The sequence below is a fragment of the Lynx canadensis genome, chromosome B3 (genome assembly GCF_007474595.2).
Source record: "Lynx canadensis isolate LIC74 chromosome B3, mLynCan4.pri.v2, whole genome shotgun sequence".
Taxonomy (NCBI): Eukaryota; Metazoa; Chordata; class Mammalia; order Carnivora; family Felidae; genus Lynx; species Lynx canadensis.
In genome coordinates, this window is record NC_044308.2 from 44,972,951 (window position 1) to 45,117,129 (window position 144,179).

General features: G+C 42.3%; 1 protein-coding gene across 2 annotated transcripts; it reads right to left on the bottom strand.

The window, feature by feature from the left end:
* Nucleotides 1–23,534: 23,534 nt before the first annotated feature.
* FAM81A (family with sequence similarity 81 member A) lies at nt 23,535–99,308 on the bottom strand. Of its 2 annotated transcripts, XM_030318068.1 has the most exons (9): nt 99,258–99,308; nt 80,418–80,485; nt 79,120–79,393; nt 56,509–56,627; nt 40,069–40,198; nt 38,459–38,565; nt 31,039–31,174; nt 29,260–29,455; nt 23,535–25,885 (listed from the first exon to the last, which is right to left on the bottom strand). In XM_030318068.1, the coding sequence occupies exons 2-9, from the start codon at nt 80,462–80,464 to the stop codon at nt 25,761–25,763; spliced, it is 1,134 nt and encodes a 377-aa protein (XP_030173928.1). In that variant the 5' UTR covers nt 80,465–80,485; nt 99,258–99,308; the 3' UTR covers nt 23,535–25,760. The 2 variants fall into 2 exon arrangements, with proteins under 2 accessions (XP_030173928.1, XP_030173929.1); XM_030318069.1 differs by lacking the exon at nt 99,258–99,308 and having other exon boundaries at nt 80,389–80,477.
* Nucleotides 99,309–144,179: the final 44,871 nt, after the last annotated feature.

Genomic DNA, 144,179 nt, shown 5'->3' on the forward strand with positions numbered 1-144,179 from the left:
CAGCAATAAGAAAAACCAACTTTTAAGATGCACCAAAGGTTCAGATGCACACTTCAGCAACGAAGATCTTCGACAGGCGAAAAAGCATATGAGAAGATGATCAACATCATTAGTCATTAGAGAAACGTAAATTAAAACCACAAGATACCATTACACGCCTATTTAAATGGCCAAAGAAGATTGGCCATACCAAGTATTGTTAAAAAGTGGAGAAGTTGGAATGCTCATACTCCGCTGGTAGAAATGAAACTTAGTAGCACTACTTTGGAGAACAATTGGACATTTTCTTAAAAATATTATATACCTGGGGCACCTGGGTGGCTCAGTCAGTTAAGCGTCTGACTTTGGCTCAGGTCATGATCTCGCAGTTTGTGAGTTCAAGCCCCGTGTCAGGCTCTGTGCTGACAGCTCAGAGCCTGGAGCCCGCTTCAGATTCTGTGTCTCCCTCTCTCTCTGCCCCTCCCCGCTCATGCTCGGTCTTTCTCTCTTGCTAAAAAATAAATATTAAAAAGTACATATAAAAGGACATAATATACATTCTTTCCTACCCCCACTTTTACACAAGATCTAAGTATATTGTTCTCCACCTTAATGTTTGTTGAATTTTGTTTGCTTTTAGTTCAAAGTCGATCTTCACACATAAATCTAAAGCTGTGTGCTTTTCCACTGGATCTCTGCACCGTGGCTAATCCTCTGCTGAGGAACATTCGGATCGTTTCTCATCTTTCACTAGCGCAAAGAAGGCTACAATGAATGGCTTCACATAGTTTCATAGAAGAACACGTGTACCCCACAAGTTAAAGCCCCAGAAATTGAATTGCTGCACCCAAGAGCATGGGCATTTGTAACTTTGATGTTTTCAACACGGAACCAATCTGTACTTCCTCCAGCCACGTATGAAAAAGCCTCTTTCCCCACAGCCTTGTTGACAGGTGTTCAACTTTTTTTATTTTGGCGCAAATCTGACATCTCAGCAGAGTGTTAATTTACTTTTATCATGTGTAAAGTTGAGCCCCAACTTCCCCTATGTGTAAGAGCCATTTTTGTTTCCTTTCTGTGAACTGTTTGTTCATGTTCTTTGCATGTCTTTCAAGTTTTATTGTTTTCTTCTCAGTTGCTAGAAGTTCTTTCCATATTGGAGACATTATTAGCCCCTTACTCATAGTCTGTGGTAAGTATTGCCGTTCTTTTCCTCAGGTTGCCTTTTTTTTTTTTCCTTTTCTTATGGTATAGGTTTTGTTTTGCCAGTTGGAGGGTTCTGTGGGGGTTTTAAGTGTGGTCAAACTTATATGCCTTCTCTTTTGGGATTCTGAACCTTCAGTCCTATTTTGAAAGGCATGCCCCACTCTAAGCCTATAAATGAATGCTTTCACGTTTTCTTCTAGTTCTTTTAGGTCTTCCGTATTTTTCTATTTAAATCTTCAATCCATTGGGGCACCTGGGTGGCACAGTTGGTTAAGCATCCAACTCTTAATTTTGACTCAAGTCACGATCTCATGGTTTGGGAGTTGGAACCCCTTGTTGGGCTGTGCCAACAGTGTGGAGCCTACTTGGGATTCTCTCTCTCCTTCTCTCTGCCCCTCCACGATTCACATATATGCATACTCTCTCTCAAAATAAGTAAACTTAAAAAAATCTTCAGTCCCCTTGGAATTTATCACCTTAGTCAACAATGTGAGATGTGGATCCACACCAATTACCCTGTTTAATATCAGGGAAGAGGTAGCCTGAGTGATAGACTAACCTCCAAAGCCCTTAAGGTGGCAGGTCAGTGCTGGGTTCTGAGGTTCCAGATTAGTTAACTAAGGTCGCATCTTCCTTTCCAAAAAGTCCTGGTTGTCCAGTTCTAAATTCTAAGACTATATTAGCTAAGAAGCTGTTTTGAAACTAACACTAAAGAACTCACTCAAGTAAACTGTGTGTTACGTTCCTTGTTTTCCCCCACTGCATTACTTTGACCCATGAAAATACAACGGCAGCATATCTCAACTGAAAATACAGGTTATTAAACAAGGTTGTGATGACATTGCAAATACATATTCCCATTGAGTTTAGTGGACAAGAGCAGAGTAACAAAGGCATATTGATAGCATTGATGTACATATGAGAAAGGAATTAAGGAACATAAACTGTAAAGAGGACAGAGAACCAGGTGGTTTATTTTCTCCAAAAAAAAGTCTTTTTCCCCCCAATTTCTTTTTCTCTCATTTGACCCACAATGTTGAGTACTTCCTATAGGGCAAACCCAAGCTAACCCCTGCTGAGCTGTGGGTGTGTCTCCTTTGGAGGAAGTCTGAACAAACAGATAACTAAAGGGAAATTATTTCTTTCAGTCCTCTGGTATGGTGGAAAGGGCACTGGAAGAAGGGTATGAAACTTGGGAATAACCTAGGATAAGTCACTTAATCCTGGTCCAAATTCTCATTTCCTCATCTGCAACACCAAGGAACAACTCTTCTATCTACACCCACAATTGGGCTAAAAAATGAGGGGTGCCTGGGCAGCTCAGTCAGTTAGGCGTTGGATTTCAGCTCAGGTCATGATTTCATGGTTCATGAGTTCAAGTCCTGTATCAGGCTCCACGTTGGCAGTGTGGAGTCTGCTTGAGATTCTTGCTCTCCCCTGTCTCTCTGCCCCTCCCCCATTCATGCTTTCTCTCTCCCTCTCAAAATAAATAAATAAACTTAAAAAAACTAATTAAATGAGCTAATTGGTGCAAAAGGGCTTTTCACAACACAAAAAAGGATGATTCAGACTGTGAGAGTTGGGAAAGAAAAGAAGCCACAGGCTCTAATTGAACATCGTCATGTTACTATATGGAAACTGCCAACACAGGAGGGTCTGAAAGCCTCGGCCAGGGGCACAGTTGGAATCAGAACACGGACCTCCTGATGCCAAACTTAGCGCTTTTTCCAAAAGCTCCGACAGCAAACTTGGCATGACAATACAGGCCATCGGCAAGGTGACAGGACAGGGAGGCTAGAGCATCACTCCATCGTTAAGCCCAGGTGTGTGTCCACAGCAGTGAGTGCCACCAACTGTGTGCCCTGGGTCAAGACCCTCCTTCCCTCCAGGCTAGTTGGTCAAAGGAGTTGGGCTGAATGGACTCTATGTGTCCTTGTATCAATTATATTCCAGGGTGTTCTGTCAATGCAAATATTCTCTCATTTTCTCCCTCCCCTCCTTCCCCACCTTCCTCATCTCACCCACACACACACACACACCTTTTATTTATTGCACTAACCACAGGCCACAGAACAGGCACATTGGTTATAGGAACTCTCACCCGCAATGAGTGGGCTTCTCATCTTCTTTGGATCAAGTCAAGCCCAAATTCCTCTTCTTGACATTAAAGATCCTACCAAACTGCCTTTCTAATTTTACACTAACTCACTTGAACTTCTTGTTGTTAGTCTACTGTGCTCCATACCGTCCCCAAATACTCCTGCCACTTTTCCACCTTCATGCATTTGTGCTGTTCCTGAATTGCCATCCTTTCCCCGTTATCATCGAGACCCTGTCTTTGGGGCGGGAGGATGGCAGGAAGGACTCCACCTGCACATGGCAGGTCACTAGGATTATAATGCTTTTGGAGACTAGGTACATGTTCTGCTCTTCTCCATCCTCACGATGCTCTGCGATGAGACTTCACCCACATAGCAAAGGATTGACTACAGACATTGTGTTTTTAAGTTTAGAGGTTTTTGGTGCAGTTGGGTAAAAAGGTCAAGAGAAGTGAAGGGAATGGCCTAATATCAATGGCAGATCAAGGACACAGCTAAGAGATCAGAGCTGGAAAAGAAGCCTGGCTCCCAGGACTTCTAGGCTAGAAGTTTGATCAACTTCTCTCCCAGGGAGGAGTTACAGAATTGAGCATTTAAAATGAATGCATTTGTTGGGATTCCATTTTAAGAGTAAACAATTAAAAACCAAAATAACCATGAATTCATTACGGTACTTCCAAACTATAAAAGATTATGAAGTCATGAAAACATTTTAATAGTAATCTGAAGTCTAAAAAATGAATTAGAGCATAGAAAGAATGAAACAACATAATAGTCATGACATGTGGTCCATCAATGAAAATAGGTATGGGGTAATATGAACAACAACCTGTAGAAAACAGAAACACTGCTATGCATACTTATGCCTGCAGACACACAAAAAAGCTTGGAAAGACAGATCTAAATGGTTAATGGTGCATCAATGCACTGGCAAAATTAGGAGGAAAATTTTATATACACATGTAGTGTGTATATGCAGGTGTTAAAATGAACACACACTATTTTTATACTCAGAAAAAAGTTAGGATCCAATTTTGAAAATACAACAGGTCTGAGAAGAGGAAAGAACTTTGCCAGGCATGACCCTCACTTTTGCGGAGTCCAGTCAAAAAGCCACAACCTACCCTCCAGAGGAAATGACCAATACAAAAGCAAACAGGGGAGTGTCTCACGATTGTGACTGCTGCCATCACTCTGCTAAGGATCCCAAACCTTACAGTTTAATTGCTTCCCAGATTTAAGAGCTTCCCTTTAAACCCTTAGCAACCAGAACAGATAAAAGCAGATTTACTGAGAGGCACCTGGGGATGGCAGTCAGGAAAGGCCTGAGGAGATTTTCCTGTGTGGCCCGTTGGTAGCCTGAGAGCCGATCCCACACCAGTTTGAGAAGAGAACTTTCTGTTCCTCTCACTACTACTGCTCTCTTGGTTCATGTAGAAATAAGAACAGAGTCAGAAGACCTGGAATCACTTAGTACTTTCATTTAATTGCAAACCATGGGGCTATGCTCTCCAAACTGGAGTTTTCTCATTTACAAAATGACACTGACTCTGCCTATCTCCCAAGATTCAGATCTTATTTAAAATAGAATACATCCAGGGGCGCCTGGCTGTCTGTCAGTGGAAGTGAGACTCTTGATCTCGGGGTTAGGAGTTCGAGCCCCACGTCGGATGTAGAGATCACTTAAAAATAAAATCTTAAAAAAAAAACTAAAATAGGATACATCCATACCTTGCAATCGCCAGATGGGTCCTACGTAGGACCCATGGAAAAGGCACCAAGAATTGATTAGTAAATGAGGAAATACAGGCACAGAAGAAAATGTTCTGCGTTGACCCCGCTTGGGTGGCAGATAGGAATTCATGCTCTAGGTGCTAAAGGATATATCCATGGACCAAAAGAGGACTCAAAGACAAGGCAGAGAGGACCAAGGGGTCTTGTCTCACCTTTGTGTACCAGTCGGTTCTGCCTGATTTCTAGTTTATCTTGTGCATTACTTTTCTTATAATTTAAAATGGGCAATGTTATCTACCTCATGAATTATTTGGGAATAAGGCAGATGTATAAAACCCTTCCGCAGAATAGAACACAATTTGCCAACTGTATTTTTGTATTCTAAATAGGACCAAATATCCTTTTATTGCCTTCTGTTCTAAAATTAAATGAGAACGCCCCCAATTTAGAACTTTCATCTTTAATGTTTTGGATGGTTTGAAACAGCAGACCAGCCTCCATCCAAGGGTGCCATGCAGGCCACAGGAACTTGGCGGACCCATCTGCACTACCACCCATAATCCACACCACCATCCAATGGGGCTCCCTGATTCTGGCCTTGACCCTTGCTATCTCAATATGGCAGTTACAGGGAACAAGGAAAAAAATCTAAACCAGATAAGTCATTCCTCTGCTCCCCTTCTAATTGCTGCCACCTAAGCCAAAGCCAAGGTCCTCACAAAGCCCAGTAAGGCCTCACAAAACCTGCCTCACCATCTGCCTTTCAGCACACTTCACTTGCCCCTCTTGGTCTTTCCTGGAACACCAACCCCTCCCTTCCCCAGGCCCTCCATACGTGCTCACTGCAGGACCTGAACCCCAAACTCGCTTATCTGCATGGCTCCCCACTATGAGTCATTACTCAAATGTCACCCTTTCAGGGAAACCTTTGCTGCTTCCCCTACTTTCAAATCACTGCCTTACATACGTACGTACACACACACACATACACACACACTTCCCTGGTTTATTTACCTCCATATCGTACTTCTCACACTCGATCTTACTTCTTGCCCATCTCTCCCCACTGCAAAATTTGCTCCACGGGAACAGGGAGTTTGGTTTATTCACGGCTGTATCCCCAGGCCCTACAATAGTATGTGGCACATAGAAGGTCCTGGATAAATTTTCACTGAATTCTGGCCACAGGGAGATGGATTATTGAGTTGAACTAGTTTATGTAAGGTTCTTTAAGGTTTCTTTGAGTACCTGCCCTGCCCAAAGAAAGGGTAGGTAGGTGTGATGGAAGAAAAAGGGATAATGGCCAGACTTCGCTGTGACTCATATTCTCCCGGAAGGATTGCTGAGGCATAGAGATTCCAACATTCCTACAGCTCCCTCAAGGGCATCCTTTAATGTTTTACCACTATAGCTTTGCTATGGTTAGTGTTGCTTCCCTCTGACAACCATAAACATCCCTCCCCCACACCACCCCCCCTCCCCCAGGACATAGTTTAGCAATCATCTTTCAAACATATGGCCCACTGTTATCTTTTTTTTTTAATGTTTGTTTATTTTTGAGACACAGAGTGTGAGTGGGCCAGGGGCAAAGACAGAGGGAGGCACCGAATCTGAAGCAGGCTCCAGACTCCAAGCTGCCAGCACAGAGCCTGACGCAGGGCTCGAACTCACAGACTGTGAGATCATGACCTGAGCGAAGTCGGACGCTCAACCAACCGAGCCACCCAGGAGCCCCCGGCCCATTGCTATCTTAACAGCAGCTGGTGCCTCAAGGTCCTGGAAGCCTTGCTTCCAAATTCCTTAAAGACTTACACTATCTCTAATGCCCACTGAGAAGTGTATCATCAGTCACTCCTCACAATCCCAGTGTAGCTCTTTCTGCCCATGGGTCCTATTCCCGTGCTGTAATAAAAGCACCTTTTGGCACTAAAAAGTTCTCAAGAATTCTTTGGGGCGCCTGGGTGGCACAGTCGGTTAAGCGTCCGACTTCAGCCAGGTCATGATCTCGCGGTCCGGGAGTTCGAGCCCCGCGTCAGGCTCTGGGCTGATGGCTCAGAGCCTGGAGCCTGTTTCCGATTGTGTCTCCCTCTCTCTCTGCCCCTCCCCTGTTCACGCTCTGTCTCTCTCTGTCCCAAAAATAAATAAACGTTGAAAAAAAAATTTTTTTAAAAAAGAATTCTTGGGGCGCCTGGGTGGCGCAGTCGGTTGGGCATCCAACTTCAGCCAGGTCACGATCTCGCGGTCCGTGAGTTCGAGCCCCGCATCAGGCTCTGGGCTGATGGCTCAGAGCCTGGAGCCTGCTTCCGATTCTGTGTCTCCCTCTCTCTCTGCCCCTCCCCCGTTCATGCTCTGTCTCTCTCTGTCCCAAAAATAAATAAACGTTGAAAAAAAAATTAAAAAAAAAAAAAAAAAGAATTCTTGATCATTCACTTGTGACTACATATCATTTTGGCACCCAACATGGGGCCAGTGTCCTCATGTGGACCTCGAGCATTGGTACAGACTTGGTGAATTACTCCCTTTCATTTCAGGGGCTTTTCCAGGAGTGTGGTCTTACTCAAACACTTTCATGTCAGTGGCTCAGGATACAATCCTCTAGTCTGTGGCTACTCTATGCTGAGGAATAAAAGCCTGCCTTTCGACTGGAAGCTAGTACCCTGGCCAAAATGGTAAGGAGAACCACAAACTTGATGCCCTCTCTATTCCTATTCTTATGAAAAGCGCTCTTTCCTGGGCCTGGCACCACCACTTAAATCACTAGGACAGATGCCCATTTTCAGACTTCCGTGTGAGGTTTCCTCCTCATTGATCTGACATGATCCCTTCCACACATCCCTAGTCTAACTACTTCTGGTTGCGAGACCTCTGCTCAGAGCTGGCCGAAACCAATGCCTGATTGAATTAAAACCCAACCAGGGACCATTTCCTAGGGAAGTCAACTGCAAAGATTACACATGTTAAAATGTTTAGACCATGATGGATTTCTACCTTTACTATTTTTCATTACTGATCCCTACTGACTACTTAAATTACAACATTGGGTAATTTTCCTTTGTTCCACTTTTCTGGTGTTTTCCACAGGTTAAAAACAGTGGGTTCTTCTCAGCATGATGACACGGCATTTTGGCCCATTCACCAGCACCCATATAGAGTCTAGAAAGCAGTGGGGAGGGACGCCAGCACCTCTCCTCCAGGGCTATGATAATCAGAGCCTGTTGTCTGTGGTTAGTCTACCTCATGATGGGGAGGAACTTCAAGGAATATTCCCAAGCAGCTGCCAAAAGTCCTTTTGTTTCTAGGAAATTCCCCATCTTCCCCAACATGACATGGACTTCCTATTTTCACTTCTTGTTGGGAAAAGAATATGTGTCTGTTCATCTTTCCAAGCTGACAAGTTTTATTAGGTTTTTTCTTTTAATTGTTTACTTTGAGAGAGAGAGAGAGAGAGAGAGAGAGAGAGAGATGGAGAGAGACATAGTGTGGGCAGGGGAAGGGCAGAGAGACAGAGAGGGAGACACAGAATCTGAAGCAGGCTCCAGGCTCTGAGATGTCAGCACAGAGCATGATGCGGGGGCTCGAACTCACAAACTGTGAGATCATGACCTGAGCCAAATCAGAGTCTTTAACCGACTGAGTCACCCAGGCACCCCATAAGCTGACAAGTTTGAGGACCAGAAGTCCTCTTTCTTGTGTCTGGACTTTTACCTACCTCCAGACTTGCTGGCAGCACCTTAGCCCCACCTTTGCCCCGTTTCTGCACCACTAAGGGTGTGGCCTGCGTCACCAGCTCCTATAGCATCTTTGGGACTCCAACACCATCAGCTCCTCCTCCTCCTACAAGGAGCAATCAAGGAGCAAAGATTATCCCTTCCAGGGCCTAAACCACCCACTTCAGATTTCTCCATTGGTCCCCCAGGCAAAAATGGACAATGGGGAACAAACTGATTCACTTTTAAGCAGACATAGGTGCAGCATATTCTGTATGAAAGCTAATTAGAATTTGTAGATTTTTATTTTTTGGGCTTGTCAGTTTTATTAAGATGGACAGGTCTGTGGAGTTGTCAACAATATAAAACTTTTATTCTACCAAGGTTTACTGATGGTCAAACTGGCTCGGGTTAGCTCTTGCAATTTGTCAACAAATGATGGCTTCAAGTGATGGTTAATTTTGTCTGTCTCAAAGATTTAATGGATAATTGTTAAAACAGCTTTCAAAATCTTTGGTGGCCTGAAACTTTCAAGTTTTACTTAAATGATGGGCTAGATTGGATTCATTAGATATCTAAGTCTTTTCCAAATAAGAGAGGATACTAAAACACTAATTACTAAATATAAAAGGCTTATCTGCTTTTGGTTTTCCATTGCAGAGAAGCTGAGGATACATGCTTTGTGTTTCCACTGTACTATGAAAAAAAACCAGTTTTGGGGCGCCTGGGTGGCGCAGTCGGTTAAGCGTCCGACTTCAGTCAGGTCACGATCTCGCGGTCCGTGAGTTCGAGCCCCGCATCGGGCTCTGGGCTGATGGCTCAGAGCCTGGAGCCTGTTTCCGATGCTGTGTCTCCCTCTCTCTCTGCCCCTCCCCCGTTCATGCTCTGTATCTCTCTGTCCCAAAAATAAATAAACGTTGAAAAAAAAATTTAAAAAAAAGACAAAAAAAAAACCAGTTTTTAGAAATTATAAAGTTTTAAGTTTGTCAATCTAAATTCTGGTATAACAGTTCACAGTTGGTTACTCTTTAGAAACTTTAGGCTCGGAGCATCTGAGTGGGTCAGTTAAGCATCCGACATCGGCTCAGGTCACGATCTCATGGTCTGTGGGTTCGAGCCCCACACTGGGCTCTGCTGACAGCTCGGAGCCTGGAGCCTGCTTCAAATTCTGTGTCTCCCTCTCTCTCTGCCCCTCCCCTGCTTGTGCTCTGTCTCTCTCTCTCAAAAATATTTAAATAATAATTAAAAAAAAACCCTAGTCTCTACTGAAAACTAAGCATTAAAATTCTAATAAATGTAATTAAACGTTTAATATGACCCATTCGCTTTTGGGATCTTGTTTCCTTTGTTAAATCATTTTTATCTTATGATGATCTATAATCCTACTTAGGCATGTGCTTTAAAACTGAGGATTTTAACAAACTTCAGAGATTTGGTTTGTAAATGAAATTTTTTGACTAATTAGACTTATTTTGTATGTTACTTGGAAAGCACTGTCAAATAAGCCTCCGGTTGTATTGTATGTGTAAATGCTCTAACTGTTCTGGAAAACAGATAAAATTCCTAAAGTTTGATAGGTCCTAGTATAAAGCCATCACTTGATTTTCTGATTATTGAATGGTTGTGTCACAGAAATGACTAGATTTCCTTGCCAGCTCTACTGTAATAACTCTTATCAGATTTTTTTTTCTCCCATCAGATGTTAACTGTGGCCATTTTTTGAGTCTTTTGTCATTTACAGTTATTGTTCTGATGTTTTTGGAAAATGTGTTTGGTCTTCAAGGAGACTCATGAAAAGAACTTTTTATTATTTTGAAGTAACGCCTGCACCCAGTGTGGGGCTCCAACTCATGACCCCAAGATCAAGAGTCAGTGTCTTCTGACTGAGCCAGCAAGGCGCCCCTCTCTTTTTATTTTCATCATGTTTTGCTGTTTTCTGAGGCATTTGAGGCCTTTGTGCCTGGTGCTGACGCTCCTACAGTGCCGTTCCTTCGTTCACTCACGTGTTCCTTTCTGCTCAAGAGACCCCCACATGTTATCAGTCCCAGATACAGCTGCCTCAGCCTTTCGGCCTTTCATGACTCAACCAATCAACTTTGACCCATAGGTATGGGCCTATGTCCCAAGGCAGCAGGAAGTTACAGAAGTTAAGAGCTCTCGGCCGCAGCAACCTTCAAGATTTGAGGGTCAAAGTTATTCAGGGTGGAGCATGGTGGACAAAAAGGAACAAAGGCCAGACTTCCTTGTGGCTTGTAGAGATTCTAACATTCCTCCAGCTCCCTCAAGGGCATCCTTTAATGTTTTACCACTATGGCTTTGCTCTGGGTAGGGTTACTTCCCTCTGATGAAATATAGGTTAGCAATCATCTTTCAAACTTACGGCTTGCTGATAAACATCTCAAGAGGCTCAAGACTTAGGTTTTATTCGACAGTAGTCAAGAGCCTTAACAGCAGCTAGCCCCCCAACGTCCTAGAAGCCTTGCTTCCAAATTCCTTCGAGACTTACACTATCCCTGACCCCGGCTAACTAAGTATATAGTCACCCCTCACAATCCCAGTGCAGCTCTTCTTGCCCCTGGGTCCTGTCCCTGTGCTACAATACAAAGCACCTTTTTGCATGGTAAAGGTTTTTAAGACTTCTTTCTTGACTGTTTGCTCATAGCCACACATGAGGTAGGCCACCCACTTTTTGAAGGTGCATTTTAGTATTAAAGGGGGTGTTGTGTGTGATGAAAGCAGGAAGAGACTCAGAGAGAGAATCATTCCCTTAAACCGACAAGAGTTTATAGGTAGACAGGAATCATACCGTCACTATTTGGCATAAAAGGCTTCTAGCTGTCAGGCAAAGTGTAGGATTACAACCTTTCCAGGGGAAGATGGGAAAACACTCTTCCAACAAGTGAACACATAATTAATATAGGTATTAGAATGGATATTAGGATAAAGCGAGCAAAGTTAAACAGTGACTCTATGTTCTCATGGTAAATGCACTTGCTGGTTATCGAGGCTGTGAGACATGAAGACATTCCCTGGGTCGAGGGAATCCGATTAGAAGTGGTTATTGCCTCTCTGCTAACTCCCCTGCAGTTCCTTCCCCAATGTTAGGGGTGCTGGCAGCTTCACAGCTGTGCTCATTCAGCCTGAGGCTCAGGCATGTGGTTTTAGCTGTTGAGACCACAAATATGAAGTCTTGGAGAAGGGCAGTGTAGGAGGGCCTGTCCTACTGAGGTAGTGTAGTTGATCACTGCTGGGCAGGACCCCACGCTTACCTGAGTCATGGGCAAACCAGAAGGGCCCAAAGCTGAGGAGAAAGGACCCTTAGACACCCTGGACGGCCCAACAGGAGAGGCCACACTTCTTTTGACACACCTGTACGTAGTGGCTGATGTTTGGCCAGCTAAGTGTGGGATGAGCTTTGTAGTGCTTGAGGTCTGATCTTCTGTACGAAGAGAGGGAATCTAGTGTCTCAAGAGCAATTTCATTCTGCCTCAGGGAAGAGTTCTGCCCTGCTCTCACCACCTCTTTCCAAACCTTCTCTGTAGCTTATTTCCTCTATTAGATCCCGAATGTATTTCTCTCCCCCTCTCTAATGACTGTCACAGAACTGACACCTAGGAATTGGAGGGTGCTGGTTGGGGTAGGAGGAAAAGAAACTATCTTCTTCTAGAGGTGTTTAATTCAAGGAAGCCTAAGTTCATGTTCATGTCATTTCTTGTTTTAAACATTTATTTTGCAAGAGAGAGAGAACATGCACGCACTCCTGGGTAGAGGAGGGAAAGAGGGGCAGAAAGAGGGGGAGTGAGAGAGATAATCTCAAGCAGACTCAGCACAATCGGGCCGAGCCCAGTACAGGGCTCAATCTCATCAACTTTGAGATCATAACCTGATCTGAAATCAAGAGTTGGATACTCAACTGACTGAGCCACCCAGGTACCCCTTCATTTCCTTTCCTTACACCCATACTTATCCTAAAAAGAACTACAATATATATAAAATATACTTTAAAAGTTAGGAATGAGGAGGAAGCAGTGAAGGAATAGAAAGGACAGGTCATACAAGGCAGCAAATACACAACGCAAAGCAGCAAGACTTGCATCCCTTTAATAAGGTTATAAATCCAATTCTAAATTTGCTAATTGGAAGGAAAATAAACTCACAAAATAAGAGTAACACAAATTCTAGGGTCTGATTCAAAAAATAAAATGGCTTCAGAAACACCTACCTGCCAGTAGGAACAGTTTTACAGGTATGTAATGAATGAATGAGGTCTTTAGAATGGACCAAACTATAGCTTCACAGAAATACTTAGAAGATTCCACAATAACCACAGGCATCGCTCCCAAGAGCCACTTGTTGATAGCAATTCTAGGATGTCTGGGCTCCAGACATCTGCTAATGTAGCATACCCAGTCTTAAATCTGAAACCTGGAGACAGGCTTGGTGTAGCTGGGACTGTTTTGTGATTGTTATTGCTGTTGTTTTAAAGTTAATGCCTTTAGGAGGGGCACGCTGCCTCATTTCCCCACTCTCTATTCTTCTTCCAGTAGCTTATACACTTATGTTGCCTAACTGGCCCTGAAAGCATTGCCTTAGAGACTCGGTCATTCATTTACTCCTTCAGTAGATATTTTTCAGTACCTTTTATCATTTGGCACTGTTCTCTGCAAGTAAGCAAACAACCCATCCTGCCTCAGGAAGCTTAAATCCTCGTGGAAATGAACAGAAAATAGGTAATAGGTGGTTTATCAAAGGAAAAATATACAGGATTACCAGGAAAGTCCAGACAAAGATTGCATTTAATTAAGGACAAGTGAGGAAGCTGGAGCTATCTAGGGGAACAGCAAGTTCAAAGGCCCTGAGGTAGGGAGGCACTTGCCTTGGAGGACCAGCACCCAAGCTAATGGGAACAGAGCAAAAAGCACGGGTGAGCTAAGAAGCTCTAAAGGGAGAGAATACAGGACCTGTTAGATCATTCTAGGTACTTGAGAGGAGGCCATCAGCGGGTTTTAAGGGGAGAAGTGACATCACCTGACAAAGTATTAGGACTACTCGGATCTGCTGGAGATCAGCTCACAGACTATTACAATCATCCCCTGACTTAGAAAAACAGTAATTGTCGATTCTTCAAGAAGTTCCCTATAGATAGGATTATTTTCTGAATGCTGTGGTGGCATCCCTGGCAAACAGCAGTGGTGTGATCAGTTGGGGGGAGACGTGGGAATGGTCCCTGAAGAGGCAGGGGCTCCTCCCCTTCAGAGGGGAGCTGAGGAAGCCAGTCTGATTCACCTGAAGGGGACTCACATCGCCTGGAGCAGAGCTACACCAATTAATTGTTGGCTGGAAAATATTCAACAGGCAGGTACAATAGAACTTTCATCTCAGGCATGTATCACTCACACACACACACACACACACACACACCCTTTCAAACACTTTGCTTTGAGCACAATTACTTCCCGGTGAGCCCTCCAAGACAAATGAGCAGTAAAACAAACTGGAAAGTAACTGAAATGAAAGATTGGCTTCCTGGGATTAGAAGAACCAGCTCAAAAAACAAAAGCCAGAGAACCCAGGCCAGAGAACTCTGCATGGGCTATGGTCCTAGAGAACAATAACCCTTTTGTCTGGTCCGAAAGGGAGTATCTATTTCCTTGTATCCCAGCAGTAAAGCACCTGAACAGGAAGTGCCCCCCACAAGGGCCCAAAGCTCTGTGAGGGCACCAGTACCAAGTGGAGGAGACCTCCCAACACCCCAACTCTGCCTCTCACTGGGTGGGTAACTGAGAGCCAAACTGGTTCCTCTGGGAGCCAGGATCTCACCTCTAAATTGGGAGTTTTCAGAGGATTAAAAGATAATAGGAACATAGCACAGTTCATACTAGGGATTCACTCAATCCATGTTAGCTCCTTTTGCCTCCCCTCAGTTCCCCCAAAATAGGAAAACCAATGCAAGGTCCCAGACTGCTTTTCCACCTAACTTGCCTTTTCCAGGTCCTGGCTAAAGGGGTCTGAAGCTCCCCTGATGAGGAGTAAGGCCTGAGAAATCTGCCTCCACCCTTCACACCCCTCCACACATGTCCCTTACCCCCCAAAACACAGAAAAGGGAGAATGCCCTAGGCAACCCTCCATGATGGGGGGCAAGGAAAGCTCTGGAGGACCAGCCCACCTAAGCTCTCACAAGAACTGGCTCCTAGAAACCCAGCCTAACTGTTACTCTGAATGTCTTGCTCTACCAAATAAAATGCAAGATCGCCTAAGAGGGCTTTGTGTTTCAAGAAAGACCAAAAAAGAAAAAAAAAGCACATTCCTTTGTGGAAGAGAAGAGTTCAGGTTACAAGGAAAGGACCTGCCCCAGGCCTCCATCTGGTCTAGGAGAGCCAGTCATGAGACCACGGGCCCTAAACAGAGAGTCTGGACATGCTGCGGCGTGGAGGAAGCTGCAAAAGGTCTGGGGAACCAACTGACATTGAAGACACATACACGTACACAGGAAGGGAATTGTGCAAAAGGAAGCTCAAGAAGGACAATCTAGAAAGTCATGCTGCCGACCTGTGGAGCCACCTGGGGCCCAGATCTCTCCATCTGAGTCCTCCCTGGTTGGAGTCCATTCAGTTTCCCCTAAATTCCCAAGCATACGTCCTCACAACCAGCGTACCTTGCTTGACATAATTGGACCCTAGTCCTTCCATGCAAGGAAGTCAAGGTGTTACTGTTCCCCCTGCCCTCACCAGAACTGTTTCTGCCTGAAGGACCAGCACGAAGACACCCAAATCCAAACCCCTCCTGTCTGCTTGGTGCAGGATAAACGCCCTCCCCCACCCCCACTCCCACTCCCATTCTCAGCCTCAGCCCTGGCTTTCTTGCCCCTCATAGCCCATCGGTTGCCTGGTCACACCTTATTACCTCCTATCAGATTACAGCATGACACCCAAGGGAACTTTGGAACCTGAGAATTTCGGGGTTGCATATCCAGACTCATGGGCTCCCAAAACTCCTCCCATATAGCTTTGTGTAACATATAGGTCTCCCGTTTGTGGGGATCTTCCCATATTATGTCTTTCAATCACAAGACCATGTACTCATCCTGACCTCAAAATACGTTCCATCTCAGCTCCACAGGTGCTATGTTCCCAGGTGACCCGACATTTTTGCCACTTCAACTGTACAGCCCCTAAATTTCAGAGTAACAAGGGAGCTTACAAGTCACAGACTCTTTATGACGCCTGAATCCCTCTACTGTAATTAGGGGAGTGTGTCCTCCTTGACAACAAACATAGCCCAGAGGGACCAACCACCACACTGTTCAGGAAGGAGTCCTCCTGAGTGCCCGGCTTATTCTTTGGGACACAGAAAGCAAGCCCCCTCCCTCTTCCTTTGAGTAGCCATCCGAGGGTCAAGACACTTACCTGCCTCCTTCTTGTTCTTCTTCTGGCTAAACATCTCCAATCTATCCATACTGCTTGGATGCTTAGTTTTGAATCCCCTGACCACCCTACCTGCACTCCTTTACATATGCACTGGGCTCACTGAGCTTTTCACACCCTAAGGTGCATAAAAATCACCTGGGCTCTCCTCCTTCCCTCTCAGGTCTGGGTGGGGCCCAAGGAGTCCAAGTTTCTAACAAGCTTCAGATGATACTGATGCTGCTGGCCACCACTTTGACTAGTAAGACTTCCACTTGGGATGGACTTTCTCCTTGGAATCACCTCTTTTAGAAACATGACTCTCAGGGCAACCTGGGTGGCTCAGTCGGCTGAAGCGTCTGATTCTTGGTTTCAGCTCAGGTCATGATCTCACCGTCTGTGGGATCCAGCCCGCGTTGGGCTCTGTGCTGAGGAAGGTGCAGAGCCTTCTTGGGATTCTCTCTCTTCCCTTCTGTCTCCGGCCCTCCCCAACACATGCTGTCTCTCTCAAAATAAATAAATACAACTTTAAAAAAAGAAAAAGAAGCATGACTCTTGGGCCCCATCCAGATGTCCTGAATCAGAATCTGCATTTTAACAAGATCCACAGGTTTACAGTATCCCCTTGAAAGTTAGAAAAACAAGCTGGCAACCGTGGCTGCATATTAGAATCACCTGGGAAATTGGCAAACAATCCCATGACCCAGCAGCACCCCAGACCAATGATATCAGAGGATGGGATTCAGGCATCGGCAGTTTTAAAGCTCCCCAGGTGATTGCAATGTGCAGCCAGTGTTGTGAACCCTGCCAGAGAGCACTTAAAGCGTATGGGGCACCTGGGTGGCTTCGTCGGCAAGTGTCTGACTTCAGATCAGGGCATGATGCTATGGTTCATGAGTTCGAGCCCTGTGTTGGGCTCCATACTGACAGCTCAGCGCCTGGGGCCCGCTTCAGATTCTGTGTCTCCCTCTTTCTTTACCTCTTCCACTCGCACTCTGTCTCTTTCTCAAAAGTAAATAAACATTAAAAGAAAATTTAAAGTGTAGGCCTACCCTTGAGACTTTTGCCAGAGAAGGGCAAGGACATGCTGTCATCTTTAGCTCCTCCGGTCATGGCCTGAGGTCCTCTTTGCTCTAGACAACCATCTGTAATGCTAACTCCTTTTGAGGCAACACAGAGTAGTGGTTAGGAGCTCTATTCTGGAATCAGGTAGATCCCGATTCGAATTCTGATTCCAATACTTACTAGCTGCATCATCTCAGAAAAGTTACCTAATTTCTCTGTGCCTCATTTCTTTGTGTGCACAGTGGAGCCGAGATAGTACCTACCTCCTAAAGTCACGGTGAGGGTTGCATTAAATGACAAAAAGTATATACAGTTCTTAGCGTGGCCCCAGCACCACAGAAGTGCTCAGCAATGGTTAGTTGCTGTTCTTAACATTGATGCTAGAACTCCTGGACGTTTTCCTGAGCCACTAGTATCCTGGCCAGATTCTGGAGGGCCCAACTGGGGCCTGGGAGTTGCTAACGGACCAGCAGGAGCCTGGGGCAAGGACAAAGGGGCTGCTCAGCCTGGCGCTTCTTGGTAGATGTGGGGATCGGTGATAGCACACACTCAAAAAACGTTAGCCAGTAGTAGAGGTGGTATTGGTTTAGGGGAGAGCCCAAGCCGGGAACTTGCAAGGAGCCGCACAGATCCAGGCACAGGTGTGGAGAAACCATGATAATCACAGATACAATTGGCTCTCCTTGCTTGGGGCCATTCAGGAAAGCAGAGCCCTCACCAAGTATTTCAAACAGGAAATTTAATACAGGGAATTGGTCACCCAAAGTGTGGAAATGAGAAGGCAAGAGGGGACGGTGAGATGTTCAGAGGTTATAGCAGCAGAAAGCCCCTACTAACCCGTACCTGGAAGAACAAAGAGTTAGCCACTGGATGGACACTGCATGCTTGAATTATACATAGTTTTATCTGCTAGCAATAAGATGTAGGTAACTTATTCCACCGGGTATGAAATTCTTCCACTGCCTGGCTCCCTCTTATCTTCATCAGGTCTTTGCTTCGCAGCAAGCCTTTCCCTGCCATCCTGTTTCCACGTGTAGCTCCCCTCCTGGCACTCCCCTCCCTGAGGACCCGCTTCCCCCAAAGCTCTTATGATCATCTGACATACTGGTATTTCCTTGTTTGCTTATTTTCTCTCCCCACCTCTACCTCATGCTAGAATTAAAACTCCATGGAGGCAGAAATTTTGGTCTGTTTTATCCACTGCCATGGCCCAGCCAGTGCAGAGTAGGTACTAAATCACTATTATGGTTACAGCCTATCCTACTAGCACACTACTTACTCCCCTACAAACCCACTTGTAACTTGTCTGGCACTCTGTTTCCTGTTCCAGAAAATGAGGGAATTGAGGTCAGTGATCTCCAAGGGCCTTCCCACTGAGGCATTCCTTGGTTGTGGTTCTTCCTACTGACCAGATTTCCTCAGAGTTTCCAGTGACCACACAGGGGCAGCAAAGGACAGCAAATCCCCAGGGCTGGCCCGGTGGCAGGAGAGATTCCCCACTCCCTTGCCATTCTTCCTCGAGTCTCAAAGAAGAGTCAGATCTCTTCTTAATGTGTGGCCCAACCTAGTTCCAGGAAGAATTAAGTCACAGGTCTGAAAATGAAACAAAGCGTGGCAATTAGGGATAAAAACAGACCAGAGACTATCTAAAGCAATCAGACACGCAGGAGATAAGCTAATTATGGTAACTGAGCGCTGAATTTAGCTCCAACTTTCCAGACATCTAGGCAGGGCAGCGATTAGGGTGAGGTGAGTGAGGCACACTCTTCAAATGGTAAATGTAAAGAGCAGCCAGAATCCTGTCATCAAGATAAATGTTAGTACAATGTTTCTAAAAATCTACATAAACAACAACAAAGTCCGCAATAAACAAAATGTCAAAAATTTAAAATTACATGCAACATGTATTTAGGGGAGCAGAGTTTTCTGTTTTGCCTCAGTTCCAAAATGGTTCTGGGCAATGTGGTTGAATCTAGTCTTTCAGGTTTGAAATGTTGCTCATCGTGCATTTTTGGCATTAATTTTGATCTTTAAAAATACTGTGTTAACACATTATCATTTTTTTTTTAATTTACATCCAAATTAGTTAGCATATAGTGCAACATTGATTTCTGGAGTAGATTCCTTAATGCCCCTTACCCATTTAGCCCATCCCCCCTCCCACAACCCCTCCAGTAACTCTCTGTTTATTCTCCATATTTAAGAGTCTCTTATGTTTTCCCCCTCCCTGTTTTTATATATTTTTTTGCTTACCTTCCCTTATGTTCATCTGTTCTGTGTCTTAAAGTCCTCATTAACACATTATCTTGATTAAAGTTTTTGCTGTCCCTTAGAATTTTCCAAGGTGAAGGGAGCCTGAGTGGCTGAATTGGTTAAGAGCCTGACTTCAGTTCAGGTCATGATCTCACAGTTTGTGGGTTCAAGCCCTGCGATTGGGCTTTGTGCTGACAGCTCGGACCCTGGAGCCTGCTTCACATTCTGTGTCTTCCTCTCTCTCTGTCCCTCCACTGTTCGCACTCTGTCTCTGTCTCTCAAAACTAAATAAACGTTAAAAAATTAAAAAATATATATTTAAATTTTCCAAGGTGAATGCCTCACTTCGCCTCACCCTAATCCCCTAGAGAGATGGGTCCCTCTCCCTAGGGAGCTTCTGCATCACTCAACAGTCCCCTGGCTGACATCCCCTTGCCAGGCACATGCCTTAAATGTCCTGGTACAAACCTACCACACAGCCCCGCCCCTTGGCTGACATACTTTGGCTCTTCCCCTTGAGTTTCGTACCAGCCTCCCCATCCTTCTCTATACAACACCCCCAGCAGTAGCATCTACTGATCAGAACCAGCAAGTGGGACAAAACCTTATAAATAAAGACCTGCGAAATGATCTCTAATAGGGACAACTGACATAAGATTGTAGAGATGAGGGGCACCTGGGTGGCTCAGTTGGGCAAGTGTCGAAACTCTTGGTTTCACCTCAGGTCATGATCTCGTGGTTGGTGAGACTGAGCCCTGCATTGGGGTCTGTGCTGTCAGTGCAGATTCTCTGCTTGGGATTCTCTCTCTCTCTGTCTCTCTGCCCCTCCCCTCTTCTCTCTCTCTCTCAAAATAAATAAATAAACTAAAAAAAAAAAATTGTACAGATGAGACAGAAGGAAAGTTCTGGGTCCGAATCCCATTCTAGGCTGACAGATGAAGGTACAGAGTTTGGACAGAGTGGTCAGTTGAAAGAGCAAGGAACTTACTACTCTAGACCAGGGCTGTCTGATAGAACTTTCTGCAATAACAGAAATGTTCTACGTTTGCATGGGACAATACCGCAACCGCTCACCACAGGTGGCTATTGAGCATTTGAAATGTGGCCAGCGCAACCAAGGAACTAAATTGTTAAATGTATTTAATTCTGATTAATGTATATTTAAATTTAAATGGGCTAAGGACTAGTGCATTACAGCACAGTTCTATATCAGCGAGTCTCAAATTTAACTTGCATTAGAATCATTAGCAGGACTTGTTAAAACAGGTTGCTGAGCCCATCTCAGAGTTCCTGATTCAGGAGGTCTGGGATGGAGCTGAGAGCTTACATTTCTAACAGTTCCCAGGTGAGGCTAATGCTTCTGGTCTGGGGATACTTTGAGGACAACCAAGCTAGACAGTATTCTCATTCCAAACAATTGTTCGATATTGAACAAATCACCTTATATGGAGGTATGGGCTTTCTTGAAGCAAAATGGCAGCCTAGACTTAGAAGACAGGTATGGAATGAAATCCCTGCTTCTCCATCAATTAGCTCCATGTCCTTTGTTTCATTTTCAACTTCTATATACAGTTGACCCTTGAACAATGTAGGGGATTAGGGACATTGACAACCCTCCCCCACCTCCTCTACACAGTCAGAAGTCTGCGTATAACTTTTGACTCCCCCAAAACTTAACTACGAATAGCCTACTGTTGACAGAAGCCTTACCGATAACATAGTCAAGTAACACATATTTTGCAAGTTATATGTATTATATACTGTATTCTTACAACAAAGTGTGCTAGAAAAAAAATTTTATTAAGAAAACCATAAAGAAGAGAAAATACATTTACAGTACTGTACTGTATTAAAAAATCCACATGTAAGTGGATTGCGTAGTTCAAATCTGTGTTGGTCAAGAGTCAACTGCAATATTAGTCAATATTTAACCTCTCTCTCTGCTCCATCCACAAAATGGAAATAATAGTACACACCAAGTAGGGTAATTACAAAGATTAAATGGGATAAAGTATATATGCCATTCAGTATAAGTTTTTAAAGATCATGTCTTGCTCAGAAAGTGTATGAGATTATATATGTAAACATGTAATTTGTAGCACAAGCAATGAGCAGTTCCACAAAATAGCTCTGTCAAGATTACACAGTGCCAGTGCATCAGTGATCTATGGCTGCATATAACAAATTAACCCAAAACGTAGCAACTTAAAACAACAAAAACTTATCATCTCGCGGCATCTGTGGGTCAGACGTGTGGACATGGCTTAGCTGGGTAACCTCTGGTTTAACATCTCTCATGAGGTTGCATTAAAGCTGCCAGGGCTGCAGTCTCACCTGAAGGCTCAACTGGAGGGCTTAGGAATCCACCTCCTATTTTTTGTTGTGATAAGATATGTGTACATTTTAGTAATTTAACCATTTTTAAATGTACAGTTCTGTGTCATTGAGTACATTCACATTGTTTGCAACCATCACCACCATCCATCTGAGAAGTTTTTCATTTTCTCCAACTCAAACTCTGGACCCATTTGGTTCTGGCTCCCCATTCCCCAACCCACCCCTGAGCCCCTGGCAGCTATCAGGCTACTCTGTTTCTATGAATTGGACTTCTATGTACCTCATCCAAGTGGAAATCTACAAGGTTTGTCCTTTTGTGACTTGCTTATTTCACTCAACAAAACCTCCTCAAGATTCATCCATGCTGTTAATGTGTCAGAATTTCTTGTTATGGCTGCATAGTATTCCATTGTAGGTATATACCACATTTGCTTATTCATTCATCAATGTACACTTGAGTTGTTGTCACCTTCTGGGTCTTACCCCACCTTCCCAGCCCTCTCAACACTGGCCCCTCAGTGGATGTGGCTCCTCCCAGGCTGAGTCCTGGAGAAGTCATGCCTGCCCCAAGGATGAGACTAACTAGCCTGTGGTTCTGCCCAGTGCTTCCCCAGATTCAGGGACTGACCCAGTCTGGTCCTGTCTACTTATCTCTGCATCCAAGCTGCTCTTCTGTGTTTCAGGCGGGATATCACTTATCCCTGGAGGTTAGAGTCACTTCCCATAAATGATCCCAGCAGGTAATGGGATGCTCTCAACCAACACATGGACCCTCCATTTACCTGCTATGTCCCACCACCACCATCTCCCCGCCCATATCCCATATTTCACCACTTAATACCCAATTTTGCATTAACTACTTCAGCATTTCAAAAATTATAAGTGAGCCACTTCTTTTATATAATTATAATCTCCACTCTGCAGATGAGAAAACTGAGATTCAGAAAGGTGAAGAGAACTGCCCAAGGTCACACAGCGAGAAGAGGGCAGTGACAGAACCCCATATAGTTATCATTGAGTTTCCAGGATGTCATGAGTGGTTTGTGGGGTTCTTTTTCCAGGCTGAATAGCTGAAAGCCACCTAACATAACTCATCTCCCAATGCACAGAACCACAGTCCACTGCCTAGGACGGCCCAAGCACAGGGGACGAAGTGTCTGGGACCCTACCGTCCTATGGCACCAAATGGCCCCGCCTCCGTTACTTCCACTGATAAACCAGAGGAAGCTAGTGGACCCAAGTGAAGCTAGTAAGGTGCCTCTCTCGGGTGCTTGGAACTAGGGCATTAAAGAGCAAAGGGCCTCGGATGGTGGAGCTGTAAGGTCATGTAGAGATGGGGCTGTTGTCGGTGGGCTGGCAAGTCAGCTATGTGGGAAGCAAGGCTGTATCTTTAGAGGTGGGACAGTGGTGTACTTGTTAGGTGCCCAGAGAGTGGAAGGAGGCTGCCTGGTTTGAATCGAGGATCCCACTTACCAGCTGCGGGACTTGGGGCAAGTTGCCCAACCTTTAGGTGACCCATTTTTCTCATCTGTAAAATGGGGAAGTGAGTAGTCCTTAACTCATCACCATAATGAACTGAGTGAACACACACCAAGTTCATGGCACAGGCACACATGCACAGTAGGAACTGCCAGCTGGCATTATTCCAGCCTTGAAGACCCACAGACGGAGCAGCTCCCCGTGACTTTCCAGTTCCCAGTAGGTTGCCTCACTCTAAAAAAACTTTTAAGTTTAAAAATCATACACCACATTTATTTGGAAATTTTATTCTTTTTATTGCAAATTTCTGGTAAAGGAAAGAACACGGAAGCTGATCCTCATTTAAACTTTGGTCATAAGAGCACGCTGTAGCTCAGTGGCTTACAACCTCAGCGGCCTTTGAATCACCAGGGGGCCTTTGACACCTTACTGATGTCTGCCTCCCTCCTCCCAGAGGTTCTGGCTTAATTGGTCTAGGGGGGCAGCCCAGGCATCAATAGCTTTTTGAACTCCGCGGGTGATTCCAACATGTGGCCAGGGTGGGGGACCCTGCTGGAGCTCATGGCCTGAGCTTGGCAGCATCAGGAGCACCCAAGCAATTCCAGCGGACATCCAACCGTCGCCTGCTCACGTCACCCCACAACCCGAGTCCAGCTGGCCCCCCGTCCCTCTTCCCAAGTGTCACATGTGCTGACTCTTCCTCCTCAGAGACCGCAGAGGAGAGAGACACCGGAGGACGCGTGATTCTCTGTGCTGTGGCTTGTGCGTAAACAGGGGAAACTGTACTAAATGTGGTTATTCTATCACAGAAAGAAATTCACTTTCTGGTTGCAAATGAGCACTAACCTTTTTTTTTTCATTGTCAAGTGGAAATAGTCTTCCTATAGAGAGAGATGCAAAGATTTGTGACAAAATAAGGAAATACGTGTTGGATGACACATTCCTTAGATGATTCCTCAGGTCTAATTAAAAAAACATTTTTTTGTCAAGCCAAAGAAGGTAAAATACTGTGTAGTGTAGCAGCATATTTTATATGGGTAAACAGTAATAGCCAGTTATATAATTCATTTATGAGTTATCCTAAAAATAGAAAATGCTTTAATTTTCCTGAGTCCTTGGCAAACAACAAAACACAATTTTTTTTTTTTTTAAATTTTCAAGAATGGTCTTCCTTTTCCTGGGCACCCTCACAGTTTAGGACAGTGTGTGTCTCACCATCAGGTTTTACATCCACGGGTCAACAACTTCACTGGCACCAATTTTCAATGACTAGTCAAATATGGAGATTGAAAATAAAACACCCATCCTCTACAAAGCTGCTCAAAATGAAAGGTTCTTGACAGTGTTATAAATGCAATATCAATTTGATTCTCTGTCCATACAAAAGTATGAATTTCTATTCCATTAATAATACTGAATGACTAATGTCTTAACAGTGATAAAATTTTCAGAACATTTAAAAATTACAAAGGATCCCATTTTTACATCATAATTCTGATGTATTATCATGCCTTCTATTTTGTCTGTAAAACTTTTATAGGATACAGTGCATTGACGTGGTAAAACCAAGGCACAAGAATACAGTTACAATAAGTGTATATAAACCTTAGCACTTTGTGCCAATTTTGGAAACATTTAGAGAGGAGATCATAAAGCCTGAAAAATTCTCACATCCTATTATGATTAACAAATGATTAATTGTGCAATAAACAGACTATCAACCACCATTCCATTATTAAATATATGGCTATCACTATACAGGCTGTGGATAGTTGAAAAAAGTTTTCAATATTAAAACCTGGCTTAATTAGGTGGTCACTGTAGATATTGTGCCTTGCATTATCTAGATAATTGTCTTAAGTTTCCATTTTAATCTGCAATGTATACGGCAGTTATCAATTTTTAAGCTTTTTTCATCACGTAAATGATGAAGGGGGTTTCCAAATGTTAAATCCCTTGTCTCTACAAAAGACAGAAGATTTACAAGAAGATAACCTTATAAGAAATGCACAGATAACAATCATAGAATCCAAATATGGCCTAAAAGGTTGAATTCTAATCTACCAGGACATTCTCTTAATTTAGGGTAAGGAGAAACACATTCCTGTGATAATTCATTAGTTTCTTAATTTTAAAAAAATCACCATGACATTTTTCAAAATAGTAAAGTCTTGGCTAGAGCGTCAAGCATTGAAGGAAAGTTAAGTCTTTTCATTCATAAAATGAAGGGGATAAAAGCCTTTCAAAATCCAGGGGCGGGGAGGATATTCCATTGAATTTAGAGAAGTGGAATAAAGTGGTAAAAGTTGTATTTCATACTTTTAAAAAAAGTGTTTTTGAGACTCAAGGTAAACGCTTAGACCCATGAAAACACATTTCTTGGCACATGCACGCCATGAGTAGAACAATCCCGAATGCAGTGACAGCCTGGCTACACAGGTATCTAGCTCTAGCCCCACGAGCAGAACCACGTTTGAGGTCTTTGTCCCAGCCCCCTTCACATGGGACCTTCTGGCTTCTGCATCTGTTGGATTTGCTTCTGCAGCTGGTCCTTGTCCAACTTCATCTTGGCTTCAAGAACTTGCCTGAGGGATCCTATACTTTCATAGATGGCTGTAAACCCTTTAAGAAGAGGTAAATTTCACAAGAGTTAATATTAAAAAACAATGTGTGTCAAGTTCTACAGCATATAGTAATAGTTGATTTGGGCAAAAGCTATTAACAGATGCTAAAACTAATGAAGTAAAAGTTTGATAGGAAACAAGACAGTTACATAGCTTGGGAGTATCTCCCTACAGGTTACTTTTTTTTTTATTTTTATTTTTTTAATTTTTTTTTAACGTTTATTTATTTTTGGGACAGAGAGAGACAGAGCATGAACGGGGGAGGGGCAGAGAGAGAGGGAGACACAGAATCGGAAACAGGCTCCAGGCTCTGAGCCATCAGCCCAGAGCCCGACGCGGGGCTCGAACTCACGGACCGCGAGATCGTAACCTGAGCTGATGTCAGACGCTTAACCGACTGAGCCACCCAGGCGCCCCCCTTACAGGTTACTTTTTAATTACAAAGGGGGAAAGGAACTATTACAGTGGAGAAACCTGGCAGATACTGCTATAACCAAGGGATCAAAGCTAATGTCACCAATGCCGGGAGAAACCAACACCAGGTACCCCTGATAAGGTTCCCTGAGAAGCGAAGGACACACCGCTTCTGTGGCATCGTCTGTCCAAAATGCACAACCTGAGGGGCACCTCGGTGGCTCAGATGGTTAACTATCCAACTCCCGATTTCAGCTCAGGCCATGATCTAATGGTTCATGGGGTTGAGCTTGGGATTCTCTCCCTCTCTCTCTGCCTTTTTCCCACTTGCGTGCATGTGCACACGCACTCTCTCTCTCAAAATAAAAAAATAAACATTTTTTAAAATGCACATACATACATAAATAAATAAATAATAAAATGCACAACCTGAATCTAATTAAGAGGAAGCAAACAGACTCAAACTGACATTCCACAAAATACTGGCCTGTATTCTTTAATGATGTCAACATCACTGAGAAACTGATCCACTACAAGACAGTAAATACAGAAAAAAGATAACTAGCTATGCTGTATGATTCTGGAATAGAACTTAGACCAGGGAAGGTCTTCTATAAAGGAAACAATGGTTAAAGTTGAAAACTGAATATTGAAAAAATCCACAACATATTACACTATATTATAGTTATTTAAGAGAATGTCCTTGTTCTTAGGATATACAGAATGAAATAATACAGGAGCAAAAAGGCATCATGACTTCTGCAACTTACTCCCAAATTATTTAGGGAAAAAAATTATATTTACACACACACACACACACACACACACACACACACACTCATATCACACAATAAGATTAAGCAAATTTCCAAAATGTTAACAACTGGTTATACAGAGTTTTTGGGCTACTCTTACTGTTTTTCTAAATTTGAAATAATTTAAAAAGAAAAAGCAAAAAAAAAAAAAAGAAAAAAATTCTCCCTCAAAAACACATTTCATATTATTCTATATTTATGTGGGTTTTTAAGATAAATGTTGAACAGCTCCTGTTTTCATTAGTAAATTTAGAATTTTCTCAAAAAATGTTCTCTATATTACAATTAATGTCATGTAAGGAATAAATATTACTTATTTTAAAAATGTTCTTATTAGAAAGATACAACATATGAAAGAGTAGGTTACAAATCAGCATGAAAAAGCACATATATATATCACATATGTATAGAAAGATTTATATAAAGATGACAGCTGAGTGAGAGAAGTTATGAGTATTTAAAAAAATATTTTGCACTTTCTTATTTTCCATTAAGAAACATATTGTTTTTTAGAATAAGAAAAAGTAAATATTTTTATTTTTAAAAAGCTCATATGCCTTTCTTAGTAGTAGTTACTAAATCTTAACAACCTCAGTGGCATGTTGAATATACAATAACAAACCCACCCAGAGAATGATGCAAAGGTAAACACTGATGAGGGGCGCCTGGGTGGCTCAGTTGGTTAAGCATCTGACTCTTGGTTTCAGCTCAGGTCATGATCTCACAGTTCGTGAGTTTGAGCCCCATGTCGGGCTCTGCGCTGACAGCACAGAGCCTGCGTGAGAGTCTCCCTCTTTCCCTCTCTCTTTGCCCCTCCTGCACTCATGCTTTCTCTCACTCTTAAAATAAATAAATAAACATAAAAAATCACTGATGAAATATTCAAATACCATATTCTAATAGTCCCAAAGACAAAGAAAGAAAATTCATTTTTATCTTCACAAGTTCTTGAATTCATAAATTTATTTGTGATTTCTACTTAAAAAAAAATAATAAAACTTCTGGTGGTAACAACAAAAACTATTCTTGGGATAACTAACTACTTTTATTCCCATGTGGCCAAAGTAGAACGATTCCGCAGGGGAAAATTATGGAATCATGGAATTGGAGGCAGCTGGGAGATAATGTAGTCCCCCTCGTCACATTGTAAGACTGTCTTCTTTTTCCCAATCACACCCAACCAGCTTCCACTTGAATACTTTCAACAGCAAAGAACTCTCAGGCTCACAAGCCACCAGTGTCTTTTTAAAAAGAACCCATTACCTGAGGATATTTCTGCCCTGTGTTAAGTTAAAATCTGTCTTCAGGTAACTTCCAATTCACTTACTGGTTCCAGGTCTGTATTCCTGAATTCACAGAGTAACTAAGTCTAGCCCCTCTTTTATATGCAATAATACTTCAGATGTGGAATATAGCTTTAACAGTTTCTTCCGAACAAGTGTGAATTAATGGGCCCTGTTGACTTGTGAGCAGAAGAAAATCATTCACTGCTGTGGTAGCATACTGCCAGCTGTAATAAAAGAAGCCTTCAAAAGTCCCGCAAAGATATGTGTTAATTTCTGAGACACACCGACAGTGGCTATAAACAGAAAACAGCCCTCAGATGGCATTAAAGAAAACGCACACAAGGGACGCCTGGGTGGCTCAGTCGGTTAAGCGTCTGACTTCAGGTCAGGTCATGATCTCACAGTCCGTGAGTTTGAGCTGCGCGTCAGGCTCCGTGCTGACAGCTCGGAGCCTGGGGCCTGCTTCAGATTCTGTGTCTCCCTCTCTCTCTGCCCCTCCCCTGCTCACATTCTGTCTCTCTGTGTCTCTCAAAAATGAATAAATGTTAGAAAGAAAGAAAGAAAGAAAGAAAGAAAGAAAGAAAGAAAGGAAGGAAGGAAGGAAGGAAAGAAAGAAAGAAAAGAAAATGCACATTTGCAAGCTGAGCAATTTTGGTTGGTTTGCCTGTCCATCACGGTGGCTTTCCATGTACTTGGAAGTGACATAACATTTTAGTTCACTACAGCACAGCTACTCAGAAAATCACCTAAGGACATTTTACCGTTATTACCATCAGCCGGGGTCACAGTAGTTGCATTAACTGGTTTTCAGATCATAGTGAAAATAAACCACGAGAGCTGTTTTCCTTTTGGCCTACCAGCGTCAACTTCTGCCTTCATTTCCTTCATGTCCTCATTCATCTGTAACTCCAGCTTGCTGATGCGCCCATGAACCTTCTCCTCTTCCTGTTTTGTTCTCTGCACCTCCATATTCTTCTTCTGACTCTCTTCTATTTTGTCAAGTCTGGCTGACATCTGGCTCAGCTTCTTCTCCATGTCCCTTTCACTGGCTCCCTGAGATCCGTGATAAGAATTGCACCTGATTACTCCAAAAGGAAAGTCTGTACTGCACTCGCATCAGTCCTAGTATCATTTAACAACAATCTGCAGGGAACAGAATCGCAAAGGTGGCTTGTTGCTCACTCAAACATCCATTCTCCCCTGTTTCCTTAACAGACCCCCAATTTTCAGCATGGTGCAAGCTCACCCAGAATTAAGGCTACATTTTATATAGTCCCCTGAGTTTAGTGCGGCCATAAGATTAAGTTCTGGCCAACAAGATGTATGTGGCAGCTTCTAGGAAAAGCTAAAAGGCAGCTGAGACATAGCCTCATCCCTTCCTTTTTCCTTCTGTTCCTGCAATTCAGGCGTAATAGGTTGAGCACTAGCCATCATCTTGAACTATGAGAACAAGGGTCACTCTCTAGAATTGGCAGAGGTAAGCCAGAAGAATCCTAGGCTGCTGAGGACTGATAAGCTACCACATCAGCGCTGCACTCCCTACACCCAGACATCTTTTATGTGAAAGACAAATAAGATGCCATCTATCAAAGCCACCGTTATCCTGAGGTTTGCTATTAGTTATTAACCAATCCATGTGTAAAACTAAACAGTGATCCAAAGACACAGAAGCCTACAAATGTAGTAGTATGAAATTAAGCAAATCAATCAGTAGATCTGATAATATATGGGAGAACACTTAAAGAAGTATTTGACATATTAAATATTGTCTTTCCTTTTCTTTCCAGCGTGCTTGGTTTTTGTGGGAACCTGAATCTGCAGGTGAGCCTTGGAGGCCAAGACTACAAACACTGAGCTTTCAGTCGGCTATTGCATGACCTAGCTCTCTTGATGTTATACAATGTGCTCTGCAATCCAGCAGATCAACACTGAGAGCCAGCAGAGTCAGAGATGCAGACTGCACCGGATGCTTCTGCTCCATCAAAGTCCAGTAGGAGGAAGCAGCGCAAGAGAAGAGAAGGGAGAGGAAGAGGGTCAGGCTAAACGACCAAAACACAAAAAGATTTGCCTGCCAAATACCAGTTTCAGAGCCTACGGACTTTGAAGACTCTACATGCAAGGCTTTCTTGATGGTTTTATGGGGCAGTTCTGCAAACCTTAGTTCTGTGGGAGAATGGGCTAAAAAGAGAAGGAAAATGGAGAAGAAAACAGTAGATTTTGTTGACGTGTTGCACCGTGAGTGTGCATACTGTGGTTGTAGTGTGATGGCGGGGCCTAGTGGGAGAAACCTGGCCAACGTCGTGTTTTCCAGAAGAAGAAATTAAACCAAATAGGATGAAGTTCGTAGCTGTTAGTTCTATTTAGAAATGCAGGTGGACAATTTGGTTCACTAAGGCCTTGACTTAAATTCATCTTAGCTGAAAGTACTAAAATTTTCTATTTAGCCTTTATTAACCAAAACAAGTCCAAGTGCTCTCTTTATAACGAGTACAAAGAAAGGATCCTAAGGCAAGAAACAACCGAACAACTTAATGTGGTGCTACATAAGTCAATACTAAGTTGCAAGGGATTATTCATAAACATTGCAGGCCCCCACTGAATAACTTCACTATATTGTGCTAAACACCAATACCTACACTGTTTTCCTTAACAACCAAGGAAAGCTGATCGATTTTCTGTAAAAGTTCTTTTTCTATCCGTTCTTGTTCCTGTTGCAACCAATTCCGTGCAGATAAAATCTCATTACTGAGCTCCTCAATCGTACCTTTAAATCTAAAATAAGAAAGTTAGTAAGTTAGATGTAAAAAAAATTTTTGAATTACATCATATAACCTCAGTCTCTGGCTATCAAATTTCTCACAAATATGTCAGCATTCACCTAGGCTCCCTCGGAATTACAAGCTTACCTTCCCTTAGAATTGTCCTTAGCACTAAATTGGGGATGGGGTGCCAGGAAGGATGACACAACAGATAAGCACCTGCTAACACTTCCTACTGGTGTAGAGCTGATGGTGTGGGTGTTGAGGTGTCACACAGTGACACACAGCCATGCCCGGTGCTCATCTTTGCCTTCAGAAGGCCCCCAGTGCTCCTGGCTCAGAGGACACAGTATCTTGGCACCCTTCCAGTCTCCTGTCTTTTCCTGGGCTCTTCCTCCCTCTCCCTGTTATCTCCCAGGACTGGAGCCTGGCGCCCCTTCTCTCAAATGTTCTCCAAATTGCTCTTGCCGGATACAGATATTTCCTAAAAGAAAACTGAAAGAAAAAAACCCTAACCTCCATTCCTCCAGTCCTTGTCCTTTCCAAATACATTAAAATTACACTCCACACTTGCTATCTCCTCATTACTTTTGTATTCGTTTTATTATGAAATAGAATAAAAGCAGAAGAGAACATATGACTTAAATAATAGTAATAATAAAATGGACACTGTGGTAGAAGACCCTAAATTATCTGCTACATGTTTTCCTCTTCTTTCCTATTAAGAAATCCTCAAAGAGGCGCACCTGGGTGGCTCAACCAGTTGAGCATTTGGCTCTTGATTTCAGCTCAGGTCATGATCCCGGAGTCGTGGTATCAAGCCCCATGTCATGCTCCATGCTGAGCATGGAGCCTGCTTGAGATTCATTCATTCTCTCTCTCTCTCTCTCTCTCTCTCCTCTCTCTCTCTCTCTCTCTCTCTCCCTCTCTCTCTCTCTCTCTCCCTATCCCCCCCACCCCCACTGTCCCTCTCCCCTGCTCACTCTCTTTCTCAAATAAAATAAAATAAAATAATAAAAAATTATTTAAAAAGAAAGAAAGAAATCCTCAAATGTGAACTGGGTACATGGCTGCCTGGCCAGAGACTACATTTCCCAGCCTCTCTCGCAGCCAGGTATGGCCATATGACCAGGTCGGGCAATGGATCACAACTGCCCGGGTCTTGCCACTATTAAAAAAGCTTCCTGGGCAGGAAACGCAAGCCAGCAGCCCCTCCCAGCTGTGGAGCTCAGCCTACAGCCCTGCCTGACCAGGAAGACTGACCACAGAGGCTGCAGCTTAATGCATTCACTTATTCTAGCAGTATTCTGATGTAGTCTTTAGAGTTTCTCCATATAAGATCATACCATCTGCAAAGAGGAATAGATTTACTTCTTTTTTTCTAATTTGGAGTGCTTTTATTCCTTTCTCTTGCCTAAGTGCCCTGGCCAGGACCTCCAACACTGTGTTGAATAGAAGTGGGGAGAGGAAACACCCCCACCTTGTTCCTGATTTTAGAGGAGAAACTTTCAGCTTTTTACTGCTGAGTAGATGTTAGCTGTGGGTTTGTCATATATGACCTTTATTATGTTGAGATACATTCATTTTATACCCAATTTGTTGAGTCTATATCAAGAAAAAGGTATCAAATTTTGTCAAATGCTTTTTTCCATACTGAGATAATCATATGATTTTTTTATCCTTCATTCTGTTAATGTGGTGTATCACATTTATTAATTTACATATATTGAACCATCCTTGCATCCCAGGGATAAATCCCATTCCCTCATGGTGTATGATCCTTTAAACTTGCTGTTGCATTTGGTTTGCTACCATTTTGTTAAGAATTTTTACATCTATGTTTATCAGGGATGTTGGCCTGTCTTTGGTATCTGGGTGATGCTGGATTCATAAAATGATTTTGGAAGTGTTCCCTCCTCTTTAATCTTTGGAGGGGTTTGAGAATGGGGTTTGGGGTGGGGGTTATTGAGTTTGTTGGCATTTAATGGTTTATAATAATCTCTTATGATTCTTTGTATTTCTGTGGTACCAGTTATAATGACTCCTATTTCATTTATAATTTTACTTATTTGAGTGTTCTTTCTTTTTTTTCTTGGTTAGTCTACCTAAAGTTTTGTCAATGTGGTTTATCTTTCAAAAAATCCCCAACAATTAGTTTCATTAATTTTTCCCATGGTTTTTCTTTCTTTTTATTAAACATTTTTAAAAGTTTATTTATTTATTTTGAGAGAGACAGCACGCACAAACTAGGGAGGGGCAGAGAGAGGGAGACAGAATCCCAAGCAGGTTCTGCACCATCAGTGCAGAGCCCAATGCAGGGCTTGAACTCACAAACTGTGAGATCATGACCTGAGCCGAAATCAAGAGACAGACACTTAACCGACTGTGCCACCCAGATGCCCCTTCCGTTGTTTTTCTATTGTTTTCTAGATTCTATTTATTTTTGGTCCAATCTTTATTATTTCCTTCCTTCTGCTGTCTTTATGCTTTGTTTGTTCTTCTTTTTCTAAAAGAAAGAACATATCTTTCAAGATATCTCATATATTTCAAGAGTATCTTATATTCCTTGAGATACAAAGTTAGGTTGTTTATTCAAGATCTTTCTGTTTTCTTAATGTAGGCATTTAGTATTGCAAACTTTCCTCATAAAACTGCTTTGGCTGCATTCCATAAGTTTTGATACTTTGTGTTTCCATTTTCATTTATTGAAAGATTTTCTAAATTTCCCTTTTGATCTTCGTTGGCCCATCTGTTGTTCAGGAATGTGTGGTTTAATTTCCATATATTTGTGAATTTTCCAATTTTCCTCCTATTATTGATTTCTAATTTCATGCTATTGTGGTCAGAAAAGGTACTTGATATGATTTTGATCTTCTTTGATTTATTAAGACTTGTTTTGTAACCTAACATATGATCTATCCTGGAGAATACTCTGTTTGCACTTAAGAGAAATTTGTATTCTGCTACTGTTGGATGGAAAGTTCTGTACATGTCTGTTAGGTTTCTAGTTGGGCAGGGCTTCTGCCTATGCTCTGAGGTCAGGGGATGGGAGGAACAGCTGCCTGGGCTCCCCAGTCAGATGGGCCTACAAGCTGGGCTCTGCATTCAAGCAGGGCCGCTGGCTGGGCGCCCTGGCCAAGTGGGGCTGCTGGGCTAGACTGCACGATCAAACAGAGCCACTAACTGCACTGGGCAATTACCTCTGGTCGGCTGAGGTCTCAGACTGTGTTCGCTGGCTGGGCAGTTCGCTGCTGTTTGGACTCCATGATTAAGGGCTGCAGGCTGGGCTCCACAATTGCACCCAATCAAGTGGGACCCCCAAGCTATGCTTCCCAGCCAAGTGTTACTACTGGCTAGCCTCCAAGTTCAGCTGGCTTCATCATCAGACAGGGCCTCAGGCTTGCTCCAGGACTGGGCAGGCTGCTGGTTGTACCACACTGTTGAGTGAGGTTCCTGGCCAGGCTTCCTGGTCAGGTGGTGCCAGCTGCTATACCTCACAGTTGGGTGAAGCTGGTGGCTGGGTTTTGAGATCAGGCAGAATCATTGTCTGGGCTTCTGTTTGGGGGAGGGGTTACTGGCTGGGTTCTCTGCTTGGGCAAGGCTACAGGCAGTGCTCAACAAATAAGTGGGAGCAGTCTGGGCTCCACTTGCTAAGCAAGGCTGTAAGCTGGGCTCCACAGCCAGGTAATGTAGCGGGGCTCCAAGGTCACCTGGGGTCACTATGCAGGCTCCCCACTCAGGTAGGGCTACAGGTTACAGCTTTTATTTTTGATTATTATATTTCCTAGAAGTTCTATTTCGTTGTTTTCAATTCTGACTGATCACTTTTAATTATCTCTCATTCCTTAGTCATACTTTCAAAATGTGTGTGTGCGTGCGTGTGTGTGTGTGTGTGTGTGTATACTCACACATACATATACATCACATACAAATGTATGTACGTACGTGTATGCTTATTTTATCTAATAATTCCTATATATGCAGTATTTGGACATCGAATTCCTCTTTTCTCTGTTTCTCCTGACTCTATCACATGTGTGACTTTTTTGTTTGTATTGTTTTACGATTTTTGATTATACATTCATGCTCCTTAGAACTTGATCTGTTCTGGGAAGATCTGGGAAGGCTTCAGGACTGGGTATTTACATCTGTTTCTTCCAGCTTCTTAAGCCACCACCAAAATAGGATCATTCTAAGATTAAACTGTCCATGGGGCGCCTGGGTGGCGCAGTCGGTTAAGCGTCCGACTTCAGCCAGGTCACGATCTCGCGGTCCGGGAGTTCGAGCCCCGCGTCAGGCTCTGGGCTGATGGCTCAGAGCCTGGAGCCTGTTTCCGATTCTGTGTCTCCCTCCCTCTCTGCCCCTCCCCCTTTCATGCTCTGTGTCTCTCTGTCTTAAAAATAAACATTAAAAAAAAAAAAATTTTAAAAAAAGATTAAACTGTCCACTGTGGTTTTCTTCAAGCTACTTGGGTAATGTGAATTCTAGCTCTAAATTTATATGAAGGCTGTATTGTGGGGGCACATGGCTGGTTCAGTTGGTAGATCTCAGGGTCATGGGTTCAAGCTCCATATTGGGTATAGAGCTTACTGAAAATAAATAAGTAAAATAAATAAAGGCTATATTGTGGTCCTGAATTTTCAAGGAATATCTTCTATCCCTCTACCCAGAGCCAAGATTTAGACAGGTGAGTTTCCTTAGGCTCTCTTTGTGGAAAGGGCATTTTCCCTAGTTCACCCAACCAGGGTTTTCCCTTTGGGTAATCAATCTGACCTTCTGCCCCAGGCTTTGTCCCCTCTCCCCTGTGAAGAGCATTTGTGTCTAGACTTCTAGACTTTAAACTGTAGGAAGGAAAATAAAGATGTTCGTGTCTGCTGACTAGTAATATCTCCTAACGAAGTAATTTACATAGGAAAAAATACCAACATGTTTATTTTTTCCTCTGTGATGGAAGGAAGAGGACTGAAGAGATTTTTCTGTACTTGGCAAGCATGTAGGATCTATGAGAAGTGGTGACATAACTCAACGATTATATAATACAGACAATTAGAGAAAAAAGAAACATGCTTGTCATAAGAGAATTCCTGTTAACTCAGCAACAACCTTGACACAACATTAAATATGGTGATGATAAGATATAAGAACCAGGAGAATGATTAATTTAAAATCTCCACAAGTCTCTAACAAAGTTCCACACTAAAATCATTGTTAAACAATATATTAAGTCAAATACACACACACACACACACACACACACACACACACACACACACACACACATAAACATATATAGTGATGACTGGCTCTGCTTAGGCAGGAAAATGCCAAGCTCATGAAGATTCATGATGGGAGAAGATGTATGGTTTTGTGACTGAGTAGAAGGGCAGATGATGAGTTTCACTGTGGGCAAGTACAGTTCAAAGTGTTACTATAACAAAATGGGAAAGTATAACACATCATAGGGTGCTGACTGGATAGTTTACAATCACCCTAGTGCACACCTCTCCTACCTACACTACTGCAGCAATGCCCCCACCTGATGATGTCCCCATCTCTGCTTTGCCCCCCACTTTTTAAAAATTTTTTAATCTTTATTTATTTTTGAGATAGAGAGAGACACAGTGTGAGTAGGGGAGGGGCAGAGAGAGAGTCTCTGGAGACACAGAATCTGAAACAGGCTCTAGGCTCTGAGCTGTCCACACAGAGCCCGACACAGGGCTTAAACTCACTGAGTGCTAGATCATGATCTGAGCTGAAGTCGGATGCTTAACCAACTGAGCCACCCAGGCGCCCCATGCTTTGGCCCCTTTTGATTCACTTTCTTTTTTTTCCTTTCTTTTTTTAATGTTTTTAGTTATTTTGGGGGGGGAGGGAACACATGAGCAAGGGACGGGCAGAGAGACAGAGGGACAGAGGATCAGAAGCTGGCTCTGTGCTGACAGCAAAAAGCCCAATGTGAGGCTTGAACTCCTGAAACTCACGATCGTGACCTGAGCCAACGTCCGACACTCAACCAACTGAGCTACCGTGGTGCCCCACCGTTTTCTGATTGCCACCAAGGCCATTTAAAAATAACTATAAATCTTATTATATCACCCCATCTGCCTCAAGCCCTTCAGTGGCTGTCCTTACTGCACTAAAGCCAGAGACAACAACCCCGCGTATGGTCTACAAGGCCCTGCTGCCGGCTTGCCTCCTCCCCAGGCCTCACTTCCCCTCCATCTCTCTTCCAGCCACCCTCGCCATCTTGCAGCTTCTTGTATGCCACACTCCTCCATCCCATACGTTCTTACCTCACTCTTCACCTAGTGAATCCCATTTCTTCTTCAGCTCTTACTTCAAACATCACCTCCTCAGGAAGGAGGCCCCACAACCAGGCCTCATAGCACCATTCATTGTATTAGCTTCCTGTGGCTGTGGTGACAAATTGCCACAGACTTGATGGCTTAAACCAACATGTTTATTCTTTCATAGTTCTGGAGGTCAGAGGTCTAAAATCAGTTTCACTGCACTAAAATTGAAGTGTGAGCAGAAGTGGTTCCTTCCAGAAGCTCTCAGAGGAGAATCATTGCTTTGCCTCTTTCAGCTTCTAGTGGCCACCTGTATTTCATGGTCTGTGGCCCCTTCCTCATCCTTACAGTGCATCTCTGAGTCTCCAGTCTCTTTTTCCATTATCACGTGACCTTCTCTCATGACTCTGACCCTCCTGTCTCCCTCTTACAGACACTCTAGGGATTACATGGGGTCTACGAGGTAATCCAAGGTAACCTACCCATCTTAAAATCCTTAGTCACATCTGCAAAGTCCCTTTTTGCCATATAAGGTAACATATTCACAGGGCTTGGGCCATGGTGATCTTTGGGGGACCATCATTCAGCCTACCACAACCATGCACCTTTTCTTCAAAGCAATTGCAACCATTAGTAATAATAAGGCATACACTCACTCAAGTCACTATTTGATTAATGCTCATCAACTCCTTAGACCATAAACTCCACAAGGATAGGAACAGAGTCTGTTTTTCTTTATTTCTGGATCCTTAGCAACTAGGCCAGTGCTCACTATATATCTACTGGATGAATAGATAATTATCCAACTACTAAAAACCATAAGAAGGAATGTAAAGTGGCAACATGCTACAAGGAAACTTTTCCTCTTAACTTCCATTATTGTTTTCAGTTTGTTTTATGTGATAAATAAAAATGAAAAGGAAAAAAACCGTACTAGTGAATAGGGTTATCAAGAACTCAAACCAAAAAAAAAAAAAAAAAAAAACGTTTATAAGCTGACTACTTACTTCGTATCCAAAAGCTGCAGCTGGTGGTTACTGTCTCTGTGGGACATCTTCAGTTTGGTGCTTTGCTCTGATATCGACAAGTCCACTCTGTTCAAAAGCTGAGAAATCTGGGAAAGAAATCTTGCTTGTAATATCACATATGATCTTTAGAGGTAGTTTCAGATAACATCTGGTAAGCTATATTCTAGTCGATGACATTAAGATTCAATATAATTTAATATATTCTTTTAGCAGTTCACCTCATCTTTCCACTTCCATTTTCTATCATACACACTCATCAGAAATCAAGACCAGGAGTGATGCCAAAATCCATGACGCTCTGAGTACTTAACTTTATAGTTCTCTGATGAGCAAGACTAGTTCTCTGCCCAGGACCACTACTTCCACCTGCTGGCACAAAATACAGTTATGTTTACTTTGGGATTTCTACCATTAATGTGGCTGCTAGACATAGAGAATGGAATTCTTATCACTTGCAAAATCCTTTGAGGTCCCAGATTTACCTCCATATCAAGTCAAGTCACCAGAAAATATAATTTGTAAATTCCATCCCTCCTACTCCTGGTTCATACCACCCACCCCTTTCCCTGGTCTTTCTACTAAGAGTTAATAGAAACTCGTCCTATATGAAATGTCTTTAGTTTCTTCAGGAATTACGGTGTTCGATATTCCTCACTCACAGATTCATGGGACAAGTATTTATTAGATCCAGAACAAAAAAAAGTATGTCTCCTTCTATAGATTTCTATATGCATCCGACTTGGCTTGGCCACCAAGAAGCTTAGTATCTGCTGAGCATTTATTTTCTGTTGTGGTAATTCTGTCCTTACTCATTCTCCGAAAAAAAACTATTGGAATTTTGTTTTATTGTGGGGTTTTTTTGGTGGCTTTAGAATATCTGTGTCCTTCACATAAGCAGATTTAGATCTTTATTGAATGTATTTTGAACACAAGTATTTTTACTCCAGCAAAGTGACCAGGTGCCCCTTTTTACTGGAATGGTCCCTCTTTGCATGAAGAATAGCAAGTAGGGCAGATACTGTGGGGCAAATCCTAGAAGACAGGCCCCTTGATGGCAAAGGGAAGCTTTTAAGTGGCCAAAAAGCAAATGGTGAAATGCCAAAAGTTATGCTTTATAAAACTGATCTGTGTTTCAAGGTGGAGTACTCTAAAATTCACCGGCCAGCCTACCTCTACCTTTGTCTGAATCCTTTCCCACCAAAGACTATGTGATGAGGTAGCACGCAACATGAGTCCCAGGATAGTAACTATTTCCTGAACCAAAAATGGGGACATGGCATATAACAGAATGCCTGATCATTCACCTATGCACGAAGTAGTTTTGGAGCCATAATTTAGAATTTCTGGAATATATTAATTGTTTTAGGAATGAGGGAAAAGAACCTTTAAAATTAGGACTCTACCAAAAAAATTGGCGCTTTGGTTGCCGTACCCGTGAAGGGCCACTGCACTGAAACAGGGGGAAAGAAGAAGTGAGGAAAAGATATGCATGTGCTAGGCGTCCCGGCTGGTTTCTCACCACCATGTTATTCTTACTTAGCTAAGAACAAATTACCTCCTTTTAAAAGGCTACCTGAAGTAGGCCATACCTGCCCCTCTGCGTCTTTGATTTTTGTTTCCAAGATAAGTTTGGCAGCTTGCTGTTCTTTGTTCAGGTGCTGGAGCCCCTCATAAGTCGTTTTGTGCTCTGCAGAGAGTCTGGCTATGCTGGCGTCACACCTGTCCAGGCAAACGACAAAGCTAACTCTGAGTGAAGTTTAAAAACAAGCACTGAAGCTCCTTGACATATTCAAACACACAACCCCACTCAAAGAAACTGTACTTTGACTCATTCTTTTACACAGAGGTTCAAATGAATATAGAGAGCTGCCCTCGTTATGGGTTTTAAGTTAAACCACAGGGATGCTGCTTAATAAGAGTAGGGATGTCACCATCAAAGGAGCAAAGGCTTTACAATGCTCATGAGTATAAAACTGTACATGCAGTAAGAGCCCAATTACAGAAGGCCTATACAGTGTGCCGGACGGGGTCTGTCACTCTTCAGTGCCACCTCCACGCCTCTAAGTTCTCTGGGCCTTCTTTGGATCGTGAAGGCAATTCCTTCTACATTTGAAAGTACTACTCCTAACCTTTTACCAAATCGCCTCAAGACGGTCAGCTTTGAGTGGGGTCCAGAGCTCGAGAAGGCTGTGCAGCGGGTCTGAGCTGCAGTGTAGGCTGCTCAGTCCCTTGGGCCTCACAGCTTGGCAGTGCCAATGGTGCTCAAAGTATCTGTGGCAGAGAAGCTGTGTGCGAAGCCTCTGTCGAGCCCTAATAGGAAATTCACAGAATAGCTCCCTAGAAATACGAAACTAAGTCAGCCCCGTTCCAACCCAATCATCCCGCTCTGAAAAGTAGCCATTGGCTTGCTGCTGGGCCCCGGTAGCAAATGCGTTCCTGAGCACGGGACATTAAGTGACCAAGCAATCTGGCCAGTCCATCCTGAGCACCAAGCCATAAAGGGAGGCATATGAGCAGTGCTCCATCTTCAAGGGGAAGAAAAGCATAGACATCACGCTTAAATAGGTCCCAAAGGCGTAAGTACACTGCATGAGCCCACACTCCTGTGGCATATACTCTTGCTTCTGCCAACTTTCCTTTAACTCACACATACAGCCTCTTGAGGAGCTCCTGATGACCAGGTGGACCAGCAGAGGAAAAGCCAGACCTGGTTTACGAAAGGTGTCAGTATGCCGACACCTTCCAGAAGTAGACTACTGACACTTAAAAGCCCACTAGGGAGTGGATCTCAAGGGTGTTAAGGAAGGGAAACCCCCACAGTTGGCAGAAGTTCAAACAATGTATCTGCCTAGAATAAAAAATAGCCAGATGTTCATGATTAACGGCGAGAGACATAGAAGAAACATATTGGAGGATTGGTGACAACAGGAAAAGAGCCATATATTTGGATTGCTCAGAACTGACACAGCATTTTTGGGGTGCCTGAGTGGCTCAGTTGGTTGGGCGTCTGACTTCAGCTGAGGTCACGATCTCATGGTTTGTGAGTTTGAGCCCCATGTCGGGCTCTGTGCTGACAGCTCAGAGGCTAGAACCTGCTTCAGATTCTCTGTCTGCCTCTCTCTCTGCCCCTCCCCTGCTCACGCTCTGTCTCTCTCTCTCTCTCAAAAATAAAGAGACATTGGGGCGCCTGGGTGGCGCAGTCGGTTAAGCGTCCGACTTCAACCAGGTCACGATCTCGCGGTCCGTGAGTTCGAGCCCCGCGTCGGGCTCTGGGCTGATGGCTCAGAGCCTGGAGCCTGTTTCCGATTCTGTGTCTCCCTCTCTCTCTGCCCCTCCCCCATTCATGCTCTGTCTCTCTCTGTCCCAAAAATAAATAAACGTTGAAAAAAAAAAAAATTAAAAAAAAAAAAAAAAAAAAAATAAAGAGACATTTAAAAAAAATTAAAAAACGAAACAAAACTGACAGAGCATTTGTGCTCCTTGTGAATGTTCTCTGTATCAAGGGAGCAGAGGCCCAAAAATTGTACTTCCCAAACAACCTTGGCAGCTGGTTGTAAATAACCATAAATTACTTATACAGAGAGGTGGAAGAGAAGCCCTTATGTTCCCCTGGCAGGGATGGGCAGACGTGGGATAAACTGCACACGTGAGGTTTACAGCCACTTCTAGGCACACTCTTGCAAATCACTCACTCCCATGTTATAGGCAGCTGATGTTTTCAATGGCTCCTTTCTGGATTCTTGCACATCCCACTATCCTGAAAGCCAACAGCAGTTTCTTTCACTTTGCTTGCTTAAATCTGCCAAAGGCTATGCAAGCTCTAACCTCCTGGATTAAATACCTTCCTGCTAAAATACTTAGAGTGGTTTCTGTCTTCTTGACCGAACCTTGATGCATACAGTCATATATCCATATAAAATTTTACAAGGAAGCATGCAAAATATTAAGCAGCTATCTTTGGATCATGTGTGATTTTTATTTTACTTTTCATTCTTTTCTAAATTGTATAACTTCCCCACAATATGTATAATTTTTCTGATCAGAAAAATAATTACACAAGGAAAATATTTTCATCAACGGCCATGTACAAAGAATGGGTTCCAATTTTATGGAATATGCACTATCCTACCATCTTTCTCTGGGGTCCCCATGAAGCAGAAATGAGGCTGGACTACAAGGAATCCAGAGCTAGAGAAATGTGGGTTAGAGTCACTGTCATGAAAGTTAGGTCAGGTTCAAGGCAATAGGTAGCAGAAGCAGAGAGGCGACAGTGGGAACCCCACTCCATAATTTACTCTTTCAGTCAATAAGTATTTGTAGAATGGCCACTATGTGTCACATACTAATTATACAAAATGAAGACATAGCGGGAACTTTTTTCTTCAGTACACATACCATACAATCCAGAAATTTAAAAACAGATTCTTATGCCACCACTATAAAAATCCTACTCAGCTTACATGTATATTTTCTTCTGTTATTGGTGGAGATTTTATCTGACATTTTGTTCTTGTTCATTATCCCTCAAATCAGACAAATCAGCTCAGAAGATTGGGAACTTGCTGAACAAGTCATTATAAATACACAGACTGAAGACGGAGCCAGTGACAGGTCCCAGTTTCAGTAAATCAGCGGTCTGCAATCTTCCTAAAAGCACCGGGAATGAATTCTTTAAGATGTAGATCTGCATTTAGGCCTCAACGAGCTTTATAAATTGTTCCCTAAGTGACTCAGACACGGAAAAGAATCTCATTGACTAAGTCATACAAAATATTTGCAACAAGCTTAAAAAAACAAAATATTGGTCTAGAGTGTATAAGCCATGAATAAAGATTAAAGAGCATGCCAGTGCTTTGTAGGCTTTCTAATAAGCAATAAGATTTAACTGATTTACTAATCATTTTGCACTAAAATGTTGCAAATTAAAACTACTACCTGGTCTGTCGGTTAAACATGGTGGACTGAACACGTGCCCTTATTTTGGCTCCCTCCTGAATACCTATCAAGATGACTCCAGATGAATTTTAAAAAGGTATAAATCCACAAGGACAAAAAATAATGGGACGGAAAAAAAAGTATGGGGGAAAGTAGAAAGCAGACAGATGGTGCAGGAGATGGAGCAAAGCGTATATTTTGCTACGGCCGGTGCTGGGAGCTTGAAGGGCTCTATATCTGAAAACCAGCAGAAGCGAGAAGAAGCTTTAGTTCCCACGCGGCAAGACGGGCAAGAACCGGCTCCACTCAGGAAGCACACAGGAGCACACTTGTGACAGAACACAGGAACCAGGGTAACTGAAACCAGAGGTCTGAGTGGGGCCCTACCAGCTATGGAAAGCTCAAAAAACAAACAAACCGAAAAAAAACAAACGAAAACCTGGATGAGGGGCACCTGGGTGGCTCAGCGGGTTAAGCAGTTGACTTCAGCTCTGGTCATGATCTCACAGTTCATGAGTTCCAGCCCTGTCTCATGTTCTCTGCTGTCAGCGCAGAGCCTGCTTCGGATCCTCTGTTCCCCTCTCTCTGCCCCTCCCCACCCTCTTTCTCAAAAATAAATAAAAAATTTTAAAAACGTGGACCAAATGAGTTCTTAAATATGTTTAAGGTACTGAAAAAAATCGAAGACAGATTAATATCTATAACGAGAACTCTGAATTATTAAACAAAAACAGGCAGAGGGGAAAGAAGAACAAGTGGGTGAGAGAAAAATGGAAAATCCTGGAAGTAAACTACACAGTGTCTTCACAGACCTGACAAATTCTAGACTGGACCTGACTGAAGATGGTCAGTTAGTTTGAAGACAGTAGCAAGGAGCTCACACACAAGGAAGCAAAGACAGCGATGCGAAACATGAAAAAAACAGGTAAGAGACAAGGAGGACAAATAAACAGATGCCAACCTAAGTGAAAGAGGAATTGAGAAGTCCCCAAAAGAAGGAGACAGAAGGGTGGAGAAACATCTTAGGAGTGAGGAAAAAGAACTTATCATCCCAGGATAAAGGCAAAACAAAGGCAGACACAGATTTAAACATGCAAAGATAAAGACATGTATTGACCACAAACCCATACTGAAAGAGTCACTAAATCATGTACTTCAGTAAAAAGAAAAGAGCACCCAGGGACATCTGGCTGGCTCAGTCAGTAGAGACCGTGACACTTGATCTTGTAAGTTTGAGCCCCACGATGGGTGTAGAGATTACTTAAAAATAAAATCTTTAGGGGTGCCTGGGTGGCTTAGTCGGTTAAGCGGCCGACTTCGGCTCAGGTCATGATCTCACAGTCCGTGAGTTCGAGCCCCGCGTCGGGCTCTGTGCTGACAGCTCAGAGCCTGGAGCCTGTTTCGGATTCTGTGTCTCCCTCTCTCTCTGCCCCTCCCCTGTTCATGCTCTGTCTCTCTCTGTCTCAAAAATAAATAAACGTTAAAAAAAATAAGAAAATTAAAAAATAAATAAAATAAAATCTTTAGGGGTGCCTGGGTGGCTTAGTTGGTTAAGTGTCTGACTTTGGCTCAGGTCATGATCTCAGTTTGTGAGTTCAAGCCCCACATTGGGCTCTGTGCTGACAGCTCAGAGCCTACAGCCTGCTTCAGATTCTGTGTCTCCCATTCTTTCTCTGCCTCCTTTGTGCATATGCTCTCTCTTTCTCAAAAATAAATAAACATTAAAAAATAAAATAAAATAAAATCTTTAAAAAAAAAAAAAAGCACCCACAGGAAGGAGTGGGATGCAAGAAACAAAGGTGAGCAAACTGAGAAAATTATTGGTAAATTTAAGTTATTGTCGACTCTGAAGAAAGTAAGCTACCAGATCAATTATTCCAGTCTTTTAAAAATCATTTATTGGGAGGCGCCTGGGTGGCTCAGTAAGTTAAGTGTCCAACTTCAGCTCAGGTCATGATCTCCTGGTTCGTGGGCTCGAGCCCTGTGTCAGGCTCTGTGCTGAGAGCTGGGAGACTGGAGCCTGCTTCAGATTCTGTGTCTCCCTCTCTCTTTCTCTCTCTGCCCCTCCCCTACTTGTGCTCTATCTCTCCCTCTCTCAAAAATAAATGAACATTAAAAAAATAAAAAAATAAACATCCTCTTTAAAAACAAGAAAATAAAAATAAAAGTCATTTCTTGGTACTAACTCACATTTACCTGAGGCTGAACAACTTGTTTAGCTCAGTCATGTTGTTAAAATGCTATAATCCTTTTCAGAAGTAACAGGAAAAAAATTAATGGAACAAATTTTTTTTAATATTGACTTAAATACTTAAAATATTTTTAAAAAATATTTTAAATAATCTGACAAAACTGCATATATGCATTTAAATATTTTCAATATTCATAGTACAATATATACAATTAAGCAATAATTATGCCATTGTTCTTCTGTATTGGAAATCTTTTTTGAATGTGAATGCCCAATGTTGGAGAAAGTTTGGAGAATCAAGCTATATCACATACTACTGGTGGAAAAATACATTTTACAAGCTTTCTAGAGGGCAACCTGGCAGTATATGCCCCAAATTTTGAAACATAAATATATTTCTATGTGCCTTTCAATCTAGGTATTAGCCCCAAAGAAACAAAGTTTCAGGAAAGAAAAGAAAAAAAAAAAAAAGCAAACTAAGTACAATTCTTTATCTGTATAAATGCCTGCTGTTTAACTTGCTACTATTTTAGAATACTGGCCAAAATCCTTTAAAATGCCCCCAAAGGGTTGCTCCCTATCCATCTAACTTCCAGCAACATCTCACACACCTCAGTCCCTTTTCCCCTCTTCATCTAGTCACACTGATTATATTCCAGGGCTTCGAACTTACCTCACTCCTTCCCACTTCAAGGCCTGACCCATGTTGTTTCCTGTCTGGAATGTTATTCCCTGACCTCTTCACATGGGTACTTACCATTCCACCCTCAGAGCTAAGCACACAAGTCACATCCTTAAGGAAGCCTTCCCAGAGCCCCCAGATGAGACACACCAGTTACATACTTGGAGAACGCCCCACATAAATCTTTCACTGACTTGCGATTAAAACTTATTATTGTTATTATTTTGGATATCTTCCATAACATACTCTTGTTTCATAATATACTCTCATCACTGGCCCAAGCATGGCTCACTTTGTTCAGTTAATTATTTTGAGTAATGGCTCCCATGAAAGTAAGCATTTTGAATCCTGTGTCATCATTCCCTTGTTTTCCTATTAAGATGATTAATGGCAAGCCAAGAAACAGACTCTTAACTGGTGGTTGCCAGAGGGGAGGTGGGTGGAGGGATGCATGAAATAGGTGATGGGGATTAAGGAGTGCACTTGCCCTGGGTAATGTTTGGAAGTGTGGAATCAGTATATCGACACTTGAAACTTAACACTGTATGTTAACTGTACTGGAATTCAAATAAAATAAAATAAAATTTTAAAAGAGAGTTAATTGCATATACACATGCATGTATGTAAGTACATATATATGCAAATACGTGTGTATATATATGATGGCATGCTATTTCTTTTTTTTTATTTTAAGTCTATTTTGAGCAAGAGAGAGAGGGGGAATGCGAATGTGGCAGAACAGAAGAGAGGGAGAGAGAGAGAATCCCAAGCAGGCTCTATCTGCATTGTCAGAGCAAAGAGTGGGAGGGGCTCAATCTCTGCAACTGTGAGATCATGACCTGAGCCAAAATCAAAAGCCAGATGCTTAACCAACTGAGCTACCCAGACAACCTTAGCATGCATTTCTTAAAAGTATATATATGCATGTTTTAGTTGAATTTAACTTTTACAAAAGACATTATGTCAGGGGCGCCTGGGTGGCTCAGTCGGTTAAGTGTCTGACTCTTGGTTTCAGCTCAGGTCATGATCTCACGTTTCTTGGGTTCAAGCCCCATATCGGGCTCTACCACTGATAGTGTGGAGCCTGCTTGGGATTCTCTCTCTCTCCCTCTCTCTGCACCTACCCCACTGGCTCTCTGTCTCTCTCAAGTTAAATAAACAAACTTATAAAAAAAAAAAAGACATTATATCATATGCAATATTTTGGTATTTATTTTTTCCACCTATTATATTGCTAAGATTCATCCATATTGCCATACAGCACTGAGGTTCCTTTTGACAATAGAATAATATTCTGTTGTTTGTTACAATTTATTTGTTCATGCTCTCATTGATGGGCACTTTGGGTTATTTCAGTATTTTCTATTGTGAATGATGCTGCTATTAACAAGACCCCTTATACAAGAATTTCTCTTGGGCAGAAACTGATGGATCATGGAGTATGTGAATGTTCAACACTGGGAGGTAAGATCAGATTCTAATTTATACTCCCACTAGCAAGGAATAAGAGACTGTAAGAAGCCACATCCTCTCTAACGCTTATTTTCAGACGTTTCAGATGCCAGTCAACTGGGTGAAAAAAAAAATATTTTGTGTTTTGAATTTTCATTTCAACATCAACCACTGAAGTTAAATCTCTTTACGTGTTTGTTGACCACATATGTTTCTGCTTTGGTAAAATGTCATTCATGTCTCTCACCCATTGTTACACTGGGTTGTTTGCATTATTCTTATTAACTTGCAGGAAATCTTTAAATGCTCTTAGTACTAACCCTTTACCAGCCAATATCGTCCTCAGTTTGTAACATTTAATTTTCTTCTTTAAAGGGTCTTTTGATGAGCAATGTTTTAAATTTTAATATAATCAAATCCATCAATGCTTTTTATGTCAAGAAGAAATTCTCCCCTACCGAAAGATCTAAAAGATATTCATCTATATTTTTCTATTAAAAATTTTTAAGTCTTATTTTTAGCACTTAAGCCCTCTACCCGTCCAGAGCTGATTTTGTATCTGGTAGGAGGTAGAAAAGAAATTACTCTTTTTTGATATGTATAATATATTTTTCAGCTTTACTTATGAGCAATCCCTCCTTTCTCCACTGATCTGCTATGCCATCTATGACATGTGCTAAGGTCCCACACATATGTGGTCACAGTCCAATTTGTGCATGCTCTATTTTATTCCATTTTCACTTTCTCTACCCCTAAGCCAATAACATAGAGTTTCACAACAAGTCTTGCTATCGGGTAGGGCAATTCTCCCCTCTCCGGTCACCCTCAGAAGCGTAGCGGATATTTTTCACTCTTAACCCTTACATATAAACATTAGGGTCATTTTATCAAGTTCAACGTAAAACTCTGTTAGGATATTAACTGGAATTTCATTAATTCTAAAAATTAATTTGAAAGAATTAATATCTTCAGAAATATTAAGACTTCCTACCCTTGAATATAATATCTATCTCTATTTACTTATGTATTCTTATTATTTCTTTTTTTTTTAATGTTTATTTATTTTTGAGACAGAGAGAGACAGAGCATGAACGGGGGAGGGTCAGAGACAGGGAGACACAGAATCTGAAGCAGGCTCCAGGCTCTGAGCTGTCAGCACAGAGCCCGACGCGGGGCTTGAACCCACAGACCATGAGATCTTGACCTGAACCGAAGTCGGACGCTTAACCGACTGAGCCACCCAGGTGCCCCTCTTATCACTTCTTAATCAAATTAAAAAAAATTTTTCCCTTTAGAGGTCTTGAGCAATTTTTGTTAGATTTCTGCCTAGTTATTTTATATTCTCTGCTTTTATTTTAAATGGTATCTTCATTTTGGTATGTTTTGTTTAATAGTAAGGAAACTGACTTTTGTATATTAATATATCTAGCCATTTTGCTAAGTATGCATTAACAGATCAAAAGGGAAGGATATAAAAAGATTTGAACAGATGCAAAAAATACTTGAGAAAACCCAATACAAATTCATAGAATCTTAGTAAATTAGGAATTGAAGAAAACTTAATCTGATAAATCTATGTTAAAAAAAAAAAAACACGAGCAATTATCATTCAAAATGGAAAAACAATGGAATAATTTCATTGAAGTAAAAAACAAGAGAAAGATGCCCCCAATCACATCTACTTAACACGGTATTGAGGGGTTTGCCATTGTAAGATGACAAGAAAGAGAGACTAAGGATACAAGGATCAGAAAAGAAGAAATAAAATTATCATTATTTGCAAATGATATGATTTCTATAGAAAACCCCAAATATCGGGTCACCTGGGTGGCTCTGTCAGTTAAGAATCTGACTCTTGACTTCAGCTAAGGTCATGATCTCATGGTTCATGAGTTCAAACTCCATATAGGGTGCTGCACTGTCCTGATCTGCTTGGGATTCTCTCTCCTCCTCTTTCTCTGCCCCTCCCCCACTTGTGTGTGTGCACGCGTGTGCTCTCTCTCTCTCTCTCTCTCTCTCAAAATAAATAAATAAACTTTAAAAATATTAAAAAAATAAAACTCCAAATATCTACAAATAACAAGTGAAATTAAATAACTATTTGGCATTAAGTTGTTTGACATCTGTGTCCCCTCCTAGACAGAATATAAACAGCAAGACAGAGGGACGACATTTGCCTTTTTCATCACAAAAACCCTAGTGCCCCGTTCATTGCCTTACATGTAGAAGAGGCCCAACAGATATTGTGAATGGATGAATGTATTTGTGAACGGATGAATACACAGAAAATCACTGTACAGTGCAAAGTACTTGATTCATACTACTTCCTTTAGTCTTAAATCATCCCTCACTTCACAAATGATGGTAACACCAACACCAAATAAAGACCTTTCTTTTTTGAGTTCATAACTGTTCAGCAAAATATTATTTAAATCTTATTTGGGGATATCATGGGTTTTAACATACCATGAAATACAAAAATATTATACAAAAGCTTTATTTTCCAATCCAAACACAGCTTTTACTGGGTAGGAACTGTCAGGTATCACTACACCCGACCAGTTTCATTATCTTTGCAAAGCTGTTTGAGGGATGGACTCTGTTTGAAAAAGTTATTTAGAAAGATCTTGAAATTATCCTGAAGTTCATGGCTCACTGATTTTCCCTAGCTTTGGCTTGGCTTCAGTATTATTTCTCACTTGGAAACACAAATACTACAACATAAATTTCCATTAACACCAAGCAGTAGTTAAATACAATAAATTATGGCACACAACTGTAGCAGGATACTCCATACCCAAGTAAGCAGTATACTAGAACTATGCATATACTCAAAGAAAGCCCACAATGTACTGTTATGTGCGAACACTTCAGTTGCAGAATAATATATGTAATACTTTGTAAAATCAAAATCAGACTGTTGTGATTGTTAATTAATTGTGAGGCTGAAAATCATGTTACTACAATGATAAATTACTACCTCATAACTATGTATGAAAAAGTCTGAAAGGACAGACATCAAGCTGTTAATATTAGTTACCTGTAAGGAATAAAACAGAGCAAGGGGCTGGTGAACTTAATTTTTTTCTCTACTTCACATATTTCATAATGTTTCTGACTGTTTAATACCACACACTACATCTTCGTACCTTTATAAGTAAGGGGACAAAGCAGGTGGGAAGGGCAGGGAGGGCTGCAAGGTAAGATACCAAAGCCTGCCATCAGAAAACATACACAAAGAAATCAACTCTGGTTTTCTTATGTTAAAAACAAAGTTATCCTTATTCTCAAATGCTGCATAAAAATATTACATATGAAAGAACAGAACTGGGACACCTGGGTGGCTCAGTTGATTAAGTGCCCAACTTTGGCTCAGGTCACGATCTCGCTGGTTCACGGGTTCAGGCCCCATGTTGGGCTCTGTGCTGACAGCTCAGAGCTTGAAGCCTGCTTTGGATTCTGTTATCTCCCTCTCTCTCTCTGTCCCTCCCCACCTCATGCTCTGTCTCTCTATCTCTCAAAAATAAATAAAAACATTAAAAAAAAAAAGAAAGAATAGAGTAAATGGAACGAAATGTTAACACTTGGTGAATCGTGCAAACTTTCTGTAAGTTTCAAATTGTTTGTTTGTTTGTTTATTTTGAGAGGGGGGAGGGACAGAGAGAGAGGGACAGAGAAAATCCCAAGCAGACTTTGCACTTTTGGCACAGAGCCCCACACAGGACTTGATCTCATGAACTGTGAGATCATGACCAGAACCAAAATCGAGTCAGATTAACCTACTGAGAAACCCAGGCACCCTGCAAATTATTTCTAAATAAATAAATAAGAAAAAAGGGGGAAGCTATATTGCTACCTCAGCTAATATTGAATCAACGACACTGTTCCTGTCTTTTCGAAAAAAACACTCATAAAAGACAGCCTCAGAGTTCTAAATATAGCTGTGTGCATGGCTCAACAGCTTTAGTTAAACGAGAATTTGCAATCAATCTGACAAGTTGCCCTATTTTATCCTGTTATGTTATAAATGAACCAATAATGTAGTCGTTTCAAAATTTCCCTTTTCAGGTCTTTGGATAACTGTTATCTCCCAGGTGCAGTTCTTGGTTGTAGCCATTGTGTGGCAGAATAACTTTTCATCTGGTTATCAGATCAGTGGCGAAGAGGTGGTCAGAAGTTCATTAACAGAGTACCAAAGGTCTAGCCACAGACCTGACCAGGCAACATGCTTAAAGTAAACATCTCTTACAGTTTGTGACATGGTGGCATAGCACACCAAAGGCAGTGACATTTTTTTTATTATTTTTAAAAAATATTTACCTAGAGGCACCTGGGTGGCTCAGTTGATTAAGTGTCCAACTTTGGCTCAGGTCGCGATCTGTGAGTTCAAGCCCCGAGTCGGGCTCTGTGCTGATAGTTCAGAGCCTGGAGCCTGCTTCAGATTCCATGTCTCCCTCCCTTCCTGCTCCTCCTCCTTCCCCCTGGTCATGTTGTCTTTGTCTCTGTCTCTCTCTCTCAAAAATAAATCTTAAAAACAAATTTTGTTAGTGTTTATTTGTTTATATTGAGAAAGAGAGCATGAGAAGGGGAAGGGGCAGAGAGGGAGAGAGAGAGAGGGAGGGAGGGAGAGGGAGAGAGCGGGAGAGAGAGAGAGACAGAGAGAGAGACAGAGAGAGAGAGACAGAGAGAGAGAGAGAGAGAGAGAGAGAGAAAATCCCAAGCAAGCTCTACACTGTCGACACAGAGCTTGAGGTGGAGGCTCGATCTCATGAACCGCGAGATTATGACCTGAGCCAAGATCAAGAGTCGGTTGCTTAACACCCAGGCTCCCAGAAAGGCAGTGACATTTAAAACATTAAGTTGTTCATGTTCCATGTTATAATTACCTATACATATAATAATTCTTGTATATATACATAATTAAGCCTTTAAGGGCTGGCAATAATTTAACTGAATCAGACTCCAGAGCAATTTATGTACCAGGGTATTGTCAGAAACAATCCCTGTACAGCAATCTGCCAGAAATTAATGGCGATGAAGATCTGGACGTGATACCTGTAGAGGCAGACAGTTTAATAAAAGATCAAGGAAAGAGGGGCCCCCAGGTGGTGCAGTCGGTTAAGCGTTCCACGCTTGATTTCAGCTCAGGTCATGGTCTCACCGTTGTGAGATCGAGCCCCGCGTCAGGTTCTGCTGGGTGTGGAGCCTCCTTTCTCCCTCTTTTCCTCTCTCCCTCCCTGGCAAGTGAGCGCCCTCACTCTCACTCTCTCTCTCAAAAAAATTTTTAAAAAGATCAGGGAAAAGAGAGAGTCTTGCTAAGATCACTGACATCACAGGGCACCCGTACGCTAGATGCTTCATACTGCTGGAGAAAGAGACATCTCTAAAACAATCCGGCCAAGTCACTGAACAAACAACCAACCAAAGCAAGCAGAGGGAAGGAGCTGTCAGTATCCAGTATCCAGCAAAGACACCAAAAAATATGAACTAAACACAGAAAAAAAGCAGGCAAAAGAAACTGGCAGTGAGAGGGAAAGATGTCAGATTTAAAAGACACAGACTTTAAGGCAGCCATTACAAACACTGGATGACCAAAGAAATAGAGAAAAAATGATTTAAAAAAGTAAAGGAAGGTATGGGGTGCCTGGGTGGCTCAGGTGATTGATCTTCTCACTCTTGATTTCGGCTCAGGTCATGATCTCATGGTTTGTGACTTGGAGCCCTGCACAGGGCTATGGGCTGACAGCACGGATATGCTTGGGATTCTCTCTGCCTCTATCTCTCAAAATAAATAAATAAAAACTGTAAAAAAAAGTAAAGGAAGGTATAATGGTAATGTGTCATCAAATAGAGAATATCAACAAAGAGACAGTAATCATTTTTTAAAAGAACCAATTGGACCCAGTCAAATGAAAAGAAAACCCTTAGAACGGGGGAAAGCTTTTTCAAATCAGGTATCTGGTAGTGAATTGAATCTAGAATACATAAAGATCTTCTGCAACTCAATAATAAAAAGACTATTAATCCAGATGAAAAATGGGCAAAGGATCTGCATAAACAGCTCTCCAAAGATCTACAAATGACCAATAAGCCCACTGAAGGGTGTTCAGCACCATTAGTCACTAGGGAAATGCAAATCAAAAACAAGATATTACTTCATACCCATTAGGTTGGCTCTATCAAAAAGGTAAGTGTTGGTGAGGACGTGGAGAGATCAGAGCCCTTGCGCAGTGCCGGTGGCATTGTAAATGGTGCAATCGCTTTGGAAAACAGTCTGGCTGTTCTGTTCCTCAAAAGGTTAAATATAGAGTACCACATTACTCAACAATTATACTCCTAGGTATATATATATATATCCAAGAGAAATGAAAACATATGGCCACACAGAAAGTTGTCTGTGAATGTTCATAACAGCATTATTTAAAAGAGCCAAAGATTTTTTAAGCTGATGATGTCTAATTTATTCATTTTCTTCCTTTGCACCTGGACTTGCTTACCTGAAGGGAACTTGCACACCTGCATCAGTATATAGCTATTTCTCCTTTAAAACTCTGGCACCATGAAAACAGACCTCAAGGAGGAATGGAAGTGGCCGCTGAGCACTGGGAAAAATGAAGAAGACAGGCCAAATAACGGACCCACTGTTCCAGGAGGAAGAGGAAAGCTGGCCTCCCTGAGCTCTGCTTTAGGGAGAAATGGGAAACTCTCTAAGAAAGTCTGTTCAGAGCATGCCACTCTTAGTGGGGTGAGGGTGCCCCCCACCTCCACAGGGAAGCACAAGGGGGAGCATCAGGGTCAGCTTCCTACCAAGGGCATCACTGGTGGATCCATAAACACTATAAAATAAAACCTGAAATAATATAGCAGCCTAGTAATTTAAGACCATCACTTAGCACGTTCATACTCCTCCAATTCAATACAAGAAAGCCAAAACTTTGCCAAAGATTTTTTTTTTCCACACAAGTTTATTCCAACAAAGTCTTATTAGCATTCCAGGGGAAAGACCAGTAGAACCACAAAACAAAGCAAAAACAGGTGGTGCTCACAACAAACGTTTGTGATCGTTTCATTGCAAAAGTATTTGCTATAGGGAAGGAACGTACTGCATAAAGAACTGAATGTGAAACTGCACAGGAAAAATGTAAAATTCCTGAAAATAGTTCAAAGTCATTTCTCCATTTGGTCATTAGAACAGTTTCATGAGGATAATGTCACTGCCGCTGCCCTTGAGATTCACAAACGCTCCCACTTGCTCTGTGTTCACTCCATGCCATGCCCTGTGCTAAGCCTCGTACATAGCTGGCCTCACATAATCTTCATCTGCAACTAAAGTGCATAGGCAGATCCTCAAAATTTTCCACAAGTCCCTATTCTGCCCTGTAGCTCTGAAGCCCTTCTAACTTCTCACTCTTCTGGGAGGTCTCACAGAGTGGGCTTTCTGTTAAGCCAATCTCCACAAAAAGACGTCAAGTTTTTCAGTCCTATTACAGTCATTTTTCTAGATCATTAATTCATCCAAACAAATATGTATTGAGAATCTACTGCTCTCCAGAGACTGTTCTATGCATGTAGGTTACAAAAATAAAAATGTACTCTGAAAACAGTAGAGAGACTCAATAGAACAGAATGCTTGGAGAGCTCAGGAGAGTAGGGTATCAGAGAAGACTTCCTGGAGGAGGTGACATTTGAGCTGAACTTGAAAGTCTGATTAGAAGTTAGAAAAGAAGGGGGAAAGGCATGGTGGGTGAAGAAGCACGTGCAAAGGCACAGAGATGGGAGAGCATGACCCATTCAGGGACTAACAAGTAGCTGATTACTGACGAAAGGTACAGTGCAAAGGTCGAGAGAGATAAGGAGGTCAGTGGGGGGTTCATCTCTAAAGGGCATGCTAAGAAGACTGGCGCTGACCCGAATGAGAAGAGACAACTACACAAGAGTGGCAACTAGGCCTCCATTCATTCTATGGGGCCATCTGCTGTAAGACTGATGTTCACCCAGCAGACCGAAACACACATGCCCAGCATCTAAGGTCCTTCATGTGTTGTCTTGCACAGATCCCCCAACACTACTCTCCTTTGCTCCAAAGAGGTCTTGGATCCTGTGTTCCTGTTCTATCTTCCGTCTCACCCTTTACAGACCACCCTCATTTTCACCTCAGCCTGATTTGAATTGTTTATTGGCTCCACAGCTCCCCTTGTAGACTTGTGCTTGACTCTTAACAGCAGCAGAGGGCAGAAGAGGCCCATAAATATTTTAAAGATCGTGCATTTCCAACAAGTTCTGGGGTGACTCCAATGGTGCTGGTGCACGGAGCACTCCTTCAGTAAAAAGTGGCCGTAACAGCACCTTTCGTACTACCTGAGGTCAAAGATCTTCTCTAAATTTCCAATCTATCACAGACCAAAATTTTCAGAAGATAATAAAAAAATAAATTACAAGGGAAATGACATTTTTAAAAGAGATATACAAAATGTAAGTCTCAACTTTGTATTACTGGAGACAGTAAACATAATTATTACCCGGCCAAATTACACAGGTCAGCCAAGCCCTCCCATCATTTCCTTCCACAAACACAACTCCAAGATAAGAAATCGTGGCATGCTCATAATCAGGTGGAACGTCTACCCTTGATTTTTATGGGCAAAGGAGGGAATGTCTTAGAAGAACGCAAAGAATTTGCTTTGGGACTTTGTGAATATATACTTTGTAAAATGGAGTTGATGAAAAACAGCTTTCGATGAGTACAGTCCCAAACACTTGACCACCTACCTTGCCACTCTCCCCCGAAGGTCTCCCAAACCGGAGAGCTGACGCATCTCCAGAGTCTTTAAGGCAGAATTAGTTCCATAGCTGATGTTGTCCCGGGCCCGGATCTGCTCCTGGAGTACCTGGGCAACACAAAAAAACCACTAAGAGGGTCTTCTGAGAATTTACATGCTGGCACAAAAGCATTTTATACTTTTGACAAAAATAAGAACATTTAACTCCATTCCTAAGAGCTCCTTTTTGACAGCCACCTGATATATACACGTGTACAGAAAGTACTTACACATGCTTAGAGAGACCTCAGAGATCTCTCTCTCTCTCTCTCTCTCTCTCTCTCTCACACACACACACACACACACACACACACACACACACAGTCCCTTCATCTGCCAGTAAAAACACTGAGACTTGGATGCCACATGACTTGACAGAGCCCCTCACCACCTCCCCGGCCCCCCACGCTGCAAGAAAGGGCAAAGCTCGGACTAGGTCCCTGGACTCTTGCTCTTACAGTTCAAAGCTCTTTCCACCACTCCAGGCTGTTTTTTGATAGTCATCGCTCTAGGCGAAGACTCCCTAAATCGATCAGGAAATAATAAATCAACACCAAGCAAGGACAGGGCTGGGCAGGGGGTGTCAGACAAACACGTCCAAATTCAGTTCCTCTAGCTGAATGACCCTGGGCAAATGTGTCAAGTCCTCTGAGCTTCCTTTTCCTTCTCCGTTAAGGAAACTTACATCTGTTAAGTGACTGTACTCTTAAGGGCACAGTAAATGTTTCGTGACACGGTGCGCAAAAAGCACCTACAATGTCTAGCACAGAGCCAAGACAGCAAATGCTGATCCTCTTAGGGTACTTATCCGATGACAGCACTTCTGCTGGAATAGCAGAACGGGGTCTCGTGGAAAGGCATTCAGTGAGAGCAGGTGCCCCAACACAGCATGGCCTGGCGGAGCAGCCATCCTGGCAAATCTAAGGAACGGTGGGGATGGTGAGGACACCCCTGGTGTTTACTGAGCATGTACCAAATCCACACTCTTGGGGTCCCCGGTGTTTCAGGATGAAATGACGCACCCAAAGTCACACGGACGGCAAGTGACCAGTCAGGACTGGCCTAGCAGCCTGGCCCCAAAACCCACCCTCCCTGTAACCACTCTGCAAAGAAGATGAGTTGAAGCGCGACAGTCAGAAAGACAGACAGACAGGAGAACCGGAGTCCTAGGTCACAAGAGACCAATGTTCCTTCTGAATATTTCCTTATTCTTTCGCACATGGCTTCCTTTCTGCCCTCCCTTCCTCCACCTTCGTTCTGTCCCTCACACTCCCCTCACCAACACCACCTTCTCTCCCCTTTGCAAAGAAAAAGCTCTTGATTCCTTACCTCCTTTTCTTTTCAACCATTTAAAATTTCTCATTTGTTTAATGCCAGCTTAAGTATTTTTTAATTTTTCTTGCTTTTCTTTTGGTTTTACTCTTTCTTTTAGTAATTTTAAAATAGGAGTACTAAGTTCCTTAATAACAGAGTTTTTTTTTTTTTAGAACAGTATCTGCTGTGTCCATAGACTGAGTGTGAAGTGCTTTCCTTATTAGTTTTAATTTCCATTTTGTGTTCCTCTTTGATCTTTTGATATTTAGGTATCTAAAGGATTACTTAGAGTTGTGTTTCCTCATTTTCAAGCAGTTAAGTGTTTTGGTCATTTTTATTTGTTTATTTATTTACTTTTTTAAGATTTTACTTCTAAGTAATCTCTACACCCAATGTGGGGCTTGAACTCACAACCCTAAGATCAAGAGTTGCACACTCTATCAACTGAGCCAGGCAAGCGCCCCATCATTTTCATTATTTATTTCTACTTTATTGGCTTGGGATCAAAAATATGGCTGGAATATACTTAATTTTTTGAATGTATTGGGGTATGCTTTGCAGCACACGTTTACTAAATGTTCCATGCAAAAAAAACTATTCAAGGAACAAAAGGTTCAATATCGTCTGTTAGATTGAGTTTGCTGATTCCAGTATTCATTTTCTCTAGATCTTATTTATTTTTGTCTAGCAGATTGCTCCATATGGGAAAGAGGTTTTACGAATTCCTCCATTGTAAAATATTTTCATCAAGTTCTCCTTACATTTTTAACACTTTTCATTTTATTTAGCCACCATTTTATTTGACACATACAGATTTGTGATACAAGTGACCTTAACCATTACACAATAATTTAGTGCTTCTGATTTAGTGCCTTTTTTTAAATGTTTATTTTTGAGAGAGAGACAGACAGATAGACAGAACATGAGTGGGGGAGGGGCAGAGAGAGCAGAAGACACAGAATCTGAAGCAGGCTCCAGGCTCTGAGCTGTCAGCACAGAGCCCGACGTGGGGCTCAAACTCACGAACCATGAGATCATGACTTGAGCAGAAATCGGACGCTTAACCGACTGAGCGACCCAAGCGCCCCTGATTTAATACTTTTAATGTTGTTTCATCTTACCTAATATTAACACTGTGACCATACTTTATAAATAATAAAGCAAATACTTGCTTGGTCTAGCACAGCATGCACTGTTCTGAGTGTTGTAGCTACATTAACCCGTTTATCCTCACAACACCCTCCGAAGTGGATACTGTTATTATCCCCATTTCACAGGAGGTGAAATCTCTGAGATATTAAGTAGCTTGTCCAAAGCCAGTTAATAAGTGACTGAGCTGGGATCTGAACTAGGAACTCTGGCTTCACAGACTGTGCTCTCAGTCATGACACTACAATGCTTTGTGTTTTCATTTGACCTTTCATCTCACTTTATATTTACAATTTATGCTGCTTCTGGTTGCTGTTTCCTTACTCCTTTTCCTTGTTTTGATGGGTTTAACCAGGTTACCATCCAATGTCCTCCCTCCCCTTGTTGACTGGGGAATGTTTCTGGACATCGCTATTCTATGAATGGCTCCCTTCCCTTCCCCATGTCCATAACCACACATGTCTACTCCAGGCTCTGTTCCTGCACGGCTCCCCCCTCCTTGGTATGAAACACTCAGCACACCTCACGCCCACCCTCCTTCGCCCTCCAACACAGGTGGTTTATCAGGAAGGATTTTACTTTCCTCCCCTCTTGCCCTTCCCTCACCCGTTATGCTTTGCTAAAATAACGTGGTACCTCTAACTGGGCTGGAACTAAAATTTTTGCCAGTAAAATGTCTCTTTTATTTCAATAATCTTTTCTCCTTTTTTCAGTACTTCTGTTACCCAGTCTCAAGCATTCCTCAACCTCTACTTACATGAAATAACATAGGTCTTTTTTTACGGATCGTTGATGACCTCTGCCTTCTTCCTTTTCCCTTCCCCCTATCTTAGGGTCTCTGTGTAGACTCCCTAACACTTTCCTCAGATCAGGCGCTTGGGTAAAAGACTCTCTGAATCCCTGCCATGTTGACAACCCTCCTTCCCTCACCCCAAAGGCTGGGGATCAATTGAAAGGGTATGGAATTCTTAACCTCAAGGCCCTTCCTCCCAGTGAACTTCGAGGCTGATAGAAAGTCTGGTGCCTCTTCCTCTGTAAGTTTCTCGGCTCCTTATGCCTAGAAGCTTGTAAGATTTTATTCTTCTACTTTGGAGTTCAGTTTTATCAGAATGTACCTAATTGTGGACTTAAAAAAAAATTCAATTCTACCTGGAACTCAGTGAATTTTTCAATCTGTAGTCTCAGATGATTCTTCTATGTAGCTACTGTTTGTTCTCCATCTGTTTCTTTGTCTCCTTCTGGAACTCCAATTATTCACATGCTGGGTGCCCTAGATCTGTGTCCCCACTGAGTCTTCCATCTTTTCCCTCACAGGTTCTCTCTCTTTGTATTTGGCTCTGATGTTTCTCTCTCTTCTACTTTGTCTTGTGGGCAACAAATTCAAGTCATAAAAGTTAACCATCCTTGCCTCTGGTTCATCTACTGGCTTTTAAAAACATAAGTTCAAGAAAGAAATTTTATGTTGCACCTAGATCTCCTAAGTGTCCTGTCTTAGTCAGCTGGGGCTAAAAGAATAAAATGCCACAGACTGAGCAGCTTATAAACAACAAACATCTATTTCTCGAAGTTCTAAGGCTGGGAAGTGAGGGACCAGGGTGCCAACACGGTCATGTTCTAGGGGAGCCCTTTCCCTGGCTTGCAGATAGCTGTCTGCCTTCCTTCTCACTGAGCCTTCACAGTGGAAAAACAAAACAAATGAACAAACAAAAAGCAGAAATAGACCCATAAATAAAGAACAAACTGATGGCTGCCACAGTGGAAGGGGACAGGAGGATGCGCAAAACGAGGGGAAGGGGAGTGGGAGGTATAGGGTTCCAGTCATGGAAAAAGTCACAGGAAGAAAAGGACACAGTCAATGATGCTGTAATAGCACTGCACGGTGACTGACGGTAGCCACGTTTGCAGTGAGCACAGCATAACATACAGGCTTGGTACAGACATGTACATAAATTGTTTTTGTGCCGCCTTTTCTCAACTATTCTTTTTCAAGTATGCAGGCAACTGCACTTACATACATTTTTCAAGGATTTTTCAAACTTCCTGGTAAAAATGAGAAATTAGCAAATATGAAGATTTTGTGTTTTCCTCATTGGAAACCTGGTTGGAGCCACTATAGACGGAGTGACAGTGACAGTAAAAAGAATGTTTCACTGAAGGGAATTTGGAACTGCTAGACCTATCTGTTCTCTGCTATAGTTTCCAGCTTTTTCTGAATGAACCCGCTCTGTTAAGAAGAATGCAAACCAGCTACAATACCTGTGAATGACAAAATGTTAGTCATCTGAACACATTCTTGTAAGAAACCTTCAGATCTGACTAATCTGGTTCTGACACTCTCCCACTGATGAAAAGGCGCTGGTGTTCTCTCTTTCAATAGGAAGTAACACTTATTTGTTAGTTTATAGAAAGGAGTAGGCCATTTTTCTATGTAATGCTTCAAACCTTTGTTTATAAAAAGGTTTAAGACCAGGGGTTCTTAAACGTCTTTAGGGTGCATAAGAATCCCCAGGTGGCTTGTTAAATACACAAATCCCTGGGCCCCACCCCCGGAGAGCCAAAGCTAGGGAATGGGCCCAGAAAAGTGGATGTTCAAGGTCCACAGAGCACTCCTGGAGAAACACTGCATCAGATGCTGTACAAATGACAAAGGCTATAACCAATCCTATTTCCTCTGAGCTGTCTCTCAATCAAGACATCACCAAGCACATGAAATGAAGAGCAACCCACAAAAGAGGTGCTAAAAATAATTCACACCATTTTTAAAAGGTTCAGTCTTTCTAGTAAGCAAAGAAATGAAAAATAAAAGTCATACCATGATAATGCAACACTGTGGCATGGATATTGATAATGGGGGACCCTGGGGAAGGGGAACATCTGGGAACTCTGTGTTTTCTGCTCAATTTTGCTGTGAACTTAAACTTCCTCTAATAAAGTCTATTTAAAATTAAAAAGCCATGCCATTTTCATCAATTAAAAAAGCAAATGTATTAAATTTATAATACTAAAATAGCATTTCAAAATTATAAAGGCATAGTTGACCCTTCCTGATACATCTTTCTGGAACACGATCCATCAAAATATATTCACAATGTTCATAACCTTTGATCCAGTAACTCTAGCTATTGAAATTAATCAAGGAAATAAGAAAAATGGCAACAATGTACTCACAAAGATATCTTCCTAGTAAGATACACCAAGTATTTTCCAAGGTTTTATACATTATTACACAACCAGGAAGCAGTTCACAGAGAGCTTCTAAAACTAAGGGGAAAAGGGGCACCTGGATGGCTCAGTTGGTTAAGCATCTGACTATTGATTTCAGCTCAGGTCATGATCTCACAGCAGGTGGGATCAAGCCCTGCGTCAGGCTCTGTGCTGGCAGTGCAGAGCCTGCTTGGGATTCTCTCTCCCTCTCTCTCTGCCCCTCCCCCACTCACCCTGGTTCTCTCTCTCTCTCAATATAAATAAACATTTAAAAAATAATAAAACAAAAATAAGAGAAAATGCATACAGTTTAATATCATGCAAAAAAGAAAGGGTACAAAATAAATATACAGCATGATTCCTGCTGTGTATAAGATACATATAAAATAATACTGGAATATTAACGCTGTGCTATTCTCTAGAGTGGGATTATGTTTGCTTCCTCTTTGTATTTTCCACAAAGGCCTTACATTATTTTTGTAACCAAAAAAAGTGTGTGTGAGTATGTGTGTTTTAATGCTTACAAGTAAGAAAAGCCCATTTAACTTTCAGAATTCTTAAGCAGATGGGTAAGCTATCGTATTAGAAGTGCTTTCTTTGAATAATACAGAAAAGCATTTCATCAAAACTTAATGCAATATTCATGCTACTGAAAAGTTATGAGAAAACAGAGGGTATTAGAGAATTCTATGAAGTCTTAGAAAAGCAAACCCTGTATACAGCCAGTAATGTTCCCTAATTTGTCACTTCGGAACAATGTAGCAAAATGATATGTTTACTTTAACAAGGTTACACCCCCACTCTATCGTGGACACTCCATTACTGTCAATTCAAAGCAAGAAACTCTTTTCTGTGTGCCTACGACATACTGTGCCCCAGGCCTGCCCTCAGGGAGGCTCAGCTGCAGTAGCAAAGACAATAGGGTGGCAAGTGCACTCCCTAAAAGCATACAATAACATGTTTCCAGAGCAAAGAGACACTTTGAAAAAGTGATGTCCCAGGGTGACTGGGTGGCTCAGTCAGTTAGACATCTGACTTTGGCTCTCATAGTTTGTGGGTTCGAGCCCCACATTAGGCTCTGTGCTGACAGCTCAGAGCCTGCAGCCTGCTTTGGATTCTGTGTCTTTGTCTCTTTCTGCCCCTTCCCAGCTCTCTGTCTCTCTCTCTTCCAAAGAATTAAGAAAAAGATTTAAAAAAAAAAAAAAAAAAAAAGGAAAGAAAAAGCGATGTCCTAAGTCTAACATATGGCCTATGTTTACAAAATCTCCCTTCCCAAAGACAGTAGGAAATGGTGCCCCGTGTAAGCCCCACAGTGCTGTATCATGCTGTGTCTGCAAAGGTGAGACCCATGCCCCCTGGACCTCGCCCCCCCAGACAAGCTAGGATTGCCAGGAATGACCAGGACGGAAACAGCTCTGCTTGTTTCTCCTTCTCCAACTCCTCCCAGATTTGTGAGGACTTGGAAACTGAAGTGTAACTCCAGTATCACCTGGAGAAGGGCCCGACTGCAACAGGTCAGGGCCTCATAAGATAGCATCTCTCTACATGGCTGCTTCATCTGCACACTAGGACTTAAAACGTCCCCGAGTTCCAGCTTCGTACCAAATTGCCTTCTTGGCATTTCCATATGGACATTCAATGGGTCCCTAAAACTTGCCACGTCATGCACAAAGTCTCTCTGCCTCCAATGTGCCGGAAGTCCTGTTGGGTCTACCTCCAGAACAGATCCACAACCCATCTACTTCTCCCCATCTCCACCATGACTCCCTAAATCCAAGTCACCTTGCCCCTGAACTGCCATGGGAGCCACGAACCCATCTCCCTGCCTCCATTCTTGCTCCCCTACAACCCCTTCCCCATGTAGCAGCAGAGTGATCTTTTTGAAACACAAATCAGTCTGTAAGCAACAGGAGGGCAAGGGTTTTTATCTGTTTTATTCACTGATGTATCCCCAGCACCAAGCATATGAATTAAATTCCTTTGCTTAAAATTAAATAATGGTTACCCATTTCTAAACTCCAAACTTCCCATCATAACCTTCCAGGCTAATGATCTGTTCTTATTCCCACACACCTCACCCACCTGCCCCCACTCATTCCATGACACTCCGATCCCACTGGTCCTTTTTCTGCTCCTCAAACATGCCAAGCTTCCTTCTGCTTGTGACTTTGGAACCTGCAGCTTCCTCTCTCTGTAATGTTCTCTGCCCTGTGTGTCTCCTCCTCCCACACCACCACCTTGGCTCGGCTGGCCCCTTCTTTTTTTTTTTTTTTAAGTTTATTTATTTTTTTTGGGTGAGAGAACGCATGCTTGTGTGAGCAGGGAAGGGGCACAGAAAGAAGGAGAGACAGGGTCCAAGCAGGCTCCATGCTGTCAGCATTCAGCCCGATGCAGGGCTTGATCCCACAGAGAAATCACGACCTGAGCCGAAATCAAGAGTTGGACACCTAACCGACTGAGCCACCCAGACGCCCCATCAGCTGGCCCCTTCTGTGACTTAAGTCTCAGTTCACATGTCACCTAAACCACCTTCTTCCTAAAATAGCCCTACAATTACTCTCCTTCATTTTATCTTACCAGAACACTGGACTGAGGCTGAAATTACCTTGGTTACTTAGTGTTTACTGGCTGTAAACCCTACTAGGATGTGCAGCAGGACTAAGAGTAAGGGCCTTGCATGTCTGGGTCACTACTGTAGTCCCAGTGCTTCTAATAATGCCTGGCTCCCACTGGATACCAATTAATTTATCTTCATTTTCCAGGATTTGGTCTTTCACATTCAAGTCTTAGAGATTGTATTTAGCCAGTGCCTAGAGGTGATCAGGTCCTCAAAGATGGACCCAGACAAGCTAAAATGTATTAGAGACGAGCAGACAATAGAACACCAATTTGTTAATTTACACTGAAAAACCTCCATCACCAGAACTGAACAAATACTCAAATTGCATTCAATTCACTGTCTTCTCTCCCTAGAGTCAAGACACAGGACAAGTCACGTCTGGCAGGTAGACTTAAAACAAAATGAATATGGATGACGAGGTGGTTAATTGTATGTCAGCTTAACTGAGCCAGATAGCTGGTTAAACATAATTTCTGGGTGTGTCTGTGAGGTTGTTTCCAAAAGGCATTTGAATTGGCAAATGCCCTCCCCAAAGTGGGTAGGCATTATCCCATCACTTGAGAGCCATGGCAGAATAGAAAGGAGGGGGAAAAAAAGGGAGGAAGAAAGGGCATTCACATTCTGCCTGAGCTGGGACGTCCATCTTCTCCTGCCCTCAGCACTGCTGGTGCTCAAGCCTTCAGACTTCAACTAAAGTCTACACTATCAGCTCTCTGGATCCCAGCACTTAGTACTATACCACTGGCTTTCCTGGGTCTTCAGCTTGCAGATGGCAGATGGTAGGACTTCTCAGCCTCCATAATCATGTGAGCCATTACCTTATAATGGATGGATGGATGGATGGATGGATGGATGGATGGATGGATATCCTGTTGGTTCTGTTTTTCTGGAGAACCCTGACTAATACAGATGATAATCACCAAAGTCCCTCTGCTGAGACACCTGTTCCAACTGGAACAGATCACTCAGCTTCAGGCTGGAATTCCCTTTTTAGGTAAAATAAATGAAGTCTGGAGCATCTGGGTGGCTCAGCTGGTTGAGCGCCAACTCTTGATTCCGGCTCACGTCATGATCTTACGGTTCATGAGTTCAAGCCCTGTGTCGGGCTCTGCACTAACACTTGGGATTCCCAAGCCCACTTGGGATTCTCTCTGTCTGTCTGTCTCTCTCAAAATAAATAAATAAACTTTTAAAGATATGTATATACGAAGTCTGGCAGCCTACACTCGCTTTGCTGACAGTGCTAGATGCACACTGAACCAAGTTCCCATTTGTGCATCCAAGTATACATGAACATGATTGTCCTCACCTCTGCTGTGATATGCTGATAAGGCCCAACTCTGCACTCATCGCTTGAGTTTACAAAATTCTTCAATAGCCCACTTGCAAATTATTAAACTAGCAAATTATGTGTAATTGAGTCAATAGGTGAGGGCTTGATACAGTTTCCCAAAACTTAACTAGGTCAGAGCCACCCCAAGCCAGACTGACATGAAGCCTGAGCACATGGAAACCAGGAGTTGGTCTGCAGATTCCAACCAGCAAGGTATCAGACCCCACTGCCTGACTCCCCAAAGGCCAAAGACACAGTGAAAGCCCTTAGGGGACACGGGGGTCTCAACCACTTCCCAAGCCATCAAAGTGTCACAGAAGGGGAAGCTTACCACAAACAAAAGGCATGGACTTCTTATCAGGAGTTGGCCTCCAGGGATTGATAAAAGCTTAAAGACAGTACAGATAATCCAGACATGTATAATTCACAACTGACCACATTACCTCTTCTAAATTTATAATGATGATGATTATTTGTGGAATGTTTCCGTGGAATAAATAATTGATAACATACTCCACATCGTAAGGCAAATTGCCAGTGGAGACAATGGGTGGGGAAACATTAAAACAATAGATTCTTTCCTTCAACATTTATCAAGCACCTACTATGTACCAGCACACAAGAGTCATCTGTTTTGACATTAGAATCCACTGATAAAATATGCGCAATAATTACAGGGTTCTAGAAGGGTCAAGGTCCCCAGAGCCTTTAAATATGAAACTTTTTTTGAGGGACACCTGGGTGGCTCAGCCTGTTGAGCGTCCAACTCTTGATTTCGGCTCAGGTCAGGATCCCGGGGTTGTGGGATCAGGTCCTGTGTTGGGCTCCATGCTGAGCATGAAGTCTGCCTGAGATTCTCTCTCTCTCTCCCTCTGCCCCTCTCCCCCACTCACACTCCCTCTTTCTCTAAAATAAAAAAAATTTAAAAAGAAACATTTTTTGAACTCCTACTCTGTGCCAGACACTGTGGTAGGTGCTAAAAATAGAAAAATGAGGACTTAGTTCTAGCTCTTAAGGATCACACAGGCTAGAGGTTTAACAATACATTTCGCTTTTCTTCTTGTATACTGTGTTCAAAGCCACATGACAGAGAATCATAAAGACTTAACCAGGCAAATTTGCCAAGATATAGTATTAACATATCTCAATTTGACTAGCTCTATCGGGAGCCTGGAGAGAACTTTACTACAGCCTTAGTTTTGTGACACAAAATCATCTGCAGGGACAGATTTTTATAAAACAAATACCCAGTAAGTTTTTATTTATTGAACTGAAAAACAAGTGTAAACCAGTAATACAAATAACTTTAACACCAGGCAATTCACTGAAGAAATTCATTAAGAACCTACAGACAAGGGGTATCCAGCTGGCTCAGTCAGTAAAGCATGCGACTCTTGATCTTGGGGTCGTGAGTTCAAGCCCCACATTGGGCACAGAGCCTACTTTAAAAAAAAACAACCAAAATACATCCTTCACATCATTTAAATACACTTTGAATATCTTCACACCTCTTTGCTTTAAATATGCAAATATTGTCTTTGCATAATATCCACCATCCCAGTTTTATAGTACTTATAAATAAAGACTTCTTTTTAGTACTTTTTAAATTTTAATCTACACCATGATTTTACTTTAACAAATTTTGGCTACAATGTGGCAATTCTGATATCTCATCAAGCATCCTAATTTTAGTTGTGTTTGGGTAAACACGCTCAGGCTCATAATATATGTAAAACCATGTAATTAGTGTTTTATATTGGAGTCTATTAAATTTCTAAACTTCCTTCTGTTACTTTATAATGATACATAGTTATTACCAGTTATAAAAAGTAAATGCTCATACATGCAAAGTAAATTTTTATCAGAATCAGATTTTATTCAGTTCTTTCTCTCTACAACGGAAATCATCTTTTCATTTGCAAAACCACAAATCCAAAAATATACGTAAATGGAAAAGAGTGCTTTCTGGTTAAGGCAAGAATAATCATCATATACAATGTGTTTCAGATGGAAAAGCAGCAAAATTGAAATTACTTTAAAATTCATTGCATTGCAGGGAGCTTGGGTGGCTCAGCTGATTGAGCGTCCAACTCTTAATTTTGGCTTGAGTCATGATCTCATGGTTCGTGGGATCGAGCAGCCCTGCATTGGGCTCTGCGCTGACAGCAGGAGCCTGCTTGGGATTCTATCTCTCTCCCCCTCTTTCTGACTCTCCCCCAATCTCACTCTCTGTCTCTCTCACTCTCTCTCTAAGTAAATAAATAAACATTAAAAAAAATAGTTTGAGCATCTGAGGGACTTAGTCGGTTAAGCGTCCAACTTCGGCTCAGGTCATGAGCCACGTGGTCCATAGGTTTGAGCCCTGTGTCACACTCTGTGTTGACAGCTCAGAGCCTGGAGCCTGTTTCAGATTCTGTGTCTCCCTCTCTCTCTGCCCCTCCCCCACTCGCACTGTCTCTCTCTCTCTCTCTCTCTCAAAAATAAATAAACATTAAAAAAATTTTTAAAAAGAAATAAATAAAATAGTTTAAAATATATAAATAAAAAATAAAATTCACTGCATTATAAATTGTTAAAAATCACACTTTAAAAACACACCTTAAAAACAATTAGCAAAATCCTACATGACTGATGATGACTGGATTCCTAGGGATGTTTGCTAATAACTGTAATTAAGCAGTTTAATGAACTTGCATCAAAGGAATGATGGGGCAGGAGAGAACTCAGTATGAACCAAAGCTAAAATTACCTACTTTCATGAAGAAATTCTTCCTGACAGGGTAGAAATATTCAGAAAGCAAAGAATGGCTGAAAAGCACGACCTGTCACATTTGAGAGTTGGCTACCAAAGGCCAGAGTTCTAGAAGAGCTTCCAAGAGGCGAAGTAGAAAAGAAAAAGAGCGTATTTTTGGATTTTAACGATCTGAGTTTAGTCTCAGAGCTGCCACTTACTGGCCGTGAAATCTGAAAGTCCCCTCACTTCCTGAGCCTTGGCTCCCTCGTCTGAGAAGGTTGTAGTCTGTACAGATGACCTCAGGGTCTCTTCTCCTTCTCTTTATGCTACCGGCAAATCTGCAACCGGCTTCACTATGAATTGGGCATTTGTTCACTTAATAAGCATTCATGGCATTTTGCTCCACACGCTGTGCTGGACAATGCACAGATGAATAAGACAAGCTTTCTTTCTTTTGGAGGAGTTCACAATCTATTGGGGAAACAGACTTGTAAAGGAACAATGCCAGTCCTATTCCATAAATGCTGTGGTAATGCTGGTAAGTGCTGGGTGCTCAGGATACCTAAGGGAAGGGAAATTAGAGGCAAAGGAGGAGGTAGCACGGAGGTCTTCCTATCAAGAAAAAAACTATTAAATAAGACTGAGGGCTCAACTGAGGTTGGAAATTATATGTTGTAAAGTGGTTCTCATCATTGGATTAGTACATAGCAGCTACCAAAGAGGAAATTATTCCCTGGGCCCCATAGTTGCAGCTAAAGCACTATCAGCTTTCATGACGGCAAAAATTAAGTCTAGGGCTTTCTTTATTTTATTTTATTTTTTTTTTAATTTTTTTTAACGTTTTTATTTATTTTTGAGACAGAGAGAGACAGAGCATGAACAGGGGAGGGGCAGAGAGAGAGGGAGACACAGAATCGGAAACAGACTCCAGGCTCTGAGCTGTCAGCACAGAGCCCTACGCAGGGTTCGAACTCACGGACTGTGAGATCATGACCTGAGCCGAAGTCGGACGCTTAACCGACTGAGCCACCCAGGCGCCCCTCTTTTCTTTTTTTTAATGTTTAAATTTTATTTACTTTTTTTTTTCTTCAACATTTATTTATTTTTGGGACAGAGAGAGACAGAGCATGAACGGGGGAGGGGCAGAGAGAAAGGGAGACACAGAATCGGAAACAGGCTCCAGGCTCTGAGCCATCAGCCCAGAGCCTGACGCGGGGCTCGAACTCACGGACCGCGAGATCGTGACCTGGCTGAAGTCAGACACTTAACCGACTGCGCCACCCAGGCGCCCCTATTTACTTTTTTAAGTAAGCTCTATGCCCAACATAGAGCTTGAACTCACAGCCGCGAGATCAAGAGTCACATACATGCTCCACTGACTGTGCCAGGCAGGCGCCCCAAGTCCAGGGTTTTCTAAGGGCACAGTTACTTACACTCTATGCTTTTCCTGACAACAGTACCGCCAGAGTAGGTTGGCTCCAGGCTCCAGTCTGTCCACTACCCACACAGGCAAAGGGAACCTAGCTGAGTACCTCCAGGGACATGCTGGGCATGGAAAGGCATGGAGAGGTCATAATATTTTCTAACATGAAACACAGGGGTGTTTGTATTCTTTTATGAAATACTTCTTTGCCACTGGTTAAGGGATGGAACAGTGAGAATCATTTATCCCCAATTACTTTGATTTTATCTATCTCCCTCTCTAGATTTGGGTACAGCAGGGATATCAGTCCCCTAATGGACGTCTACCCCTTTTCAAAATTAAAATCTTTAAGTTGGGGTTCTTCAATTTAGTAAAGGTACCAACTTGGGGTTGGCAAGTTATTCAGCTTCTGGGTTGAATAAAACTGCTTTAGCTCACAAATATGAAACTGGAAAGATCATTCTAAGTACAAACACCACCTTCCAAAAACATGTAAATTCATCCATGGATCTTTTAAACTTCTTATGCCCTTCTGATGTCATTTGAGTTCTTTGGTTGCAGGCAATGGAAACTTGCCTCTGGGTTAACTTAGGGGAAAAATGGAATTTACTGGAAGGATCAGAGGAGAGATCTGAGGACAGAGGACAACCAAAAGGGCAGCTGGGGACCTAGACTGAAGGGGACATAAAAGGTGTTTCCTAGGGTCCATGCAGCAGGAACACTGGCCAGTATCCTGCAGACACAGCTGCTGTGGGGAAGACGCTCCAATCATTTCCACTCTGAATCACCCTGCTCAGGTTTCAAGCTCCAGGGAGTGAGAGACTCAATTCTCTGGCCTGAGTTACTGGTTCCAATGCTCTTTAGCAAAAAAGGTGATAAGGCAACTGATGAACAGCCATCCAGTCTGTGTCCGATGGAAGAAAGGTAAACACCGAAAAGAAATCAAGTTTCTGTATACCAGAAGAAATTGGAGTGGATGACGTCACGCACCAAAATGGCAAAGATCCACTACATCCCCTGAATAACAAATACATAATCCTTTTCTTTAAACATCATAAGAAGAATAGATATTTTAGAACCCTGAAAACAAATATACTTTAATTAGGGTACAGTTTTGAGTGAATTCCTGTCCTTAGTAAAGGTATGTGAGAATCTCAATGAACAGTGAAGGTTGGTTTCCATGTGGTACACCAGGACCTTACTTGGGTATAAGCTAAGAGAGAATTATCACAAAACGAAATTAAATATGTACACAGTAGCCATGAAAGAGTTGAGATAGTTATATTAATATCAGACAAAACAGACTTCAAGATGAGAAATACTACTAGAGAGAGAGAGAGAAACATTTTTTTTTAATTTTTTTTCAATATATGAAGTTTATTGTCAAATTGGTTTCCATACAACACCCAGTGCTCATCCCAAAAACAATCCCTCCTCAATACCCATCACCCACCCTCCCCTCCCTCCCACTCCCCATCAACCCTCAGTTTGTTCTCAGTTTTTAAGGGTCTCTTATGCTTTGGCTCTCTCCCACTCCAACCTCTTTTTTTTTTTTCCCCTTCCCCTCCCCCATGGGTTTCTGTTAAGTTGAGAGAAACATTTTATAAAGATAAAAAGGTCAATATATCATTATAAATGCATATGTACCGAGCAACAGAACCCCAAAACACTTGAAGTGAAAACTAACAGAGTTGAAAGGAGAAAAAGATTTTTCAACAAGAGTTGAAGACTTAAATAACTGATAGAACAAGAGTCTCAATAAATGTGAAGTGATCAAAGATAGAAAAAGTATGTTCTCTGCCCACATGGAATTAAATAAGAGCTCCACCACATGAAATAAATTTTGGGAAACCCCAAACATTTGGAAATTGAACAACACACTGCTAAATAACACATGAGCCAAAAATAAAGTTACAAAAATAAAGTGAAAATTTTAAGTATTTTCAACTGGGGGTGCCTGGCTGGCTCAGTCAGTTAAAGCACGTGACTCTTGGTCCTGAGGTTGTGAGTTCAAATCCCATGTTGGGTGTGGGGATTACTTAAAAGTAAAATCTTAAAAGTAAAATAATTTTCAACTGAAGGAAAACAAAAACACAACATACCAAAATTCATGGGAAGCAGCTAAAGCAGCTGGAGGACACTGGATAACTTTAAACACCATTATCAGAAAAGACTAAAGATATCAAACCAATTACCAAAGCTTCCACCTTAAGAAACTAGAAAATGGTAAGCAAACCTAATAAAAGCAATCAGGAAAAAAGGAAATCACACAGAGTTGAAACCAATTAAATAGAAAACAGAAAAGGAAGAGAAAAAAATGAATAAAACCAAGAGTTGGTTCTCTCAAATGATTAATGAATTACTCAATATGGTGAAGATGGCAATTCTCCCAAAATTGATCTATACATTCGAAGCAACTTCTGTCAAAGTCTCAGTAGGCTTGCAACTAAGACAGACATTTACATTTTATTTTATTTTATTTTATTTTATTTTATTTTATTTTATTTTTATTTTATTGGTTTTATTTTAGAGAGCACAAACAGGAGAGAGGGATGGGGGGAGGGGGAGAGAAAGAGAGAGAGAGAGAGAGAGAGAGAGAGAAGGAGAGTGAGAGCGAATCCCAAGCAGGCTGCACGCTTAACACAGAGCCCAACATAGGGCTTGATCCCACAACTCTAGGATCATGACCTGAGCCTAAATCAAGAGTTGGATGCTCAACGAACTGAGCCACCCAGGTGCCCCTAGAGATTTACTTTTATCAGTTTGTAACACAGAACTCTTTCATATTTAAATTTTTTCATAATTATATAATAATTAAAATAATTATGCAATTACCAAAAAAATCTCAGTAGGCTTTTCTATAGAAATAGCAAGCTGACCCTAAAACTTATATGAAAACACAAAGGACCTAGAAAAGCCAAAACGATTTGGAAAGGAAAACAAAGTTGTCTGATTTCTACTTTTTCAAATATTTAAATTTTAAAAATAAAATTTAGTGTCTGATAGTGTCTGATTTCTACTTTTTCAAATATTTAAATTTTAAAAATATTTTTAAATGTTTATTTATTTTTGAGAGAGACAGAGAGACAGAGACAGGGAGACAGAGAGAGAGAGAGAGAGAGAGAGAGAGACAGAGAGACTCCCAAGTAGGCTCTGTGCTGTCAGAGCAGAGCCCCGCATGGGGCTTGATCTCACAAACTATGAGATCATGACCTGAGCTGAAATCCAGAGTCAGATGCTTAACCAACTGAGCCAGTCAGGTGCCCCAGTACCTAATTTCAATATGTATTCTAAAGCCAGAAATTAATTAGGGCAATGTGGTATTAGCATACAAAAAACATAGAGATCAACAGAATCCAGGAAAAAACCCTTGTTTTATGGTCAATTGATTTTCAACAAAGGGACAAATGGGAAAATTTTCCTTGAGCATCCAAATGGGGAAAAAACTAACTCAGACCTTTATTTCACTTTTTACATAAACATGAACTCAAAATGGATCACAGACCTAAATGTTAAGAATTAAAACTAAAACTTTAGAAGAAAACATAGGAGAAAATCTTTGTGACCATGGGTTAAGCAAGACAGTTCTTAAGACACAACACTAAAATTACAAGCCATAAAAGAAAAAACTGGTAAGCTGACTTCATTAAAATTTTTAAGATGCTGCACTTCAAAAGACACCATTAGGAAAATGAAAACATAAGCCAGAGAACGGGAGAAAATTTCTGCAAATCACATGTATGATAAGGGACTTGAAGCTAGACTAACTTAAGACTTTTTACAACTCAGTAATTAGACAAATAACCCAACTTAAAAATAGCTTCTAATATTTGCTACAACATCCAGCTAAGTGACATAACCCAGACACAAAAGGACACATACTGTATGATCCCACTTGTATGGTGTACCCAGGATAGGCAAACTCGTAGAGACAGAAAGTCAAATAGAGGGTAGCAGTGGCCGAGAGGGCTGTGGAACTGGGAGTTATTGTTTCATGGAAACGATGTTTCTGTTTGGGATGATTAAAAAGTTTGGAAATGGGTAGTGGCGATCATTGCATACAAGACAGTGAACGTACTTAATGTCACCGAATTGTATGCTTAACCGCTAAGATGGTAAATATCTTACCACAATCAAAAAATTAACTTTAGGGGCGCCTGGGTGCCTTGGCCGGTTAAGTGTCCAACTTCGGCTCAGGTCATGATCTCACGGTCTGTGAGTTCGAGCCCCGCGTCGGGCTCTGTGCTGACAGCTCAGAGCCTGGAGCCTGTATCTAATTCTGTGTCTCCCTCTCTCTCTGCCCCTCCCCTGTTCATGCTCTGTCTCTCTCTGTTTCAAAAATAAAAATAAACGTTAAAAAAAATTAAAAAAAAAATTAATTTTAAAGACTGGGCAGAAGACTCGAGGAGACATTTCACCAAATAAGACATACAAATGACCAATAAGCACCTGAAAAGGTGCTCAGCATCCTCAGTCATTACAGAAATGCAAATCAAAACTACAGTGGGACACCGCTACATGTCCATTATAATGACTATAATCAAAGAGAGAGAGAACACCAAGTGTTGATAAGGATCTGGAGGAACGAGAAGTCTCATATATTGCTGATGAGATCGTAAAATGTGTAGAGCCACTTTGGAAAATTATTCGGCTATGTTTTAAAAAGTTAAACATACGCTTACTGTAAGACTCAGTCAGCAATTCTACTCCTAGTAATTTACCCAAGAGAAATGAAACCATGTCCACACAGGCTTATATAAGCAAGTGTTCACAGCAGCTAAAACCTGGAGACAATCCAAATGTCCATCAATTAATGGATGGATAAGCAATATGTGGCATATCCATACAGTAGGATACTACTCAGACATAAAAGGAAATGAACTACAGGCATTCTTTGTTTTATTGTGCTTCCCAGACACTTCAGTTTTCTACAAACTGAAGGTTTGTGGCAACCCTGTGTTTAACAAATCCACTGGCGCCATTTCTCCAACAGCATTTGCTCACTTCATGCTTCTGTGTCATATTTTGGTAATTCTCACAATATTTCAAACTTTGTCATTATTATTATACTTTTTATGGTGATCTGTGATCGGCGACCTTCGACGTTACTACAGTAACTGTTGTGGCATGCCACAAACTGCACCCATATAAGACAGTGAGTTTAACGGATAAATGTGTGTCTGTTCTGACCGCTCCACCAACCAGCCATTCCTCCATCTCTCTCCCTCTCTTTGGGCCCCCCAATTCTTTGAGCCACAACAGTACTGAAATTAGACCAATGAATAAGCCTGCAATGGCCACTAAGTGTTCAAGTGAAAGCATGTCTCTCACATTAAATCAAAAGGAGAAATGAAGAAACTTGGTGAGGAAGGCATGTCGAAAGCCAAGACAGGCCAAAAGCTAGGCCTCTTGTGTCAAATGGTTAGCCAGGTTGTGAACGCAAAGGAGAAGTTTTTGAAGGAAATTATAAGTGCTACTCCGATGAACACTCAAATGATAAGAAAGCCAAAGGGCCTTGTTACTGATATGGAGAAAGTGTGAGTCATCTGGACAGAAGATCAAACCAGTCACAGCATTCCCTTAAGCCAAAGTCTAACCCAGAGCAAGGCTCTAACTCTCTCCAATTGTGTGAAGGCTGAGAGGTGAGGAAGCTGCAGAAGAAAAGTCTGAAGATAGCAGAGATTGATGTATGAGGTTTAAGGAAGGAAGCCGTCTCCATAACATAGAAGTGCAAGGTGAAGCAGCAAGTACTGATGTAGAAGCTGTAGCAGGTTATCCAGAAGGTCTAGCTAAGATAATGAATGAAGGTGACTATACTGAACAACAGATTTTCAATGTAAATGGAACAGCCTTATATTGAAAGAGGATGCCATCTAAAATTTTCATAGCTGGAGAGGAGAAGTCAGTGCCTGGCTTCAAGGCTTCACCCCCTGTTAGGGGCTAATAATGCAGCTGGTGACTTTCAGTCAAAGCCAATGCTCATTTACCATTATGAAAATCGTCGGGCCCTTAAGAATTATGATAAGTCTACTCTGTCTGTGCTCTATAAATGGAACAACAAAGCCTGGATGACAGCACATCTGTTCACAACATAGTTTATTGAATATTGTGAGACCATTGTTGAGATCTGCAGTTGAGAAAAAAAAGATTCCTCTCAAAATATTACTGCTCATTGACAGTGTATCTGGTCATCCAAGAGCTCTGATGGAGATGTACAATGAGATTTATGTTGTTTTCATGCCTGCTCATACAACATCCATTCTGCAGCCAAAGGATCAAGGAGTACTTCCATTATTTAAGAAATACATTTCATAAGGCTAGAGCTACCACAGACAGTGATTCCTTCTGGAAATCCCTCTGGAAAGCATTCACCATTCTACATGCTGTTAAGAGCATTTGTGATTCATGGGAAGAGATCAAAATATCAACAAGAACAGGAGCTCAGAAGAAGTTGATTCTAACCCTTGCGGATGACTTTGAGGGGTTCAAGACTTCATTGGAGAAGGTAACTACAGATATGGAAATAGCAAGAGAACTTGAATTAGAAGTGGAGCCTGAAGATGGGACTGAATTGTTGCAATCTCGTGATAAAACTTCAACAGATGAACAGCTCCTTCTTATGAGTGAGCAAAGAAAGTCTTTTCTTGAGATGGAATCTACTCCTGGTGAAGATGCTACGAAGATTGTTAAAATGACAACAAAAATTTGGAATATTACGTAAACCTAGTTGATAAAAGTTTTGAAAGAAGTTCTACTGTGGGGAAAAGAGGATCAAACACCATCATATGCTACAGAGAAACTGTTCATGAAACAAGAGCCAATTAATGCAGCAAACTTCATTACTGTCTTGTTTTAAGAAATTGCTGTAGGCACCCCAACTGTAGCCACCACCACCCTGATCAGTCAGCAGCCATCAACACTGAGGCAGAACGATTACGACTCATGGGAAGCTCAGATGACGGTCGGCATTTTTTAGCAGTAAAATATTTTTAATGTTTTTTTAATGTTTATTTATTTTTGAGAGAGGGAGAGGCAGAGCACGAGTGGGGGAGGGGCAGAGAGAGAGGGAGACACAGAATCCGAAGCAGGCTCCTGGCTCTGAGCTATCAGCACAGAACCTGATGCGGGGTTCGAACTCATGAACTGTGAGATCACGACCCTAGCTGAAGTCGGATGCTTAACCGACTGGGCCACCCAGGCACCCCACGATAAAGCATTTTTAAATTAAGGTATGTACATTTTCTTGGCATAATGCTACTGTACACTTAATAGATTACAGGATAGTGTAAACATAACGTTTATATGCACTAGGAAACCAAAACATTCATTTGACTTGCTTTATTGCTATATTCGTTTTGTTGCGGTGATCTGGAAGCGCACCTGCCAGATCTCTGATGTATGCCTGCACTGATACATGCTAGAACATGACTGAACCTCAGAAAGATTATGCTAAGTGAAAAAAGCCAGTTGCAAAAGACTTCATATCCTAAGACTCCATTTATATGGAATTTCCAGAAGAGACACGTTTATAGAGACTGAAAACAGTTTAGTGATTTCCCAGGCCTGGGGTACAAGTAGGGATTGACGGCAAAGAGACCTATAAAAATTTTCAGGGTGGGGCGCCTGGGTGGCTCATTTGGTTGAGCGTCTGACTTCGCCTCAGGTCATGATCTCATGGTTCGGTTCGTGAGTTCGAGCCCCACGTTGGGCTCTATACTGACAGCTCGGAGCCTGGAGCCTGCTTCGGATTCTGTGTCTCCCTCTCTCTCCGCCCCTCCCTCGCTTGCACTCAGTCTCTCTGTATCTCTCTTAAAAATAAATAAAAATTAAAAAAAATTTTTTTAAAAAGAAATTTTCAGGGTGATGGAAATGTTCTACAACTGAGTTGGGTTGATGGTTGCACAACGGTATAAATTTCCTAAAAATACTGAATTGTACACTCATACTGGGTGGATTTTTGTGCCTTATAAATTATACATCAATAAAGTATTAAGAAGTAAATAAACACAAATCTGACATGGAAAAAAATAAGGCTTAATTTCAGGAAGCATAAGTCAGGTACAATCTCTATGACTTGAAGCAAAGGTTTTCCTTAATCTATCCACATATCTTTTATTTATATATTTAAAAATTACATGTGAAGGATATCAACACTGTTCAGTGTGAAAACTCAGGCCCTAAACAATCTTCAGCTTCTGAACTAAATTGTGTGGTCCCTGTGATTATTCAATAAATAGCAGTACATTTACAAATTTTAAAAATTTAGCCACTACTGGCCTTTCATTGGGCTCATTTCAAAGAAAAAAATAAAGCAATAAAAGGGAAGTCTGAGAAGCAATCCAAATGCATAAATTGTTTGAATAATAAACTGAATTATATGTAATCATTATGACCTAGAAACATTTAATCTGAAGCAGCAAAGGCTGGCCTAGTAATTGACTTAATAGCTGTCTTTGACAATATGAAGGGTTTTACAGGGAAACTATTTGACTAGTTCTTCTGCCTCTTCATTGAGAGCCGAACAAAACGAAGAGATTTCATAGTCAGCAAGGTAAATTTAGATTAAACATAAATGACACTGACAGTAACTGCTATCAAATACTGAAATAAATTTAATTAGGCTATTTGCTCAAGCGGGTTTCCTTGGCGAAAGCTAGAATACACAGCCCGAAAGCTTTGGTCTGAATGCATTACTGCCTGGCAGGCAAGAATTCCGCCTGCTGAGCCCGCTGCAGGTCTGTGGGAAGGATCGCGGCCACGCTGACTTGCACACACCTTACTCACCTCAATATCCCGATTGAGTTGCTTCACTATGGCAGTGATGTTTCTGATGTGCTCCTCCAAGAAAAGCCTGGCCAGGCGGTCACCTCCCCCTTTGTTTTGCATTTTCTGCAAACTGCTGACAATGTCGTCTTTAATCCGGAAGGCGTGCTCCACAAGGGCAGCGGTTGTTTTCTCGTGGCAGAGGATTCTATCTTCCAGTTGTTCCACTAGGCTTACAGATGAGTATGGTGCCATGGTCAGGGACTGGCTGTGTCGGGGCATGGTTCTAACTCGCCTGTGCAAGGGAGCCACATTACTAGGGTTGTTAATTGGGAAAAAGTAATTTTCAAAGCCAGAGTCAAGACTTTCCAGAGAAGGAAATGCCAGTTATTTACCCCTACAAGCTAAACAGGGTTTGAGGGAGGGTTTCTGCACCAAAGAGTTTTCCTTGTGAGCCAGGAAACTTTAAACAATCATACGCAGACACTTCAGTGTGTTGGTAGTAGGTTCCATGACCGCCAAAATCAAGAGGCTGGTGGAATTGGGCACACAGATGTCTCCCCAGTTGAAGCTGTGTTATGAAGACTAAGCTGTATCATCGAAGTCAAGTCTCCTGACATGCCCTCCTCCTCCATTCCCCTACAGCAGTTTTCTAACATACTAACAAACTCAAAGGCCTACAAGGGTTAAGCAGGTAACATAAATGAATGATGCATATCACATATGATCGGGAGGGGACTGCAGAGACCTGGAAAGGGCATTCCTCCACTAAAGGCAGCCCCAGTTCTGCCCCATACATGAGTAACCATCTGGGGATGTGGGTCTATTTTTCCAGATCATCTCATATTTTAAGAATAGCCAGGAAATTCAGACTTGTATGTGAAATCACCTGACTTTTAAATGTTAACAAGTCATTTAAAAAGTATTTTAAGATAATGCAGGCCAAACAATGAGCTTCCATGAGCCAGTTCTGGTCTATGGACCCCAATCTGCAACTTCTGATTTAAAAGGGTTAGTGGGACACTAGTCTCCAGGCCTCCACAGTTGTGTTTTACCAGTGACCAGAAGTACAGCTGTACTGCAGGGCTATTATGAGGTCTTCACGTCTCACTATCGCTGAGCAGCCAACAGCATTCTACACATTGGAAGCTGGAGAGGGAACACAACTGTACTTCTATTGCCCTTGAACAAAATCATCCTTGGGTAATGTAACAGCCACAAGCCTTCATTTATAATAACCATCACACCCACTAGCAGCCCTCATGGGATTGGTGGAAAGGAAAAGTATACCTTAGATGCATATTTTCCATATATTATACCTTTCCTCGGTGACGAGAGAAGGAAATACAGGGCACCATCGGGCCATTTTCTTTTTAATAATTCACATCTGTTGAAAAAAATAAGCATTAAATTATTTAACAGTTTATATCTGGAATTTAAGTGACGTCTAAAGCTTATTATTAACTTACTAAGTGGATCGTAAATTATGCCAACACACCAATCAGTTGTATTATTAAACGTCTTCTATCTTACATACGGAATAAACAGCAAATGCTTCTAAATAAGGAGAAAAGAATCAAGCAAAATCAAAATTAATACTACGAAGCCTTGCTAGATAGATCAACGAAGACTGTTAAGTGGGTTTTCCTCAAGTTTCCTCATCCCGTACCTGCATGCCAAGCTTGAGAAACCCCTTTTAGGGAAACAAGATAGTTTCTTTAACAGGCTTTTTCAATCATGTAAGGTAGGAAACTACCTTAGTAAATGTGAACTCAGCAAATTTAGTAAACTCCATAGCAAATTAAAAGCACTTATTTCTAAATCAATCTTAAACAATACATCAATCAGATCTGACTTGGGGAACCTATCTATCCACTAAGAGAATAAGACTGATATTTATTAAAACTGTACAATAAGATATCATCATTCATATTATTCCTTGCATATAAGGAACAGTTGATCATCCCAGCACACTAGAAATTTGAACAAAACTGGAGAGTTTTTAAAATATTTTCTTACTTGAGTTTCTCAATACTGCTGTTAATTGCCTTAACACAATGAATGCCTAGTAACCATGATCTGATTCAGTAATTAGTTCTCATTTAGATGCTGGATTCAGAGAGCATTTGTGATTGAAACCACTGTTTTGGCATCATCTCCCCAGTGTGTTATTTTTAGAGTTTCAAAATGCGAACATTTCATTTTCCTAGACAAAGAACTTTGAATTTAAAGAAATCACATTTAAGAAAAAAGTGATTCATGCCAAACAAGTTATGATGCCAAAGGACTTCTTCAGTTCTCAAGATAATAATCTGTCATTTAGATTACATGAAATCAGGCCAGTGTGGAAGATGTTAGTATTTAGAATCATAGAATCTTTACCATTTAAAAGTTGTAATATACCTTAGTTGAGATATTAATCTATAGAATAGCCTAACCTACGAAACATTTATTTGGCATCTGTTTTGCAGCTGAGTAACCTAAATGTGTAAGACCAAAAATACCCTCCCCCTCAAGGGTTTCACAGCCTACAGAAAAACAATGGGATAAATGGCTATGAACGAAAAACACATAGGGAGGAAAAAAGAAGATGCCTTACTGTTTCCTGGGTAGCAGCAGGTCAGGGAGGAACTAAGGAAAATGAGTAGGATTTCCCAACGTGGAGAACAGAGAGACTGTTCCACACTTTCCCTCAATACTCCAACACCACCTGTACTTTCTACGCTCTTGGAACACTCTGGCATAGGCCCCTCTCCCAGCTCCATATGGGGCCACTCCAGCCAATGCCAGCCGCCCCCCCCCAATGCCACGCCACCCACCACGGTCCGTGAATATGTCATGCACTCTTCTGCCTTCATACCTTTGTCCATGAGCTCTATATCACAAACACCCTTCTCATCCCTGCCTGCCTAGAAAACTCCTATTCATCCTTTAGGCCTCACCTGCCTGCCCCTCAATTCAATAAAATGGCTCCCTTGTTTGTATTTCTTCAGCACTTATTCTGTATGTCTTATACTACTTATTACACCCTATTATTTTTAGCCATGTAATATTTCATCTCCCTTAAACTACATGCTCCTTAAAGGCATATTTCAAATCATAATAGACATAGAGCTGACCTAGAAGATTCCATACGTGCCTGTTAATGGGAGCATGACTTGCATTCCAGTGTCAGAAACTGTAGCAATGAAGGCATTAGAGAATGTTTTAGTTAAAAAGCATAGTTCTTTACTGAGACTGCATCCCAAACAGCCACTTCATACAATTATTTGCAAATAAATGGAGACTTTTGGAATCTCCTTTTCTGAAGGTCAGTTCATCCCTCTGGAATTATCCTGCCTGAGCCACAGAAACCCAGCCACATTTCTGAAAAAAAGAGTCTATCCACCACTCATTGTCTAAGATTGCTTTTCAGAATAAACCTATTACCAAGCACTATGCACTCTCTACAACGGGAAATGTCACATGGCATGAATTCACAACACACACTGAGGTCCGTTCAGAACTGGTGCCCTCTGCATGACATATGGTAGGAATTGGTTTATGTTAGTCTTCTTGGTTGGTTAGTATCACGATCCTTTGCCAGAACAATGGGATCTATATTGCAAATGAATAAAGATTAAAAATAAGTAAGTCACAGGGTTAAATAACTTCCCAAAGATCATTTCCAGATCTTCCCATTGTCAATCCTGGCTTATCTGCCTGTGGTCATCAGTTTCTGCACACTTATAAATCTGAACTCCAGCACCACAAGTGGGTCTACAACATTATTGGGCAGATCCGGGTTGTATACTGCTCTGACTGTGCTGTGTTTTGCTGTAATAATATTAATCTCCAGTATGAGTTTAAAAAACTTGGGGAAATTAGGGGAAGGGGCAGGTAGATAAACAAGAGAGAAAAAGAAGTGAAAGAAATAAGAAAATATAAAATCAGGGGCACCTGAGGGGCTCAGTCGGTTGAGCATCTGACTCTTGATTTCTTTTTTTTTTTTTAATTTTTTTAATGTTTATTCATTTTTTGAGAGACAGAGAGAGACAGAGTGTGAGCAGGGGAGGGGCAGAGAGAGAGGGAGACACAGAATCCGAAGCAGGCTCCGGGCTCCGAGCCGTCAGCACAGAGCCGGATGCGGGGCTCGAACCGACAGACTGTGAGATCACGACCTGAGCTGAAGACAGCCGCTTAACCGATTGAGCCACCCAGGCGCCCCCTGACTCTTGATTTCTGCTCAGATCGTCATCCCAGGGTTATGGGATCGAGCCCCACATCAGGCTCCATGCTCAACATGGAGCCTGCTTTAGATTCTCTCCCTCTCTCCTCCTCCCTCTGCCCCTCTCCCCCAACTCACACTCTTTCTCTAAAAATAAAATAATAATAAACAAGAAAAAAAAAAGAAAAAGTGAAAGTAAAATCGCAACGCTCCAAATATGCAATATACCTATACCATTTGGTTGTTCACACAAGAGTAAAGGGAAACGCTATTATCTAAACCAAAATAATTATTTGGGATTACAAGGATTCTTATTGGGTAGAAATACCTACAGTATCATTTAATGTAAAATGATATATGATTTTTATAAGTTAAAATGACAGGTTTTACTGAAAAATTAAATTCTAATCATAAAAATATTTAGTTTTTCAGTTTACTATTAAAATACAGCACTGAAGTGCAGCGTGTCAGAAATTTTTTTAAAAATAGGCAAAGCATGTATGAATAAAGGGGTTGTAATCTGGTGGTAGGGGGGAAAGCCTATTTTCTTATAGTTAAAAATACAGGGAAAGGATAGAGAGCAGAGAACAGCGGAAGGTGTGTCTAGAAAGACAGGTAGGAGGGAGTAGAGCTCTAACCCACCTCAGGGCCTGAGACTTTGCCCTGGGGCAGTGTGGGGACGGGCAGCGCGGCTGGGCCAGGGCTAGGACTGGGAAAGGCAAGCTACAGAGGGGTGGAGGGTCTAGAGAAGGGAGAGGTCCCTTGGACCAGAACTCAGCCCGGAAGGGCGGGGCCTGGGGGAGGAGCTTCTTCCTTCCTTACTCTTCCCACTCTTCTCCTGGCCCCGCTCTGCCTGGGCTTTCTCCACTTTCTTTTCCTTTTTTACCCCTCAGGGCTCTCCCTGCAATTTCCTTGGCCCTTTCCTTTTCCTTAACTCCCCATTCTCGCTGCTCATTTTCCTTCCCCCTACTGCCTGTGCTTCCCTCCTTCTGCTTTGTGCAACCGCAGACAAAATTCTCTAGCGTGGAAAGCACGGGCACCGAGGTCAGAAAAACCCTTGTTTGAATCCTGGCTTCTCCGCTAACAATACGATCTTAGCAGGCTGGCCTTACCTTGTTGGGCCAGCGACCTCATAAAGAATAGCTGCTCACTCTCACCAAGTGTTTACCCATATCAGGCACTCCTGGAGCACATTTATGTGCATTAGTTGAATTCATCCTCAGAGTCGGTGAAGGGGCTGCGCTTATCGCCATTTAACCAAAGGAAACAGAAATGTTCACCAAGTGGCCCAACCATACGTGGCCAGGAAAGAACAGAGCAGGGAACCTAGGGCCTCCTCCTCTTCCTCCCCAGGCATTAACCACTGAAGGATTATGGGGAATCCAGAACGCTGTCTGGCCTTAGGGCACTGAATGCGCTTCCAGTAAGGGCTGGTTCCTTTCCCTTCCCTGGCTGACGCACATCTGGTAGAAAATACATCCATTGCTAAAAATAAAACTTTATATAAATGGCTCAGCAAATAGTACTCATTTGTTTAAGGAGGGAGATATGATATTGTTTACTATGTGGGGCTAGTGGGGAAATGATTAGGCAGCTGCTATAATTCTTTCATTTGGCCAATGCTATTCCTCCAGGCCCCACCATGTGCTGAGGTTACAGCTGGACTGAAGCAATGCTGTCACTTGTTTTCTGAACCAGGGCACATATGTGAAAAGAACAGTTTGCAATACACATATTTCATATGGAGAAATTTGAAACATTTTAAAAAACACCTTTTCTTAAACTGAAAAATGCTTTTTGTGACTATTAAAATTTAAGGTCTACAGAAAGGCATAAAGTGAAAACCACCACTCAGAAATTGCTGATGTTAATGTATCACTTTACTATTTTTTTAATTTTTTTTTTAAATTTTAGAGACAGCACTCACTGCCCACATGTGAGTCAAGTCAGGGAGGGGCACTGGGGGGGGTGGAGGGGAGGGAGAGATAGAGATAGAGAGATAGAGAGAGAGAGAGAGAGAGAGAGGGAATCTTAAGCAGGCTCCAAACTTAGTACAGAGCCAGACATGGGGCTGGATCTGTGACTCTGGGATCATGACCTGAACCAAAATCAAGAGCCGGACATGAACCAACTAAGCCACCCAAGCACCCCTGAAAAGTTATATATTTTTTTAAATTTATTTATTTATTTTTGAGAGAGACAGAGACAACATAAGCAGGGTAGGGGCACAGAGAGAGAGGGATGGAGGGAGAGAGAGAATCCCAAGCAGGCTCTGAGCAGTCAGTACAGAGCCCAATGCCGGGCTCGAACTCACAAAACCATGAAATCATGACCTGAGCCGAAACCAAGAGTCCAATGCTTAACCAACTGAGCCACCCAGGTGCCCTTGAAATGTTATTTTAAATCATGATTCAGTTCAACTTTTTGGTCTCTTATTTTCCTTTCCTTTGTTTTATGAAATGACGTAGGTAGTATAAAAGTCAGTGGGGCAGAGTGCAAGCTACTTTAAAAACAGGTTGAGGTGAGACTCAGACAATAAAATCTAAAGAATCAAGAAGGGAGAAAATCAGTGGATCTGTGAGAACAATCCAAGACACTGCTGATAACTCACAACTAAAACAGGGCAAACAGTCCTCACACTTGTGATTACTAGTTCAATGTTAGTCTCTGGCTCTATACTGTGGGCTCCAGGAGGAGCTGTATTGTCCACAGTATCCCAAGCACCTGGCACACGGCTGATGAACTGTTTGCTAGACGGACCAATCTCAAGGTCAGATGACAGAAATGAAGACATTTCATAATATTGAATTTAATCAACCGAATTATATCCTGACCAGAGAATGAATGTGCGACCATAAAGGGGGATAGTGTACATTACATATCTAGTAAAAGCAGAGTGTGAAGAGGCAAAGCTCATCACTGTTCCCAACAACCTAAGAATCTGCAGCAGCAGGAAGAGTTCTATAACGCTGAGGGATGTTTTAAGTTCTCATGGTCCAATGACATCAGCCACTGAGATATTCCTGCTCACTCTTCTTGCCCTGAGCCCACACTCAACCACACACATCATTTAGCTTCCCATGTGGATGTGTGTAAAAGGAGAACGTGCAGGAAGCAGCATGAGCCCCGCTGTCAGCTACTCTTCTCGTGGCGCTGGGAACCAAAGTCTGTCTCCTGAAATCGGATGGTCTCTGACTGCTGTAGCAGAGCTGAACATCTAAACCTGAAACATGATGAGCACCACCTGGTACCTATTGTGGGGAACAGACTAATGTGTGAGGTAGCCCTCAAGATCCCTGCCTCTTGAAGTCCGTATTTGTGTGATCCCCTCTCCTTGAGTATGGCGGGGCCTGTGACTTGCTCCTGACCAACAGAACACAGTGGAGACCAGTCAAGCGGCAGTCACCTGTACTCAGTCCGCAACTGCAGTCACCCAGGATTCTGATACCAAATCACACGGGGTGTGGTTCTCCTCACTGGGAAGAGATTTATTTATTTTATAATCCACCTTTTAAGTCATTTAACAAGTTCCTAACTGGTTGTTTTGCTTTAAAAAAAAAATCTAAAAAAGGGGCGCCTACGTGGCTCAGTTTGTTAAGCATCTGACTCTTGATCTCAGCTCAGGTCTTGATCTGAGGGTTGTCAGTTCAAGCCCCATGTTGGGCTCCACTCTGCCTATGGAGCAGACTTAAAAATAAATAAATAAATAAATAAATAAATAAATAAATAAACAAACAAACAAATAAATAAAATCTCAAAAAAACAATGAAGAACAAGAACTTTAACAAGTTTTTTCATAACATTGGCTCTGTGCTGGCCAATGGAAGCAAATTATAAAATAAATCAAATTGGCCATAATAGATAAAATCACAAGGGATACCATTTCACCCTATCATATTGGCAAAACTCAAGTGTGGCAAGATCCAGTAATGACAGGAATATATATGAAACAAACAGGAACAGCAAATGGGAGTGTGAATCAGTACCACCACTTTGGAAAGCAATCTTCAACATCTAGTAAAGCTGACGATGCACAAACTCCATGACCCGATGATTCCACTGCTAAGAAATACCTCAGAAACTTCTCAAGCATGTTCACAAAGAGACACTAACAAGACTACTTAAGGTAGCATTGTTTCTAAGAGCAAAAAAGTAGGTGGTGGGGGTGGGGGAAGTGGATTGAACACCCATCATTAGGCAAAGGGATGAATAAACCATGACACATTCATGCAATGGAAGAACCACCAGTTGTGGAAATAAATGGGTTAGAATTACACGTCCCAGTGTGAATGAATCTCACAAATATATTAAGTAAAAAGACCAGCTGAAGAAGGATATGGACAGCATGAGGACCTTTTTTTTTTTATTAAAAAAAATTTTTTTAAACATTTATTTATTATTGAGAAACGAAGAGAGACAGAGCATGAGCATGGGAGGGGCAGAGAGAAGGGGAGACACAGAATCTGAAGCAGGCTCCAGGCTCTGAGCTGTCAGCACAAAGCCCAACGTGGGGCTCGAACCCGCAAATTGCGAGATCATGACCTGAGCTGGTCCAACGCTCAACCGACTGAGCCACCCAGGCGCCCCCATGAAGACCTTTTTATAAAGACTTAAAATATGCCAAATAATTTGCTGAATCTATACCTAAAGATGAGCATGGAAACGGCAGACACCAAGTCAGAGTCATATTTGTCGCTGAGTGAGAGAAAGAGGGGATCAGACACAGGGATACAAAGGGCTTTAACTAAATATATGATTGTTTTTATGTTTTACTTCTTAAACTTAATTTTTCGTTGTATCATTAAAAAAAGAAAATAACTTCTTCCCACCCCCGCTTAAAAACAAACATGTAAAGACCATGAGATGGAAGGAAGTCCTAGTGTTAGTCTCTTCAGTGCATGCACAGAATGCAATCTTGCCCTAGACATTCTGAGGACCATGAAATTAGAACAGTAACTAATCTTTATCAAATCTCTAGCCCTAAAGCATTTTATCCATACTTGGTATGTGATCGTATCTAAATGTTAGTGTTTCTAGAGATGGCTATTGGTTAAATGTCCAACAGTAAAACAGTAGTTAATTAAAACATGGCAAATCCACACAAGAATATACCAATAGTTATTTAAAATAATGGTTGCTTAGGGCGCCTGGGTGGCTCAGTCCCAGGGTCGTGGGATCAAGCCCTGTGTCAGGCTCTGTACTGAGCATGGAGCCTACCTGGGATTCTCTCTCTCTCTCTCTCTCTCTCTCTCTCTCTCTCTCTCTCTCTCCCTCTCCCCCTCTCCCCCATTTGTGTGCCTGCCCTCTCTCTCTAAAATAAATAATAAAAATTAAAAACTTGGACTTTTAAAAAATAAAAAAATAATGGTTATAAAGACTATGAAGTAACATGGAAAATATTTATATGCTAGCTATAATGTTACTTTTGTTAAAAGAACAAGATTTGAAAAAGGATTTATAATACTATATAAAACCATAAACAGGGCCTGAAACCACAAGTTGGCTCCATTGCACCACAATTTAGATGGTACAAACATTTTAACTTGAGGTTAAAGGACCTTCATATTTTTAAGTTCTACCCCTCTTTTTTCTCCTCCTCCCCAAGATGAGGAGCTCACCAGACCCTGGGCCTGTGGAGGTGGGTAGAGCAGTCAAGGGCACGACAACCACCACCCCACTGTGTGCAGAGGCCATCCTTATCTGCCTTCCTCCCCTCTCCTACCCGACCGACCACGGGACTCTGCTTCTATGAGTGGACACTTCCTTGACTTGCAGCTACGTTTAATACCACTGCCCCAATCCACCCTGTGCCAAGTTGCTGGCATTGTTCTGGGATGTGAATAGCTGGTGTTTGGGTAAATCATTTGTTTTCAGTACAAAGAGGAGGAAGAGAGTTGTGCAGCTAATTTCAAAGCCAAAATATTAGATTGATAAAGAAAGCCAAAGAAAAACCACTGATAATGGCAGGAGGTTTCCACAAATTAACCACAGGGCTCAGATTGAAGGAGTGCCTCCAAGTTATGTGCAAAGAAAATGAAACCGCACAAGTAAGCATGCCCTGTCTTCTTCTTAGTAGACAGCTCCCCTTTCCCTAAACTGGACGGAGTTTTGGAGAACAGATAGATGAGCCATTCTTGCAAGAAATGTACTAGGCTAACACTTTGGGGGATGGAAATGGCATTATGGTTATAAGATACATCCGGGAGAAATTTGGGTAAGTCACCAAAGAAGGGGATGTTATAAAAATCCCCCCACCCCCCAACACAGCCCCTAAGACTCTGGGTATCCTCCCACCAAAATGTGCCTTTCTGGATACCTTAGGTCAAGGGCAAGTGAATCTTCCCTGACATACCTTCACATTTCTTTCCAATTCTATATTACCCCAGCAACCCAGAAATCCCTCACCTGTCCTGAGGGGAGTGTGGCAGGGCTTCAGTACTAAAAGTAATAATATTTTTTAAAACAATGTAGGGGTGCCTGGTTGAGCGTCCGACTCTTGATCTTGGCACAGGTCATGATCTCACTGTTTGTGGGTTCAAGCAATGCATCGGGCTCTGCACTGACCATGTAGAGTCTGTCTGGGATTCTCTCTCTCCCTCTCTCTCTGCCCCTCCAGACCCTGCACGTGTGTTCTCTCTCTCTTTCTCAAAATAAACATTAAAAAAAAAACTTTCTAAAACAATGTAAAGAAACAAGCCAAAATATAAATAGTGACAGTGGGTACGTTTGTGCACCCTTTCTCTCTCTAAAATACAAAATAATATTCTACTTTTCCTTATTTTCAAAACACTTTAATAAGTACACTATTTTCACAGTGACAAAAATTTAAATAACAACTTCTGGAATAAAAGAATGAACAAAAGAAAATAAAACAAAAAATCAGAAATTGTCCATTTACGGTCATCAAAACCAAGAGACAAGCCTGATTCTGGGTTTAACAGATATTCCAAGGTTCAGAAAAATAAGTTTGCTGGAGGCTTTTTGTTTTGTTTTTTGTTTTTACTGTGGTTAAAAACACGTAACCCAAGATTTGTCATCTTTAAAAAATTTAAATGTGCAGTACCATAGTGTTAACTTTATGCACACTGTTGTGTAACAGATCTCTAGGGGCACCTGAGTGGCTCAGCTGGTTACATGTCCGACTCTTGATTTCAGCTCAGGTCATGGTCTCACAGTTTGTGAGTTAGAGCCCTGAGTGTGAGCGCAGAGCCTGCTTGGTATCTTCTGTCTTCCTCTCTGCTCTCTCTCTCTCTCTCAAAAATGAATAAACTTAAAACATGCACACACACACACTAAAAAACAAAAAAAAACAGACCTCTAGAACTTTTTCATCTTCCAGAACTGAAACTCTACACTCATCAAACAACTCCCAGTTTGCTGTGAATTGTTACCCAAGCCCCATTCTCTCCTGTGTACATAATGAGGCCTGAGCCCAGTGCCCTCACTGAAGCCCTCCTCAAGGCCCTGGATTGTCCTCACTCAGGCAATCAGGCATTGTGTCCAGGTCCAGTGGCTGCCATTGGTGGGAGCTACCAGCACAGCATTCCAAAAATCTTAGATTCCAGAGATAGCGTGAGTCCCTCCGCAGGTCCCAAGGCAACTATTTCTAATGCCTTTTATGAAATGGCCTTGATTCCACTTTGCAAGACTTATTTTCTTTCCCTTCCACTCTATCATAATTCACAAGAAGAATTCTGTTGAACATAGAAAGGTGAAGAATGGCTGTATTTCTGACCCATAAAAAAAACAAAAACAAAACAAAAAACCTTAAAATGCTCAAACCATTTATGGTGGCTGCTAGAAAGGACAGGGATTGCTACAGAACTGAAGAGATCCAGTAAATCTGCAACATACATGTGGCCTCTGTCAGGTCCGGATGGATTCACAAATGGACTGGAATCATCTGAACCCCTAGAACCCAAGGAATAGCCACTAACGTGACTTTAATCCATTCTCTATACTTCAGAACAATGTGAACGTTTTTAGGAGAAACATTGCAAAAACAGATTGGTTTCTGTTCCCGTCTATTAATAACAGCTATTTTGAAATACTATTTAAATCTTCTATTGTTAGTTGAACTTTTCAGGGATTATGTCTCCCCAACTGAGCTACTTTGGGGCAGCAGGGACATCCTGCCAAATGATTCTGGAAGCCTCAGGAAGCCCAACACAGCACCTCTTCACAGACACTCATAAATATCTGTTCACTTGTTTGTTTTTCTAATTTGGTAAGGCCCATCATTTCAATTATTGAGTTGCTGTGCCCCGATGACATATCGATTGCTGACTCAAGGTCTCTTTCGAGCTGTAAGCCTGGCTGACTCCTTCAGGTTGCCCTACAGTGTGCACAGGCACTCATACATGCATGTACCTACACCACAAAGAAGTGTCTTAATATTACTTTTAGGGTGTTTTATTATGATCAACAGCTATATTTGGCAACTTTTCTTTTTAGCATTAGAGAAGACACATTACCAAATGTTAAAAAGGGAATCTGCCAAATGCAACAGCTAGAACAGAAAAAATATTACTAAAAGCTGGTGTAAACTTTCTACCTACTAAATTACCTACACACCCAGATGCACCAAGGGCCATGGAGAGGAAGGCATGACTTTGTACACTTGTGTAGACAGAATGCAAGTTGTGACTTCTGGGTTCTAGCCTATATGCATCTCTGACTGAAAAGCTATGCATCTGGCCACGGAAGAAAGATCCAGCCTCCAGCTTCTGCCCTTTTTCTCATACACAGTGGGAGGGGGCTGGACGTATCTGCTGAACACAGGAGTCTGTGAGAGACTCTTTTATTTGGAGTAACAACTTGAGTTCAATGCATTAATTTTATAACTATTTTAGAGAGGGCAGGGGAGGACTCCTGAGCTCTTCCAGAGATAATTAAAAATGAGGAAAAAAGAAATCTGAAATAAACAAAAAACAAGCTGAAAGCACCAGGGGTTTCTGAATAACATCTTCCCGGTTAAACAATTTTAAGAATTCCATAATGTGAAAGCAACCCCCACACATTCTCTCCCACATAAACACGCTTTGTATGTAAGCCTCACTCAGCTAAGCAACAGAATCTCTTGCCTTCACTTCTGTAGCTACTTTATCCAGAGAAGATGTCATCTGCACAAAAGCATTCTCTTAAGAATGAGAAAAAAGCTGACCACCAGCCAGCAAGCGCAGGCACGCCTTGAGGAGGAATAATGTCTTTCCAACAATCCCAACAACTCACCACCATAAAATCTGATTACTGACTTTAAATGCCAATCTTGCCTTAACAGAGACTGAAAAATTCAGGCCTTTTGATGTCTGTCAACCAGCACATTCCCAGTAACTGTTCCTGGTGTACCAAAAGGTAACTCAATGAGTAACTCAATGAACCGCTTTATTGTAACTGGTAACAATGTTCTTAAAATACCAAGAACCACTGAGCCATGGGGGGTGAGGGGGGATCAATAGAAGACCAGCAAGTAGTAAAACAAACAAACAAACAAACAAACAAACAAAACCTGTTTATCTCTTCTCACCTGTTTTTATATTAAAAATGCATGGAACATAAAACCATATCCAATAAGCCAAAAAGAAGAATAATCCATACAGAGAGAGGGCTGAAAGCAGAAGAGTTGTTAAGAGAAGGGAACAGGCAGGAAGAGAGACAAGGGAGAAGAGGGGCAAGAGGGAAGGCAGAGAGGCAGTGCCAACGGGTAAGCAGAGGAGGAGAGGCGGCTAGACAATGAAGAGGAGAAAAACAGGTGGTCCGAGGGCTCCAAGGCAGGATGTGAGCCCGAGAAACTACTCCTCACACATGCAGCTGCTCATTTGGGGTGTGAAGAACTAGATGGGCCATTTTTAATATGCTGTGTAAGGTTTCTCTACTCTTTTTTTTTTTTTAAATCAAATATGCCATGTCTTTGTCTTGACGCATATACCCAAAGTTAAGGTGTCATCAGGGGAAAAATACTTATTCCACTTACAACATGGAAGCACCTTTTCAAATCATCCATCGCTTGGTAAAAGGCCCGATTTTGAACCCACATCTACCTGACTCTTGGAGTGAGGCATGGGGTCTCGCTCACACCCACCAGCACGTACCAGAGGCTAGCAGACAACTCTAAGATCATCCTGAGCATTTTTCTAAATGATTTTAATCAAGTAAATTCATCCAGTCAGCAAATACTCACTGAGCCTCCACAGTGCTGAGCAAGACACAGCCCCCACACTCAGAAGCTTCAATTCAACAGGGAAAGAGAACAGGCCGCCACGCAAGAGTAGAGAAGCTGGTACACGCCACGTAAGTGGGGCGTTGCTTCTACGCAGAAGGCAGGACGGATGTGACCCGGGCTGTCAGGTATAGCATTTGAGCCGGACGCTCAAAGGGATGAGTTAAGGACACACAGGGCGGCATCGGCAAGGGTAGAGGGAGGGCAAAGCAGAGGAAGCACTGACTACTGAAAACTCCTGGCACGTGGGTTCTGTTGGTTCGCAGCAGAAGCAAAAGCTGGGAGGGTCGCTGGGATGGCAAGCAGAGGCGCCGACTCCCAAAATAAGAGAGAGGCAGTAGGAACAGAAAGGAAGTGATGAACTGAGGGAGACTGCAGGGAGCACCTCACCACTCAATGACCACCTGAATGTGGGAGTGTGGAGAACGGGAGAAAAGTTAGGAAAACCCCAGCGCTCAAGAGCAGGTTACAGAGGATGGTGACAGGCATGGAAATCATGAAGGAATGCACTGAGAGGGGCACACTGTCGTCTCATGGGTGCCTCCCTAAATCCATCATGAGAAACACCAGGCAAACCCAAGTTAAAGGATACTCTACAAAATAACCGCCTGTACCCTTCCAAAGCGTCAAGGTCAAGGTCATGAAAGACAAAGAAGTGAGGAACCATCCGGATGAAAGGAAATTAAAGAGGCATGGGGGGGCAGGGGACCCAGGTGGCTCAGTCAGTTAGGCTTCTGACTTTGGCTCAGGTCATGATCTCACGGTTTGTGAGTTCGAGCCCCATATCAGGCTGTGTGCTGTCAGCTCAGAGTCTGCTTTGGATCCTCTTCCTCTCTCTCTCTCTCTGCCCCTCCCCTGCTCTCTCTCTCTCAAAAATAAACAATTAAAAAAACAATAAAGAGGCATGACAACTAACATAGGAAAAGATTTTTTTCCCTCCTCTTTTACTATAAAGACATTATTAGAGCTATTGGTGACATTTGAGTAAGGTTTATAGATTAGATAACAGTACAGAATCAATGATAATGTCTTAATAATCATTGAGTATTATGCTTATTGTACAAGAAAATGTCCTCGTTCTTTTTGGAAATACACACTGAAGTACTGGGGGAGGTAGGTACACGGGCATCAAGTCTACAACTTAACTCTGAAATGGTTCTGAAGAAACCACGACATATGTATGTGAGCATGTGTGCGTGCATGCATATGTGCATATACAGAGAATGAGAAAGAGGAGGATACAGCAAGTGTGGCCAACAGTTAATATTTATGGAATCTGAATTAAAGATGGGAATTATTTAAATTATTCTTGCAACTTTTCTGTAAATAAAAAGTGAAAAAGGGGGAAATGATTAAGGAAGCTACAGACAAAATAGCCGGGCTTCTGGGTATCAGATTCCAAATGGAATTTGGGAGAAGGCAGACTAGAAATGCAGATTTGAAGACTGCTGGAGGGCCTTGGGAAAGCCCAGTCAGAGCAGGCTCTAAGGTCAGATTGCCAGAATTCCTCTCTCAGGTCTGCTCCTTCACAACCAGTCACATACTTCGGTTATTCTCATTTCTCTCTGCTTCAAGTTCTCCACCTATATTAACAGGAACGATAGGAGTATCTGCCTCACAGAGGCGGAGCGAGGACAAAATGACAGGATACGAGTCAGGATACGAGTGAATCGTGGTGCCCAGTAAAGCACAGGGCAACCACCCATTGACAACTAACATAGGCTCTGAGGGGAGTTGACTCTGGGAGAGAGAGAAGGCAGCAGGCCAGCAGAGGAAGAGAAAACGGCCAAGAACAGGACCCGACAGAATCTCACATTCAGGGGCACCTGGGTGGCTCAGTTAGTTAAGCCTCTGACTTCAGCTCAGGTCATGATCTCGCAGTCTGTGGGTTCGAGCCCTGTCTCAGGCTCTGTGCTGACAGCTCACAGCCTGGACCCTGCTTCAGATTCTGTGTGTGTGTGTGTGTGTGTGTGTCTCCCTCTGCCCCTCCTCTGCTCGCGCTGTCTCTCTCAAAAATAAATAAACATTAAAAAAAAAATCCTACATTCAGAAATCAGGAGGAAACAGGAGACAAAAGAGGTTCGAGTTGCACGTGGATAACCAGTGACATGTAGACAAGGAAAGAAAGAAAGATCTGGGTAGCAGACAGCAGGGCAGATCAAGGAGGGAAAGACAGAGTAAAGGCCTCAGCTCTGCAACCAGGACACCTCTGCGGGAGCCCTACGACAAAGCAGTTTCAGCACAAAGGTGAGGGTGGGGCCACACCAGTGAGCGGGCAGTCAAAGGAGGGAAGCCCGTAGGATAGTTTAACACAGCAGCAGGGCGCACAACTATCCTGCCAGATACAGCAGCCATCGCTCCGTGTGCTCTTTAAATTAATTTAAAATTAACAAAAACTAGAAATTGAGTTCCTCGGTCACACTAGCCACATTTCATATGCTCAGTGACTACCATACTGGACAACACAGATACAAAATATTTCCATCATCGCAGAAAGTTCTATTAGGACAGAGCTGGGACTCCAGCACAGTTTCTTTCGGTATGAGGAGGATGACCTGATTATATGCTTGGATGAGGGCTGGGCAGAGCAAGGAGGGGCCCAAGAAACTGAAGAAAGGGAGTAACAAATGGAGCAAGTTTCCACATGAGGCAAGAAGGCAGGGAAAAAAGTCCAGAAAATGCTGAGTGTGGAGTGTATGTGAGTTAATCTTGAGGAGGAGACTTGTAGACATTTTCCCCCCTTGGAGAAAGAGGAAATAAAGAACAAAGATGGGTAAAGAAAAATGTTTGGGGTGGCAGGATGGGTACAGTGGGAGCTTATATTGAGGTACAGGGCACTAACCCAGGGCATGTACATCGTTGATCTTGTTAGTGAAAAAAGGCTATCTCCTGAAAGGAAACTGACTGGAAGTTTAAGGAATGGGAAAATCTGGCACAACCTCTAAAGGAATGCGGTCAAGAGTTAATAAGAGATGGATTTTTTTTTCTTCATAGAAAAGCAGGACCTAGGTGAAATTAGAGCCAGCATAAATTTGCAGTGGAACCGGTCCATAGGTCTTTGTGACTTTCTCCTGGAGAACTTGGCAGGCTGGGAGAAGAAAAAGTAGATAATGAGGGTGATTTTGGACTGAGGACTGGAATATGAGAAGCCCAATATGTTAAGAATAAAGATTCCAGGATTCGAGACAGAACCGAAATGGCTGGCAACATATAGACTCCAACTGGAGAAATGGAGCCATAAAGGAATTGGAACAGCAAGCAATTAAGGAACCAGAGTCCTCAGTAATGGCTAAAATCCTGTGCAGGAAGTGGAAAGAATCAGTTGAATGGGCTGAAGTCCAAGTTGAAGTCCAGATTCTGAAGGAGGAAGAAATGCCCAAGACTAGACAAGTGCAAAATGTGAGTGGTTTAAATAAAGTGGAAATTAAGGCCGGGGGAATTGCTGTTGAAGACCTTGAGGAACTTCAAGGTCAATGGATTAATAGGGTCTCAACATAAACCCCAAAGTCACGGGCAAGAGACAGGTAGGGAAGAGAACCAAGCTGGTTGCTCATGTTTGTCTGTCTGTCACTTTTTTGTAGCATCAAGCGAAGGGCTTGCCAAACCTGGGTGTACATCAGAATCACCCACAGAACTCTGTTTTCTCTCCCCATCCTCCTTCCTCCTCCTTCTTCTTTCTGCGTTTGTTTTTAAAATAAGGATTTGTAGGTCTTGCCCGTCTTGATGATTCTCATTTGGTGTGTTTGAGGGAGTCTAAAGAGCCACATTTTTCACAATACTCCAGGTGATTCTGGGGAACCACCGGGTTTGGCAAGCACTGACCCAGAACAGAAGAAGGAGGGCACGGGGCACAAGCAGACAGAATGGCCTCCTAAACTGAAGACTTTGTTACTGATGGGTTAATGGTTTGGAAGTGGCACGGAGAAACCGGAAATCCAATCCCTCTCGGATGTGACAGGAGAGGGCTGTTCTGAGAGAAATTGTTCACTCAGGCTCTGATGCTATGGGAGGGACAGAAAATGGGCTCAGCTGCAGAAAAACGAAAATACAGGAGTATGGCTGCAGGATGTGGAAAACAAGAGACTGAAAGGCAGGTTTTGGAGACATACAGGTCAGTGGCCTACAGACAGAGAAGGTGGAATAGTTTGTTAATGAGGTTTCCAAGTGTAACAAAGTGTGATTCATGAAAGGATTTGTAGGGCTTACTGGCTGAATTCTTGCAGTAAGGATTTTTCTATCTGAATGCTATCAGATTTCTAACATGTAAACCATTAAAGATTATTAAACCGTCAGGTAAACAAGCTCACAGCAGCTTATTCATTAACACCAAAAATGTTTTTCTTCCCAAGCCACATTTTTATACAGATGAAATCAGACTGGAAGGAATATTTAGGGTAGCTTTGGAGCAGAAAGCCAGAAGGGGCATTCCCAAGGATCCATGAGAGGGACAGGGCATTTCCTCCCTTCCCTCTCCTTTGGAAGAGGGAAGTGTATGGACTGAGAATAAAGAAAGAGCCTGAGTATCTTTTTAGCACCAGCCAATGCTAAAAATAGAAGAGATGTCACAGCCTACTCGGTCTCGGGAGTACCTTCCTCACATACACACACTCCGTGACAGGGCCCCGAAGGCCGACACAACGTGCAAATCCTAGGGATGGTCCTCCGTAAAGAACATATTTACTTTCACAAACCCAACTCCCTATTTAAAGAGCAAGCTGCAAATGTTTGCCCCCGCTTCCCAGGGAACTGCACCCTTGGGGATTCAAATGGTTCTATCATTATTTCTGGTTACTCCTATGAAATAATTTCTAACACGGACATACTTTAAGATGAGAGCGCGAGCGCAGCCGGGGACGCGCGCGCGCGCGCGCGCGCACACACACACACACACACACACACACACCCCTCGTGCACACTGAAGAAATGACTCACTTAATTTGCTGCTGCCTGCCACTATTGGGTTTTGATTTTACCTGTTCAAATACAAAGTTTCCTATGAGATCAACTACAGGAAAGAACAACTTGGGAGTATTAACCCTGATTTTGTTCATGACTTTTAGCGCACCCGAGAGGTTTTAACCTGGGCATCCTGACAAGTCACTCCCTGGACCACCCACTGCTTTCTGTCCAAAATCTTCCATAAAACGATAACATTCCTTGCCACTTTGAGAGCCAATTAATGCAAATCTCTTACAGAATAAACATGGTTAAGTCCTGTACATCCTGTACCCGCAGAACCATACTTTGGGGCCCTTTCTCAGCTCACAGTACAATGGCACAACAGCACTGTGGAACTGCAAAGAGCCCAAGCCCGTTTTAATGAGAGAGGGGTGGGGGAGGCAGAGAGGTTAACCTGTCCAAGGTCACTCAGCTCTTAGTGGGACGGCTGACTTACCACCACCCCCTGGCAATCTGTGCACCACCCCAGCTCCCACCAACAGTCCCTCCCGGCTTCTGTTGGTTTGCTAGCACGCAACTCCCCCCCTGCCCCCGCAAAAATGCAATGCCAGTTGCGTTCTGTGCCCAACTTCATCCCCTCGCGTCAGCATGCAGTTAACCCTCTCGCCGGCAACACGTCACATGGGCCACGCGCAGCTCTCGCTCTGCCCCCCAAGCCGATCTCCCCGGCGGCTGCCCCAAGGTCACCGGCCGTCCCAGGGAGCTCCCGCCGCCGGGGCGCGGAGCACGCCCCGCGGGCGGGGGGAGGATGGGGCCTCGGGGCGCGGCACTCACCGGCGCGGGAGGCCGGCGCGCCGCGGCTGCCCATGTCCTCGCCGGCGCGGCTGGGTGCGGCGGCCGCTGGCGCGGGCTGTGCGGGGCGCCCGGCTGCGGGCCCGCGCCGCGGGGAGCGCCGTCCAATCAGCGCGCGCCTGCCGCCTGGCCCGGCGCGCGGCCCGGCCGGGTTCGCGGCTCCAGGGGGGCGCGAGCCGCCGCGCGCCGCCCGAGCCGCTTCCGGGCGCGTTGCCTGGACGCGGTTGCCGTGGCAGCCCGAGCTGGAGGCTTTCCCCGCGCACCCGCGCCCAGCCTGGCGGCGCCGCCCCTCCTCCCTCCGCGTTCCCACACCCAAAATAGCCTCTCCTCGTCGCTGCTGTTTCCCACAGAGCTCTCATCCAAGCGGCTCGGAGTCGGCGGGCGGGGATTTCGCTTATTGGAAAATAAATCCTGTTGTAGGGCTGGTTGACTTGAAGGGAGAGGTGTTGAAATGGTGCCCGATTAGGATAATAGCCGTGGTGCCTGCACTGCAATTCTCTTCAGAGCCCTAGCATTCCGTATTCGCTAAACCTCTTTCCCACAAGGAAGCGTTATTTATCTCCCCCCACCCCCCACCCCTTCCAGATTGAGGAGAAGCTATTTTATGAGGCCACCGTCTGGTAGGCAGCTCGCGCGCTGACGCCCCACCTGTGCAGGTGAACTAACCGTCTCGGCTGCCAAGTGCCATGTCATGAATCACCTTGACACCCCCCGCTGGGTCCAAGGATTGTGCTGCGACGCAACAGACGACGCAAGAAGGAATTGCTACCACCCTTCCTCGCAGCCCTTCCTCCTCCCCTCTCCCTCATTCCTTTGCCGGCGCGTCCTAACTCTTTCACCCTTCCTCTCAATTTGGACTCTGAGCAGGATGCACAAGCCGATCCACTCAGTTTCGCTTCCTCTGGGTGGGCGGGATTTAAACAGAGTTGAAGACCTCCACCTTTACACGCCTCACCGCCTCCGGTTCATCTCTCTTTCGTGTCGCTAGTATTTACCCAGTGCAAGTATTCCTGTCTGTCTCTCCCACCAGTCTGAGCCCCTCCAACCCAGGGAATGGAGCATGACACAGTAGAAAGATTCTGGGTTGTGGAGTCAGCTGAGCTGCTTTGGAATCCTCCCTTCATCAGTTACTTCTGTGAGGTCTTGGGTATTTTATGATTGTTTCCACACTTATAAAGCAGGATAATACTCCCCCCCCCCAACACACACACACATGCACAAAGGGTTAATACATGGTAACATCCATTCAGTCAACAATATTATCAGATGCCTGTCAAATACTAGTCTGTGCTTAGCTCTGAGACACAATGGTGGAGGAGAGGCATAGCTCTTTGCTCTCATAGAGCTTACAGACTGAGCGGCAGTAATGAAACAATCACAGACGCATGTGAAACTGCCATTGTGCTAAGGAGAGTACATGGCCTTGAAATCCATGATACGGAGATTTGACCTAACAGCATCCCTTTATGGCTGCAAAGTCTCAATGATTAATTTCTTTCCTTCCTTAGATTCCCACTGCCTGGCACATGGTATGCAATCAGTAAATGCATATTGAGTTGAATCCTATGTCATGGTGATAACAATATCCCTCAGTTTCCCAGTGACTTTCATACGTAACTTTGCCACCATGTCTGCAAGGCAAGGGTGTGCAGGTATTATTGGAAAGCGCCCATTCAAACCCAGAGCCCATCCTCAAGAGTCCTGAGAAAGGTTCAAAATGTTCTTGCCTGTCCCCATTGGGTTGCCTTCCAGCGTGTAAGGCGTGTATCTCAGATGGGCACATGCAAGTCCTCTTGGTCTCATTTCCCCTCTCTGTCTACTATTACACTCTCTTCCTTGGTTCCAGTTCCACCCTGCCCCTCCTCCTTAAATCAGAGCCTCAGGGCACCCATCCCTGGCTTCCTAGGAGGGTGACAGTGGACCCTTCCATCCCCAGAGTAGATCACCTATAAAACAGGAAACTCCCTGCTGCTGTTGCTGCTGCCCTACAAAGCATAATTTTGATGCTCTTTTGCTGCAAGACTCCATCACTTCCAAGGGTAAAGAAGGGGAGGGGCTGGAATCCTGAGGCCCCTTGCCACATATACACACCCTCCTATTTAGGCTGACTTTAATATCCTTCTTAAACAAAACACCAATGAACATAAAATCCAAATTTTTAAAAGATTAATTAAGACAAACAGCTCTTTCAAACTTGGAATTTCTCAGTAGGAATCCTGAAGTTTCACAGCAATCTTGAATCAGACCCAGAACTTCCCACTTACGACTTTTTTTTCCTTTCCAGGTGATTTATTTTGAATCCTGAGAAGACAAAATTTAGTGCACAATGATTTAAGCCTATCCTAGTTTTCCAACTCTTAAACTATTTCTGTAGGAAAATTTCAAAGAGCTATCTAGAGTCATTGGTTGTGACTCGTTATAGGAAATGGATTTTTTTGTATTACTTTAATTAAAAAGCTATGATTTATCACAAATTACTTTATGCTGGCAAAGGGTACCAGAAATAGTTTCATCAGGAGAGCAATTTTATAAAGTTGATGGCTTTCATACTATTCACCAACAAGTCATTAAATATAAATAACCTGTGCAGTATAATGTGCTAGACACCATGGAAGTTTTTTTTTTTTTTTCTTTTAGTGATTTATTGCAGGGCTAAATTCTGGTCCTACCTGTGTCTCAGCACCACCTTGAATCATTAAGATATGATGTATGGGGCATCTCTGAGACCAGCAGGCACGCACATCTAGGTAAAGGTCAAGGACTTGTATAGGTCAAAAGTGGTATTTGTAAAAAGGCTAGAATGCAGTTAGGTCAATAATGTGGTGAGCCCTGCAGGGTAGAGAGTTAACACTTTATCTTGTAGTCAGCAATTCTCAACCGAGGCTTGAAATTCAGTGAGGTGTCAAGATCCATCATGAGGTATGTCACAGGGTGTTGCACAGAGTCACTAATAAAAAGGTGCCAAAGGACTGACTTGCAAGGAATGGTCACGTATATAGGGACCAGAAAAAGGAAGAGGGTTACCACAAAGGGAACAATGAGGAAAAACCAGAGGAAACATAGGGACAATGTCAGAGAAGCCACATGTGGAAAAGTTTAAGGTGACAGTCCTACAGAAAGCCAAGAAAATTTAGTGAACAGAAGGTGACTGGTGATCTCCATAAGTATTTTTTAGTTGTCAGATTGCTGTGGGTTAAGAAAAGATGGACTGCTGGAGAAATGGGTGTGGGTCCCTTTTTAGAGAAGCTGGCAGTAGAGGGAAGACGAGAAATGAGATCAGTAGGTTTCAAGCACCAAGTAACATTTTCTTTTTTTTTTTTTAATTTTTTTTTTCAACGTTTATTTATTTTTGGGACAGAGAGAGACAGAGCATGAACGGGGGAGGGGCAGAGAGAGAGGGAGACACAGAATCGGAAACAGGCTCCAGGCTCTGAGCCATCAGCCCAGAGCCCGACGCGGGGCTCGAACTCCCGGACCGCGAGATCGTGACCTGGCTGAAGTCGGACGCTTAACCGACTGCGCCACCCAGGCGCCCCCCAAGTAACATTTTCAAGATAGGACAAAAAGGTCTCTGCATTTGTAGATATGGTTGCAGTCATGAAGAAATGGAAAACGCAATATATCACTTTGTACTAACTCAATCTAAATTCTACCATTAAGTTCATCATCACCTTTCCATTTCCTTTTTAAGATTTTATTAAAAAAATTTTTTTAATGTTTATTTTTGAGAGAGAGAGTGAGCATGAGCAGGGGAGGGGGAGAGAGAGAGAGAGAGAGAGAGAGAGAGAGGCAGAATCTGAACCAGGCTCCAGGCTCTGAGCTGTCAGCACAGAGCCTGACATGGGGCTCAAACCCACAAACCTGTGAGAACATGACCTGAGCTGAAGTCTGATGCTTAAGCAACTGAGCCACCCAGGCGCCCCTTAAGATTTTGTTTTTAAGTAATCTCTACACTCACAGTGGAGCTTGAACTTACAACCCTGAGATCAAGAGTCACATGCTCTATCTACGAAGCCAGCCAGGTGCCCCATTTCCATTTTTAAATATTTCATCAAATAAGAAAGATCTTGCATAAGGTGGGTTCAGACCTTGGGACAATATTTTCTTAATAACCAATTCAAAATTTAGGTTACCAACCAGTTAACATAATATATATCGTTCTCTATGGCTTTTCTTTGTTGATAATAGTAACTGAATTAAGGAAATCCCTTTTTTACTCCTTTACATGCAAAAATAATGGCTTTTCATCTATTTTAAGTAAATTATAATTGACTTACTTGTTTCCATTAATAGTTTCCATCCACGTGTTGGCTAATTCCCTCAAAAATCATGTTTTGCTTGTGGATTTGTTGGTGAATCACTCTCACAAGGATTATGAAAAGTAACTACCATTAAGGTAAAACCAGCAGAGAAGGCATAAAATATTGGAAGATTCTTCCTAGAAGGGTTCACTTAGGGAGTGTTACATTTGCCTTAACTTAGATAATTGCTGGCATACAGAGGAGGGCAAAGTCAGCCTGGATTGTGTTGAAATAGTGTCTGACTGAGCCTTAACATAATACTACTCACTAGAGAATAAAATTTGGAATAAAGGAGGATTTGTCCAATGAATTTATGGCCAGAAATTCTAGAATAACTTTGTAATAAAACCAACTCATCTGGGGCACCTGGCTGGCTCAGTTGGTGGAACCTGTGACTTTTGATCTTGGGGTTGTGAGATCGAGCCCCGTGTTGGGTGTAGAGATTATTTAAAAATAAAATCTTGAAAAAGAAAAAAAAAAAACTCATCCAAAACCCAGTTCAGTGGCAAGGGAAAGCCAAGAAAATTCCATTGCACATTGATTTCGAAAAATGTTTCTTTCCAACAAGTATCAGAAAATAGGCAAAAATATATGCATGGTTTTTAAGCTATTCTGAAGTTTCATACCACAGTGGCTCAGCTCAGTATAGTTCGGCAAACATTTATGTTTATTTACCTTGTACTAGTTAATCATGACACCACAGTCCAGACAATGAAGTCCCACATAAGCTGATGCTCTTGTTTCAGCATCCCTGCCGAGTAGCACATTATTGGACAGTGATCCTCACAGGTAGGAGAATTAAAAGACAACTTTCACTTCTGTTCGACAACAAAAAAGAAACAATACCCACTATGTGACAGTACGTACAACATACATGTTATGTGAAAGTGCCACACCAAACCACAGTGAAGCTGTGTGAAGGAAAAATCAGGATTGTCAATCCTGTCCTTACAGAATCCTGTCCTTACTGGCCCTGACCTTGGTGGTACAAATGGCCAATGTTTGTATGTCAGGCCCTGTGCTAAATGCTTTACCTATAGTATTTCATTTCTTCCTTACAATAATTCATAAGTAAAACTGAGATGTAGAGGCATTATTTGGCTTGTCCAAGATCCCAAAGCTGTTAAGCACTGAAATTGGAATTTACATATGGGCACCTCAAATGCCACCCTGTGCTTTAACCACCTGCTGGATGGTCTCTCGATGACCACATGAGACTAGAGAGGGAAAATGTATCACAAATTTCAGTGTGTAAAATGTGTGGCACAGTGAGACCTAAATAAATAGTATTCCTTTTCCCCATTCTCTTCCCCCAAGGAGAGCACGTATCAAAGAATATGAATAATAACATACTAAAAAAATTATTTTGAGAGAGCAAATTAATGTTAGCAGTCTATCTGATTCCTTACACCTTCATCCCAGGTCTGTACTAGCGAAAGAGTCAAGATTTAGTGTAATTTTCCAAATGAATCTGATGAAAGAATCCTTAGTTTGAAACATACAGAGCCAAAAAATGTTTTGGGGTTTGAGTATATTCTTTTTTTTTTTTTAATTTTTTTTTTCAACGTTTATTTATTTTTGGGACAGAGAGAGACAGAGAATGAACGGGGGAGGGGCAGAGAGAGAGGGAGACACAGAATCGGAAAGAGGCTCCAGGCTCTGAGCCATCAGCCCAGAGTCCGACGCGGGGCTCGAACTCACGGACCGCGAGATCGTGACCTGGCTGAAGTCGGACGCCCAACCGACTGCGCCACCCAGGCGCCCCTGAGTATATTCTTAAATAATGAAACTAAAGCAAGTTCTTTATGAGCACATGCTTGCCAGCAAAAGGTATTTAGAGCTATATACTTTGCAGAAGTCTTAATTAGTAGACATACATATTCTGCACTTAAAATTAATATTATGCAATTGCTCTTAAAAGAGAAATATCAACTATAATCCTCTTCATATCCCCTCCAATATTTGGATACACTTCAATGTATTTAATGCATATGTAACAGATTTCTCTAGGCAATATAAATGGTTGTAGGATTTTCTATCAGGAGCAGGAGACCCAAACAGTCGTGTAATTAGGTTATCATCACTATGGACTCAGGAAATAGCTTTCTCTTCCCCCTTAGAATCATAAATCATAAACCTGACACATTCTTATTTTCCTTAGGGGGAATCCATGCTGTGAAGTTCCTAGAAACTAATGGCATGTGCTTAGGCAAGTTCTTTAACCTCTCCTTGACACAGTTTCATCATCTGTAAAACAGGGGTAATGTAGTGCCTACCTTGCTGGGTCCTAATGGAGATCAAAGACATTAACTCATGTAAAAATTTTTGAATAACATTTTAGTTACTATTTTAATATTATTTATTATATCTAATGTCATTTAAATTTTATTGTTAGTATTTTCTCCCAAGACCCAATCAGAAGAGTGGAGGTTTAATTAATACCGGCTCAACTCTTTTATCTTATATAGGGAGACACAATGTGGTAATTAATCTGGTTGACTGGTTCCTCACACTATTACTCATGTTGCTTGTCTTGGAACAATTCTAATTATCCTTCTGGTGTCAGTCACACCCCCAAACCATCCCTTTCCTTTGCATGTAGCTATCAAAGTCCTAGTCAAATGTACGTACAGCTCTCAGTATCCTGGATCATTTTTGGCTACACCTAACACAAATTCCAAGGTCTCTCTTCTCTATGAACAATAAGTGAAATTGTCACAGTACATCTTCTGCCTTATATATATGACTCCTTCCTGCCCCACCTATATGATGCAGCCAAATTAAGTATCTACCCAGGTTCTTAAAAAGAAAAACACAAAACAAAACAGGCCTATGTACTTGGTGCCATGGGAAAGATGGATCCATCACTGGTCCATCCTCCTTCCTCCTCCTGCCAGCCGAAGTCATTCTCCTCACAATGGACATCTCTGAGCATGAATGTAGCTAGCAATGACTGTGGAGTCAATGGCACCACCGCTGCCACCAACACCACACAGTTATCTGGTCCCTGCCTTCAGTTGTTGTATTTATTCTCACAAACTATAAAATAAGATTTCAAAGCATCACCAGAATGAGGAAGACTTTTACCTCCCTAGTCTTACCACCTGACCTGGGTTTTGCCCTCCATGATTCTTTCCTCCACCTGCTACCCTGTTCTCAGCATCAGGAGAGGATATGGTCTTGTTCCTGATCAGCATCTCTGCCCACATCTCTTACCTCAGAAGTTATGGCTCAGCTTTTCCTGGTTTATTTTCTCCTAAATCCCGTCAGAAGAGAGAACGACTAAGTACTATTGGTTCAATTATTTTATTTTACCCATGGAGACAGAATTTGATAATTCCAGTACTTAACAGTCAGCATATCTGGTTTGGACAGGTTTCAATGACAAAAACAAAATTTTTGCTAATTCATTGTATGATTAAAACCCAACCCAGTATCTGACCTTAACAATCAATTTGACACTGCCTTCTCCAAGGAAGAGTCTACCTTTTATCCAAGGGGAGAAAATAATAATGTTATCCATAGGAAAATCTGCACAAGAGATATCAGCATTTCTTTCACTCAGTTTAAAAAGAGAAAATGATAAAGTTTTTTGAAACCCTCAACACAGGCATTTTTATTAGCAATATTGAAGGATGGGACACCAATAAGACTGTTATACTAAGCCCCTTAAAGTTGTAGACATTGTAAAAAAAAAATTCTTACAACCGAAGGACATAAGTATCTCGATTGAACAGAACTACCAAATATCTGGGCAAGTGAATAAAAAAGACCATACCAAGGCAACTCATTTTGAAATTTCATAACACTAAAGATAAAGAGAATCGTAAAATCTTCCAGACTCTAAGCATATCATATATGAAGAATCAGGAGTCAGAATGACATCAGACTTCTCAACAGCAACAGTGAAATAAATATGAGTACCTTTAAAATTCTGAGAGAAATTTATTTCCATTGTAGAATTCTACACTCAGCTGAACTATCTATCAAGTCTGAGGGCAAAATGAAGACATTTTCACACATGCTAATTCCCAAAAATGTACCCCATATACACCCTTTCTCAGGATTCTACTGAGAAATGTAAACCATTTGAGAAACTAAAAAGAAATAAACATCCACTTCAAGATAATGGCAAAAAGAATTCTTAGGAGTATGATAAAAGGACATCACAGGACTGGTGTCCGGCAGGTCTTATAAAGAGCAAACAGGGCTCGGGGTGCCTGTATGGCTCAGTCAATTAAGCATCTGACTTCGGCTCAGGTCATGATCTCACGGTTCCTGAGTTGGAGCCCTGTATAGGGCTCTCTGTTGTCAGCACAGAGCCCACTTTGGATCCTCTGTTCCCCTCTATATCTGCCTGTCTCCATCTCTCTCTCTCTCTCTCTCTCTGCCCTTCCCCCACTTGTGCTCTCTATCCCTATCTCTCAAAAATAAATAACCATTAAAAAAAAAAAAGCACCCAGTGCAGACTGAAGCAAAAAGTAGAGCACCACAGGGAGGGTACGCCCAAGAAAATAAGAGAAAGAGAGAGAGAGAAACAGATTACTTGATATGTTTGACCACAGTGAGAGGAATTCTAATTCCGTCAGAACGTTTGTAGGTGAACTAGTGGGTGGTGCAAAAAAGAACGAAACCAATGGACAAAACAGGCAATTATTAATGCCAGAGATAAAAACCAGAAAGTTGTACTATCATCCATGGCTCAGCTGCGAACAGATATAGTGTAAACACTCACTATTGGTTTAATCAAAAATTGTTATGTCACTATATTGAGAAGGTTGGGGGAGAAGAAAACAGTTTGAGGCATCTAAGAAAATGAAATCCATACCAGGAAGTCAATAACGTCTAACAGTAAAAGATCAAGAAATATCAGTATTAGCATATTTGACTTTCTAAACTAAGTACATTTTTTCTTTGATGCAAATAAAAAATAAAAGAATCCAAATTTATGAGGAAAAATCTTGAGAGTATTTTTAAAATACATGTACCTATTATTTTAAAAGTCCTCAGGTTATTTATTTAAGAGCCTTATTGCTGCCTTTCTTCCTAGGACATAATTTCTGTATTTCTATTTAGGGCACATTCAAAATGTGTGGTTAGCAAACTATAATTCTTCCTTTTGAGAAGGCATTGTGAAACCTTTCTCAGAGGACTTAAGATACTAATTTGAAAACTAATTTTGTTCAAAAAAGAACACAAACCCATTGACTGCATAGTAAAATGTTCCAGATATATTTTAATAACTTTCTGACAAAAAAAAATCAGTATATGGCTTTTCCTGCCAGCTTTAACTCACTAAAAATAAAATAGTTAAGGTGAAGCCTATTTTATTAATACAAAATATTTTCCAGATACATTGAATATTCACTTAAGGTATGATATGTATGTGTGTGTGTGAATTATAATAATGTTTTAGAGCATGGGAAAAGAAAAAAAATCATTTTAGTTAGCTTTTTATAAGCATTACAAATAACAGAAAGTCGGGGGATCTTTTTCCATAACTCAGATAATAGAAATAATTTGCCTGCTGAAAATAAATTACATGAATTGTCATGTAACAGAAGGACTCTAGGATTCAGAACCAAAAGATCTGAGTTTAAATTTTGGCTTTATTCCTTCTCTTACTAACTGGATGATTTGGGGAAAGTTGTTAAATATTTTTGAGCCTCAATTTCCTCATCTGTTGATTACCTAGACTGTGTTAGGCAGTATTTTAGGCAAAGGGGATACAGCAGTAGAACATGAGTATGCCCTCAAGGAGCTCATATTTTAAGGGGAGAAAATAATAAATAAGCAAGCAAAGCAATTTTTTTCAAGAATATCAAGACAAGTTTTTTAAAGTTTATTTATTTATTTTGAGAGAGAGAGAGGGAGGGAGGGATAGAGAGAATGAGTGGGGGAGGGGCAGAGAGAGAAGGAGAGAGAGAATCCCAAGCAGGATCCACGCTGTCAGTGTGGAGCCTAATGCGGGCTCAATCTCGTGAACCACAAGGTCATGACCTGAACCGAAACCAAGAGTCAGAGGCTTAATCGACTCAGCCACCCCGGTGCCCCAAGCAAACAAAGCAATTTTAGATAGTGATAAGGATCATGGAGAAAACAAAAAAGCCATAGCATAGTGAGAGGCAATGGAGCCTGGCTACTTTAGAAAGGATGGTTGGTATGGACTTCTCTAAGAAGGTAGTATTCGACACCTGGGTGATCTAACGTCAATTATGGGAAAAATCAGGAGAAGAGAACTGCAGGCAGAAGGAATCACCAGGAAAGAAGGGTCTTGGCATACTTGGGGACTAGGAAGAAGGCTGGTGGGGTAAGAGCTTAGAGAGGAAGGGAGCAGGATACTAGGTGAATTCAGAGGGCAGTGTATGTGGGACCTTGAAAGCCACTGTAAAGAGTGTTGGTTTTATTTGAGATGGGAATCAAAGGACAGTTTTAAGCAGAGGAGTAACCTGATCTAATTTACTCTGGTGGCTGTTTGGAGAATGAATTATATGAGGGCACAAGAGAAAGCCGAGAAACTAGTTTCAAGGCTACTGTAGCAGTGAGGCATAATGATGGCTTGGATTACAATGGTTGTAGGGGAGATGGTGAGCAACACAAGTGGACTGACATTGGATATAATGTAAAGGTCATGAATTAGTTAAGGATAGAGGAAAGAGAAATCAAGGTTGTTGTCGTTGTTTTTAATCTGAGTCACTGGATAAATTATGATGCCATTTATGAAATGAAGAGCTCTGTGGGAGGAGCAGGTTTAGGGGCAGAAATCAAGAGCTCAGTTTCAGATGTATTAAGTATGTGGTGCCTATTAAATTTCTAAGAATAAATATCAAGGTGGTAGCTGGGTATGAGACTGAAGTTTGATATCATTGGATCAGCATTACCATAGAGAAGGTACTTAAAGCCACAGGAATGGATGAGAGCATCTAGGGAAGACAAAAAGATGGGGAATTGTGTGGGTCCTGGAAGCAAGTCCTGGGGCAGAGAAGGAGAAACCAGTTGCCCAGACACGGGAAACAAGAACCAGGAGAGAAGACCGAGAAGAAGGAGCTTGTGTAGCTGGAAGAGGACCGGGAGAGTCTGGTGACACCAAAGGCAAAAGAAGAGTTTCAGGAAGGGTGTTGACCTGATAGACAGCTGGGTCAAAGCCTGCTGCACAGTTAAGGCCCAAAAAGTGAGTGATGGATTTGGCAACACGGAAGCCATCGGTGACCGTCTTGAGGGCTGTTTCGGCAGAGTGCTGGGGACAGGATCTCTGTCAGAGCAGGTTGAGGAAAAAATGGGAGATGGGTGCAGAAGCAGTGACGGTAGACAATGCTTTCCAGGAGTTGTGCAGCGAAGGGGAGCACAAAAATGGGAAGGTAGCCACAGGGCATGAAGTGGAAGTCAAAGGAGGTTTTTAGTTTTGTTTTTTTGTTTTTAAAATAAAAGACAGTAGGGGCGCCTGGGTGGCGCAGTCGGTTGAGCGTCCGACTTCAGCCAGGTCACAATCTCGCGGTCCGGGAGTTCGAGCCCCGCGTCGGGCTCTGGGCTGATGGCTCAGAGCCTGGAGCCTCTTTCCGATTCTGTGTCTTCCTCTCTCTCTGCCCCTCGCCCGTTCATGCTCTGTCTCTCTCTGTCCCAAAAATAAATAAACGTTGAAAAAAAAATTAAAAAAAAAATAAAAGACAGTAGAGCAGGTTTCTTTTCTGATAGTAGTGTTTCAGTAAAAGGAGAGTAACCAGTAACTGCAACGGAAAGGAGGTAATAGTTACAAATCATGATTTTAAAATCCTAAGAGGTGAATAATTAAATGAAGTCCCTTAAATTATATGAAAAATTTCCAGTAAAAACTCCTTGATATTGAACAGTTTTATGAAGATTTCTAGTATTTTGTTAGCTTCCTCTCATTCCTTGTTTCAAAGTATTAGATCTCGAATCTGCATGTGTCCAATTTTATGCTTGCTGAGAGACTGGCTTGGATTAAGCCTCAGCTCTGCCACTTGATAGCTGTGTGGCCTTGGGCAAGTTAAGTGAAATCTCTGAGCTTCAGCATCCTTTTCTATCAAATGTTAGTAATAATACCTTTTTCATTAGGTTCTGAGTCCTCAAGAAGAAAATATATGCGAAGTGTCTGGCATATAGTAGGCATTCCATAAATAATAGCTGATATTATCATTATTATTAGCATTACCAAATAATGGCAAATAAAAAAAACAAAGTGAAAAGATACTCATATAGTTAAAAAATTTACAATTGCGAGAGTCAGTAAATTGCCTAGTGAATTCAATAAGTGACAGAAATTTCTTCTGAATTGCCCACGTCCTCTCTGCTTTCACACAGCTTTCGAAAGTTATACATTAACTATTTTATGAAACTAGACAGAGGTAGTGGTTGGACAACACTGTAAATGTACTAAATGCCACGAAACTGTACACTTTTAAATGGTTAATTTTATTTTATTTGAATTTTACCTTTAAAAAAAGTATACATTGAACACGTTATGTGCCTCTACCTTACTTTGTTTATGAAGATACAGCCACAATAAACTTTCTTTTCCTTTCTTGGTCTGAACATGAAGTTAAAGCACAGGTAAATGGGGGGCACCTGGGTGGCTCAATGGGTTGAGTGGCTGACTTCAGCTCAGGTCATGATCACAAGGTTTGTGAGTTCAAGCCCTGAGTCAGGCTCACTGCTGTCCACTCAGAGCCCGCTTGGGATCCTCTGTCCCCCTCTCTCTCTGCCCTTCTCCCACGCTCTCTCTCTCTCAAAAATAAATAAACATTCAAAAACAAAATAAAGCAGAGATAGATATCTAGATAGAGAGATAGGCAGACAGACAAGGTTTGCTGGTTTAGACAATCTTTCCCCCCAAAAAAGAGCTTGAAGACTTTAAAACTTTTTCCCAGGCAGGACCAAAACCTCCAGGTATAGGCCAACAATCAGTGTAAGATATAGCCAAGCACTGAAGACCATGGAGGGCTTCAGTTTTAGACAAAAGAGCAACAATTCAGGAGAGGATGTTGTGAGGAAACCAAATGCGAAAAGTCAGACGCAGCACCAGGTAAAGCTCCCAGTCAGTTGTGGTTTCCTACTCCATCCTGAGAAGCAGCTACCCATTTTCCTTCAGAAACCCAAGTATTCCCCAGTTCGTCTTGTTTTAAAGCTGGGCCATCTGGGACCTGAAAGGCCTTTCGGACTTCCAGGGATGGAGACCACATCTGCTCCCACCAAGAATCTTTGACCAAGCTCCCAGGGACCTGCCCTACATTGATCCCCAACGACCAAGTGTGTGGATCAGGACCCCAGCACCACTTCTGTGTTCAGATGCAGATTTACAGGTCCCACACCAGATCTAGTGAACACAACCTGCATTTTAACAAGATCCTTAGTTGACGTGTATGCCTATTAAAGAAACAGAAGCATTTAACTGGAGCACAGGACCACACCAGAACTTAGCAAATGGGAGTCTTCAAGAACTTTGTATTCTTCACTGCATAAGAAACAGTGGGTCAGGAGATAGGAAACCTCTTCTTTGGAATCATTGGAAAAAATCTGGAATTTTGTCTTCTAAAAGAACTCCAGTAATGCCTTGCCATTTGGAATTTATAAGGAATATCTATTTGATGACATAGAAAGTCATATAAACAACCAGGAAGAAATGTGATTAAAAGGAAGAAACAAGAGGGAAAATTCTCTCTAGGCTGGTAATCAGTATGCAACAATATGCAACAGATATTCAGTTCGAAACATGTTTATTTTTCCATTAAACTCAGCTGTCCTAATTCAAGAGAGCCTCCAAAAATATCAGTCGCTATTTAGCTTCCCTCAGTTAACAGTTGTTTAATTTTCTAGACAATATGAAGTTAATTCTCATCACTGCAGGAAGGACAAAGTGCCATAAAGCCACAGAAGGACGTCCCCACCTACACATGGTCACAGTGATATGACTAGGGGACAATGTGACTCCAGGTGTAACCTGGTCCTACAAACTTACAGGTGTATGATGGATATTGCCAGAATCAGCACGAGAAGCTGCATATAAGCATCGTGCTTAGGTTTGCTTTTTGCATTTCAACTTCTCAGCAGGAACATTTTTGTCCTGCTTCTTAGAGGGCAGTCCCCAAGGAGTGATTCTCCATTTTTATCCTGCAATGGGTTTTCTGGGCCATCATTTTAGGCACACTCGCTGTGAATCAATCAAGTATATACAAGCACTTGTTCTGAGTCCAGCTCTGCCCTGGGGTGTGTGAAGAGAAAAGCGGTCCGGCTAGTGAGACCCGGAATATATTTAAGGAGCATGAAACCTAGCCTAGGTTTTTTGTTTGTTTTTTTTTTTTTTTTGTCTTTCCGGCCAGAGTTTAAAAGACAAACAAGAAGTCACTGGGAAGAAAGAAAAGACACAGTAATAAACTGATATTATAGAGTCCAAACATTGAGCACTACAGAAGGTCAGAAAAGACTGGGTTCCCTTCCTCTGAAAAGAGGAGACGAAAGCTTAAAATGGGCCCTAATGAACATGTGGTTATTTAACACATGGAAAAGGAATTCGGGGCAGTTCTTAGAAAGGAAAGAGAGAGAGCAAAGGCACAAAGGTGAGAGTTATCTAGTATCTCTTCATCTTACTGTCCACTTCCCTAAATGGGAAGAAGAAGAATAGTATTTGTCCTGGCTAACTGGTAGGTTTTGAAGAGAATCAAGTAAGATGGTGGTTGTAAATGTTTTATAATCTGAAGTTAATCACACTGAAAGGATTTCAGGAATGAAACCTACCAGTACTGATCTAAAATCAGAGTATCAGCTTCTGACTTTATAACTGGAGATAAAACCAGGCAAAAGATTTATATCAGTTTTCTGCATAAGATCTGCCCCTAAGTCAGTCTATTTTGGTCCATTCCAAAACCAAATTTCAGACCAAAGGATAATGATGACCATCATAATATCGGCCACCATCTATTATATACCAGTGTTCTGAGCTCTTTGCACACATGGTTCCTCACAGCAGTCCTGGGAGAAGGAACTATCTCCCCCACTGTACATGAGCCAACCTTCACAACTAATAAACAAGTGATAAATCCTATTTTTAAACTCATGCCTGCCCGGTTTCAAAGACCAAGCTCTTACCCTTATGTTACCAGGTTTGAAAAGGGAATCAGACCAAGAAAAGGTGTTCATTAAGGGTTTTCTACCATGCCTAGTGTTCACATGAGCAATATTCGGAGGAAAAAATAGCTGAATACGTGAACAGAAGTGAATACTGTACCAGCCTTGAGAAGCCCTTTTGCAACTTCGGTTGAAATAATTCCAAAATTCTCTAAACCTGTCTAAGCTTTCTTAACTTACCATGAAAGAGAATGGATTCAAGAAAGACCATAAAACCAACCTGCTTATCCCTGTAAGTTTGAGAGTATTTTTTTCTGAAAGGGGAAAGGTAGAGTTACAGCTAATGAATTTGGTTGTAAAAATCAGTTCAGATAAACTGCACCCAAGGCATCTCTTTTCTACATAAGGTGGATTTCCTGTTGTCACTGTTCATTGCCTCACCTCTGCAGCTGGTTTCTCAAGACAGTCTCAGAAGTACCTCACACCTCAATGTGCTTGTGCTCTGAAGCTTATGCTGTGACGTTCATTTGGTTCCCTAGAACAGAAAAAAAGTGTCCCCTTGCTTAATGCATTCCTGGTAAAATAGAATGAGCCTTTTGTCCTTTTTTTTACGTTGCTATATTAATCATAGCGTAAGTTTAACACTTAGAGCTTGAGAAGGCGACATTAAGAAAATCAAGTTAATATAAAAGGGGAGATGACAGGTTGGGATGGTATTCAAGTCACTGACTCAGCTTCCACAGACTCTGGGAGGGAGCAAATCAGGATGCTGGAGAGCACAGCCTGGTAATTCAGCACTCATCCATCTGGACCTTCAGCAAGCTGAACTCACTTTCTATCTATAGAGTCTCTCGTTTTGATTTTCCTTTAAGTTATTTCCCAGGATTCTTTCTGGGTACCGATGGAAGCTACCCTGCTTCGGCACACACTCCCCCATCCCCCATCAATCTCCGTAGTGATTCCGGGCACATCACCTGGGGAAGACACATCTGCAGAAGTCTGGGACAGCGGGTTACAAACTCTTTAACTGTTTACCGCACAGAGAATTTTGAAAAACTAACACACCCTCATATACATTTTTAAGTTATCTGCAAATTTTCACCAGGCGTGCAAATAGTTGCAAAAAATGTAATTTCCAGTATGGTAACATTTTAAATTTGAACTGCTCCAACACACTTTGGGTTCATTCCAATATCTTCTAAGCTATGGCTATTTGAAATGTACCCGATGGGGTCATTACAAAGACTCAAGGACTTAGCAGGTGCACAGTGTCCTGCACAGGATAAATACTATGTATTTGTTGTGTATAGGGGTACATAGAGATGGCAAGGGGTAGCAAGATGCTGGCTGTAAATCTTAGAAGGGACTGTAGCAGGTGACATTGATGCCCCACGCCACATCCCCTCCGTTCCTGTTTGAGTTTGCTTACAGCTGTGGGTCACAGTTTCTGCCATGCTCAAGACTTTACACCTCAAATGATATGTCCCTCTGCTTCCCAGCCAGAGGGCTTTCTATGGCACAAAGGAATTTGCTAAACCCCGTTGCTTAGGCACAACCTGGAACTGAGGCAGGTGAATCCCTCAGGGTCAACCCTCAACCCAAGAGGTACAAGAAGCAGTGGGGGGAAAGTCCCAGTCCCCCATCCTCTGGCGAGACAACTGTGGGGCTTGTACTGTTTCCCAGACCATCTCCAGTAGAAGTGAGCCCCTGTGGCCCGCTTACTAAAGCACACATTGTTGCTGTTTTTCCTTTTCCTGTCTTTTTCAAAGTAAATAAATAGATTTTTAAAAAATGTTTCAGAAAAGCAGGGCCACTTGGTGGCTCAGTTGGTTAAGCGTTCGACTCTAGATTTCAGCTCAGGTCATGATCTCATGGTCGTGAGACCAAGCCCTGTATCAGGCTCTGTGCTGAGCAGGGAGCCTGCTTAAGATTCTCTCTCCCTCTCTCCTCTCTGCCCCTCGTCTGTTCACGCTCTCTCTTGCTCTCTCTATAAAAACAAAACAAAACAAAACAAAACAACCACAACAACAAAACAAAACAAAACAAAAAATGTTTCAGAAAAGCAGCCCCATGTCATGGCTGGGCATTGTTCCTGGCTGTGCTCCAGAGCCTGGTCTATGGTCCTTCCAGAGATTCTATAAGCTACTGAATGTCCCTTAGGAAATCCATTTCTGCTTAAAAACAAATCTTGGGTACTGAAAATGTTGAGTACAAGAAATACAAGAGAATGCTTCTGAATAGGGACCAACTCCCGCTCAAGGACAGCTAAACACTTCTCAGTCTTCTTACTATTCCTGTTGCTGCCATAAAAAAATAATAATAACCATGAATTTGGTGGCTTAAAATGGCACCATTTATTATCTTACAGTTCTGTGGTCCAGAGGTCTGATATTGGCCTCATGGGTCTTAAATGAAGATACTGGGAGAGCTATGTTCCTTTTTGGTGCCTCAGAAAAGGCTCCTTTCCCTTTTCTTCTCCAGCTATTTATTAGATGCTGCCTGAAGTCTTTGGCACGTGGCCCCTTCCTCCATCTTCAAAGGCAGCAACAGTGGATCAAGTCCTATTCAGATGGCATCTCTCTGATATTCTCTCTGCCTTCCTCTGCCACCTCTAAGGACTGTTGTGCTTAGATTGGCCCCCTCTCAAGATCTCCTGATTAGCAAACTTAATGGCATCTGCACTCGTAATCCCCCTTTGCCATGTGCCATGACAGTCACAAGTTCCAGGGGCAGGATGTGGACATCTTTGGGAAAGCCACTGTTCTACCTGTCAGAGCCTTACAGCTGTTGACCCCCATCTCTCCCTTCTCTATGTAATGGAAACGCCTGGGCAGAAGCTGTTTGCAGGACATTTCCTGAGAAGTGGAGACTACTGTCTACCAATGGCTCAAACAAGAACTTTTTTTTTTCTTCTGAGAGACAGACAGCACGAGAGGGAGAGGGGCAGAGGGAGAGAGAGAGAGAGATAGAGAAAGAGAGAGGGAGAGAGAATCTTAGGCTCCACGCTCAGCACGGAGCCCAATGCAGGGCTCGAACTCATGACCACGAGATCATGACCTGAGCTGAAATGAAGAGTCAGAAGCTCGACCGATTGAGCCACCCAGGCACCCCAACAAAAAATCTTGCATGCAAATAAAGAACGGCTAGCAATGGCTTAGAACTCCGCCAATTTAGGCTTCAGTGGAGAGACTTTTATACGTTCCCACGTTTATGTCCCCTAAAATAAGGAAATGAGGTATTCATTCCCAGGTTCACAAGGTGTAATATAGGGTCTTTAAAATGCCATCTTGACTCAGTTTGAGTGCCTGGCTAGAGGCCAATCAGTCCCCCTTCATGAGCAGACAATTAAATCCATACCTCAATCACCTCCCTCATTGGACTCTTACACTCAGCCTCTGTCTACCCTCCCTAATCTCCTCAGGGCCAGGTACCAGCCAAGGAGGGACAGCCCCTATGCCCCAGAGCTGCCTGAAATTATCCAAATTAACCAGTCCTAACCTTCTTACCCTCCTCAGCTGTCCCTTCCTGCGGAAACCACAAGGTGCCTGCCTACCGTTCCTCCTGCCTCATGACTGACCCTGGTGCTTCCCCCTGAGTGGCCCTGGGAGACAGGCTGTTTCTCCCTAGGGAGCTCTGGGTGTAACAAAACTGTAACACTCTTTCCGGTTGCTCTCTCTTGATCTGAATCTACCTCACCCAAGGTAATATGGTTCAAACAGAGGGTAGGAATGTTTGAGTTTTCTTACTTTTTAATTTTTGATTGATTTTTCTCTCTGCAAGGGGCGTAGGGAAGGACCTTCTCAACAGGTTCAAGGCTAATTTTAATGCTAGACAGAGGAAAGTCCAGAAAGGCCCAAGGTGATTCTGCTGAGTGCACCCCTTGGATGCCTAGAGACTCCCCTCAGGCCACTCTGGAGCAGATGGCAGCAGAGAAAGTTCAGAGAAGGGTAACCGTAACACTGTGTTTTTGGAACTGTCTCTTGATGGGTCTGGAGACCAGCCTCAGGGATAGGAACCTGAATTCAGACCAGAAGAAACAGCTTCCCCTTCACAAATACCCCTAAACTGCTTCTCAGATCCATGATGCTCCAGCAAGTCTTTTCTGTTTCCAACAAAACGAAATCTCCTTCTCCATCATAAATGCGAAACCATCTGCCCTGAACTTCCAACTTTACCTCTTCATATTACAAACTGCAACCCCCTTTCCACTCAGGAGCCCTGACTTTCTCCAGCACACTCCCCACACTCAGGGAGGAGCAGAGAAGCTCGATTCAAGTACACATCTGGGCGACTAACCCACGGATTGGAAGTTCTCCCCCTCCCAGTTCCCCTCTACCCCTCCTACCTCTCTCTTCCCCATTCTTCCCCTTTCTTATCATCAGGATGGTCTCTCTTTCCCCTACTTGCTTCCTGCTCACTGGATGGAGGGCTGCAGTAGATTCCACCCAGAGGCATGGATGGAGGAGAGATACAGAGACAGCACTGTATTCCTCTGGTGGATGGAGGTCATCTCCTCTCTGTGTGGGATGCAGGGCAGCAACTTGGGCTATACCTGTGCTTGTCCCCTGCTCTGAAGGAGTAACTGTAACCTGGGTGCAGGGGTGCAAGAGAACCTGGCTACGGGGGCCCCCAACAGACCAGGTCTGGCCCACTGGCTGCTGACAACATCCAAAGGCAGAGAGACGAGGGGTGGGGAAACAAGAAAGGAATTTATTTCAGAGGCCAACACCAGAAGACAGCGGACATCTGCAGAAGTCTGGGACAGCGGGTTACAAACTCTTTAACTGTTTACCGCACAGAGAATTTTGAAAAACTAACACACCCTCATATACATTTTTAAGTTATCTGCAAATAGTTGCAAAAAATGTAATTTCCAGTATGGTAACATTTTAAATTTGAACTATTCCAACACACTTTGGGTTCATTCCAATATCTTCTAAGCTATGGCTATTTGAAATGTACTCGATGGGGTCATTACAAAGACTCAAGGACTTAGTAGGTGCACACTGTCCTGCACAGGATAAATACTATGTATTTGTTGTGTAAAGGGGTACAGAGAGACGGCAAGGGGTGGATTTATGCAAGGAGAATGTGGGACAGAGGCTGGTGGGGACATGCAGGTAGGCTGTACAGGTCAGATGGACCATTGCCTATAGGCATCAGTCTTGCAGGGTCTTCCCGGCTCAGGACAGTCATTATTGCTTGAGGGGGTAATTTCTGTTCCCCTCTTGGCTTGTTTATCAACTAGAAAGTACAGTCAGAGGTCAAAATGGAGTAGTTGAGGTCCTCTTTCAAAGTAGTGCGGTTGTGTTGAGTCTGTTGAATTTGAGGACTGCTGTAGAAGTTCCCGTTAGTACTCTGAGTAATCTCCTCCTGCAGTCGTGCCCCTGGCTGAGTGGTTTGTACACTTTCCTCAGTGGGCGCTCCACTGGTCTCTGCTTGGAAGATGTGCACTTGCCACTCTGTTTCTGCTGCAGACCGAGGTCCATCCTGTGTCTCCTTCTAGCTCTTGGAGTCCAGCTCTGGGCTCCCCACAGCCTCACCTGGGAAGAACCTCCCTCTGGATGTCTGCAACCCCGGCGATGGTGCCCAAAGCAAATCTCAGCCTGTGCTCTGTGCCGGGCCCATGCTCCTCCCTGACCTATGGGAATGAGATCTGAGCTCATTCATTGAGCAAAACTCAAAAATAAAGTAACTGTAAAGCTAATATAATTCACATCACTGTCAAAAGCAAAATGAATATGTATGAATTGAATATGAATATTTGTATGAATGTAATGTAGAATATAAATGTAAAATATGAATGAAGTGTAAAATCTATACTCGAGAAACCCCTGTTGCTTGAGCTTGAATGCAACATTGTTTCAACTCATTTCTTTTTTAAAAACATTTATTTGTTTGTTTGTTTGTTTGCTTGTTTATTATTTGAGGGAGAGAGAGCACAAGCAGGGAGGGGCAGAGAGAGAGGGAGAGAGAGAATCCCAAGCAGGCCTGCTATCAGCGTGGGGCTCTATCCCATGTACCATGAGACCGTGACCAGAACTGAAACCGAGAGTTGGACGCCCAGCCTACCAAGCCACCTAGGCGCCCTAGTTCCAACTCATTTCTAACTTTTTTCCCTTTCTTTTCCCCCCGCCCCCAAGCAATCTCTATGCCCAACGTGGGGCTTGAACTCACAACCCTGAGATCAAGAGTTGCCTACTCTACCAACTGAACCAGCCCCGGGCCCCTCATTCCTGCCTTTTAAAATGGTTTCTTTCTTCCTAACACAGGACGGTGGGACCATTTCCCAGGTGAATTAGTTACCCATTTCCCTGTTGGTTCCAGTCACCAGAATGTGCCAGGAGCTCTTTCTTCTCCAGTCTGTATGATTGTTTCTCCAGGGCCCTCCTCACCCTCCCACACTCACGCCTGCCCAGGAGGGAAGTTCAGGCCATGAGAGTGAGGACTGACTCATAGTTAAGAGTTAAGAACTCAGCTAGCCCCACCGCTAACTCGGTAAGCTTAGGGAAGTTTGCCTAACCTCCCTAAGCTCAGTTTTCTGAAAAAAGGAGCCAACAGTAATAGTATGATGCTATTTTCTGTGCTAATAATCTCTATACTATAAGAATAATACTGAATCATAATAGTAATTCATTTCTGTACTACAATAATTGTACTGAAACTAATTTCCGTACTAATAATTTCTATATTATAATAATAGTATGATACTACTTCTCTACTAATTTCTGTACTACAGAAACAATAATTTCTGCACAAAATAGTAGTACTTACACTATTTTCTTTACTAATAATTTCTACATGTCAATAGTTTCTTTTTTTTTAATTTTTTTAACGTTTATTTATTTTTGAGACAGAGAGAGACAGAGCATGAACAGGGGAGGAGCAGAGAGAGAGGGAGACACAGAATCTGAAACAGGCTCCAGGCTCTGAGCTGTCAGCACAGAGCCCGACGCGGGGCTCGAACTCATGGAGCGTGAGATCATGACCTGAGCCAAAGTTGGACACTTAACCGACCGAGCCACCCAGGCGCCCTACATGTCAATAATTTCTATGCTAATAATAGTTACAATAAAAATTCTGTGCTGCTATGAGGCACCTGGGTGGCTCAGTCGGTTAAGCGTCTGACTTCGGCCCAGGTCATGATCGTGTGGTTCATGAGTTCGAGCCCCACATCGGGGTCTGTGATGACAGCTCAGAGCCTGGAGCCTTCTTTGGAACCTGTGACTCCCTCTCTCGCTGCCCCTCCCCTGCTAATGCTCTGTCTCTGTCTCTCAAAAAAAAAAAAAATGTTAAAAAATTTTTTTAAAAACTCTGTGCTGCTAATAATTTAATGATAATAATTCTGTAAAACTCCTATGCTAATAATATCTGCATTAATAATAAATATAAATAAACTAATAAAATAGTTTTCTGTAAAATGAGGCTAATAATAATGTTGATCTTATAGAGTTATTCTGAGCATTATAGGACAAAAAAACAGATAAAGCATACAGAATACATAGTCTGTGCTTAATAAATGTGAGTTATTATTATTGTTATTGCTGCTGCTGTTGTTGTTAAGCTTCTAGTCAGTCTCTCCCTCGCCACACCCAGCCCTTGCACAAGAGGAATTTGTAAATAAAACTGAAAACTGGCTTGTTGGTTTTTTATTGTTTATTTATTTATTTATAAAGTATATATATATATATTTATTTATATATATATTTATGAAGTATATATAAAGTATATATAAAGTATATAAAGTATATCCCCAGCGTTGGACTTGAATTCAGGATCCCAAGATTCACAGTCACAAGCTTTACCGACTGAGCCCGCCAGGCGCTCCCAAACTGGCTTGTTTTCAGGTTTCTCTTGATAAAGAAAAGAGCCCCTGAGAGCAACGTGACCAGTCTGACCTGTGGGGAAGGGAAAGCATTGCCTTGCCCTGGGGCCTCTTCCTGAGCCTTCTGCTGCCTCCCTCCTTGCTCCCCACCCCCCTTGGCAGCTATTTGTTCCTGGTAAGAAGAGAAAGAGGTGTGAGGGGGCTGGAATGGACCACAGGGTCATGAAGTAAGGGTTTTGTTACCTCTCCAGGCAGAACAGGAATTTCATTCAGAGGAACAGGAATGATAGTCGGGAGGAAGGAAGGGGTTCAGCTCCCTCATTTGTCTCTCCACCTCCAGGAGGTAACTTCAGCCTTTGTCCCAAAGAAAGGTGACTGGGGAGTGATGGAGAGGCCAGAGGCAGGAGAGCAAGATCCCTGGAATATCAACTGCACTGGCCGCAGGTCCAGGGCAGAAATGAGAAGTTCAAGCCTTGCAGGGCGGTCATGGGTGGTATGTTGAGGGGGGAGGAGGGAAAAGGAGGTGCCCTTTTTGCTATTGTCTTCCTCATTTCCCCTCCCAAGGAGGACCTTCCTCACTGGATAGCAGTGGGCTGATGTGGCTTTAGGTTGGCCCTTTCTTTGGATTACATATTTTCAATTGGATTTGTAGAGCTTCATTTTGTTGTCTATGTTTTACTTAAAATGGAACCATTTCAATAAGTCACAGGGATGAAAATTAATAAAATGGAGCCCTTCCTGCAACTATTTGGATTAGAAGCCCATGAATTAAGATGAACTATTTCACGAGGCACCTGGGTGGCTCAGTCAGTTAAGTGGCCGGTTCTTGATTTCAGCTCAGGTCATGATCCCAGGGTCGTGCGATTGAGCCCTGCATTGGACTCTGCACTGAAAGTGGAGCCTCCTTAAGATTCTGTCTCTCTCCCTCTGCCCCTCTCCCCAGCTTTCTCTCTCTCTCTACAAAAAAACAAAAACAAAAACACCCCAAATTCACATGTTTTAAGAAGTAAAAGAACAGAAAAATCAACATGTATGATTCCCCCACCTTGATTCTTCACTTCCAGACTGGCAGTGCCCAGGTCTGTGTCCTCAGAATAGTGAACTCACAAGCAAAAACTTTCCCTCCAGGCCTCTTGCATAAATGGAGGTATGATTCCTTCTTCGAGAGCACACCTCTGAACTGCATGTGGAGGACTGAGCTAACCAGTCTTCACAAAACAAGTGTGATTTTTCATAACATGAAAGATAATGCAGATGATTTCATTTACAGAGGCAGAAAATAGATCAGTGGTTGCCTAGGACTAAGGGTGGGAGGGGGATTAATTGCAAATGGGCATGAGGAAACATTTTGGGGTAGTGGAAATGTTCTAAAAGTGGATTGCGGCGATGGTTGCACAACTCTACAAGTTTACTAAAATCATTGCATTACACACTTAGAGTGGGTGAATTTTATGGTATGTAAATTATGCCTCAATAAAGCTGTTTTTGGAAGAAAAAAAAAGCCAGTGTAGGTGACTGGTTTAATTTGATGTGCCGAACCACATAGCAGTTAGTACCTACATTATGGTCATGGCAGCTTGCAGACCACGTGAATGGGAGACAAGCGTACCACGTTCCTCACCCCCAATCTCCCCCTTTATCCAATGGGGGATGATACCGCAGATCTCTAAAACAGAATGCCAATTAAATGAGATAAACTGGGACAAAGCTACTGCTTCCTCAAGTATTAAATGTTATCTTAGAGCTAGGAATGTGGGCATGCCCTGCAGGGCGGTGTGAGTGTTGATCATTCTTGACTTGGGGAGGAAAGTTCATTCTGGATTTTTCAATGAAAATGACCTGGAAAGAACATGCTGTAGCAATGTTTCCTGCCTCTCAGGCTCACCAATGTCCCTGTATCCAGTGGTTCCACGGTTGGACCCTTCCTTTCCAGGGGTCTCTGGACATTGACGTTCACCTCCCCATGTGTCAAGTCTGTGAGGATACAAGGAGTGAGATTTGTTACCAAGCACATGAAAAGAGTGGAGGGGACAGGTGCTCCAGGCCCCTTGGTGACCGTCCCAGGCTGGCTGCCCTAGGAGATGCTCTAAGGTAGATATGATCTGGGCAATTAGATGTGCACACAGGTTCCTGTTGCCTGAGAGATGCCCAGGTGAGCCCAGAAAAGTCCAGTCTGACTGTGGGAGCAAAATGGGATTACTGGAGGTGCCTCTAGAAAGAGGCCATGTGTAAGGAAGGGGATGATCCCAAGACCCATTGGGAGGGCTTGTGTGGGGGGGGGTGGGGGGACACTTTACTCTGAAGTTTGCAGAAACCAGGGATGGACAGAATGAAGTAGCAGTCATCCAGGGAGGAAAGAGGCATATAGTTGCATACTTCATACCCTCACAAACCCCATTTCCACTCTGTCCTTGGCAGGCTGACCTGCTCATTCAGTCATCCAACCTATGTCTATAGAACTCCCACCATATTCCAGGGCTGTTCTAGACAAGGTACCTTGCTCTCAGAGACCTTATATTCTAGTGGGAGACACAGACAATGAGCAAGGAATGAAATGGATTTATATCAAAATGCTAGCAAAGGTAGTGGATGCAGGAGGCAGGGTGACTGGTTCAGATTAGGTGGTCAGGGAAGACCTCTCTGAAGAAGTGGCAATTTAGCAGAGTCCTGAGAGATCAAAAGAAGGAAAGGTCTAAAAGAGGGCATTCTGGCAGAGGGAAAAGAATGTGCAAAGGCCCTGTGGTAGACATGAGTTCTGTGTCCTCAAGGAGCAGAAAGAAACCAGTGTAGCTGGAGTACTGACTAAAATTCATTTCTTGCATTTGACATCACAGATCTTAAAGACAAAACTGGGGGCCAGAGACCTGCCGGAGGAGCAAGGAACCCCAATATCTGAGCCCACCCCTGAGAATAGTGTTCCATTGGCTCAAGAGACCCAGCACAGAAGCCTTCATCATCTGACTAGGGTTAGGGATGTAGAAGGAGAATTGGTCTGAAGTCTCTTTCTAGGTGTCTTTTTTCTTTTTTTAATATTTATTTATTTTTGAGAAAGAGCACAAGTAGGGGAAGGAGATAGAGAGGGAGACACAGAATCCAAAGCAAACTTCGAGTTCTGTACTGACGGGCCTCAAACTCATAGACTGCGAGATTAGGACCTGAGCCCAAGTCGGATGCTCAACTGACTGAGCCCACCAGGCGCCCCCCATGCATCTTTCTTAAAAGCAGCAGACTTCTTTAGGTTTTTGAGGTCTACCTCTGTCTTTTAAATATTAAATTCCCACTAGTGCCTCTCAAGTATTTCCATTTTTCATTATGGTACAAATTGAAACATAGGAAACATAGGTGGTGCAGAGCACAGTGAGTCCTGCTTCCCTTGTCCTGAGCTTATGCTTGTGTTTCTGGTTCTCTATAGAGCACAGGAACCTGTGGACCCCACGGGTGATCAAGAAAGGGAGACGTTAATCAAATCACAGTGAAAGTGAATTCACAAGGTAACATATGCACTAAAGGAAAGAAACATGGGCAACGTGCAAACAGGATTCCTAGCTGACTGGGAGCTTCAGAATGACCTCCCCGGGGACAGCGGTGGGAACTGAGAGCAGAGAGAGGACTGGCACTTACTGGGGGAAGGAGGAGAATTGCAGCTTGCAGGAAAGCCCTGGGTCAAGGGAGCAAAGAGCGTTGGCAGAGCTGAAAATTGACCAAGGTGGCTGGATTGAGGGGAGAATGGGAGAGAATGACACCTGCTTCCAGCTTCATAGCCGGAGAAACGTGGACTGGACAACTCAGTGCTGTACAGGCACAGAAAGCAAGCCTCTTGGGTGGTGAGGGAGGGGGCTCACGATCATCTTGTGCTGGGAAATGATGACACTGACTGTGGCATGATCACATAGTGAAGGGGGGTCTGAGCGGGTTCAAGGCAGCCGAAATGGCAACCACAGCCTCAAGTCAGGAGAGAGAGTAGTAGCTTGGGGGCTGTGGTGATGGTGTGGATGAGGCAGATGTGAGAGCTATGGAGGAGGTACAGTCACTAGAGGTGTGAGGGGTAGAATGAGAGGCAAGGGAGAGGGAGATACTCGACTGACCCTTGGCCTTCTCATTTGAGCATTGGGATGGGTGGAGGTGCATTCAGGAGGCAAGGAAAGCTGGATGAGGAATGCACTGGGGGTCAGAGCATGAGCCAGTCTTGGCCAAGTAGACTTGGAGGTGCCTTTGCATCTCCTGGTGACCCCTGGTCTCCCAGTTTCCCTGGTCTCCCACAGATTCCCACCTATAAAAGTTGCCATGGTAATGGACGGAAGCTATCTCCCAGGCATGAAGGGGCAGAAGAGAGCCTCTTGGTGATGGTCTCCCTCCACCCTTTACCGACCCTGTAGCTTCTCCAAAAAGTCCTCCAAAGATGCTTTGTTTTTCCTTCTGGTTGGAAAAGAAACTCAGTTCTCCTATTTTGGGAACAAAAGTAGAGGGCCTCCTTACAAAGATATGGTGTTCTACCTGTTGTCCCCTTCCTAAACTTTAAACTTGGAGAATCAGATAAAACAAGAGACAAGGGAGACCAGAGCACCAGACCCCTGAGAACATCACTGGAGAATGAGAACTGGCCTGAGCCCAGTGTAGGGAGTGAATCCTCCTGCCCCCAATCTATAATTCGGCCAGAACGAGCATCTTTTAGTTTCTCCAACATGTCTCGCTTCCTTCCTCTCTCTTATGGCCTCACATGTGCTGCCCCCTCCCTTGAAGCAGTCTTTCCTTCCTCCTCTCCTACATCCCTTTCATCTGGACAGGTCTCTAATCATATTTCCGTCTGAGCTCAGACATCATTTCCTTCAGGAGGCCTTTTCTGATGTTCATGGCTGGGTTCAGTGTCTGTGGCAGGGACTGCTAACAACAGACACCCAATACCCATTCTCTCCTTTCTTTCTTGGTACCAGAACCCCTAATTTTTAGCTCAGCTTAAGGTGCTGGCAATAAAGACTACATTTCCCAGCACCTTTTGCAGTTAGGCATGGACATTTGGCTAAATTCTGGCCATGATATGATAGTGGAAATGTTTGGAACTTCTGTGATATAATCTTCTCGGGGGGATGACATGCCTTTCTTCTCCTTCTTCCATTTGAATATGATGGCTGAGCCACCAACTTGGACCATGAAGACACAGGCCAAACCTTGGGGACAGAAAAGCCTTTAACTGGAAAAAGATTGGGTTCGTTTCCTAGTCACCTCACGGAGCTACTATGCATTCTGCACTGCCTATCTCCGGCCTTTATTTACATAAGAGAGAAATAAACCCCCATCCTGTGCAAGGTATGGATATTCCAGGGTTTTGGTCTCATGCAGCCAAATCAAACCCTCATTTATCCAACGTCTCTCCCATGCGTTTATTCCTATGAACACACACCCTGCTGTTACTTAACAGAATGAAACAAAATCTGCCCTGCCAGAGTTTATTATACCTTATGCAGAGGGCTCCAGAGTTGCTCTCATTTAACACAATCAATCACTCATATAACTGCAAGTGTAACCGGAAAGCCAGCCCGGTATCCAAAGGCAAAATGTGAACCACTCCAAATGCTGCTTTACTGTCTCAGGGTTCACGGCCTCTAGGTGATGCCATGGTTAAGACCATGTCCATTTCTCCTCCAGTGCAATTTCTCTGTCTTGCACTGCACAGTCAAATAATACTACCAGTAAACCCACAGAAAACAAGGCCAACACACACACACACACACACACACACACACACACACACACACACAATGTCTTGAAACTGGCATCTTCTAGTCTACATGTCCTGATGTTGTGGTATTTGGCCAATCAAAAGTAATTTTCAAAACTCTGACGGTTTGGCATTTGGAATAGTGAAAGCAATCTGGAAAATCCTGATAGCCAGCATTTGTGTCACCATCACTAGCTGCAGAAACAGATTTCAGGGTGAATTTCAGTAGGATCAGAGGAGTGAGTGTATCTGGGCAGATCAGCTCATTTGTAGCAGTTTTGGTGATACACTCTTTAACAGACTCTAGCAGTGAGTCTATGCTGATTAATTCACCGCTTTTTCTCTCAGAGCCTTTCAAGAGGTCAAGCACTGGGTGATGGTGCTTTAAACCTTTACACCAACAGTTTCCGGCTTTAATTGGCTCACCTGTACTCGATAAAGGCTTCAAACTATAAGCAAAAGTAATAATGGCCATGAGATCGATAAAAGCACAAAACTTGGACAATATCTGAGAAATCTAAAGTAAAAATAATTACACATTATCAGTAGAATAATGTCCAAATGTCTGGACAAATCTGATAGTCTTACAGGGTTAAGGTTCCAATTATGCTGGATTTTTGGACTTTCACGGTGTTAAACCAACAGAAGCTTTAATAGTACCTCTTTATTGGAGGAACAATGTTTAATAATTAAAATGACTAGTTAATTCACCGAGCAATATTCCATCTGATTCTCCTTTTCCAGCTCCAAACCCACAGTCACATGCCACAGCTTGGAACAAGAAAGAATCCCTTGTCCAGAGTTCCTGCCAAAGGAACTCCACAAAGTAGCCTCACTCCCGAGAGGATGTCCACGAGGGTTTTGCGCAAGTTAGCCCCTACCGCAGAGGTCAGAGGATCCGACTTGGAAGCATCTATTCATGTCCAGTCATCAGATAATTCATGTAAATAAATGAAAGTCAAAGTAACAATGCTGCAGGAGTCCCAATAAAATTACTTCCCTCCCTTACGTTATGTAAAAGCTTCTCTTTCCTTTGCCACTGAGGGCTCACATATTACTCAGATTTTCAACCTTCTACCCACCTGGCTCCAGGAATTCCATTGTGGCCAATGTGGCAGGGCTCTCCTTTAAACACGGACTCCAGGCAGGGAAGGGCTATACTTAAGGGGGGATCCCAGCAAGGACTCGTGTCACTCAAGGTCCTCATACATTCAGTTAATGTTGATCGTGTATTTTGGGGGGAGCTTACTATGTGCCAGGCATTATGGTAGCTACTAGGGGTACAATATGAAGAAAAATATGGGGTTTGTGCTCTCAGGGAATTGAAGCCCACTAGATGATAATGGCTGGTGCTGACTGACCAGCTGCTGTATGCTTCATATACTGTATGCTCATTCAATCTTCAGCCTTAGGAGGCAGAAGGCTATTCTCATCCCCATTTTACAGATGAGGAAGTCTAGGCAGAGAAAGGGCTGAGTGCCAAAGTTTATATGCAAACGTGTGTCAGAGCTGGGTTTGATCCCAGGAGGCTGATCTGCACCCTTAACTGTTATCCTCAGCCTCCTCTCCACTGCCTTCTGATGTGTTGACTCTGGAAGCAGAGGGAGAGAGGGCCTGGGCAGTGAATCCACAAGACAGCCCCGGCAAAGCAGAACTACCTTTTGAAGACAGAGACAGGAATGAGGTGAGAGAAACGTTTTTCTAGGAGAAGAAGTTAGCAGAAGACAAAGGGCTTTTGAGATGTTGGGAATTTTATTCCCTTTCTTGGAGGGAATTTATATTGCATAGGCTGATAAGGAGAAAGAGGGAGGGTGGAAGTTTTGTGCTCATTCCTCCACTTGTCTCTCCAACCTTGAACTTGCATCTGAGGCAATGGGGCAGGCACATGCTCAAAAAGGGATCTGTGGCATCAGCACCATTGGACAGAAACCAGATTTGCCATATTGGTGGGAGGCCAGACTTGCTTACTTGACTGGCTGGAAGTTTCTCTAAGAATGTGGTCAGCAAAGTCCAAGTGCTTCCTGGAGGTAAGATTGAGAAAGTTTTTGCCGAGGCTGTTTTTCTGGCTCTGTGTCAGCTCCTGGGAGTAATTTGCATGAAACTTGTAAAAAGTGTATTTTCAAGGCCTGAAAACACAAAATTGCCAGATTTAAGGTAGGGACTCTGGTTCACCAGAGATCTGCCTACTAAGGCTTTACCACGCATCATCTTCCAAGAACCAATAAGCCAGGTCCAAGATTAACATTTTAGGAGGCAGAAGGATCTGCAAATGCATTCAGCAATGTGAAACAGGAGGACTGGGAACACAATGTCAGGACCCAGTGGGTGGAGAGGCAGGATCAAAAGGAGCATTGGCTAACAGTCGAGTCAGTGTTTGGGAATCAGCAGACCAAGAATGAATGAGTTTCTTCATCTTTAAATGGAGTTAATGGGAACACCGACCAATCGGAAGAGGCAGTGGTAATCACTGAATGAGTTCATGAATATAGCATGCTCTGTGCATGGGCTGGCACATAGTATATTCTCAACAAACGTTAGCTGTCTTCACCATCACCACCATTATCATCATTGTCATCACCATCATCCTGCTTTTCCACTTTCCACATATGTGACCTAGAACAAGTTTTGTTTTTTGTTTTTTTCTAACATCTCTAGGTTTCAGATTCCTCAGCTTTACACTGAAGATAAAAAATAGTTATCTTCAAGGGGATAGTGAGGATGAAACAAGATGGCACACGTAAGTACCTAACAAAATGCTTGGCAAATAGCAGGTGCTCATTGACCGGGAGTTATTACTTATTGGTTCTAAGAGCGTTCCTTTTTTGATTGGTAATCAAAATGGGTATTCTGACAAAGATATGTATGATGATGAAGGCAGACACCAAAGTCTACTCAACAGGTAAAGTCTGCCTAAGAGATACTCTAGTTTTCAGTGGGAGTTTTTCTTTTCATTCTGCATAGCCCTATATGATAGCTCTCTAATACTTCAGATGTTTTTGGATTTTCAGTCTCACACATTAAAGAACGTTAGCTATTGATGAAATCAGAGAAGGTTGAAGATTTGGAGACTCACGGATGGAGGGCTGCCAGATTTAGCAAAAACAAAGATGTCCTATATATCATCTGGCAATCCTACGTGGATGTCAATTTATATTCTTGTAAAACCCAAGCTAGGGGTCTACTTGTGTTTTTGTGACTTTCTGTGAGATCACAAAAACCCATGTTTCGGATTTTTTTCAGAGAGAGATGTTACAGAAGTTGCATATGCTTTCTCAGGGTTGATGGTCATGAGGGGGATCTTTTACCAAGAATCATGTTGGGCATACACAGAAGCAAAATGGATCCTGGAGGTTATGACTCCAGTACAAAAGTCCTGAGATAACTTACTCAAGACTTCTGTTCATTATTATTTCCTATCACTAATCGGTAGCCCCTCCCATTTCCCCTTTCCTACCATGCACTGTTCTCTGCCTCACTAATGGAAACACTGCAAGTTCTCCACAATGTAAGGCATAGAGTGAATTGTCTTCCTAACGATGATATTATGACGACCCAAGGCAAGCCTGGCCTCCTGGGCTCCAGTCTGTTCAACCCATAGTAATCAGGAGTTATACCATCTCTCTGCAAAATTCAGTGGTGCTTCCCAGTGACTTTACTTTGAAAGGAAAATGGAAGTGGCAGAGCAAGTATCAGGTTAATGACATTTAGCTCAAAACCAAGATAATGTACTTCCTTCTAAGTGGGTTTTGTTGGTGTTTTGTTTTGTTTTGTTTTGGTGGGGATTAGAAGAGTAGATTCAGAGAAAGGTCAAGCTTTATGGACTCTCTGTGACACCTCACCAACTACCCTACCCTAAAACATTTTCTTCTGCAAGATATGCCTTGATTTAAGGATCAAGGTGTGTCTATATAAATCCCTCTCTAGAATTTTTGTGTCCAGTCCTTATTTCATTACTGGCTGAGATCACATGAAACACACAGCTGAGTCAGGGATACAGAATTGACTGTAGCAGCATATGCAGCCCCAGAGCATCCTACTCAGCTTCTAGGCCCCTCTCCCATCCCTTCCTATTCTGATGTTCTGAACTGGCCAAAGGACACTAGGGTTGCGGGGTAGACCATGGTCTACTGAGCTCCCCCATACTCTGTTGAGCAGAGGAGTCTAAGGCAGCATATAAAACCTTTAGAAGTCATGGAATCTACCCCCTGCCTCCTAGCAGCACTGGTAGTTAATACACAGTAACCTTGACTTTGAATTTCCCCAAGTCATCTAGAGAAGGACCTACAGAAATTATGAGTTAGGCATGGACTGTTTGGTATCACTTCAGTTTTTTGAATAATGCATGGGGCCCCAGAATTTTGTGTCCAACATTAAAAAGCTTGCCTGCAAGCCAGAGAAGACATTTCCTAGGTCAGTCCTTTCTTTTTTATTTTTAAAAAACTTATTATTTTTTTTGATTTTAGAGAGACAGAGTGGGAGAGGGGCAGAGAGAGAGAGAGAGAGAGAGAGAGAGAGAGACTCCCAAGCAGGCTCCATACTCAGTGTGGAGCCCAACGTGGGCTCAACCCCACAAGCCTGGGATCATGACCTGAGCCAAAAATAGAGAGTCAGATGCTCAACTGACTGAGTCACCCAGGAGCCCCTAATAATAAGTAGAAGGAATAGTGGGCATCCATTTCTCTTTCCCCGGAGCTGACTGTGTAAAGGCTTCTGGGGAGATGAGCAAACATCTGAGACTGAAATACAGAGTAGCCACAGAAGGCACACTCAGGGCTTCCTGGAATATGAACTGAGAGATGAGCTGCACGCTTGGCCTCGGTCCACCAAAATCTCTGCTTTTAAATATGTGCTTTGGTTGTTTTTCTTTTCTGTTTTTACTATAAAAATAATCCATGCTCATTAAATCAAATTTGGGAAATATAGAAAAAGTTAAAGGAAAAGAGAAACCATCCATGGTCCTACCATCTGAATCTCATCAATGTAAACATTTGTTATATTTCCTTCAAGGCTTTTTTTGTTCTTTGCATAAATGGTGTGTGTGTGTGTGTGTGTGTGTGTGTGTGTGTGTGTGTGAGAGAGAGAGAGAGAGAGAGATTTTTACAAAATTAGATCCACTTCCCTAAAGCCCTGTTTTCAAGGCAACAGGATTAATGTGATTTTAAAGTACTAAAATGAGTCATTTTAGGATTATTGAGCAACTTCAAGAGGTTGGTAAAAACAAAGTTGACTTTCCATTATCCTGTCATCAGGAATCACCTACTCTAATATTCAGCTGCTTTTCTTGTGGTCCATGTTCAGTGGAAAGGATAATAAGATACAAACGGAGAGATACAAAGATAAATACAAGTAAGGCACACTCTCTTATGACTTCACTATTTTAAAGAAATTACTATACAATCTTTTTTTTTAGTCTTTTTAAAAAATGTTTATTTATTTTTGAGAGAGAGAGAGAGAGAGAGAGAGAGAGAGAGAGAGAAAGGGAGGGAGGGGATGGGGGAGGGGCAGTAGAGAGGGAGACAGAGAATTCAAAGCAAGCTCCATGCTATCAGTGCAAAGCCCTACATGGGGCTCGAACCCACACACAGTGAGATCATGACCTGAGCCAAAGTTGGATGCTCAACCAACTGAGCCACCCAGGTGCACCAGTAAATCACTACACAATCTTGATTCCCTTCATCACAATAGACCTACGTTTAGCTAAGCTTAAAGACGTTAAAGATGAAGTTTAATTATTTGGATTTTCCCTTAAATCCTGTCCCAAAAGGGATTAGGATTCAATTTTCATGGCATAAGTAACTTCACATTTACTTGATCACTTTTCTCAAAGATGAGCAATGGAGGAGATCTGACATATCTGAGGATGGGGTATTAACAGTATATAAGAAGCATCATGAATTATATTTTACGTTGTGCAAAGACTGAAAAACCAGACTCATTTTGCAACAGCCCCAAAGAGAGCTCCTCTCAGCTCTATTTTCTCAATGAGTTTGAGAAAGTGGCTTGGGAAGAAATGTTTCCCATCACCCCAAGGCTTTTGCTTATAGGGATCCTAACACCTAGCCAATCTTATGCTAATTATCTACCTTTCTAGATTGATCTTTAAGAACAGCCAGCTCATATACCACCACTCCAAGAAGCCCTCCTTATGCTTTCAAAATCTGTTTATTTCACTATTCAGCCTTTGTATTATTCTGCCCTATGTAACAATGTATTCTGCAAAGCAGAAAAGCAAATGTTTCTGAGCAAAGTGTTTACAATGGTTGAAAAATCAAACATTAGAAAACCTATTTAGTGTACGGCCTATCCCTTCTCCCACATCTCACACTTTTTGTGTTTGAGTTTTGTGTCTTTTCCAAAGCTTCTTCATGCAAACATAAATACAAATCTATTGTTTTCCCATCCCTATTTTCTGACACAAAAGGTACCTTGATATACATACTATTCTTGAAATACATACTATTGTTTGATATACGTATTATTCTGTATTTTGCTCTTTTTTATTTAAACAGAGTAATACATCTCAGAAGTTTAGCTGAGATGTTTTTCCATATCAGTTCAGAGAGAAATTCCCCATTCTGTTTTAAAAGCTCTTCAAAATTAAAAAAAAATTTTTCCATTATATGTTGTCATCTGATATATTTAGCCAGTTCCACTAATGATGGGCATTTGGGTTGTTTCCAATCTCTTGCTATGCCAATGATGCTTTGTAGACATATGTTAATTTGCATTGTGTATGTATATCTTTGGATAAATTCCAGAAAGCAGAAGGGCTGGGTCAGAGAGTGCACAATTCTGTAATGTTGCTAGATAGTGTCAAATTGCCATAGAGTTTCTACCTATTTATATTTCCATACAAAATACAGACGAAATCTGTCTCCTCATAGCCTTGCCAAGAGAGAGGTAAGGAGGGAGAGAAGGTTTAGGAAGGAGTGGTCGGTACCAGGAACAATAAGAGGACAAATGGATACAGGCTTACGGGGGCAAGGACAGTGTCAAATCTGACTGACATCTTGCTGAGGTGCAGCCAGCCTCTCCCCACGGTGTCTGGGACCTCTGGTGGCTCCAACTGAGCACATCTAACGTGGAGCTCACTGAACCTGGAGCCTCCTCTCAGTTTCTCATTTTCTACTAATGGAATCACAATTTTCTCACATTCAAAATCTGGTAGGAGAGAGTGTGGGCAGGTAGACATTCACTTTTCATTTTACAAACTCTAAATTCGTAAGCTTTATAACAAGAAGCGTATAGTTCTTTTGCAAGTTAAAACCAGTAATAATGTACTACAAGAAAAAGTGGAGGCCTAGTCATTTTTTTTGTTTTTTATTTATTCATTCAACCACTTTCTATTCTGTGAGCTGTTTTTCTCTTTCTTTCATTTCTTTCTTTTCTTTTTTCTTCCTTCCTTCCTTCCTTCCTTCCTTCCTTCCTTCCTTCTTTCTTTTCTTTTCTTTTCTTTTCTTTTCTTTTCTTTCTTTGTTTCTTTGTTTCTTTCTTTCTTTCTTTCTTTCTTTCTTTCTTTCTTTCTTTCTTTCTGCCAGGTGCCCAGGGGAATGGTTTTCAATCACTTAGCTTTATAGGAAAATTGATGAAGAAAAAACATTAATTCTAGTACTTTACACATTATTACTAAGCATTGCCACCACTCTCAGACCCACTCCCAGTTTTTTTCAAGTTTTATTTTTATTTAAGTAATCTCTATACCCAACATGAGGCTGAAAGTCACAACCTCAAGATCAAGAGTCACATGCTCCACCGACCAAGCCAGCCAGGTGCCCCACCACTTCCAGTTTTTTGAGTGAAAAGAAATTAAGAAAAAAACTCTTAATGAAATGTTTAATTAATAGTTATAGGAGCTGGGATATTACCTCAGGGAAAATCTACATAGTAAGGATTTATGATATTTGTGTGGTATTTTTATGTGCCATAATGCAGTTTTCAATCCAGACATCCCTTATATAAGTACACACTTATATCCATTTTATTTATTTATTTATTTATTTATTTATTTATTTATTTATTTAAATTTTATTTTTTTTAATTTGCATCCAAATTAGTTAGCATATAGTGAAACAATGATTTGGGGAGTAGATTCCTTAGTGCCCCTTACCCATTTAGCCCATCCCCCCCTCCCACAACCCCTCCAGCAACCCTCAGTTTGTTCTCCATATTTATGAGTCTCTTCTGTTTTGTCCCCCTTCCCGTTTTTATATTATTTTTGTTTCCCTTCCCTTATGTTCATCTGTTTTGTCTCTTAAAGTCATCATATGAGTGAAGTTATATGATTTTTGTCTTTCTCTGACTAATTTCACTTAGCATAATACCCTCCAGTTCCATCCATGTAGTTGGAAATGGCAAGGTTTCATTCTTTTTGATTGCAGAGTAATACTCCATTGTATATATATATATACACACCACATCTTCTTTATCCATTCATCCATCGATGGACATTTGGGCTCTTCCCATACTTTGGCTATTGTTGATAGTGCTGCTATAAACATGGGGGTGTATGTGTCCCTTTGAAACAGTATCCATGTATCCCATGGATTTATCCAGTATCCCATGGATAAATGCCTAGTAGTGAATTGCTGAGTCGTAGGGTAGTTCTATTTTTAGTTTTTTGAGGAACCTCCATACAGTTTTCCAGAGTGGCTGCACCAGCTTGCATTCCCACCAACACTGCAAAAGAGATCCTCTTTCTCCACATCCTCGCCAACATCTGTTGTTGCCTGAGTTGTTAATGTTAGCCATTCTGACAGGTGTAAGGTAGTATCTCATTCTGGTTTTGATTTGTATTTCCCTGATGATGAGTGATGTGGAGCATTTTTTCATGTGTCGGTTGGCCATCTGGATGTCTTCCTTAGAGAAGTGTCTATTCATGTCTTTTGCCCATTTCTTCACTGGATTATTTGTTTTTTGGGTGTTGAGTTTGATAAGTTTTTTTTTTTTTTTTTTTTTTAATTTTTTTTTTTCAACGTTTATTTATTTTTGGGACAGAGAGAGACAGAGCATGAACAGGGGAGGGGCAGAGAGAGAGGGAGACACAGAATCGGAAACAGGCTCCAGGCTCCAAGCCATCAGCCCAGAGCCCGACGCGGGGCTCGAACTCATGGACCGCGAGATCGTGACCTGGCTGAAGTCGGACGCTCAACCGACTGCGCCACCCAGGCGCCCCTAGTTTGATAAGTTCTTTATAGATTTTGGATACTAACCCTTTATCTGATATGTCATTTACAAATATCTTCTCCCATTCCGTCGGTTGCCTTTTAGTTTTGCTGATTGTTTCCTTCGCTGTGCAGAAGCTTTTTATTTTGATGAGGTCCCAGTAGTTCATTTTTGCTTTTGTTTCCCTTGCCTCTGGAGACATGTTGAGTAAGAAGTTGCTGTGGCCAAGATCAAAGAGGTTTTTGCCTGCTTTCTCCTTGAGGATTTTGATGGCTTCCTGTCTTACATTGAGATCTTTCATCCATTTTGAGTTTATTTTTGTGTATGGTGTAAGAAAGTGGTCCAGGTTCATTCTTCCGCATGTCCAGTTTTCCCAGCACCACTTGCTGAAGAGACTGTCTTTATTCCATTGGATATTCTTTCTTGCTTTGTCAAAGATTAGTTGGCCATACGTTTGTGGGTCCATTTCTGTGTTCTCTATTCTGTTCCATTGATCTGAGAGTCTGTTCTTGTGCCAGTACCATACTGTCTTGATGATTACAGCTTTGTAGTATAGCTTGACGTCTGGGATTATTTATTTATTTTCATTTGAGAGAGAGAGTGTGTGTAAGTGAGAGAGGGGGGATGCAGAGGGAACAAGATAGAGAGAGAGATAGAGAGACAGAGAGAGAATCTCAAGCAGGCCCCACATTCGGTGTGCAGCCCTATGCAGGGCTCAATCCCATGACACTGGGATCATGACCTGAGCCAAAATCAAGAGTTGGATGTTCAACCAACTGAGCCACCCAGGTGCCCCACATTTACATCTGTTTTATACCATTTGGAGAAAAACTGTAGTGGAATTGTACTACCTGAAGTTATAGAAGCTTGTAACTATCCTAGCAGCTTTTAGAATCCCATTCTTGGTGAAATATAGCATTCATTTCTAATAATGCCTTATCAAAGCATCCTTTTATGGGAAATTATCATCAAATTTATCATGTTTGGCCTTACTTTGGGATTTCCAGGAATTTAATATAGTGAAGAGAGGGGCCATCTCCTGGTGCTCTTGGTATTTGTACATTCACTTTCACACAGATAAGGTCATTAGGCATTCATGCACCTGAGCCATCTTTCCATATGGCATCTGGCAATAAGCCAGGTAACAAAGGCACACTTTGATCCATCTCATGAGGGTGCTGTCTGATGACTCAGCTCACAGTTCAGTTCCATCAGTGTCACCATCTCTGTCAACCCAGTCGCATTTATTCAACTATGTTTCTACTACATTGCATTTAGCCTTGTTGCTTTATCAAAATTAGTGAAATATGGGAAAATATAAAAACAAACACCAGTGAACGGTAGTGTAGTTCTCACAAACTTAGAACAATTGAGACAGAGGAAATCCTAAGGTAGTCAATCTTTAGGCTCAATAATGACAACTCGTACTGAGAATTCTCTATGCATCAGTCACTATTCTAATCACTTTATATGACTTAATTCACTGAATTCCCACAATTCTATATAAGAAATAAATGAGGTATTATTATTATCTCTGTCTTTACAGATAAGGAAAACTATTCACGATTTGTAGAGATGTAAGTAACCTGACTCAAATTGGAAAGCTGCCTTCCTTTTAGACTTTAGATGGTCAACTCTGCTCAGCTGGGATAAGGAAGTCCAAATTTCAAGAATATTTATTGGGAGACCTGGCTGGCTGAGTTGGTAGAGCATGAAACTCTTGATCTCAGATTCATGAATTCAAGCCCCACACTGGGTGGTAGAGCTTACTTAAAAGAAAAAGGGGGGCAGTGCCTGGGTGGCTCAGTTAAGCATCCAGCTCTTGATTTCGGCTCAGGTCATGATCTCATGGATCATGAGATTGAGCCCCACATTGGGCTCTGCACTGACAGCGTGAAGCCTGCTTGGGATTCTCTCTCTCCTTCTGTCTCTGCCCTCCCCCACTCGTGTGTGCATGTGCACCCAAGCACACGTGCGCACGCGTGCACACACACACACACACGCATGCCTTCTCAAAAATAAATAAATAAACTTAAAAAGAACATTTACTAAATTCTGGAATTAGAGCCTAAGACGAGATCTAAGAGACAAGGCACGATTAGGGATTTTACACTACATTTTAGCCCTCTGGAAATAGAGCCCTCTCCTTAAAAAGCACAATTCTGTTTTTGAATTTCATACATCTAGCATTGGTGTGTATTTTCAAAAACATGTTGTATATGAAAGTAGGAAGCCCTTGTGTTACTGTATATGTTTTTGATGTACATGGAAAAATGTGAATCCTTTGGGGACAGGGCATTTGTCTTATACTTCTCCAGTGCCTACAGCAGTGTTGAGCAAATGTTTCTTCTGGTGAGTGAAAACAGTAGTGGTTTGGAAACCATGCTGCCAACCTGCAAGGCACCAACACCAAGAAACACTCAATTCAAAGTAAATCCCCCTATTGATAATGGGAGAGGCTATGCAGGTGTGGGAACAGAAGGGATATAGAAATCTCTGTATCTTCCCCTCAATTGTACTGTGACCCCAAAACCGCTCTAAAAAATAGATATAAAAATATATTAATAAAAAAAGTAAATTCCCCAAGTGTTTTTTACCAATATCTTGAAAAATATGTCATCCTAAGTACACATGCACACACATCAATGTGTATACACAAATATTTATAGTCAGGTCTATAAACACACATTTATAAGTGCATGATAATAAAGGCAGAACATATGTCACATCTTAAATATATAAATACATTTAGAGGTGCATGCTGATGCGTTGAAATGATGATTGTTGCAAAACCCATTCATTTTGTCCTGTTGAAGAGGTGAATGGAACCGCCCTCATGGCCTCACCAAGATAATTGTGTATAAATTAAGGCAGCAGACAGATGAAGTGGGAAAACCACTGTGTGCTCCAAATTTCAAGTGCCTCCCATGTCCCTTCCTCAGAGACTCTGTCCCCATTCTCTGTCTTTCCTTGATGGGGCAGTAGCTTTAGGGCACCACCCCTGTGACAACATCTGCTTGGAATGCAGCTGTACAGACACCTGGTCCAAGCAGAGCCTCGGATAGGCTTGCCAGTGACCTACGGCCGGGGTGGCATGGTTTGAAATGCTGAGCTGTGTGAGTCAGATTCTCTCTCTTTCTCTTCCTCCCTTTCTCTCTCTGGAACTTGAACCAAGAGACCAAGAGGAAAGTTTCCAGTTAGCTGTGGGCACGGTGGCTGAAAGATCGTCTGGGGGCCTGAGTCAGGATGATGACAAACTGAGGACATTTTGCAAGCTGAAATTATGGGAGGAGGAGCAACGAGGAGGGAGTTGCTTGAAGTAGGAAAGGCTTGACGAGACAGAGAACACCCATCCACATCCAGAAGCTGGAGAGCTAGAGGACAGACAGCTGCACAGCCCCACCTTCATTTGTGTTCTGTTTTCCCTGGCTCCTGGGCATGTATGCCTTTAAACATTTTTTTCTCATGAGGTGAGATATCGTCTCAGATCATGATCTCATGGTCATGAGTTCGAACCCTGTGTCAGGCTCTGCACTAGGATTCTCTTTCTGCCCCTTACCTGCTCATGCACGTGCTTTCTCCCTCTCTCTCAAAATAAATAAACTTTAATATCCATATATTTAAAAAAAAATTTTTAAAGCTTTCTCATGAAGCAACCCATGTGCTTTTTTTCACCTTCTTGTCACTAAAAGAGACTACATTAGAACAGCAGATTGCCTCTGACAATGGAGGATATAAACTTAAAAAAAAAATCAAGAGACACAAAATGAAAAAGAAAGAACTGTACAGGCACAGCGATACAGGGCCATGAAGACTAGTGACAAACAGTCATTCCACTCAATCGTCCCCAAGGACCTCAGCTTGGTACAACCCTGTGTGATTAGTATTTATAGTGATGACCTTGAGTCTTCAGGCACAAGCTGCTTGACATTCAGCATATTTTCAAAAGCCAATGAAGCATGCGGTTTACCATAGAAAAAGTTTCCTTCAAGTTACACAAAGTTTTGGTTCCTTAAAAAGGCAAGGTTCATGCAGTTATTTGTTATGTTTTAGTTTCTAAAATACGTATATTTATTTATACATGCCTTGCCTTGTTCAAGCAAAGATTAAAGATGACTGACAAGAATACACAAAACCCAAGAAGGCAGTATAATTGACAGGAAAGAGGAAGAAGCAGGAACATCAGGGTGTGGACACAAAGCTGTTCCAGGAGATTCGGTTATCTGCAAAGCTCGCTTCTATGGAATACCTCACTCCTTGATAGATCATGGAACATCATAACTAGTATTACTCACTATTGAATCATTTTTAAATCTGGAAGAAGGTCAGGGTTTATATTCTGAATGTAAAAGTCAAATTGAAACTGGGAAAAAGGAAAAAAAAAAGAAAATATTGGCTTAAATCATAGAAAATATAATAACAAAAATGAATAATTAAAAAAATGTTTGTTTGCTTGCTTGTTTATTTATTTATTTATTTATTTATTTATTTATTTATTTATTTATTTATTTATTTTGAGAGGGAGAGAGAGAATCCCAAGCAGGCTCTGTGTTGACAGCTCAGGAGGTCATGATCGGAGCCAAAATCAAGAGTCAGACGCTTAACTGTCTGAGCCACCCAGTCGCCCCAACAAAAATGCATTTAATAAGCTGTTAATTTAAACATACATTTAAATATTTTCTCTTCCTTTATTTTGGTAAAAATCATTCCTTTATTTCAGTAAAATAATTGTTACGGGATAACAAAACTTTTTTTAAAAAGTTTTATTAATTTAAGTAATCTCTACACCCAACTTGGAGCTTGAACTCATGACTCCAAGATGAAGAATCACAAGTTTTTCCGACTGAGCCAGCCAGGTCTCCTGCACTACTTTTTAAATGTTAATCACAAGTAGCATCACATTATGTTACCCAACTATTGAAATTCTGCAATGTCCTTTGTACGAAGGAATATTAACATATTAAGGAAAAAAGATGTTTAAAGTTGAGTTAAACTCTGCATACAAATGTAATTTTCTTATACAAATGTGATTTTTAGGCTGCATAAAAAAGCAAGAATTTTTCCAGGAGCACTGCCCTGGTTTGCAGAGGCTCCCAGGATTTGAATTAAGGTGTTACGACTCATATTGGGCCTGCCTCAGGGAAAACTTCTGAAATTTGTAGTAGGACATTCATATTATGGAGTTACTGCTCATAGGGTAAGAGTTGGGGCTTCAGAGTCAGGCAAATATACAGATTTGATGCGTAACAGCTGAGTGATAGCTTGGGCAAGTTACTTCAAACTCAGCTTAGTTTGTTTCTTCTTTTTTTTTTTTTTGGCAGTTTTATAACTTTATTTGGAATCAGAAGTTAGTTCTCAACCATATCAACTGTCTGTAGATTTTTTTTTAAGTTTATTTACGTATTTTGAGAGAGAGAGAGAGAGAGAGAGAGAGAGAGAGAGAGAGAGAGAATGAGCAGGGAAAGGGCAGGGAGACAGGGGGAGAGAAAATCCCAAGCAGGCTCTGCACTGTCACTGATGCAGGGCTCGAACCCACGAACCGTGAGATCATGACCTGAGCCAAAACCAATAGGGACACCCAGAATCTCCTGCCTGTAGATTTTTGGAAGTGGTGACAGGTACCTAGGTAATCTGAACTCGTTTGGTGAATCTTCATCCTCATTACATTTTCTGGACAACTGTATACAGATATGGTATGGGACATTCCTTATTCTTTTAGCCCAGACAGCTTTGTTGAGTCTGGTATCTATGCACACATCTGAAGTTCCCACTTTCCTCACGGCAAATTTCTGGATCTCTTTGGGTACCCAAGGAGCACACTTCCATGGATGCACTTGTAAACGGTGATGGCGTCCTCTCTGGTCACTACCTTGTTGGTGGCATCATGGCTCTTCTTTTTCTTGCCACTCTTCTTTGTGGGAGCTGGTCTGTGGCCCAGGTTGCAAAGCTCAGCTTAGTTTCTTAATTGCAAATGAAGTTAATAGGGTTGTATGGAAGATTAGATATTATACGGTAAGCATTCAGCTCATAGCTGATACCTACTGAACCTAATAAATGCCTGTGACGGTAGAAGCAGTGATTGCCCAGAACATTCCACATTGATGTGACACAAGTCTCTGTTTCACTAGTGCTTTGTCAAAGATTTCTGGCCTAATTTTCCCATCAACAAATTTTTCTTTAATTGTTTTGCTGCGAATACAGTTTGATGTTAGGGTTCTGACATGGAAACTAGTTTCATTGCCTTCTATTACCTTCTTATTGTTTTCCAAAATGAATAAGCAGTGATTTTTTTTCCACTGAGATTTTTTCTTTGTTCCTTTTCATTCAAGTCCAGATAAAACTGCATTTTTAATCATGCCCATGGATGTGTAGTCTCATCTGACTAGCTCCATCATGTGTCTATAATGAGTTTTACAATTTTAAAAGTTGTTTTCATTTCATTGCTACTATGACCTCGAATAACGATGACTATCTGGTAATATATTGGTGAGCCCTCTTAAAAATAGGTGTAAATCCAGAAAACTGGAAAACTTCATAAAGTGAGGATTTTTGGGGGGGGGGGTGAGATTTGGTCCCAGATTCAGGGTCATCATAATCTATCATTCAAACTATCAGGGTGTTTTGGGAATGCAAGAGGGGTGCAATTAATAATTTCACTGAGATAAAAGCATAAACCAGGACTCTCCCAGGTAAACCAGGGCAGAAGACTGACAAGCCCAAACTGACAACGTATCTTCCCGAGATGAGTATGGGGTAGGGCAGGGCTTGAAGGATTCTTCGTGAAATTATAGGCTCCCTATCACGTGCTCATACTCTATATT

Excerpts from the sequence above, each read along its gene's own strand:
- FAM81A (XM_030318068.1), bottom strand. The coding sequence starts at position 80,464 with ATGGCCCGATGGTGCCCTGTATTTCCTTCTCTCGTCACCGAGGAAAG. Across the intron at positions 40,199-56,508 it reads CTTCGGGGGAGAGTGGCAAG|GTGTGACGCCAGCATAGCCA; the intron begins GTAGGTGGTCAA and ends TTGCCTGGACAG. Across the intron at positions 31,175-38,458 it reads CTGCAGCTTTTGGATACGAA|ATTTAAAGGTACGATTGAGG; the intron begins GTAAGTAGTCAG and ends TTCTTATTTTAG.